The sequence below is a fragment of the Myxocyprinus asiaticus genome, chromosome 21 (genome assembly GCF_019703515.2).
Source record: "Myxocyprinus asiaticus isolate MX2 ecotype Aquarium Trade chromosome 21, UBuf_Myxa_2, whole genome shotgun sequence".
In the NCBI taxonomy this organism is placed as follows: domain Eukaryota; kingdom Metazoa; phylum Chordata; class Actinopteri; order Cypriniformes; family Catostomidae; genus Myxocyprinus; species Myxocyprinus asiaticus.
Window position 1 is genome coordinate 17864020 of NC_059364.1, and position 112366 is coordinate 17976385.

Below are 112366 nucleotides of genomic sequence, written 5' to 3' on the forward strand. Positions count from 1 at the left end.
TGCTCAACCAGTTGAGCTTCAGGAATAGCAAACACTTCAGTGAATTTTATAAGCTAGGAGTATGAATATTTCTAAATATTATAATTGCATTGTGGCATTCTCACTAGTTTAGCATTTATTATAATTTGTGAGTGTATTATACACAGATTATGTTAAAAGATTTCAGACAGCTTGTTCCTGATGACAACATCCTTTATTTATATATATATATATATACACACACACACACACACACACACACACACACACACACACACACACTGGTGGCCAAAAGTTTGGAATAATGTGCAGATTTTGCTCTTATGGAAAGAAATTAGTACTTTTATTCACCAAAGTGGCATTCAACTGATCACAATGTATAGTCAGGATATTAATAATGTGAAAAATTACTATTACAGTTTGAAAAAGATTTTCAGAACTTCTTAAACTACTTCAAAGAGTACTCATCAAAAAATCCTCCACATGCAGCAATGACAGCTTTGCAAATTCTTGGTATTCTAGCTGTCAGTTTGTCCAGATACTCAGGTGACATTTCACCCCACACTTCCTGTAGCACTTGACATAGATGTGGCTGTCTTGTCGGGCGCTTCTCACACACCTTACAGTCTAGCTGATCCCACAAAAGCTCAATGGGGTTAAGATCCATAACACTCTTTTCCAATTATCTGTTGTCCAATGTCTGGATTTCTTTGCCTATTCTAACCTTTTCTTTTTGTTTTTCTGTTTTAAAAGTGGCTATTTCTTTGCAATTCTTCCCATAAGGCCTGCACCCCTGAGTCTTCTCTTTACTGTTGTACATGAAACTGGTGTTGAGTGGGTAGAATTCAATGAGGCTGTCAGCTGAGGACATGAGGCGTCTATTTCTCAAACTACAGACTCTGATGTACTTATCCTCTTGTTTAGTTGTACATCTGGCCTTCCACATCTCTTTCTGTCCTTGTTAGAGCCAGTTGTCCTTTGTCTTTGAAGACTGTAGTGTAAACCTTTGTAAAAAAATCTTAAGTTTTTTGGCAATTTCAAGCATTATATAGCCTTCAATCCTCAAAACAATGATTGACTGATGAGTTTCTAGAGAAAGCTGTTTCTTTTTTGCCATTTTTGACCTAATATTGACCTTAAGACATGCCAGTCTATTGCATACTGTGGCAACTCAAAATGTTAAGCTACATTTAATCAACCAAATAACTTTCAACTGTGTTTGATATAATGGCAAGTGATTTTCTAGTACCAAATTAGCAATTTAGCAGGATTACTCAAGGATAAGGTGTTGGAGTGATGGCTGCTGGAAATGGGGCCTGTCTTGATTTGATCAAAAATGACTTTTATCAAATAGAGATGGTGCTGTTTTTTACATCAGTAATGTCTTGACTATACTTTGTGATCAGTTTAATGCCACTTTGGTGAACTAAAGTACCAATTTCCTTCTGAAACAGCAAAATCTGTATAATATTCCAAACATTTGGCCACCAGTGTATATATATATACATATATGCGTATATACAGTTGTGCTCTAAAGTTTACATACCCTGGCAGAAAATTGTGCAATTTTGGCATTGATTTTGAAAATATGACTGATCATGCAAAAAAACTTTTATTTAAGAATAGTGATCATATGAAGCCATTTATTATCACATAGTTGTTTGGCTCCTTTTTAAATCATAATGATAACAGAAATCACCCAAATGGCCCTGATCAAAAGTTTACATACCCTTGAATGTTTGACCTTGTTACAGACACACAAGGTGACACACACAAGTTTAAATGGCAATTAAAGGTTAATTTCCCACACCTGTGGCTTTTTAAATTGCAATTAGTGTCTGTGTATAAATAGTCAATGAGTTTGTTAGCTCTCACGTGGATGCACTGAGCAGGCTAGATACTGAACCATGGGGAGCAGAAAAGAACTGTCAAAAGACCTGCGTAACAAGTTAATGGGACTTTATAAAGATGGAAAAGGATATAAAAAGATATCCAAAGCCTTGAAAATGCCAGTCAGTTCTGTTCAATCACTTATTAAGAAGTGGAAAATTTGGGGATCTCCTGATACCAAGCCAAGGTCAAGTAGACCAAGAAAGATTTCAGCCACAACTGCCAGAAGAATTGTTTGGGATACAAAGAAAAACCCACAAGTAACCTCAGGAGAAATACAGGCTGCTTTAGAAAAAGACGTTGTGGTTGTTTCAAGGAGCACAATACGACAATACTTGAACAAAAATGAGCTGCATGGTCGAGTTGCCAGAAAGAAGCCTTTACTGCGCCAATGCCACAAAAAAGCCCGGTTACAATATGCCCGACAACACCTTGACACGCCTCACAGCTTCTGGCACATTGTAATTTGGAGTGACGAGACCAAAATAGGGCTTTATGGGCACAACCATAAGCGCTATGTTTGGAGAGGGGTCAACAAGGCCTATAGTGAAAAGAATACCATCCCCACTGTGAAGCATGGTGGTGGCTCACTGATGTTTTGGGGGTGTGTGAGCTCTAAAGGCACGGGGAATCTTGTGAAAATTGATGGCAAGATGAATGCAGCATGTTATCAGAAAATACTGGCAGACAATTTGCATTCTTCTGCACGAAAGCTGTGCATGGTACGCTCTTGGACTTTCCAGCACGACAATGACCATAAGCACAAGGCCAAGTTGACACTCCAGTGGTTACAGCAGAAAAAGTTGAAGGTTCTGGAGTGGCCATCACAGTCTCCTGACCTTAATATCATCGAGCCACTCTGGGGAGATCTCAAACGTGCGGTTCATGCAAGACGACCAAAGACTTTGCATGACCTGGAGGCATTTTGCCAAGACGAATGGGCAGCTATACCACCTGCAAGAATTTGGGGCCTCACAGACAACTATTACAAAAGACTGCATGCTGTCATTGATGCTAAAAGGGGCAATACACAGTATTATGAACTAAGGGTATGCAGACTTTTGAAAAGGGGTCATTTCATTCTTTTCTTTGTTGCCATGTTTTGTTTTCTGATTGTGCCATTCTGTTATAACCTACAGTTGAATATGAATCCCATAAGAAATAAAAGAAATGTGTTTTGCCTGCTCACTCATGTTTTCTTTTTAAAATGGTACATATATTACCAATTCTCCAAGGGTATGCAAACCTTTGAGCACAACTGTATATATATAAAGGATGTTGTCATCAGAAACAAGCTGTCTGAAATCTTTTAACATAATCTGTGTATAATACACTCAAAAAGCCTGTCTTCACCAACAACCATACATGTGATTATCTAATCAGCTAATCATATGGCAGCTGTACAGTGCATAAAATCATGCAGATACGGGTCAGGAGCTTCAGTTAATGTTCACATAAACCATCTGAATGGGGTAAAAATGTGATCTGGCCGTGGCATGATAGTTGGTGCCAGACGGGCTTGTTTGAGTATTACTGTAACTGCTGATCTTCTGGGATTTTCACACAAAACAGTCCCTAGAATTTACTCTGAATGGTGCCAAAACCAAAAAACATCCAGTGAGTGGCAGTTCTATGTACGGAAATGCCTTGTTGATGAGAGAGGTCAACAGAGAATGGCCAGACTGGCAAAGTCTAAGGTAACAGATAACCGCTCTGTACAATTGCGGTGAGAAAGGGTTGGCGCTGTTTTGGCGGCATGAGGGGGACCTACACAATATTAGGCAGGTGGTTTTAATGTTGTTGCTGATCAGTATAGATAAATAGATAGACAGATAGACAGATATTTACATATACAAATTCTATCTAAGTTTGCCCCACTTGTGTAGCACAATACATGTAGTAGAGAGTATCAGTTTTCTTCAGGTCTTTCAGTTTAGTCTGTTGTTTTTTAAACTGTAACTATGTAACTACTCAACACAGAAGCCAGAGGGAGCCATTTCAGTTTGCTTGGTTTAATTCCTCATCAGATGTGGCATTATAAAATATAAACAAAAGTGCATTTTCATAGCAAAACTAATCAATGATATGCACAAAAGACCGTTTCCTGGTGATTAATGCTCTTTGATCTGAGATAGATGTTCTGACATCTAAATAGCTTGCTAGAGCAGAACCATTGTAGTACACTTTTATTTTATAATACACACAAGGAATATTATATTTCTTGTGTGTATTATTCTCTTATTTTTGTGACATTTCCTTGGCCTTTGCTCCTGAACTTGCTGGGAGAGTGCAGTGACTATGTTTGTTTGATTGTGTGTATTCTAAAAATGAAAAATGACATTACTTTGGTGCTGCTCTACAATGCTACAGTGTATTTAGATGTCAGAAGATCTACATCAGACCAAATTTACCAGGGAACAATCTTCTGTGCATCAATCATCGAATAGTTTTGGTATGAAAATGCACTTCTGTAGTTTATAATGCCACATCTGATGAGAAATTCTTTAAAGAGTTTTAAACTCCTTATCTTTTGTGGGGTAATGCGATGTATTCATGGCTAGTTATAGTCAACATGAGATCAGAATTATTTACTTTCGTAATGCACATTCCTGGTCTAATTCTGCATGATTCATTGGTGCACATTATTCCAACGAAAAAATTTTTTATCTTCATAATCTTTTAATCAAAATGTAATAAAATACTTCGCCTCTGAAGAGTTTCCTTCTCGGCTGACGTCAGCAATTCCTGTTACTTTTTCAATCCCTCCCCTCAAACCACCTGTCATACAGTTTTCATGATCCAATCAGTTCCTATGGGATAAATTCAAGTCTCATTCTACATTTCTTTCTTGTTGAATATTCTCTTTCACTTTGGAAATATGCACATTGCGGAAGTAGAAAGGTTGAAATTGTTATTTCATGCTGACTTTAAAAAGACAGTTGAACATAAATTGGTTAAACCACTAGCGACCTCAGATGGAATTGATATGACTACAAACTGCATCAGCTAGACCATGATAGCCTACACAGTCCTTGGCAGTAATAAAAATGTAGGCAGACTGTTAAATTGCAATAAGTTATTATTTATTTTTTTTACTTTCTTATTAATTTTGGAGAAACTGTAATAGCTCAAATGCATTGTTTCTTCAATAAATTCCAGCATCTTAATAAAAATGAGAGAACACAACCCTGTCAATGTCCTAAACTCATAAGTAGTTTAAACATCTCAGTTTAAAGAGTCAAGAAGAGGATGGCATAAGGAGCTTATATCATACAACAATTTGTTTCAAATAATAGTGTATTGTACGCTATGGTTAACATGATAAATCCAAACTAATGAAGTAAACTAACATTTTGGGACAAGTTAGATTAGTCACATTATTAGCTCATTAATAAAAAAATTTGGTTTTAGTGAATGTATCGAAACAAATGCGCTAGAACAGAATGAAAAATTATAGAAAGCAAAGTAATCTGGCATGAAAAGTGGGACATAGTTAGATGTCAACATGGAAACATCAGGATTTGAACAATCGCCAAGGTACATCCAGTGACTGCTTAAGAAAATCTACCAAGATGTCACTTACGACAGGCATCGATACTTCATGGCATAAAGACTCATGACTCTTTATATTTTCTTGTTCAGTCAAAAGAGTGATTTTAACATGTCACAGTAAAATACTGCATTGTCAATTTATATGCACATATGGCAAAAAGTAATATTTTCTAAAGTACACCAAATAGCTATTACAGCTATCATAAATAATCCTGATATTCCTGCATTTACTGCTCTAGTATTCATTTTCTGAAAATGTCTTAGATATCTAAATAGCAACATATAATTAATATTTCAATGTCTTCTTGAAAATGAGTTAAAAATAAACAAATCTAGTGGGCTTTAAACCCTTATGTTCAACCTGTTGTAGTTTGGCTTACTTTAGGCTTGCTATATTAAACCAGATCAGGTGTGTTTATGTGTCTATTCTTACAGAAGATTACACAATTGAGTTAAATACACAACCTACAGTAGGTGTTAACAGACTGACTCAACACCTAATGATGGACTACACTCTTAAAATGAAATACATAGACTATCAATTAATTGCCAACAAATGCCTTCATCAGCCAACTAACAAGGACAATGCATCTTTGTGAACTTCTGCAGTTAATACAGGATGGACTTCAAAGGCATTAGTCATTAATCTTACAGTTCATACAAAATCTTTGTTTAAACACTGACCCTTAACACTTAATTAGTTAAATAATTTTAAACCATGACTTGCACTATACATAAGTAATAATGCCATCATATTCATGATGTTAGCCAGAGGGGAACTGGCCCCCACAGTGAGCTTGGTTTCTCCCAAGGTTATTTTTCTCCATTAACCAACATCTTATGAAGTTTTGTGTTCCTTGCCACAGTTGCCTTCGGCTTGCTCACTGGAGTTATAAATACAATTATTATTTAATTACTTATTTTTAAACACAATTCACAATCATATTTTATCAAACTACACAATGATGACTCTAAGACATTATAGATATTACAGTTTTATCTTCTGTTAATGCCTGAACTTCTGTAAAGCTGCTTTGAAATTATGTGTGTTGTGAAAGGCACTATACAAATAAAAATGATGACTTGACACCTTTGTAAATAGATTTACAAAGATTAGTCTTAAATCAACAACATTTCACAAAATATTAAATACTAGTAAGTTTTATCCATTGCTTGCAACATTGTAGTCAGTCTTTAATATGTTGCTGATGGACAATCATGACATGGTATCTTTTCAAACTAGGAAAGCAAAACAACAATCTCAAGAATCAAGAATCAAGAATCAGATACCAAATGAGAATAATACAAGCAGAAGTAAAAAGAAAGGATTTTTGAAGTGCAATCAAGTAACACTACGATTAGAAACATAAGCTTAACAAACAAATGTATTTTGGGGGGCAGTGCCTCTGCGCTTTTCTGATATATGTCCAGAGAAATGAATTACCTACAAATTTCTAGTGTATCATCTATGTTTAATAGTTTGGTTTAATAATCTGGAAGCGTGCATTAGACATGCAAGTGGACTAAGAGACAGAGAGAGAGAGAGAGAGAGAGAGAGATAGAAGATGCTAAACCCTCTTTGCATTCCCACCATAATCAAATCAGAGGGCTTTTCAATAAACAATGCAGCCATTGTTTCCATATGTTTTTTGTTTTTTTGTACAGGGGCACCTTGAAGGACTGGTCAAATTTTACAATTCAGAGATATTAGTAGAAAAAAAAGGAATTTTCTTTCTATTCTATTCTTTTGACCTTCTTTAATATTAAATGAAAAGTCACAAGCCTTCCCTGCTAAATAAAAGTTCAGAGATCCAATATAAAGTAGACAGCACAGCACTGTAGCATTTTAATAACATTAACCAATATAGCTGACCAAGTCATGGAAGTAGACCTAATTAATTACAAATAAACAATGTTGCATCTAGATTCTAGAACATACGAATTCATGGATTGAAAACCAAGTAAGATTCAAAAAAGCGATGTGATCTAATGTGATCTAATATTCTTAGAATATCAACTTAATATATATAGATTTTACCTTCTAGCATTCGATGTCTTAAAGTCCTGATCTGCCTCTGATGATTCCAGCCCCAGTGCACACTTTAATCCAGTGGATCAAACACTACATGTTTCGTTTACCTTCTGTTACCCAGCGCCGCATGTGAGTCAACGATTCACAATCTCTGCTCTAGAACTGTACTTTACAACCATTCAAAAATGCATTTACTGTTAAACTACTTCCATGTCTACTAGCTATGAAGAAGTTGATGTCTGTGGGCCTCGAAACTATTCTTAGACTACAGCTAAGAGTTTAATTGGATTAACAAGCGGTGACCGTAGAGGATGAGGAAGTCTTAGAAAAAAAAATTCCCTCAAGTTGTGCAAAGACATGGACCATTGTGATGCTTTTATATATATATATATATATATATATATATATAAACATTTGCTCTCATACAGAACAGCTCTTGGTATGTGTTGAAATTCCATAATTGTCAGCAGGCTAACTGAGTAATGTATTATGCTGTCAAAATGAAAGTTCCTCAAAAAATATGTATGAATGAACCTGGCATTGTACATGTTTCCTGTTCTTTCTGACAACAAAGCACTTGAACGCAACATACTCATAATTAACACTTCAGAAGTGGGAAGTAGGATAATTCCAATAGCACATGAAGGCAGCATTAGAACAGACAAACCATCAGAGAGATAGATAGATTGATTGGTTTCGATGTGTGATCTTCTTTACGAAAATGATAATTCCATAAATTAGAAAAGTAATTGCAACCTGAGTCAGAACAGTCTGAAGGTCTGTGCCAAGTTTGGTGGATGTAGCTTGATAGCTCTAGAAGTTAAATTTTACAATTGATATTTTTGGTTTTGGTTTAGGGATTTTGGACAAACCTGACAATCTGTGTTTACAAGAGTTAGGGTAATTAGTTATCCTGAATGCCAAAGTGTTCCTCAATTCATAATAGAAGCCTGTTTTCGTTTTCTGATCTCCAGTGTTTTCACCTGCATCAGCACATTTTTTGGCAGGTAATATGATTGTGACGCTCGTGTCTGGGAGTGGCTCCGCTTCCCAGTATAAAAGGAGCTAAGCAGCATCACTTCGTTATTCAAAAACCTCTTCTTGCTTCAGCCAGAAGTCTGGATTACCTTTCGGAATAGTCATCGACTAGGATCCACACTGGCCGCTGACTACTCATTCCGGATTTCTTTTGTTGAATTACTGGCCTCCACACCATGTTTGTTTTGTCCTGCAATTTGCTCACCAGCTAATTGTTAGGATTTCTTTAGTACTCCAGCTAAATGGCCACAGCAATGCAGAGTACTCCGGCTAACACGGGGGATTCTTCGTGGCTTTGCTCATGTAGGAACAAAATTTTATGCAAAGATACACACCCGGTTTGCTCTGCATGTCTTGGGCTGAAACATGCCCAAGCGGCGACTGACAGCCCGGGATCATGTGAGCATTGTGCGCATTTCACCATGAAGAGCCTTCGTCATAGACTAGCACGCCAAGCTAGCCTGTCGGACCAGGATCCCCTTGTGTCAGCTAGCCCTGCTTTGGCTACTGCCCACTGAGCTGCCCACTTGATAGCTTTGACCTGGGGTGAACAGCTCAATGCGTGTGCCCCTTTGTCCACTGTGCTCAGTACAGATGAGGACAAGGGACAGTCAGATTTTCTTTTCTCTGAGGAGGAAGATTTTTAGGGTTCCCTTTTCCTTCCCCCTGCACAATTGGCACAACCCCTCACCGTGGCAGGAACCATGGAAGAGGCGGGTGAGGAACCATCCTCTCCGCTTCTCAGCGTTGATCTGCAAGATGCAAACGTGCAGCAGAGAAACTAAATATTCTGTGGCCGACTGTGGTAGCGGAGGCTACAAAGTCTCGCTATGAGGGAAAAAGGCTGCCGAGGGCAAAACGGGTGGCGAGACATCTTCTTTCAATATTTCCAGAGCTATTGGAAGAGGTTGCGCTCACCTGGAAGGATAAACCTTTCACAAGCAAAATGCCCATTCAGGGGGGATCCGCGCCCAATGTAGAGGGAATGGAGAAGGAAGGTCTTCTCTGCATGCCTCCCACCTGCACCCCAGGTGCACGCCGGCTGCGAATCCTATGTTACCATCGAAAGCAGACCGGTTTAAGTCAAGCATAACGGGACACACTTATAAATTAGTCGTTCTCTCTTTATTGGCTTTGAATGCTAACCCCATGCTGACCGCGTACCAAGCAGAGCTACAAGACTACGTGTCTGCCATGCCAGGTCAGGCACAATGGGATGAGATCTGTGTCGTCACGGACCTCACATTTCAGAGATGTGATGTGCAAGCTGCGGGCAAGGCCATGGTCACTATAGTCATTCAGGTGAGGGAGTCATGGCTGAACCTAGCCAACCTTTCTGATAGGGAGAAGGAGGCCATTTTGGATGCATTGGTTGTTTCAGAGGGGATTTTTGGTGTTCAGGAGGGAAAGAATTGCAAAATTCCCAAATGTTCTGCAAACAAAACTAGGCTGGGGACATAGGGCAGTCAAGAGAGCGAGAGATGGTGCAGTGGCACTTTATAGTCTCAATACTCAATAAAGTTTTTACTGTCCCCACAAAAAGTGTTGCAAAACAAAGTGCCCCAAAAATGTTGAAAAATATATTAATGAAACATTATAATGAAACATATTAGACGCCAAGTGCTCACGCATACGTAGTACAGAGCCCATGTGTTCCCACAGTTCAGCCACTAGATGGTGCCAGAACACTACATATAAACAATTGGCGAGCGTGTACAAAATCCCTCTGGGTGTTGAGAATGATAAAATACGGGTACAGACTGCAGTTCGCCTCTCGCCCCCTACAATTCAGAGGACTAATTCACTCTCAGGTATGGTGAGCATCAGCTCATGTTCTTCAGAAAGAAAATTAACCCTCTGCTGAACAAGAAAGCAATAAGAGTGGTTCCATCTGAAAAAAACAGAGTGGTTTTCACTCAAGATACTTCCTAGTTTCAAAGAAAGGAACTTGGGTTCTCCGTCCCATACTAGATCTACGTGTACTGAATAAGTATTTAAGGAAGTACAAGTTCAGAATGCTCACTCACTCAACTCTCTTGAAATAATATAAATATATATCCACCCCACAGGGGTGGTGTATGAATATTTAGTCCTACCTTTCGGCTTGGCTCTCAATCCAAGGGTCTTTATCAAGTGCATGGAAGCGGCTCTAGCTCAGAGAAAAAGGCATTCGTCTCGCTATATACATAGACGATTGGCTGGTGACAGCACAGTCGGAGTGCATAGCGAGAGAGCATACAGTGATGCTTATGGAGCATTAACAAAAACTGGGTTTAAGATTAAACACAGAAAAGAGTGTATTAATCCCCACACAGTCCATTACATATCTGGGGCTCTCACTGTACTCTGTGACATTCAGAGCATGGCTGTCAGAGGAAAGAGTGATGAGATCCACTCAATGTTTGGCCATGTTTCGGAGAGGAAACAGCCCTCAGACTATTAGGGCTAATGGCCTTCCACTAGGCCGATTATTCATGAGAGTGTTCCAGCATTAGGTAGTCTTTCTGAGACTGGATCCATTATGTCATTCTCGGAGGAGAGTGAGGGTAACACTGGCAGTGGTGCTGGCGTTGCGCCATTGGAGATACCCCGCCTTTTTGTTTAAGGGGGTGCCCATGGGTGTTGATCAGGCCAGGAAAGTCATAACGATGGACGCATCACTTTTCAGGTGGGGGGCCACTCACAAGGGCAGAATAATAAATGGGAGATGGGATCGACATCTCACCAATCACCATATAAGATATCTGGAAATGCTGGTGGTTTTCCTAACTCTGAAGCATTTTCTCCCCTTTTTTGAAGGGGCATCATGTTCTCATGAGAACAGACAACACTACAGTGGTAGCGTACATAAACCGGCAAAGAGGACTCAGGTCGCTCCTTCTGCACACGTTGGCATGCAAACTGATTCTATGGGACAATGCCCAATTCTTGTCCCTGAGAGCCACGCACATACAGGGAATTATGAACCGGGGTGCTGATTTGCTGTTGAGGGGGTAATCCTCTTTACGGAGAGTGGAGATTGAACAGAGAAGTAGTCGAGCAGATCTAGAACCGATTTGGCAAGGCAACTGTGGATCTGTTCGTGTCTCAGGAAAATGCCTAGAGCCCTCTGTTCTTTCTCTAAACAAGGATCAGAGTGCACCATTGGGAATATATGCGCTGGCGCACAAATGGCCTCATATTCTTCTTTATGCGTTTCCTCCGATAGCGTTGATATCTCCAACCCTCTCCAGAGTGAGAGAGAAGGGATTGAGAGAGATCGTGTATTAACTGCTCCGAGTTGGCCGGGGAAGTACTGGCTGGCTGAGATCATACATCTGCTATATGAACAGCTGTGGCCTCTTCCACTACAAAGAGATCTGCTGTCACAAGCACAGGGAGAGATTTTTCATCATCATCCAGAGCGCCTGGCACTGTGGGTCTGGCCCGTGAGTGGTTCAATTTGAACGCAACTGGTTTACCTGACAGTGTTATTAGGACCATACAGAATGCTAGAGCATTGTCTACAAGATCTCTTTATGAGTGTAAATGGGGCATGTTCGAGCGGTGGTGTGCAGATAAGCTTGAGGTTCCTTTTAAATGTTCAGTGGCAGTCATACTATAATTTCTACAAGATTTGATAGATATGGTAAAGCATTCTCAACCATTAAGGTGTTTTTGGCTGCTATATCAGCATGTCATATAGGCTTTGACATCTCTTAGTGTGTCACTTTATGAAAGGTGGACATCGCGCTCTCCCAGTCTCAAAACCGCTTTCTCCCTCATGGGACTTATCTATGGTACTTGATGCTATTTCGGTGTCTCCATTTGAGCCACTGGACAAAGTTGATTTTAAAATATTGTTGTTCAAGATGACACTATTGTTAGTGTTGGCTTCAGTTAAACACAGTAAATTCTGCGTGTATGCAATTTATGCCAGAGGACGCAAGTGTTATATTACGTCCAAACCCTGCATTTCTGCCCAAAGTCATTCAGTTCACTGTTCCTCTTGAACTTTTTGTCCACCACCTTTTGCTGTATTGGTACAGCAAAGGTTGAATTCATTATGCCCGATCCGTGCACTGCGCATTTACACAGAAAGGACTGAGAGGTTCAGGGAAAGTGATCAGATGTTTGTATCTTGGGCGAACCCATGCATGAGGGAACCGATCACCAAACAGCGGCTTTCGCATTGGATAGTGGAAGCGATTTCTTTGGCATATTCCAGTAAGGATTTTATGGCCCCAACTGGTTTATTGTGCACATTCCACAGGGAATGTCTACATCGTGGGCCTTCTTTAAGGGGTTTCGATACAGGATGTTTGTGAATCGGCAAGCTGGTCTTCACCGCACACATTTGCAAGGTTCTATAAACTGGATGTCACTGCACAGACATTAGCGCATGCTGTCCAGACACAAGTGTCATGTCTGCCATCCAATAAGGGCTGGCGTAATGTTATAGGGATTCTGAGGAATACGCAGAAGGGGCGTATCCCACAGTGAGACACAGGGGCGGACTGGCCGTCAGGAGCACCGACCATTTTCCCGGTGGGCCGATGGGTAATTTGGGCCGGCACGTTGCTACGCATGTACTGGCATGTCCTACAGGCAATATATAAGCGGCTGCTCTGGGCTCCAACATGCCCATGTGGACCCCATTACAGAGTGAATTTTCTAAAAACTCTGTAAGGTAAAGATAATACAATGGCTTTTATTTTGGAAAACTGTAATGACTTTTATTTTGAAATTACTTACACATCATAGCGCAATTCTGTTTATGCGCATTTACTCTGTACCTCATGTGGACTTCATTATTTGACATACAAATCACGATAATGGCGACAACCAAAGACAACATATTAAGTATAAGATGAGATCTGAATAATCACAAATTGACAAATAACAGCAAGTTACAACAAACACAATAACAGCAGTGGATATAAAATCTGCAAACAGTAAAGCTATGAGCAGTACATAGTAATTTGCATAATTTATTCATACCATAGGGAGCTGAAGTACGGCTTGCTGAATAATGCTCACGCCTGATAAATAAGTGGAAAATAAGTCATGAAAAATATTACTTTGTAGGTACTTGAGGCTTACTTTGTTTAAAGGATAGCAGAAACAGTGCTTGTCAAAGCATAGGGCTTTTCACTTGTTCTCAAGAATAATCTGGGGAAGGAATTAAAACACTGCAGATATTTAAATGCAACAAACTCAAATTGAGTGAAAATATGAGCAATTAATCTGCAAAATATCTGCAAAGTTCTACACTTCAAAATGTATGTTTATTTTGTTTTACATACACTGGTGGCCAAAAGTTTGGAATAATGTACAGATTTTTGCTGTTTTGGAAGGAAATTGGTACTTTAATTCACCAAAGTGGAATTCAACTGATCACAAAGTATAGTTAAGACATTACTGATGTAAAAAAAACAGCACCATCACTATTTGAAAAAAAGTCATTTTTGATCAAATCTAGACAGTCCCCATTTCCAGCAGCCATCACTCCAACACCTTATCCTTGAGTAATCATGCTAAATTGCTAATTTGGTACTAGAAAATCACTTGCCATTATATAAAAAACACAGCTGAAAGCTATTTGGTTCATTAAATGAAGCTTAACATTTTGAGTTGCCACAGTATGCAATAGACTGGCATGTCTTAAGGTCAATATTAGGTCAAAAATGCCAAAAAAACTGAAGATTTCATACAAAGGTGTACACTACAGTCTTCAAAGACAAAGGGCAACTTGCTCTAACAAGGACAGAAAGAGATATGGAAGGCCAGATGTACAACTAAAAAAGAGGATATGTACATCAGAGTCTCTAGTTTGAGAAATAGATGCCTCACATGTCCTCAGCTGACAGCCTCATTGGATTCTACCCACTCAACACCAGTTTCATGTACAACAGTAAAGAGAAGACTCGGGGTGCAGGCCTTATGGGAAGAATTGCAAAGAAAATGCCACTTTTGAAACAGAAAAACAAAAAGAAAAGGTTAGAGTGGGAAAAGAAACACAGACATTGGACAACAGATCATTGGAAAAGAGCGTTATGGATCTTAACCCCTGTGCAAAAGGCGATAGAGAGAGTGTCAGAGCGCTGTCGTGCTAGCCAGTATGGGGACTTTTATCATGAAACGCGCTTATCGCGGATAGCCGGAAGAAACGCTGTTCATTACTCGGAGATCGGCAGACTGCCTCCGCCACTGCTCGCGATCGGGTTTTCTGCTTAAACTAGTGTTGGAGACGTGCATCGTCATTAATATCAGCCACAGTTTGGATGTAATTTGTGTTGTGTGCGTCCTATAAGAGAGAAACCACACCGTCCACCACAATCATACATCTCATGCTTCTACTGATATGTACCCAGCCCTCTCAAGAAGACAAGATCTGTGAAAGACAGTACTTAAGTTCTCCCTCTAACTGGCTCACGCCTCCCATCATTCTCAGCAACCTGTGTATGCTTATTAGCAGTGGTCCCAGAACCTATACTGAGCAGAGAGTATTCATTCCTCTGGTTGTTTCCAAGGAGGCCTCCTTGTCTCTATCACATACACCACTTTGGGCCCACTGCAGTCCTCAAGTCTATCTGTCCACATCCTTGTAGTAGGAACTGACTGATGTGCATGTAAAGGCTGACTCCCCTCTCTGATTTGATTATACTGCATCTGTGAAAATAAACCTGTTCAAACTGCTACTTCCCTCTGTGGTGTTCTGACCGACACACCTGGTTCACTGCGATTCAAGCTAGCCCTAACAGTATAAGGTAGCCCTTCGCTACAACCCCATTGAGCTTTTGTGGGATCAGCTAGTCTGTAAAGTGTGTGAGAAGTGCCCGACAAGACAGCCACATCTATGGCAAGTGCTACAGGAAGTGTGGGGTGAAATGTCACCTGAGTATCTGGACAAACTGACAGCTAGAATGCCAAGGATCTGTAAAGCTGTCATTGCTGCATGTGGAGGATTTTTTGATGAGAACTCTTTGAAGAAGTTTAAGAAGTTCTGAACAGCAATTATAATAGTAATTTTTCACATTATTAATGTCCTGACTATACATTGTGATCAGTTGATTGCCACATTGGTGAATAAAAGTACCAATTTCTTTCCATAAGAGCAAAATCTGTTCATTATTCCAAACTTTCGGCCACCAGTGTATATTTATATTTGTTTATATTTATATATGTACATATTCTGGCCAACTTTTTTTTTCTTTTCTTTTTTTAAATAAACATTTACACATTGTTATGTGTAACTGACATGAAATTTTAAGCATTGTCATCAGTGTCCTGCTGTGTGACATTTTCTTCATCTAACTATTTTAAACAACATTTTATGATGTTTATATATATATATATATATATATATATATATATATATATATATATATATATATATATATATATATATATGTCATATTTTCTGGTTGGTCAGAAAAACTGTAGATAATAATACAGACTAACTGCACTGGATGCTTCACTATTTGTCTCACTCCGCTTCTCCTAATTCCTGGCATTCCAAAGAGTGGTGGAGATTTTGATTCACCATCTATTTTGATTTCACTGGCTGATTCGTTTAGTAATATCAGGAGATGGCATATTTACTCCAGTAGGTGGCGAAAAATGAGGGTCATTCAATCATTGACTCAACTAATTGTTAAAAACACAGTCATTCATCACCGAAACAATGAAAGTAAACGAGAATGATTCATTCACTTTAAAGATTCATTTAAAACACTGATTCATTTCCGAACAAAACATCACTAGTTCAAAACAATACTGAGAAGAATGCAGAGATGTGCTTGATGCTTTGGCTTCATTTAACTGTTTTCACTGGCGGAGAAGAAATGCACGAACTAACAGGCCATTTTTTGTATATTATTTGTTTATTAAACTGTTGTATAAAAGCAGTCTCACACTCTGTTGTTCCAGTCTGTTTTTCTTTTTCTCTGGCCTGTCATGTCCCTCCTCCAACTCAACACACTTATAGAAATCTTTATAGCCTATTCATGCCAATCAATTTGGAGATAATCAATACCCATGCCTTAATGGAATATAGCCTAATTTATTTTGTGTGCAAAAATAAATACTTACCTACTGTACCTACTTGTTCGATGTTAAATGATGAAACAAAATAAAGTTTTTTCAATAGTCTACAGAACCATGAATTTATTACATTAACATTATAATCTAGCTCAGTATTGTTGAACTATTGAACCTAATTTAGACATTAGATTGTGTATCAGTCTCTGCATGTGCATTCAGATTTATAGAAAGAAAGAAAGAAAGAATTCTATCTGTAATATCTATGAATAGACTGATATGATTCCACGGAAGCGCGTGGGGGTTTGATGACGTAGAGCGCATGTCGTCTGCAGCGCACGCGAGGCCTGCTGCCAGCGGAAGAAAGCGCTTTCAATTCGGTGAAGTCATGTGGAAACCACCGGGAGAATAAGCGCTATTAATAATCGATACAGCCTTCACCACATCATTTCTGAAGAGTCTGGTTATTGAAGTGGCTTTAAGGACACAGGGAGTGTTGTTGATATTTCAATCGCAGCAGGTAAGCGAGCGTTTTAAAGGTGGTTTTAAAGCCTGGCATTGTTTCGCCGTGGGGGAGGGTGTCTGCATACATCACAGCTGATTTTTGTTTCCGTTGAATCAATAACTGTCGCTGTTTGGAATGTCGGGGATACATTGTGTCTCTGAAATGTAGCAACTGATAAATGAGCAGGGCTCCGCAGGTTAGGTGAGATTGGTTACAATGTTATTTGACAAGCTGCTTGCATTACCAGTCACTCACTGTAATCGTTCTATACTTCGTATGTGTGTTCTGGAAAGAATTTGACCAGGAACCTTATATTTTATTAACAAATTATCTATAACATTTGAATGTGACTTGGTTTGTTTCTGATTGTAGCCTATATGCCATGCTTGCTGATCACTGTTCAAGACTAGGTACAATTTTATAGGATAAGCCATGTTATTACTTGTATACATACAGTCGTATTCATCTTGAGTGTGTGTGTGTGTGTATATATATATATATATATATATATATATCCTGAATGAAAATATTTTAAATGTTACTTCTAAATGAATTGGCAGCATGCTGCTTTATAACTGCTTGACAGAATTTGCCCATTATATCTGTCTGTTAGATGAGTAAAATCGTCACAATTATAAAAATAATAATAATAAAAAAGTAAAATCAAAACATCCTATTTAGAAATGTTTAATTGAGCTTGCATAGAGTTAAATGTAATTGTTTGGCATACTACAAACAACCACACAATTCTGCCAGTTCTTCTTCTCTAGCCAGTGTACACTAGCTAATACAATTTTAAAGCAGTTGTCTTTTTAGATCATTTTGTTTCTATTGCAATACACTGTGGTACATATTAGGAGTTGTGTTTTGAAATGATTCTCGTTTTTCTTTGCAATCTGTTTTGCTGAATAGTTGTCATGCAGCCTTTTTTTTTGCCCCTCAAGAAGAATAAATTTACTACAAGATTTATCTCCAATTAATGTCATCCTATACTGTATCAAAACAGTGTTTAGAAGAAACCACCTGGTTTTCGCTAGTCCTAGCCGTTATTAAGATCTGATTTAGAAATTGTTTTACGTGATGAACTGGTTTGGCTCGGTGCATGCCTAGAATTCATAATTGTTTAAATTACAGCTGCAAAATTGCCTTTGTATCAAAGAAGTGTGTAAATAGATTTTTAACTAGCTTGACTGCACACATTCTGTACCATATGATATTACACTCACTAACTCATGATCTAAGGTTGTCCATGAACAGGGTTGGGAGGGTTACTTTTGAAATGTATTCCACTACAGATTGCAGAATACATGCTGTAAAATGTAATTTATGTATTCCGTTAGATTACTCAAGGTCAGTAATGTATTCTAAATACTTTGGATTACTTCTTCAGCACTGGTAGATTTTTTCACTTGTTTTGACTATAAAAACTCTGTCAGTACAGTGACAAAATACACATGTTAAAAATACATTCTCTGAAAAACCTAAATATCTTATGCAGTGTTATTTCTAAAACAAGATAAATCAAATTGATCTTGTTTTAAGGATTTTTAGATATTTTTATAGGAAAACAATAAAAAAATTATTATCAAGAATATGATTTTTGCCCTAATATCAAAGGTCTTACTAGAAAAAAAGAAATTATGATCCAACATGAATTTTCTTGATAAAGAAAATATGATCGTGCCTGGTAACGTGCATGTAAAATGGCTAGAAATAGCATTTTGGCTTAGCGTAAAGCTGACAATTTACACAAGGTTTATTTCTATTTCTTCTGCTCCAAACTTACTTCAAACTTACTTCTCTGTCTGCTCGTATGAATGTAACACATCATAAGAAAGTGTTTCACTGCTGTTCAATGTTTTCCATCTGAAAGGACTAAATATTAAATAAAACAAATGACAATAAAATGCAAAGTAAACTCTTCAGTAATCCAAATACTTTTTGAATGTAACTGTATTCTAAATACCAATGATTTCAATTGTAACTGTAGTGGAATACAGTTACTTATATTTTGTATTTTAAATACGTATTCACGTTACATGTATTTCTTTACTCCTCAAACCTGTCCATGAATCAGATTTTGGCAAAATCTTCCTAAAGTCTCTCTCTGTTGCTATGGATCCAAACTGCCATTTGTTCTCGCATTCATGTTCAGACGTATTCAGTGCTACTTCCTCTCATCACTGCAAATTGTTGCTTTTTCATTTCTGTGTGGCATGACAGAATAAAACTGTCCCTGGCATGATGCCATATGCTGAAATAATGTTCAACCAAAAATTTGGAAGCATGTTCCTGTGAAAGTGGGTCTTGCTGTTTGTACTGCTGTTCTTTTTATATTAACTCCGGTTAAGAGCCATTAGGATGCTGCCCTACTCTTTATACCGATACTTTGTGGTGTATGACTCCCCCTTTACCGTGTTTGTGTGTTTCTAACAGCTGTATGCTATATTTACTTTCTTTTTTCATGGCACAGAGATAAAGCTTAGAGCCAAAAAAAGAGGCTCTGGACCACTCTGTGCTGCCCTTTCACATTATTCTGCTGTGCCAGGCAAAAAGATAATGCACCCTCCTAAAATATGATGTTTTAGGCTAGAGGCATCACAACAATTGCAGACATCATCTTTCAGTATTATAGTATATTTTGATTTATTTCCCCTTTGTTTTGTTTTTGGTCAAGGTTCATTAAACTCTGCCTCATTTGGATGCTCGGATATCGACTTCACCATGAACAAAAATAAGCGAGAAAAGGAATTCTACAGTGTAGATGTCGGTGATTCAACATTCACAGTGTTGAAGCGGTATCAGAATCTAAGACCTATCGGCTCAGGCGCTCAGGGAATAGTCTGGTATGTTGGAGAGCACCAATTCCACATATCCTACTCAAATCAAGGACATTACACAGTCGCCACATCTTTTCATCTGATCTCTACATCCTTTTCTCTTTCAGCTCATCATATGATCACAACCTTGAACGAAACGTGGCTATAAAGAAACTTAGCAGGCCTTTTCAGAATCAGACTCATGCCAAGCGTGCATACAGAGAGTTGGTGCTCATGAAGTGTGTCAACCATAAAAATGTAAGTGTCCAAAATAGGTCATAACATGTTGCATACAGCGGGAAACTTTTACCAATCACTCATCCAGCAAGGTACAAGCCCACTAATGCTTCTGTCTTCTTTGCATTCCCAGATCATAGGCCTCTTAAATGTTTTCACACCCCAAAAATCATTAGAAGAATTCCAAGATGTGTGAGTACTCTTAAATGTAATAGTGCAGAATACATATAGAGGAAGCAGGTTGTGTATTTCTATCATTTAGCAGAAAAAAGTCAGAACCGAGATGAAAGCCCCCCCTTTCTCTCACCCCCCCCCCCTCGCTCTCTCTTACCCCCATTACACCCCTTTTGGCCCCTCCCCTTCCCGCCCCTTCCCCAACGACAGTTACCTAGTAATGGAGCTGATGGATGCAAACCTTTGCCAAGTCATTCAGATGGAGCTGGACCATGAGCGTCTGTCCTATCTGCTGTACCAGATGCTGTGCGGAATAAAACACCTCCACTCGGCGGGGATCATCCACAGGGTCTGTACTCTTTAGCCTACAGTCTCTCTGTCTAAACAAAAACACTGCCATACGCAGCCAAGGTTGCACTGACGGCGAAAAGCTTAATCAGTTAAGGTGAGGGAGGGGGAGGGTTTTCATCCCCATGGGCTGATTACAAAAAGCCAGTCCTCTGCCTGCCTGACTGCAGCTGCTGCTGTGGACTGCATTGCGCTGTTGAGTCAGGGACGTGTTGAGAGGGGACAGGAGGAAAGCGATCAAGTGATCCTCAGTAAACATCGCACTCCTCTAGTCCTGGATCACCTTGACTTTACCTCTGTCTTATATGATACATTATTTTCATACAGATGTGACGAGAGACCTTTATGTAACTGCATCTGTACTACAATGAATCTTATTGTACAAGGTAATTTCGCATTAAGAGCAACCTTTGCACATCCAATATTTTAATTTTATCTGTAACTATGGTTAATCAAGATTTAGCCCACATGAATACACAGTGTCACTCAAATCCATTAATCTCATACACATCCAAGTCATTTTTGTTCAAGGTTAAAAATGTGGCAAGACATATTTATGAAACAATGAAAAGTAAATTACAGGACATTTGTTTTTACAGTTTAGCTCCTTGAACTATGTAGATAGGTACTTTATTGATCCCATGTGGGAAGCTGGGGTGTATTCGCAGTCAGAAAATCAACACCGTTCCGTACATAGAGCGTGCTAAATATAATACAATAAATACAAGAAAATTTGGAAAAAGTCAACATTATAAACATGATGCTTAATATGTACCATATACATTACAATAAATGCCAATATTATAATAACATTTAAAGACAAAATCACAGGTTACACAACACATTTTAGAGGTTTAGCACAATAGAAAGTATGCATCAGGGTCAGAAATTTGCCCCGAAATCCAAAATATGGGGGCAAAAATGCCCTGGTAATGAATTGTTCTGTTTTTTATTTATAACATCTGATATTGTCTGTTATCTTATTATTCTATTATAGTCTTAGTTATGCATATTATGGCATAAAATATGAGTTGGATGTTGATTTAATTCTTAGGGTAAGAAGTGATAAATTCTAAATTTTGAAAATTTGTGTTAATGACTTGATTAAATTTATTTATTTGACATAAACACTGTTTATGTTTAACAAAATATGCCTTCATAAAGGTAAAAAATGCCCCTGAAATACAGGGGGCAAATATTGCCCCTTGTGTATGTAAAAGTGAATTTCTGACACTGGCCTGCATAACAAGTAGCGTTTGCACACATGTATTAAATTACACATTGATCTGTGCAATTGCTGTGTTTTTGATAAATTTTTAATCAGACAGTGCCTAAGTGAAACCAAAAATAGTAACTGCTTTAGCTGACTGCTGTAAACCTTTCTAAAGCCCACACAGTATAAAACAGCTGATGACAGTTATATCAACAATTATTCATGGAGTATTTATGATAATCTTATACTTAAGACTCCCTACATTTTGACATTTGCAATCACCCAGAAATGTTACCCGTTTCTTAAATGCAGCTGTCACAGAACTTGTGTTACATATAGGTTCATTTGAACAATTGCAGTAAAAAAAAAGAATAATTTGTTAAATGCAAAACTGACTAATGTTCTGTCCCATGTTTTTTTGAATAGGATCTGAAGCCCAGTAACATCGTAGTGAAGTCTGACTGTACCCTGAAGATCCTGGATTTTGGTCTGGCCAGGACAGCCGCCACGGGTTTGCTGATGACACCATATGTGGTGACACGTTACTACAGAGCCCCTGAAGTCATCCTGGGAATGGGATATCAAGCCAATGGTCAGTGCTGCTGACAGGCTGCAGAATGCCTAGTTGGCACATCCTGTGCATGCTTAACGGCTAATATCATCCTTATGTTGCAGGTCTCATTTAACACTTTAATTGACCCCTCTGATGCTTTCTTTACGGCTTTGTGGTTTCAGCACCAAAAAAGTGTTCAGGGTTTAGAATGGTTAGGAATTATTTTTGTTTATTTGAAAACAACTTTCTTTAGCTGTGTTTACATGGACCCTAATAATTAATTTTTAATCTGACTATCCCAGTCCAAATAAAAAGGACTCATGTAACCACGTTAGTTGGAATAAACTGGCCAATCCCGAAAATATTAACCATACGCTCGATCGGATTGCTTTCTGCAGTTGAGACTTTCTGTTTATGTTCATTTCTGATGCAGGATAATAAAAATTATAATAGGAATAGGTATGGAAGTATATTAATGACAACTGTCTTTGAAACAAAAAAGCATGCTTATAATAATAAAAATATTGAAAGGAATAGGTATGGAATTATATTAATGACAACTGTCTTGGAAACAAAAAGGCACGCTGAATTGCACTAATTAAAAAAATAAACGCATTGCATTAACAGTGCTTGCATTTTTGGGGGATGCAATTACATATGGTTGTATTTTTAAAGGGATAGTTCACCCAAAACATTTTCTCATCATTTACTTACCCTCATGCCATCCCAGACATGTATGACTTTCTTTCTTCAACTGAACACAAAGAAAGGTTTTTAGAAGTATATCTCAGCTCTGTAGGTCCATACAATGCAAGTGAATGGTGATCAGACCTTTGTAGTTCTGATAATCACATAAAGGAAATGTAAAAGTAATCCATATGACTGTAGTGGTTAAATCCATATCTTTAGAAGCGATATTATAGGTGTGGGTGAGAAACAGATGCAAGTCCACTTTTTTATTTTTTATTTTATTTAAATTTTTTTTAATACTGTAAATGTCCACTTTCACTTTTACATCTGAAAGCCACATGTTTTGCCTGTTTAGTTTCACTTTCACATCTGAAAGTGAAAGTGGAGATTTAGGGTAAAAAAAAAAAAAAAAAACTATTTAAATTTTCTCACCCACACCTATCATATAGCTTCTGAAGATATGGTTTTAACCACTGGAGTCGTATGGATTACTTTTACATTTTCTTTATGATTTTTTGAGCTACAAAGGTCTGATCACTATTCACTTGCATTGTAAGGACCTACAGAGCTGAGATATTCTTCAAAAATCTTTGTTTGTGTTCAGCTGAAGGAAAAGTCATACACATCTGGGATGGCATGAGGGTGAGTAAATGATGAGAACATTTTCATTTTTGGGTGAACTGTCCCTTGAAGCTGTGAATATTTTAGCTGAAAACTTTTTGCGCACAATTTCATCATTAAAAATTCAGTAATAAATATTCACCTTCCAACATTCAGTTCCAAAAAATTTTGTTTTTTAAGATTTCATCTTTATTATTCAACAGGTAATATTCGGTCCATTATATTTTGCTTTGCAAATTCACCTCTAAAATTTCAATGGTTAAAATTCGATTGCACCACCAAGTGGTGAAGCCTAGTAACAGAGAGTCAAGATTGTGCATCTGCACTCTACTGCTTTTTATGCAGTGCCAGGATTTACAAGGTTGAATTTCCAACTGAATTTTAACCACTGATATTTTAGAGGTGAATTTGCAAAGCAAAATATAATGGACAGAATATTACCTGTTGAATAATAAAGATTAAATAAATAAAAAAATCAGAATTTTTTGAGCATAGTTTTAAATTGAAATATTCACAGCTGAAATATACAACCATATGAAATTGCATCCCCCAAAAAATGCAGGCACTGTAATGCAATGCATTTATTTTTCAATTAGTGCAATTCAGCCTTCTTTTTATTTCAAAGAAATTTGTCATTATAATATTTCTATAAATAGGAATAACAGGAATTATAGGAATAGGAACAATAAGTTTATGGGGAGGAAGGGGCAATTGTGCTGCTTTGTAAATGAAAGCACCACTGCACAAAGCATCATGTGCTCACCGTTCTTCTTTTCAGTACCTGATTTAGAAGAATATTACATTGAAGTTGCTGCTTTAAAAGAAAGAACAGTAGCACTGGTAAAAAGGTTGGCTAGCAGGCAGTCTCTGAAACTGCTTTAAACAGTACGTTTAGAATCATCATTCCGGAAAAAAAAAAAAAAAAGTGTCTATGTAAATGTAGCTTTTGATAAAATGTGTAGCCTATTTCGTTTGTATGAGCATGAGTTATGACTTGGTGGTTTTCTCATTGATTTTATAAACAAAACAAGCGCTTATGCAATAGTGCAAATATGCTAACACCCCCTGACTTTCTGCTTAACTGTTTTCTCTCTTTTCCTCTGCTGCACACGCTTAGTGGACATTTGGTCTGTGGGCTGCATTTTGGCAGAAATGGTCCGTCACAAAATCCTTTTTCCGGGGAGGGACTGTATCCTTAAGGCATACGAGTAAAAAAATACATCAACGACCTCTGGACGTCTGTTGTCATTTTGAGAAAACGTCATTTTGTTCACAAGGAAGAGGCATGCAGCACATGCTGCAGTAAATGTACTGTATTCCCTCACGTGTTTGAAGATTCCATATATATTGTATTATTTCATTACGGTCTTTGTTATGCATGCTGTGTGTTCATCATGCAGTAGTCAGTTGTTTTGGCTATAGCTGACATCAAAGACCTTTCTATTTGTTGGTATATTTCATTCCATTTATTTCAGTTAAGTGGCAGCTTGGCTTGACTGGTGCTTTGAACCATCTTGACACATTTCTGGCTAATTCAGGAACATTTGGATTTACCTTTAGTTGAACACCACAAGAGTAGGCTTTGAATCTCTTACTTAGGAAGGACCCTAGGTTTTTCACTTAATGGCCATCTACTAGTTGGTCCTTTTGTTTTGACACTCATCCAGCAATTCTAGTCATTTTGTTCTGCTCCCTACCATAATGATAAGGGTCTGAAATTGACTTGGTTTCATATTCTAAAATAAGTCCTAATTACTGAGCCTGTTGCACTTATATAAGATCTGAAGGTTTTGTTCTCTCTATGGTGTATTTGGGATTTATACTGGGACTATACAGGTGCATCTCAATAAATTAGAATATCGTGGAAAAGTTCATTTATTTCAGTAATTCAACTCATTGTGAAACTCGTGTATTAAATAAATTCAATGCACACAGACTGAAGTAGTTTAAGTCTTTGGTTCTTTTAATTGTGATGATTTTGGCTCACATTTAACAAAAACCCACCAATTCACTATCTCAACAAATTAGAATACATCATAAATTTTTTTTGTGAATTGTTGGCCTTCTGGAAAATATGTTCATTTACTGTATATGTACTCAATACTTGGTAGGAGCTCCTTTTGCTTTAATTACTGCCTCAATTCGGCGTGGCATGGAGGTGATCAGTTTGTGGCACTGCTGAGGTGGTATGGAAGCCCAGGTTTCTTTGACAGTGGCCTTCAGCTCATCTGCATTTTTTGGTCTCTTGTTTCTCATTTTCCTCTTGACAATACCCCACAGATTCTCTATGGGGTTCAGGTCTGGTGAGTTTGCTGGCCAGTCAAGCACACCAACACCATGGTCATTTAACCAACTTTTGGTGCTTTTGGCAGTGTGGGCAGGTGCCAAATCCTGCTGGAAAATGAAATCAGCATCTTTAAAAAGCTGGTCAGCAGAAGGAAGCATGAAGTGCTCCAAAATTTCTTGGTAAACGGGTGCAGTGACTTTGGTTTTCAAAAAACACAATGGACCTACACCGGCAGATGACATTGCACCCCAAATCATCACAGACTGTGGAAACTTAACACTAGACTTCAAGCAACTTGGGCTATGAGCTTCTCCACCCTTCCTCCAGACTCTAGGACCTTGGTTTCCAAATGAAATACAAAACTTGCTCTCATCTGAAAAGAGGACTTTGGACCACTGGGCAATAGTCCAGTTCTTCTTCTCCTTAGCCCAGATAAGACACCTCTGACGTTGTCTGTGGTTCAGGAGTGGCTTAACAAGAGGAATACGACAACTGTAGCCAAATTCCTTGACACGTCTGTGTGTGGTGGCACTTGATGCCTTGACCCCCAGCCTCAGTCCATTCCTTGTGAAGTTCAGCCAAATTCTTGAATCGATTTTGCTTGACAATCCTCATAAGGCTGCGGTTCTCTCGGTTGGTTGTGCATCTTTTTCTTCCACGCTTTTTCCTTCCACTCAACTTTCTGTTAACATGCTTGGATACAGCACTTTGTGAACAGCCAGCTTCTTTGGCAATGAATGTTTGTGGCTTACCCTCCTTGTGAAGGGTGTCAATGATTGTCTTCTGGACAACTATCAGATCAGCAGTCTTCCCCATGATTGTGTAGCCTAGTGAACCAAACTGAGAGACCATTTTGAAGGCTCAGGAAACCTTTGCAGGTGTTTTGAGTTGATTAGCTGATTGGCATGTCACCATATTCTAATTTGTTGAGATTTGGTGGGTTTTTGTTAAATGTGAGCCAAAATCATCACAATTAAAAGAACCAAAGACTTAAACTACTTCAGTCTGTGTGCATTGAATTTATTTAATACACGAGTTTCACAATTTGAGTTGAATTACTGAAATAAATGAACTTTTCCACGACATTCTAATTTATTGAGATGCACCTGTATAATCTATTGGATTTACAGCGTACATTTGGGAGATATATAGGTGGGTCAGGTTAGCTTTTAGAGCAAAGGGAGTAGTTCTCCTACAAAGGCCTACATCAGAATTTAGACACCTGCTTAAAAATAGATTTATTGCACAAATAATTTATTCTCAATGCTAAAACAAGTTCGATGAGTCACCATTTTGAGTCACAAGATGAGTGTAAATGGTCAGCCTGTAATGCTTTATACAGAATGTTTCCGGTTTATTAATAGATCTCTGTTTTGGGATCAACATATCTGTGTTACTTCTATGTTCCATCATCAGTGACTGTTCAGTGTGTCATCTTGCTAATTTCTAAAATCACGCATGCCTGACTTTACCTGCTAGACATGGCAGATTCTGCATGACGTACATGATTTTTGCCACCTGGTTTCCTCTTCATTTTGTCTTTTTAATTGTTAAGCTCTGTGTTGCATGCTAATTTCACTTTCATTTCATTTTTCAGTTGATGTGTGGTCTGTTGGATGTATCATGGCTGAAATGGTCAGAGGTAGTGTGTTGTTTCCAGGTACTGATCGTATCCTTACCTGTCATCCATTCCATGGTCATCAATTCTCTATTACTTTACATTTCATTATATTTCATGGAAAAAGTTTAATCTTTAGTTTTTAGGGCATGGACCTCCAAAATGAAATGGTGCAATGTAAAATGTTTGTGGTAAGCCTGCAAGCTCATTTTAGAAATGATAAGCTTATATACATTTTCTTAACCTCTAATGTGTGAAGATATTGATCAGTGGAACAAAGTCATAGAGCAGCTTGGAACACCATCGCAAGAGTTCTTGATGAAACTCAACCAGTCTGTGCGGACCTATGTTGAGAACAGACCACGCTATACTGGATACAGCTTTGAGAAGCTGTTCCCTGATATCCTATTCCCTGCTGATTCAGAACATAACAAACTGAAAGGTACAACTGCTTAATGTTTAACTGAAATGTGTGACATTATTTTCTGTAGCTTTTTTTGTACTCTGAGCAGCTGTGTAATCTGTGCTTGCAAATTTGGTCATTAAGTGTATAAATGCATATGACAGATAAAATGACAGATTTCATCCCTCACTCAACTGACTCTCATATTTGTGTAGTTGATATGAAATGCTTTTGGGATGTTGACATGCTTTTACTATGGATGTTTTAAAAAGCATTTTTCTAATTCTTCTATAATTATTATGCATGCAGCTTTTGTGACCTCATATTAATTGAGACACTACGTGGAATATTTGTAGGTTACTTTTAAAATGTAATTTGTCTCACTGCTTGACCATATAAAATGAACCAGTGAAGGCAAAAATGGTGATTAAAAATTTTATGAAATGGTGACTAGTTACAGGACCTAAGATATACACATTCCCTTATACATTCACATACATTTTTACCTAAAATCTTTGTTGATTTAAAAAACAAAATAAAAAAATCTATGAACACATTATGCTTCAACTACCCACCAACCTAATTCATCATTCAGAGTGCATTCAGACTGAAGTGGCCTGAATGGTCTACTGTGATTGAGGTGACATGTCAAGGTCACTTGAGCACAAAAGCAGCCCCAATTAACTCTCTGCGCTGGATGTAATTTGTTCTGCAGCAAGCCAGGCGCGGGATTTGCTGTCTAAAATGCTGGTGATAGACGCATCCAAACGAATCTCTGTGGATGTAGCTCTACAGCACCCCTACATTAATGTGTGGTACGACCCAGCTGAAGTGGAAGCGGTAAGCTTATGCGCATGCACACACAGACTACCAATCGATCACTGTCAATTATGCATGCTGGCATCCAGCTCATTGTTATTTCAAGTCCTTGTAAAACATTAAGGCCTTTGTACTTTGAGAGCTTTTTAAAAAGTGGCAAAAGTTAAAGACCCCATGAAATCGATGATGAGCGTGAATTTTCTTTACTGTGTTGACGTATCTCTTATGTAGTGTAAGATGAGGCATCAATATTCTTGGTCTGTTTTCCGGAAGATAATGGTATTTTAAAAGCGTTAATCTGCTGAAGGTGAATTTTTACAACTTTTTGGAGTTTACTAGCATATATTTGACTTAAAAGTTGATAGACATGGACTAAAATCTCCAAAACTCCAATTTGTATTTCATAGTGGCTTTAAAGGGATATTTCACCCAAAAATCTAAATTCTCTCATCATTTACTCACCCTCATGCCATCCTAGATGTGTATAACTTTCCTCCTTCTGCAGACCACAAAGATTTTTAGAAGAATATCTTCGCTCTGTAGGTCTACACAATGCAAGTTAATGGTGACCAGAACTTTGAAGCTCCAAAATTTCTTAAAGGCCTCATAAAAGTAATCCATAAGACTCCAGTGGTTAAATCTGTCTTCAGAAGCGATATGATAAGTGTGTGTGAGAAGCAGATCAATATTAAAGTCCTTTTATTTATTTATTATTTTTTTTTTACTATAAATCTCCACTTTCATAATCTGTCACATTTTCAAAGCAGAGATTTATGGTAAAAAAAGGACTTAAATATTAATCTGTTTCTCACCCACACCTATCATATTGCTTCTGAAGATATAGATTAAAGCACTGGAATCGAATGGATTACATTTATGTGGCCTTTGAGATTTTTGGAGCTTCAGAGTTCTGGTCGCCATTCACTTGCATTGTGTAGACCTACAGAGCGAAGATTTTCTTATAAAAACCTTTGTTTGAGTTCTGCAGAAGAAAGAAAATCATACACATCTGGGACGGCATGAGGGTGAGAAAATTTAGATAATTTTCATTTTTGGGTGAACTATCCCTTTAATGATGGAGTCTAAAGCTCTGGCAAATTAATTTCACAGAAGCTGATGGTTTCAGACTGAAAGGTCTTCCGATTAGCATGTATTCAACACATTTTGATATGGTAACTGATTTTCTGTCTCTCTGCAGCCACCTCCTCTGATCACAGACAAACAGCTCGATGAGAGAGAACACACGGTGGAGGAGTGGAAAGGTAGCTTGTTCATTTTTTTTGCTACCTTTAAAGTTCACTGACTGAAATCTGATGCAAAGAAAAGTGCCCAAGGTTGTTGAACATCATTTGCCCGTTGCACACGCATTTGAAATCTTGTCTGCTGTAGTCACCTAATGGAATAGTGTTAATAGGCCCCTCTGCATGTTTAAATGTCTGACGGCAGTTGCTTAAATTAGAAAGATTGATATTTCTTTCAACTCATGGAGAAGAGCATGTGCTGTTCAACTTAAAGCTTGCCAGTTTCCATGACAGTTCTTTATCCGTCCATTGAGTGTTCAGGAGTAACTAAAAGTAGGAACGTCACTAAACTAAATTTTTCAGTAGTGTGACAGTAGCTCAGCTGTTTTCAAATCAGCCAGTAACAAGCTACTTTTTCCAATGAGTAGCAATGTAAAGTGACAACTCTAATCAAACACACTGTCCTTAATTGTCATCTCTCTTAACCCTTGTATTGTGTTCATTTGTACTAACACCTTTTGTGCTAACCAAATATTTTTCTTTGTTTTGTTTGGTGGACATGTTTGTGTATAAGTGTGTGCAGTGTGTAGATATGATCACTTGTTCTCTGTTTTGAATCCAATTTGACAGTTGTTTAAAGTCTTGTTTTCTTGGAGATATTGGGTTAATCTGTCATTCATAATGCAACAGAATAGTTTGCCAAGGTTGCTGCTTAATGAAATGCCTTAATGAAAGTTGACAAGTGTCAACTTGTTGGGGGCCTGGGTAGCTCAGTGGTAAAAGACGCTGGCTACCACCCCTGGAGTTCGCTAGTTCGAATCCTAGGGCGTGCTGAGTGACTCCAGCCAGGTCTCCTAAGCAACCAAATTGGCCCGGTTGCTAGGGAGGGTAGAGTCACACGGGGTAACCTCCTCATGGTCGCTATAATGTGGTTCGTTCTCGGTGGGGCGCGTGGTGAGTTGAGCGCGGATGCCGTGGTGGATCCGCGTGAAGCCACCACACGCGCTATGTCTCCGTGGCAATGCCTTCAACAAGCCACATGATAAGATGTGCGGGTTGATGTTCTCAGACATGGAGGCAACTGGGATTCATCCTCCGCCACCCGGATTGAGGTGAATCACTACGCGACCACGAGGACTTAAAAAGCGCACTGGGAATTGGGCATTCCAAATTGGGTGAAAAAGAAAGAAAAAAAGGTGTCAACTTGTTTGAAGATTGGGTGTGATTTGATTTTTTTCCAATTCTCAGGAAAGTGTCCTGATTTTAAGAGCAAATTGAATAATTTGAATTCCTTTAGTGATATGGGGGTATCCAAATTATTTAATTGACCCTTTATTGTGTATTCTAGTTGATGTAGTTGGCAGGTCATATTTTTTTGGGTGGGTTTTAGTTCACTTTGTGTATAAAGGTTTCCAAAATGTTTTGTCCAGGTGTTTGGGTCACAGATGGGAATTTGTTTTTCTTTTTTAGACTTATTTAAATTGTTCCATAATTCCCAGAATAAATTTTGATCAACTGCTTCCTCAATCTTATTGAGCTTTGTTGTCATATGTTCAGCTCTTTTGCTTTTTAGCAGTGACTTGCACTTTTTAAGAGTTTGTTGATAGGTGGCATGTGTTTGTTGGTTTGCAGGGTCTCTGTGTTTATTTGATAACAATCATAGTTCTTTTCTGTTCTTGACATTCTTTGTCAAACCGTCAGTTTTAACTATTCTCTTTTTACTCCTGTTCATTTTGATTGTTTTCAATTATTTGCTGGCAATTGTGCAAAAGATTTTGTTTAATTGTTTTGTTGCCATATTGATGTTTTTCTCATCTTCTCCAAATGTGGTGAAGAGAAACTCATCTATCATGTCCTCTCTCTCTCTCTCTCTCTCTCTCTCTCGTCTTTATGTTTTTCTTCCACAGAATTGATCTATAAAGAAGTGCTGGAGTGGGAGGAGCGGCTGAAGAACGGTGTGATTCGAGGTCAGCCATCCCCTCTAGGTTAGTTAGACAAGTTTCTCTTAAACAGAAAAGATTTTAAGATCCATTTGCTTATGTTGATATTTTTTATTCACTAGTTGATTTTTGTGATTTAAGTAGAACATTCACTGTTTTAGAGTTTTCATCACACATTTCCATATCTATACGGAGGCTGTCCTTCCATTAGCAAATAATTGCATATAATGTGCAGGTAATCTGACTGACTGTTTCACGTAGCACAGGTGCAGCAGTGATCAATGGCTCACCCCAGCCCTCCTCATCCTCCTCTATCAATGATGTCTCTTCCATGTCCACAGAGCCCACCGTGCCCTCGGACACAGACAGCAGCCTGGAGGCCTCCGTGGGACCTTTGAGCTGCTGCAGATGACTATCACCTTCCCCTGGAGTTACTGTGTGTGTGGCATGGTATCAGATTTAGGCCAGTCTAATTCTTTATTTCAGGTCCTGTATGGCTTTTTTGAGTTCTGCTCTGGACGCTGTAAATTATTACACAGTTTTATCTTTTTAGCCAATGATAGTAAGATATTTGAAGCTCCTTAACAAATCTCTTCTTTTATAAGCTACAGCTAGAGTATTTTGTCATGATGTATTAGAGTGATTTTGGAAGGTAATCTGTAAAGATTGAATTGCTAATATATTTTCTAAAATTAATTTATTTTCCATTTTTTTTTTTTTTTTTTTTTTTTTCTCTGGTCATATTAGGACATGGAAATCCTTAGAAACAAATCCACTATAGTATTTTCAAATACACAATCATGTTGCACAAAATGATATCAACATGTTAGAGTTATTTAAGTACATTTTGGCATAACTTGCTAAAGGTGGCTTTTCCTGGGTAATGTTTTCTATGTTTGCGCACAACACATTTTACTTACATTTTTTACAATTTCATTTAGATATAATCACTCACGACATTAAAAATATTTTTATATGGACATTGTTTTATGTCAGGCTGCATTATTTTTTTTTTCAGGAATATTTTTACTGCTGGTTATTTTCCTGGTTTACTGTGAAATGTGACGTTCTTGTGTGTATGTTTCTGATGTTCCTTGTTCGAATTGTTCTAGATTGTCTAGGATTTCAGCACCTTTTTATTTGTGTTTAACCCCTACAAAATCTACATATGGATCAAACATTGATCAACAATAGCTGTACAGTGATTGTCTCAATAATGCAATTTTTTTTTTCTTTATATACAGTCCAGTTTATAAGATGAACAGGTTAGTTTGATGACTTTTGGATCATCAATTCACAAAGCTGGTAGATCAGTTGTTTTCCTAATTTTTTTTTAATTTTTATTTTTTTACACAGAATGATTGAAAACAGACAAAAATGTCTGCATTTGTTCATTTCTAGCATATTCCATTACAATAATGGTACATAACAGTGAAATGAACCAAATTTGGAAATAATTTATTTCCACATAGTTACACTTTGTTAGTGTCTTTCTTTTTATTATTCCCCATCAGAATGGAAAGTCTTTAATGGCACGTAACGTGCTGTAAATGAACGTGAGCTACTGTATTGAGGACTATGTGTGTGCATTGTAACTTGTGATATTGACGACTTAGGAGCTCTACACAATATTTGATGAAAGATTAAGATGCATTTGTTTTTTTAATGTGAGGAAGAACGTTGAATAGACCTGAAGTTTTTTGTTTTGTTTTTTACTTGCACACAGGGTAAGAAAAGAAAATTTTGCTATTACTTTATATGGTTTTTTTTGTGTGTGTGTGTGTGTGTGTGTGTGTGTGTGTGTGTGTGTGTGTGTGTGTGTGTTTTTTTTTGTTTGTTTTTTTTTGGGAAGTGCTCTTAACAGTGGCAATGATATTTAGCCCTACTGTACATACTTGCATGGGAAGCCAGAGCTACTGTAACAGCATCAAGAACTGAAGCTTCTCATGTGGTACATTTTAGGCATGGAACAGCTGATAATGTTTGAGAGTCGAGTCTGAACTACCTCACACTGACGCCATACAGCTCACATTTTAGAAGTATTACTGTAACGTTTATTTTGTTTTATCAATTTATTAAGATGTGCTTGTAAGGTGATGTGTTAGAAATATTTAAGTGTCTGTGGAGTTTGTGAGTGTGAATCTGTGAGAATGTTCTGCATGTATGTGTGTGTGTGTATATACTTCAATGAGTGAGCATTCTTGTAAACTCTGCTGTTTTTTCTTCTTCAGCTTATGTTCAAAGCTCTCGACATCTAAGTTCAAAGGTTTGGAAGGATTCTGTCCATGTTTTGCTTTTTTCCAGGAAAAGAAATTGATGAAATGGAGAGAAAAGCATCTCGTCCCCAGTTTCAACAGCGGGCAGTACAGTATCTTGCATGGCCTGCTTAGCATTTGATATTAAGTAAAAAAAAAAGAAAATAAAAAAAGATTATGGTGCTGAGTTTATTAGATTTCTCAAACTGCTGCAGTTGTTTTGTAGGGTTAGCATATTACCACCTCATTTGAACGCACTGAAATTCAACTGTGTTAACATCATAACAACTGGAAAAATCGAAATAAACCATTGGAAAATTGGTTTCTTAGTGTGTCATAATTTTCCACAACATTGTTCCCAATTTCCCAAAAGTTATTCACATATTATATTTTATTTGACAATGGAAATTTTTTGCTTTCTCTATTTTTTAAAAACTTTATACAGAACATAATTTCCACAGCAATGTGTTATTAGTCAGTATAATATTTAGTTGTAGGTCACTCATCATAGTCACTACATTGCACAGCTTTGTTGACAATGGTAAATTTATTTAATTGACGCTAATCAGTTTTCATTTTAAATGAAATCATTTCAGTGCCCATTTCCTTAGGACCTCTATTTTGGCACTTTCTGCATACAAGAATCAATAAACATAAAAAAAGGACCGCAAAAACATATGTGCACACTTAAAAAAAAAAACTTTATACTAACACATTCAAGTACTGTATATGTCAGCCTTAGTTCTATCATCTTTTTTTATATAAAGACACTTATTGAGTGTTTTGAAAAACACCACCTGAGAAATAGTTCTAGGTTTACATTAATAAGCTTAAGTAAATACTAGACTTGGCAATCTTGCAGCTGAAATAATCTTATCCTGATGATTTAAAAGTTTTTTAATAACTTTGGACAAGTTTTGACATATGGCTACAATGTCACCTTATCTAATACAGGAAAAAAACAAAAAACAATTCCATAGTGCATTTTTACTTACAATAAAGGGATAAGCTAAAAAGATGTGTCTGTTTAGTCTGATCGTGTAACAGTCTATCTAAATGAGCCATCAATGACTTGCCATTGTCTGCATTTGGTAGTGTCAGGCACAGTGTGATATGATGCAGCTTGTAAATAATTACAAGTATTAAATTATATAGACCAAAAAAAAAAAAAAAGGATTTGGAGAACTTCAAGCACCTCAAGAGACAATTCAGCAGGATTTATTTCATAACATGCATGAAAATTAATTGCCATTGTAATCACCTGCCTTTTTGAAGGGCAAATATTTCAAACACGCTGATCAGGAAGGTCATGCTTCGGTATTAACTGTGCATGTTATTAATGTAATGACTGCCAATAATTGAACCGTACAATAAACTTAAGACTGAAGATCAAAGAGAAAGTACGGAAGCCCTGAACCGCAAGGTGAAAAAAATTCACAAGGTGATTTTTTTTTTTTTTTAGGTGTCTTATGGGTCTTTCCACTGCATGGTACAGCTCGACTCGACTCTGCTCACTTTTTGGGGGGTTTTCCACTGTGGATAGTACCTGGTACCTGATACTTTTTTTAGTACCACCTCGGTCGAGTTTCCAAGCGAGCCGAGCCGATACTAAATATGATGTCAAATCCCTGCAGATCACTGACTGGTCAGAGAGAATCGACACTACCAGCGTCACTAGATTTGCGACACGGGACATCAACCCACTAGTTTTAAAGTTAGCAACAATGACAGCAATATCATTTGTGCGCAAAACCACACTGTGGAACAATGCGAAACGGAAAATTCTTTCAGGAAGTGTCTCAGCTGTTGGCCACACACGGCTACCACCTGACCTACCAACAGTGTTGGGAAAAGTTAAGAAAACTTAAGTGACTACAGAACCATCAAGGACCACAACAGCCAGAGTGGTTCAAACAGAAGAAAGTGGAAGTGGTTCGACCAAATGGACAATAGACCGGCGAGCAATGGAGGGAGAGTGCCCTGGACTTGGTGATGTTGGAGTCCACGATGGAGGATAGTACGTTTTGTTATGTTAACTCTATATTCTGCTTGAAACCTTCACTTTATTTAGTTGACCAGCTACTGGAAAGCTTGCTTCTAAAACAACCAGGCCAATTTAACTGTTACACTTGTGTAAAATCACAATGCAACAACTGCTTTATGCAGCACAATGAGCTAGTAGCTAACAGCTAGCGGTCGTGTTATTGTTTATGGTCAGTAATGTTTGTGTCGCGTTTAAGATGATGTCACGGCAGTAGAGGCGGCGCAACTATGACGATCAGCCTATAATCCCCCCCACGTTGAGGCGGCACTAAACTGCAGTGGAAAAGCAAGCTCAGAAAAGTAAAGCGAGCAGAGTCGAGTCGAACCAAGTTTTCATGTGTTGCCTTTTGAGGAAAAAGAATTCAGAGAGAAAAAGGTTCAGAGAAAAAAAACTATTTTTTTCAGAGAAAATAATTCATAGGATATAGGCTCAGGAAGGCACTAAAAAAAATTCACCTAGTAAATTTTTTTTTTTACCTTGTGGTTCAGGGCTTCTGTAGGAAAGAACTGCGACACATGATAATAGCTGTAACAAAACAGCACAAAATTACCTCTGAAAACTCATGATGCATGAGCAAAGAGATTTCAAAATTCTATTTCTATCTACAACAGTCTCTCAGTGTTAAATAAGGAGAACTGTACCATCAGAGGGCCAGTCAATTTTTGCTTGTCCTTGTTCCCAAGGTTAGATCTCCCAAAGTGGAGAAGAACTCCTCCATCTCGCGTTGAAGTAAACGGTTCCGATTCTCTGCATCCTCATGGGCCCGCTGAGAGTTGCGAAGTTTAATTTCCAACATGCAATACTTTTTCTTCTCCTGGTCTAACTCCTCCTCTAGTCTCTCCATCTGGATATGCAGAGCTATGCATGATTCCTCAAGCCTTAGAAGAATAAATTATATATATTATAAATCACATTTACATGTATTACAACAGAATTAGATTGCAGGGAATGCAAAGGAAGTTGAAATAATAAATTACATTAAAAACCATGTAATTAATAACAATTTAAAAATGTAATTAGATTACAAAATCTCTCTCTAAGCTGCCTTGTTCAAGTAAACTTTGCTCTATGAAAATTAATTATAAATACATTAGGGTCCAAAAGTCTAAGTGAAAATGCTTTTAGTTTGCATTTTTATAATTTAATACATTTGTTTTTCAAATTTATTTCATCATAAAAATTTGAGGGAAAGTTTAACTGAAAAATGTACATGAATTTAAGAATCGCTTTATTGTTTTAATGACAGCATGCACTCGAGCTGGCATGGAATCCACAAGTTTGTAAAAAACTTTAAGGATCCATGTTATGCCAGGATGCTTCAATGGAAGCAAGGAAATCTGACAGTTAGTACAAAGGAGATAACATGGTCAATGTCATAAAAATTTGTTTACATTTGATTAGTGACCTAGATATATTGCAGAATCTTAAATATTTATCTTCATTTTACATCACAAGTTTTGTTTATTTCCAGGTTTAAATAAATAAAAGAATACAATGTGTGTGTGTGTGTGTGTATATATATATATATATATATATATATATATATATATATATATATATATATATATATATATATATATATATACACACACACACACATGCATACACTGGCAGCCAAAAGTTTGGAATAATGTACAGATTTTGCTGTTTCGGAAGGAAATTGGTACTTTTATTCACCAAAGTAGCATTCAACTGATCACAAAAAATAGTCAGGACATTACTGATGTAAAAACAGCACCATCACTATTTGAAAAATATCATTTTTGATCAAATCTAGACAGGCCCCATTTCCAGCAGCCATCATTCCAACACCTTATCCTTGAGTAATCATGCTAAATTGCTAATTTGGTACTAGAAAATCACTTGCCATTATATCAAACACAGTTGAAAGCTATTTGGTTCATTAAATGAAGCTTAACATTGTCTTTGTGTTTGTTTTTGAGTTGCCACAGTATGCAATAGACTGGCATGTCTTAAGATCAATATTAGGTCAAAAATGGCAAAAAAGAAACAGCTTTCTCTAGAAACTCGTCAGTCAATCATTGTTTTGAGGAATGAAGGCTATACAATATTTGAAATTGAAACTGAAGATTTCATCCAAAGGTGTACACTACAGTCTTCAAAGACAAAGGACAACTGACTCTAACAAGGACAGAAAGAGATGTGGAAGGCCAGATGTACAACTAAACAAGAGGATAAGTACATCAGAGTCTGTAGTTTGAGAAATAGATGCCTCACATGTCCTCAGCTGACAGCTTCATTGAATTCTACCCGCTCAACACCAGTTTCATGTACAACAGTAAAGAGAAGACTCGGGGTGCAGGCCTTATGGGAAGAATTGCAAAGAAAAAGCCACTTTTGAAACAGAAAAACAAAAAGAAAAGGTTAGAGTGGGCAAAAAAACACAGACATTGGACAACAGATAATTGGAAAAGAGTGTTATGGATCTTAACCCCATTGAGCTTTTGTGGGATCAGCTAGACTGTAAGGTGCGTGAGAATTGCCCGACAAGACAGCCACATATATAGCAAGTGCTACAGGAAGCGTGGGGTGAAATGTCACCTGAGAATCTGGACAAACTGACAGCTAGAATGCCAAGGATCTGCAAAGCTGTCACTGCTGCACATGGAGGATTTTTTGATGAGTACTCTTTGAAGTAGTTTAATTTCAAATTGTAATAGTAATTTTTCATGTTATTAATGTCCTGACTATATATTGTGATCAGTTGAATGCCACTTTGGTGAATAAAAGTAACAATTTCTTTCCATAAGAGCAAAATCTGTGCATTATTCCAAACTTTTTGCCGCCAGTGCATATATATTTATATATGTATATACTAACCCCCGTATAACTGCAATTACCGCATATTAATATTAGATGTCATCATTTCGCTTAAAAGGGCACCTTTAGATTTGTGAATGAAAGGGGCAAGGGCACGTATATTTATATACATGTGTGTGTGTGTGTGTGTGTGTGTGTGTGTGTGATATATATATATATATATATATATATATATATATATATATATATATACAGTATATGAGGCTCAAAACGATTCATGAAACAACAAAAATGGAAAAGGTAATGTACAAAAATATCAAAACATTTTTGGCCTGCAAATAATATAATTGATATAAATTTATGACACACAACCTGCACCGATAAAAAAGTGACAACTTGCACAACCTGACTTTCATGAAAAATATCTTTGTCCTAAGAACACATTAAAACCATTTTGTAAAAGTCTGCCTTCATAATATAGATGACCCTTGCCTTAATGTGTCAGTGGGGTTTGATCATGTTCGCTTGTTTACCCAATAGCTAAAGTATTACAAAAAAAGATGCTAGTAAAAATGTACTTTGAAGAATGGATTTCACAAAGGTCATTTTTGTTTAAGAGGGTTTTTAACTAGGTGTTGAAACCAACATAAAAAACCTCTGCTAATGAAAACACATAATTGCGCAATTGGATTTTTGATTCCAAATCTTCCCTGTGGACAGCTAGTCTTGTCTCCCTTATATTATTAATTGACTGTGGCTTTCAAACTTACTTTAGTAATCGTGATTCATAGTTGATCTTCTGCTTTTTCAACTCATCTTTTAGCTCTGTTACCAGGCTGTTAAGTGCTGTCGTGCTATTTTCAGTATCTCCTGTGATGTTCGCCACATCTTCTAGATACCCATTCTCACTGCAACCTGCACTGCTCACACACATTCCCAGTGCTTCACTGCTGTCTGTGACCTCTGAACTCCTGTCCTCCCCCTGCCCTTGAACAGACCCTCCAACTGACCACTCGGCGTTCATAGAGTTCAATTCTGAGGGGTCGCTGCCCACCGAGTCCGCCACTAAGATCTCACAGGAGGACGTGGACCAGGGTGTGCTTGCAACACTGGGCACGCTGAGACTAGATGAGGTCACGTTGTCATAAGTGGACAGACGGTGTGACAGAGCTGAATCCTTGCCCATACGTTCTCCTGAAGATGTACGACGATGACTACGCAGAGAAGAAAGCCCGTTCATTAACCAGTTACCAGTGCTGGGCAGGCTGGATACGTCCAAAGACGAGCCCCCAATTTTTGCGGGCTGAGCACGAACCCCTCCACTCTTGAAGGAGTATTTCCAGGAGGGAAGAGATTTTGCTTGCTTGCTGGGGCTCAACCCAGATTTTCCCTGAGGTGTCACTTTGGCAGTGGTCAGGGCACCTGCATTGATATTCAAAGATGTGACACTGCCAGACACACACTCTACCATTTGGGAGGTCTGAGCTGGTGATGGGCAGTTCAAAGTCTCCTCCTCCGAGATCCACTCCACCATGCCCCGAGGACAGCTTCCTGTCTGCTCAGAGGAAACATCTCCCTCAGTCCCAACGTACAGCCTCTCATGTTCACTGATCAACAAGGTCATCAAGTGCTGGACCTGAGAGGTTCCTGACAAGACGAGAGGTTCTCAAATCAGATTTTAAATTAGACTTCAAGTGATGACCCAACACAGTACCAAAATTAAGTTAACAAATAAGACCCAACAAATAAGTTAACAAAATGTTGAAATGTATTAATATTGCAATTAACTGGGCCCAACAAAATTATGACTAATAAAGAAAATTGATTTTTTGTTTTGTTTTACATTGTCTTTAATGTTTGAATAATTGGTTTCTATGTATCTCTTGAATTTTGATGGTTTCGCTCATGGTTTTCAAGGAAGTCTTGCAACTAGTACATGTTGGCATATGTCTAATTTGGCCTGAGTAACAGATGAATTTGCACCAAAAACCTTCAAGTTTAACTGGACGCACAGCTTTTGACATAAACAATAAAAGATATGGGAGGCATTTTCTACTTTACTTTTTAAAGTTGATAAGACTATTTAGTTGCTATATACAGTTAGTTGCATTTTATTATTTTGATTTCACTTTGTTTTTTCTCTGCTGTTCATTTTTGAGCCATGACCCACCAACTGAAACCACTGTTATACTATATGATTTGTTGCACTTTTAAATGTTATAGGGACATTTCACCCAAAATGAAAATTCTCTCATTATTTACTCACTTTCATGCCATACCAGATATGTATGACTTTCTTTCTTCAGCAGAACACAAACAAAGATTTTTACAAGAACATTTCATCTCTGTAGGTCCTTACAATGCAAGTGAATGGTGATCAGACATTTGTAGCTCCAAAAATCACATAAAGGAAAGATAAAAGTGATCCATATGACTCCAGTGGTTAAATCCATTTCTTCAGAAGTGATATGATAGGTGTGGACGAGAAACAGATCAATATTTGAGTAATTTTTCTACTCTAAATCTCCACTTTCATTATAACTTTCATTTGTGAAAGTAAAACTAAACAGGCACCACATTTTTACTTGTTAAAAGTGAAAGTGAAAGTGGAGATTTAGAGCAAAAAAGGACTTACATTGTTATCTGTTTCTCCACGTCTATCATATAGCTTCTGAAGACATTGATTTAACCACTGGAGTCATATGGATTACTTTTGTTTTTCCTTTATGCGATTTTTGGAGCTACACATGTCTGATATTTTCTAAAAATCTTTGTTTGTGTTCTGCTGAAGACAGAAATTCATACACAACTGGGATGACATGAGGGTGAGTAAATGATTAGAGAATTTCATTTTTGGGTGAACTATCCCTTTAAAGGGGTCATGACATGAGAAATAAAAATTGTCTTGATCTTTTGACATATAAGAGGTCATTGATTTATAAAAACATACTGTAAGTTTCAGAACTCAAAACTTCCTTCTCACTGCAAAAAGAGCATTTGTTGAAACTGCCAAAATGCCAAAATGACTCTACTTCCTCCATATTGTGATGTCACACCGTGGTAGACGTGCATCTGACCACCTCCACAACAACATATCAGTGGGCATTTACTGTTAAGTCTTAAAGGACAAGCAGCACCAAAACCGAACATTTCTGGCAGAGGGTCAGAATGAGAGTGAAAAATCATCATGTTAAACAAATATATTACTGTTTTTTGTGCAAAAAATGTAATAATATTATAAGTGAACCTCAAGGAACATTTTAAAATAATAAAAAAAAGGCATGCTATGACCCCTTTAAATGTCTAGTATTAGATATCAGGTTCTAGTTGTAACTATTGCAAGGTCCACTCTTGTGATATCATGCATGTTCTTACCTTCCATCATTGAAACAGGGTCCTCCACTTTAGGCCTAAGGATGTTTGGTCCAAAAACTGTTGCAAGATTCTGAACACTCATCTTGTTCTCATTCGAGTGTGACTGCACCTCATCTAAGAATCTAAATGAAAACATGCAAATAATACATCATACATTCATTTATCATTCAATCAAAATCAGTAAAGGAATTGTAAACATCACAAAGAAAGCTGAATGGGATGCTATTTATTCACTTACTTGCAAATGTACTTTAACAAATTATAATTAGCCTGAGGAAGAGTGTTCACCTGCTTCACAAGCTCACAGAGTCCCTTTAGAAGACACATGCCACATAAGAAATCCAGAAAACAAGATTTGTGGTGGAAAAAATAGTGCAGCAAACTTTCTATGAAACAATCATAGTTTAATTCCAACTGTTCTTGTGAAATAAGAAACTGGATCAGGGAAACTTCTGAGACCTCTTACAAAAACACAAACAAATAAGCAGACTCACCACTTCTTCATCTTTTAGCAGAAGCTGCGCACAGGTTAGAAAGTCCTCATACTTGTTGAAGGGGATCACAGGCTCAGGTAACTCTCTGAGGTAAAGCTTCAGGAGGGACGCCACTGTGTGAACATCAGTGTTACTGCAAGAGGTCACACACAGGTCAGAGGGATTCAGAAATTCATCAATTTAATTGTGACTAGACAAGAGCTGGTAGACTGGGATCAGCGCAGACCCTACTGAAAAGACCAGCATTGCTTGTAACTAGGCTACGTTGTTTTTTTGATGCTGGAACATTGTGCTGGTGTTCCCACCAATCTTCATAACTGTCTTAACCAGCAATAATTTAGCCCAGGGGTTGGGAACCTATGGCTCAAGTGGCTCGCTGGGTGTCTCACCATTCACCAACACATGATCATTTAAAACTTTCTAGAGATAATTTTCCTGCAGAAAGTGTGGGTGCGATTGCAAAGCTTGAAGTCATTGACACTGTTTTGATTTCCTTTCTCCCGAATTTGTCATACAGCCTACTCCTGGTGAACAAGGTTTGAAATTAACACCCGCCAAATGCGGGTTTTTCATGCAGAGTATTTTGCTTCCACCAGCCTCTGTGGAAGGCGACCTGTAAGGAGTGATATATTACAAGAAATTAGACACAAAGACGCACGTTTGACGAAAAGTGATTATATTTTGAAGAACAGACGAAAGAAAAGCCACCGATGTGCATCTGATATGATTTGTGTGCGCAGTGAGCTCTGCTTTTCACGAGTGCAATGAAAGCGCTTCTCCAAGACATGCACATGCATAGAGTTCTGGGCATCGTTTCCCAGTAACTACTGATCTTAGCTGTTAAGAGCATTTTCTACGAGCGATTTTATGAACGTTCATTATTTTTTTATGTGTGCCCAGGGTGTGAGATAGCACCCGCCACCCGCCAAATGCAACGAGGCTCAATCCAGTTCGCAAGCTCCTCGTCCAAATGCAGGTATTACATGCGTGAGTAATTCTGCTCATCTACCCGCAACAGGTGGGCGACCTGTAAGACATCTCAGAGTGACACATGACAAGAAATGCTGTTAGTCAAAAAGACGCGCTTGAAGAAACACACTTTGTTATATTTTTAAGAACAGACAAAAGAAAAACCATCGATGCTAGTGTCTGATTCGCTGTTTGTTCAGAGACGTGCAGCACAAGACTGTCTCGTGGAACAAGCACATGTAAAGAGTTTTCACTCCTATAATGTTGGAGTGTTGTCTATGAGAATGCTGCAAATGATCTCCGATCATCTCGTGAGGTGCTGAGAGTTTAGTTTGCTTTATTTCCGCGGAGCAGTTCGCTCTTACACATTGTGAACGCAACACTGCAGGTTCAGTAATATATACAGGTATCTTTGTATTAAAGAAACAAACACGTAAGTGATTAAATCATAAAGTAATACAAGACATGTTCACCTTGAACCTAAAATTGAGTTCTATTTTCTTTTCTTTAGGCAGCATAAACTGTTACCAAAACACAATACAAACACATTCGATAAGAACACAAATGATTTGGGAACACAAGGGAATTTATTAGGCTTATTTATTATGATGATTATTATAATTATCTTTACATTTATAATTGTCTTTAGTTCTTGATTTGTATGCTATTAGTAATTTTTCACTTGTTGTAATTGACAGATGCTTGCATGATGGCAAATGGGCCGTTAGAGATGGTAAATGTTTGGATTTGGAGAGGTGGTTATATATAAGATTTTTTAATCACTTCGTTATTTTAATTGCTTTTTTCGTTTCGTTTGAAGTGCTATTTGAATTTAGAAATGTCTTTTAAGCTTTTCGTGTTTCAATAAATTAATTTAATTTTTAAAGCCAAATCAATAAAGCAAAAATATTCACCGACCCTTGGCAGGGGTTTGACCATATAATCGGATATCGCGATATTTTAAAATAATTTTTTGCATGTCGCACAGCCCAAAAAGGAAGTTACATTTTTCATGAACAATTGTAAAATGAAGTAATTTTATGGAGGCCTGCATAAACACATGTACTCAATTCCAATTCATTTTTGCATATTTGTTTGTTTTTGAGTAGTCTATGGGCAATATAAACATTTTATTTTATCGAAAAACTTTGAAAAAAATTATTCGTTTGTGCTATGGCTCTTTCAAAAAAATGCATCAAGGTTCCTTAGTGAAAAAAGGTTCCCGACCCCTGCTTTAGCTTAATCAGAAAGACTGTACTGGTTGTTTAAGCTGATTAAGCATTGTTAAGCTAGTCCACCAGGTTTACAAGCACCAAACCAGAAATAACAAGAATAAACCAGCCTTGATCAATATGGAAACTCATGCTGGTCTACACAGTTTTTTTTTCAGCAGGAGAGAATCATACTTTATGTGCCTTATTGGTGGTTTAATAAAATAATTTAAATTTTTTTTAATAATTTCTATAACATTGAAGGTTCATATATATATATATATATATATACAGGTGCATCTCAATAAATTAGAATGTCATGGAAAAGTTCATTTATTTCAGTAATTCAGCTCAAATTGTGAAACTCGTGTATTAAATAAATTCAGTGCACACAGACTGAAGTAGTTTAAGTCTTTGGTTCTTTTAACTGTGATGATTTTGGCTCACATTTAACAAAAACCCACCAATTCACTATTTCAACAAATTAGAATATGGTGACATGCCAATCAGCTAATCAACTCAAAACACCTGCAAAGGTTTCCTGAGCCTTCAAAATGGTCTCTCAGTTTGGTTCACTAGGCTACACAATCATGGGGAAGACTGCTGATCTGACAGTTGTCCAGAAGACAATCATTGACACCCTTCACAAGGAGGGTAAGCCACAAACATTCATTGCCAAAGAAGCTGGCTGTTCACAGAGTGCTGTATCCAAGCATGTTAACAGAAAGTTGAGTGGAAGGAAAAAGTGTGGAAGAAAAAGATGCACAACCAACCGAGAGAACTGCAGCCTTATGAGGATTGTCAAGCAAAATCGATTCAAGAATTTGGGTGAACTTCACAAGGAATGGACTGAGGCTGGGGTCAAGGCATCAAGAGCCACCACACACAGACGTGTCAAGGAATTTGGCTACAGTTGTCGTATTCCTCTTGTTAAGCCACTCCTGAACCACAGACAACGTCAGAGGCGTCTTACCTGGGCTAAGGAGAAGAAGAACTGGACTGTTGCCCAGTGGTCCAAAGTCCTCTTTTCAGATGAGAGCAAGTTTTGTATTTCATTTGGAAACCAAGGTCCTAGAGTCTGGAGGAAGGGTGGAGAAGCTCATAGCCCAAGTTGCTTGAAGTCCAGTGTTAAGTTTCCACAGTCTGTGATGATTTGGGGTGCAATGTCATCTGCTGGTGTTGGTCCATTGTGTTTTTTGAAAACCAAAGTCACTGCACCCGTTTACCAAGAAATTTTGGAGCACTTCATGCTTCCTTCTGCTGACCAGCTTTTTAAAGATGCTGATTTCATTTTCCAGCAGGATTTGGCACCTGCCCACACTGCCAAAAGCACCAAAAGTTGGTTAAATGACCATGGTGTTGGTGTGCTTGACTGGCCAGCAAACTCGCCAGACCTGAACCCCACAGAGAATCTATGGGGTATTGTCAAGAGGAAAATGAGAAACAAGAGACCAAAAAATGCAAATGAGCTGAAGGCCACTGTCAAAGAAACCTGGGCTTCCATACCACCTCAGCAGTGCCACAAACTGATCACCTCCATGCCACGCCGAATTGAGGCAGTAATTAAAGCAAAAAGGAGCTCCTACCAAGTATTGAGTACATATACAGTAAATGAACATACTTTCCTGAAGGCCAACAGTTCATTAAAAATGTTTTTTTTTTTATTGGTCTTATGATGTATTCTAATTTTTTGAGATAGTGAATTGGTGGGTTTTTGTTAAATGTGAGCCAAAATCATCACAATTAAAAGAACCAAAGACTTAAACTACTTCAGTCTGTGTGCATTGAATTTATTTAATACACGAGTTTCACAATTTGAGTTGAATTACTGAAATAAATGAACTTTTCCACGACATTCTAATTTATTGAGATGCACCTGTATATACTATAAATACCCTTTAGTTTTATATATTGCCCACCAACATCTACTCAGTTTACTCAGTTAAAACATGACTTGTATTACACATAATTTTTAATCACGTTTTTCATTTAAACTGCTCAATGAGGACTTTAGGACATTACAGCATCATTTTCTGTTACAGCTTCATTTTCTGTTAAGCTGCTTTGAATTGATGTGTTGTGAAAATGCTACACAAATAAAAATGACTTGATTTGACTTGACTTATGTATTATGACCTTCCAGTGAAAGCAGTGGACATCTTGCTCTTCTCTTACCTGTCAAACAGAGGTTTGTCCCCACAGTCAAAAGCATCCTGGAGTTCCTTGACAAGGTTGGCCTGTCCTGGCATCCTAAAGAGACCCTCCTCTTTCAGACCCTGCTCCCGTATGAAATCCACACACTGCTCCACTAGCAGAGGGGCCAGCCGGAGCCCAAACTTCCTCTCATATTGTACAGTGTCTTCTAGGCGCTGACCAAAGATACCTACGATAAAATAAACACCAGATAAAATTCAGGAACAGTTATATAGCCAAAGATCTCATTCATAACATGCATTTTAAGTTTAACAAAACAAAAAACACAAATCCCACAACATTCAGTAAATGTCAGAATCTCCTAATTTTTCTGGACTGTGTTTGGGCATGCAGGCAAATACCTTGCAATGTACTGGTTCTGCCTTGTACGCTACGTTCTCCAGTGAGCACACACAAGCCATGATGAGCAAATAGACAAGAGTTGCACAGCAGTATACTTCTAACTTCAGGCATGAGACGTATGACAGATCCCTGCTGGCTTCAGACACAGTGTGTACTGTATTGTGTGAGTGTGTGAGAGGTATATTCAGCCGGTCAGCATAGTCACACCTGTTTTTGTCCTCTTTCATTGTGATGGTAATCCAGCCTCAGAGCGTGGAGAGAATGTTGGACAGTGAGCCGTAAGTGATTACACAGAGAAGTATCATATTGCTTGTGATTGGTCTGGTCAGTGTAAAATAACTCTAAGCTGTAGGGCCACAGGTTGGCACTGCAGCATGTTTGTGTGTCTGAATATACTGTTCTTTTCACGGTAATAAGTTAATGTAGAACAAATAAAGTGAGTGACAGAGACCATCTTCCACTTCATAGTCTTGCTTTACCTCCCCAAAAACATTAATATATGCAACATAAATTTGTGAATCTCATTTAAGAACATGTCCAGGTCGCACTTCACCCCAAAATCAAAAGAAAAAATGTATAAAAATATTTATTTTTAATTTTTAAATTTAAATTATTTTTTTTTTTTTACATTTCTTTGTTTTTTGCAAAATTACATTATTTTCATGATAATTAAGAAAATTTCTTTAACCAATCCTTATTTCCATAATGCAAATAAATTGTAATTGTATTTACAATAGACCATTCATTTTTTGCATTATGACATTATTCTCATGACAGTTAAGCACATTTCCTCCCAGTTCTCATTACTGCAATGCAATGCAAATAAATAAATAATAAATAAATAAAAACAAAATTGTAAAATAGATAATTAAAAATGTTTTTGTGCATTGCAAATTTTTTTTCATGATTTTTTAAATGGTAAAGTATTTATAATAAACCATTACATGTGTTTTGCATTATGACACTACGTTCATAACAAATAAACACATTTTGTCCCAATTCTCATTACTGTAATGCTAAAAAATAAAAAAATAAATAAATGTATTTGTTCAATGTAAAGTATTTATGTATTGTTAGTATTTTTTTGTATTGCCTCTATTTTTAATTTAATAAGAAAAAGTATTTACAATAATTAACAATAATTACAATAACATTTTTATTGTAATGTAGTAATACAATACATTTTCTTTACGAAAAATATAATTTATTTTTGTTTTTTCTTGTGATTTTGGGGTGAAATTGTCAGAGTCCTGGGCATGTTCTGGAAAGGTTTTGTGAGATTTACTCAAATATATCAGTTGTACTAATTTACATTTAACCTATTAATAGATTGAGCCACATTTGCAAGTGCATCAAGCTTGACTGCTCACTGCTCTTGTGAGGTAAGATTTACAAAGATTAAGGGCAAGATTGAAGAGTCCTATTGTTGTTCTCAATGCTATCCCCAGCACATCATTCTGTCTGGGATAAATAATAAATGCTGCCTGTGGTGAATATGTAATATCACTAAAATTATTATTAACTGTCCTGAAATAATCCAGGTTAATTAAAGACTGTAACACAATGCCTAAAGATGCAGACAATTCGTCATCTGAACACTGCAAGTGCTGTTGTTATTTTAGTGTGCATGCATATCTATACAGGCCTTTCTATAAGCCATGCAGCATATGATCTAAGATCTGTGCCAGATATAGATCACTCAACTCAAACAAGGTGAGAATGGAAAACCAGACATGCTTGTCAGTTTCATTGTTATAAAAACAACTAAACTGTTTCTCTTTTTGTAGAGGAAATCAGGAGACTGTGTTGCCCAATAAGAGAGAGGCTAATGCCTATTGATTGTCCTTATTTGAGAGTGTCAATCAGGTAAATAGGTTACCTCCTCCAAAAGGAGCCCAGATGACCCGTCTGATGGCTTTGACCCAATCCTCCATGTCATTCTGGGAGTTTGCCATAAGCAGGAAAGCCTCATGGCTCAGAGCTGATCTGTCCTTTTCTCCTGTAGTGCCTATGGAGAGAGAGAGAGAGAGAGAGAGAGAGAGAGAGAGAGAGAGAGAGAAATAAAATAAAGAACAAATCATTTCAATGGCACTGATGGCATTCAGTTACTCATGTTTCCCTTGATGCTTCAAATGGCAAATAAATACAGAAAAATAATTAATTCTATTCAAGTTGTCACATTTTTTTCCAATGCAAATGTTTTTTTATTGTTAATAAAAAAATATTATAACCGTTTCTTACTCCAGACCTATTTATATCAAGCATCACAGCCTTCTGAGAAAGCACATTATTTTACAAATATACAGACAGTCACAATGAACGACACAGCACCAAAGCTGCTAATGCCAACATTAGTGAATAACAGATGATATCAGCACATGAAGAACTTCAACTACTATCTGCATTATAACTCTATGAAAGCATGTTTCATAATTATATATGGGTAATCCTTAAAAGCACACAATCAATCCTATAAAGTATAATGAATTATTGGTAGTCTTTGTGGCTGTACAGCTGTTATTTTAAAACTGTTATTGATTAAAAATAATAATTCTGACTCAGACATGAGACATCTAGACTGATTGATGGTGTACAAACCACCACATTTATTTATTGATTTTCTACAAGCTCCATTGTCTCGAGTAAATTTCTGCATGTATCTTCATAAAACTGTTAATAATAATAATATACAGAGGGAGAGGGAGAGAGAAAGAGGCTATCTGTCTCTTAAGTTTTTGACCTGTCAGTTTCAAGACTAGGGGCCGTGTGTGTGTGTGTGTGTGTGTGTGTTTAAGCATAAGCCTTTATATATATATATATACACACACACTACCGGTCAAAAGTTCTGAAACACTTGACTGAAATGTTTCTCATGATCTTAAAAATCTTTTGATCTGAAGGCGTATGCTTAAATGTTTGAAATTAGTTTTGTAGACAAAAATATAATTGTGCCACCATATTCATTTATTTCATTATAAAACTAAAATGTAATTTAAAAAAATGTTTTTGAAATTGATGACTTGGACCAGATAATAAAGAAAAGCAGCCAATAAATGCCCAACATAGATGGGAACTCCTTCAATACTGTTTAAAATTCATCCCAGGGTGATACCTCAAGAAGTTGGTTGAGAAAATGTCAAGAGTACATGTCTGCAAATTCTAGGCAAAGGGTGACTACTTTGAAGATGCTAAAATATAACACAGATTCGATTTATTTTGGATTTTGTTTTGTCACAACATAATTCCCATAGTTCCATTTATGTTATTCCATAGTTTTGATGACTTGACTATTATTCTAAAATGTGAAAAAAATATATATATATAATAAAGAATGAGTGTTTCAAAAATTTTGACCGGTAGTGTATATATATATATATATATATATATATATACAGTTGAAGTCAGAAGTGTACATACACTTAGGTTGAAGTCATTAAATCTCATTTTTTAACCACTCCACAGATTTCATATTAGCAAACTATAGTTTTGGCAAGTCGTTTAGGACATCTACTTTGTGCATGATACAAGTAATTTTTCCAACAACTGTTCACAGACAGATTGTTTCACTTTTAATTGACTATATCACAATTCCAGTGGGTCAGAAGTTTACATACACTAAGTTAACTGTGCCTTTAAGTAGCTTGGAAAATTCCAGAAAATGATGTCAAGCCTTTAGGCAATTAGCCAATTAGCTTCTGATCAGAGGTGTACAGAATTGAAGGTGTACCTGTGGATGAATTTTAATGCATACCTTCAAACTCAGTGCCTCTTTGCTTGACCTCATGGGAAAATCAAAAGAAATTAGCCTCAGAAAAAAACAATTTGTGGACCTCCACATGTCTGGTTCATTCTTGCGAGCAATTTCCAAATGCCTGAAGGTACCACGTTCACCTGTACAAACAATAGTATGCAAGCATAAACACCATGGAACTACGCAGCCATCATACCGCTCAGGAAGGAGATGCATTCTGTCTCCTAGAGATAAACGTTGTTTGGTGCGAAAAGTGCAAATCAATCCCAGAACAAGAGCAAAGGGCCTTGTGTAGATGCTGGAGAAAACAGGTAGACAAGTATCTATATCCACAGTAAAATGAGTCCTATATCGACATAACCTGAAAGGCTGCACAGCAAGGAAGAATCCACTGCTCCAAAACCACCATAAAAAAGCCAGACTACTGTTTGCAAGTGCACATAGGGACAAAGATCTTACTTTTTGGAGAAATGTCCTCTGGTCTGATGAAACAAATTGGCCATAATGACCATCGTTATGTTTGGAGGAAAAATGGTGTGCCTTGCAAGCCGAAGAACACCATCCCAACCGTGAAGCATGGGGGTGGCAGCATCATGTTGTGGGGGTGCTTTGCTGCAGGAGGGACTGGTGCACTTCACAAAATAGATGGATTCATGAAGAAAAATGATGTGGATATATTGAAGCAACATCTCAAGACATCAACCAGCAAGTTAAAGCTTAGTCGCAATTGGGTCTTCCAAATGGACAGTGACCCCAAGCATACCAAAGTTCCAAAGTTGTGGCAAAATGGCTTAAGGACAACAAAGTCGAGGTATTGGAGTGGCCATCACAAAGCCCTGACCTCAGTCCGATGAAAATTTTTGGGCAGAACCGAAAAAGCGTGTGCGAGCAAGGAGGCCTACAAACCTGACTCAGTTACACCAGTTCTGTCTGGAAGAAGGGGCCAAAATTCCAGCAACTTATTGTGAGAAGCTTGTGGAAGGCTACCCAAAACGTTTGACCCAAGTTAAAAAATGTATATACACTTCTGACCCACTGGGAATGTGATGAAAGAAATAAAAGCTGAAATAAATAATTCTTTCTACTATTATTCTGACATTTCACATTCTTAAAATAAAGTAGTGGTCCTAACTGACATAAGACTTTAAAATGTCAGGAATAGTGGAAAAACTGAGTTTAAATGTATTTGGCTAAGGTGTATGTAAACTTCTGATTTCAACTGTGTGTTTGTGTGTGTGTGTGTGTGTGTGTGTATATATATATATATATATATATATATATATATATATATATATATATATATATATATATATATATATATATATATTCTGTTTTATTTATTATTGCTCCAAAAGCATGTTAGTAGTTGAATAAAAAGAAAAGCCACTAGATACTAAAGTATTTGTATGAATGTTGATGCACATAATATTGTTTGCAAAATGTTTTTAGCTAATTAACCACTAGATGGTGCCAAAGTAATGGGAAATCTCACAGCAGTTGCCTGCTTATGACATCATCGTTTATGAACTATAACAACACAAAAAAAGTATGATTTCCTTCTTAAACTCTGACATCAAGTGAAATGTGCCATGACATTGGGAGAGGTCTCAGAAATGTGTACTGATATTTTATCACTCTTTTGGTAGTTTAATAAAATAAAACACAGCATGTCAGAATTACATTTCTGACATAATGGAACTGTGACTTATTTTTATTTCCTTCCTCAAACCCCCTTCTCTGCCTCCCCAAATATAGTATATTCAGCATAAGTTTAGCCTAGTTTTTGTGGATCGATAGTTCCATTATCTGTCTGAGTCTGTCTGTGGAGCCTCGGGCCCATAATAAACAGGGTATTGTCAGGTAGCTAGAGGAGCCTGCAGTTCTTCCTGACTCTCTCTGTATGACTGAAGGAAAGTGGGAGTGGATGATGCATTGCCTCTGTGCTTGTGCTCTCAGTAGATGCAGCAGCTCCATTGCATTTCTCTCATTTGTAAAGACAATAATCAATGGCCTGACTTTGTAGAGAAGTCAGAACATGTCAGAACAGCCATTGCTTTCATTGGGATTTAGGACTGACCTCTATTTATATTTTAAAAGATAAAGGCTGCATGATATATTGTACCAGTGAAAAGTTTGGACACACCTGACTGAATTTGTTTCTTGTGATCTTAAAAACCTTTTGATCTAAAGGCTTAAGCTTAAATGCTTGAAATTAGGTTTGTAACCAAATATAAATTGTGCCTATGTGTTTTTTTTTCTTTACAAGTATAATTTGTTAATTTGTATATATATATATATATATATATATAATTTTATCAAAGAAAAGGTGGCTACTTTACCTTTAACATGTTTTTAGTGATTACAGAATTACCACACTACTGTACTTCCATTTGTGTTATTGTACAGTTTTGATGACTGTACTATTATTCTAACATGTGAAAAATTTTAATAATTAAGAATGAGTACGTGTGTTAGAACTTTTTACTCATAATGTACTGTATGTATGAAACATTTGTGTCCTATTATTAATAAGCATTTGTTATTATTTGCTATAACTGAACTATAACAACAAGAGAAGGGTGAAGAAATGTTGGGGGAAAGCATGAAATACAGATGAATTCCTGCTGTTAAACAACATTTACCAATGAATGGAATATTCTGAGCAATTTTTAATTTGATTTACTTATAAACTTTACTCGCATTTGTACTCATTTACGTGATTTACAATAGAATTGTGTCATGCTCACTTTTTTGATTGTATCGTTGGCTCCAACGCAGTTTGAACTAGCACTACTGAATGAGGGTTCAAGGATGCATATGTTGTGGTGACTATGCTCACGTCATTTGAGGCACCAGCAGTCAGCCAGTGCTTTACATTTTTCATTGTGCACACTCACAAGGCCAAATAGAAGGTCTGGAATCACTCTACATTCACAACATGGTCTAATATCGCCTACTGAATTCCCAGTGTTTTAGATGGCCTTGACATCCCTTATCTGCTGCCCAAAGCTGGGCTAAACTGCTCTCATCAACATTATCTCAGCAGCATGCATACAGTTTTCCCTCTAAGGACAATGATTTTACTATGACATTCAGCATATTTCCACGGGGAGGTCATGGCTATGAACTATTTATAAAGAAGAAGGACTGAACAGTGAAGTGCATGTTTAACATTCCACTAGTGCAAAGAACCAAACAATGTCATGCCTTGCTGCCCACCCTTTAATACATGATGCATTGTTGAAGATAAAAACATATTTGGGAGTTTCTTCTCTTGGAGAGTTTTTGCTCTGGAGGGAGACCAAATTTACAATGATCTCAAGTAATAAGCTTGATATATGAGATAATTCAACAACTGACATTAAGTAGGAAAAAGTAGGCCTACATTTTTAGTAATCTTGAATATAATAATGCATGTCTTTTTAATGGCTGCAAATTCATAAGTGTTATATGTTGCTCATTTAGGATAAGTAACCATTCCAGTCATTTGCAACCATCAAGAAACAAGAATCATTCTAATATATGGATAAAAGTTTAATAAAACTGGTGTGAATGCCACATAATTAAAATGCCAACCCTTCATTTTTTATTTGCACCTATTAGATCAATACTGAAAAGCTTGTAATGAGTGTGATTTCTGTGCTACTAGCATCATTAAATGGAATTAAAAAACAAAATGGCTGTTTTAAAACAGGTTTCTACTGAACACTTATTTTTGGGAAGGCTGGGGAAAAAAAGAAAGTATTTAAAAAAATAAATAAATTATATCACCTTTAACCTCAGGCGACCCTGGGTATTTAGGCTTTTTCATTAAGTTAAGGGGTGATGTAGACTCACAACATCAACTATTGGAGAAAAATATTTTCTGTGCTCCCACAAGTAATCCATTTTGGTCTATTCTTCTCAGTAGCTTCAATGCAAACCGAAGGTTAAGAGACAAAACACGGCAGCGTGGAGCACAATAAGGTGAATACGCAACAGAGCATGTGAGTGAAGCGGAGCGGTGTGACACTCCGCTCAATAACCCGCTCCATGCACGAGCGCTCCGCTCAGCCGCTCACGGCCCAATCAGACGCTCCGCTCAAGTACCGCTCACGCTCACCGGTAAAAAAGCGTTCGCTCAAATCCTGCTCCGACATGAAATTTCTCTGTAGTATACTTGGTTTCAAGCATGTACACAGGGGGTAGCTACAGTGGCCCAAGCAACTGCCCCTTTGCCCACATGGGTTGAGGTGCCCCTCTGGGTGAAATATAGACTATAGGCCAACATTTATTAAATTATCAAATGATTAGTAATGTACACATCTGAAATTATGTGATTGTATTTTTGTGTTTTAGTATATAAAATCTCGTTGTTTATTTTAGACTGGTTTACAACGGCTGTTAGATAATCGGGTGAACCAGACCTTCCTTATCATTTGTAATCAGTCAAATATTTCTCTGTTAGCACATATGTCATCAACATCTTCAAATAATACCTTAAAAACATTTCAATTCTAAATTACCATTATTTACTTTAAACAAGTCATCAAACATGCCTCTACAAGTGATAAAACATTGCATACTCGCACACGTGCAAATTTGCTCTTTTCAGTTTAAACTGGACCTGAGAGACACAACCGACCCAGAAAACCACAATCTTTTCAACTTTAAAGTTTGTTCAAGTCGTTTATGTCAATAATGAAAACATGGACTGGTACCAGGAAAAATATTGCGGTAAAAGTTAAATTCATAATTGTTTTCAGTTGTCTCCACAGAATGATTACATATTTGCTACATTAATAGTTTCTGATTTAATGCTATCATACTTCGGGTCTGTAAATTAAAATGAGCAATTTCTCATCCTAAGATTGTGTTCAGTTTTAAAGGGCGTATTAATTTATCCAGAAAAGAGCAGTGAATGTTTTTCTCTTTTTCAGTGTTGTTGCTTTATTAATATTCCCTACAATTTTATATGTAGGAATCAAATGCAATATAAAGGACTGTGGTTATTTATATAATAATTTTTATATTAGTAGATAGCATGTGCCCCCTTTGTTTTTCCTTGATATTTTTAAAGTATAATAAAGTGAATCTGGACTTTATATGCATCAAACAATCATGTGTTGAGCATGCACTCTTTATATGTACAGCAGGGTTTAACCATGGATTTAACAAATAAAACATATTTGTCCTGCATAAAGTGAGATTTTGTCCAATATATATACATTAGATGAAATGTTTTCATGTTTCATGTTTAATGATCCTAAAACAAATAAAAATAATTTAATTCACAAATTACACTGCCTTCGTTTAAGAAAAGTGTTTTTTTTTCTTCCTAATGTACAATCATTAATAGATTGTTTTCTCTGCACATGAATGCAGCAAGCGATGTCGAAGATGTTATCTGCAACCACTAATCTAGAATAATTTTTTTTACGTTTCACTTCTCGTTAAGGTGTGGATTTGGCTTTGGGAAACTAACCAGCAGTTATGTGCCACTTTATCCCAAAGCAGAAATTGAAAACTGGTCGATTAAGTGAGATTATTCCGCTATGAAATTCTCTATGCAAAACGGAAATTTTTCCAATCAAATGATCAGTTGTACAATGGAGATATAAAAGCAGAATGCACCGCCTGCAAATTAGGACACACTGATCCGCAAGATCATACATGTTTATTCGTTTTTATGTGTGTGTTCGCCAGGATTCAAGGAAAAATGCTTTGCCAATATACAGTATTATTAAGCTTACATATTCAACTGAGGGCGCTCTAACGTTCGCAACCCCGCAGAACCGGCCTGTATCTAGCTGGCAGCTGCACTGATATGATGGCAAAACAATATTATTGAATAGTAGTGTAGTCTACTAGCTCACATTTTGCGATGTTCGCGTAGCACATCCTCATGCTCTCTGGCAATGTGACACGTACGACTCCAAAAGGAATATTTGCTAATTCTCACGGTCTCTCCACACTCACTTTTGATTTCCTCATTCTTAGCTTTGATTTATCGTTTGCATTTATTTAGGTTATAAGGTTTGCAAATTCACTAATACAATGTTTGAGCTCCATAACCTCAGGCCTATTGCTTATTTTGCAGATTCCCAAACCATCATACCACAAAGCGCATTCTGGGTTGAGCGAGCGGCACTGAGCGGCCTGAGTGAGCGGAGCGGAGTCTTCAAAAAGGCGCTCTCCGCTTAGGTGGAATTATCACCGCTCACGCAACGTATAATTTCAATTCATTTAAACCAACTGATCTCAGTTTAGGAGACTGTGCTGTCAGTAAAGGGTTAAACGCATGCACAGAGTCATGTGACAAAACAACATGGCGCCGACCACAGCAGAGTTTGTCTTTGGGAGAAACGGCAACAAAAATACATTTGGAAAGAACCCTAATTAAGTTTTTACATTTAAACATGTTTGAGTCAAAAGAGCAGCGTCTCTAGTTTCATCTGATATTCCATTTTTTTAAATTTGAGTGATTTATTGGGAAACGCCATTCTGTTTCGCACAATGTACACTAATGTGTACTTTGGCAAATTTTTTCCTAAAACATCCTATATTTACTGTGCATTATCACATTGAGAGTTAATGGGTTCATCCAACAGCTGAAAATGAAGCTGGCCATTATTTTGAATCAGAATTACCTATTAATTTCTGATGTAATGTCTGCATTGTTTCAAAAACACTCCTGGAAACATAATAAACCATTTTCATTAAAAAAAAAAAAAAAAAAATTACTTTCTATAAGTTGGTATTATTTAAAATTTCACAACTTAGTTCTGCTGTCCACATATGTTGCCATGAATATTTAGGAAAACTATTTGCTCAAGATTTTTTTTTTTTTTTTTTTGCATGTTTATTAGGTGCTACAAGTTACAAATCAAAAAGAGAATGGAAAATCCACACAGTAGTTACACTCGGTTAAAATCATAACCACTATTTTTGAATACTAAAATGCATGGGTCTGTTAAATAACTGGAACTTGTTTTGCATTTCCAATCTAATGATCACTGAACTGCAACTTATTCACAGTGTGAATAACAAAGTAAAATCACACTAAGGGCTCAGTCAGCAGCTTTCAGGTGTAATCTGCAGCATATCTTCCTCATGTATCAGAGAGAGGGAGGCAGAGAGAAGCCTGGGGCACATTGTGTGGTTTGGCCAGCAGTAGACTGGGAGGACATCCAGCACAACAGGCCTAAGGCTTTTAGATGAAGACCTTTATTTCTGATCCAGCACTTTACAGACACTCTTGCCTTGAGAGGTAAAAGTCCTTACCTTTTAAAGAAATTGCACTGAAAAATCTGAAACCAGGATAAAGCTCAGTCACACTTTGACAAACGTTAACATTATATGTAATGTAATGCTTGCATTAACGAACATTATTCAATTATATGTAATGCTTAACAGATCATTAGTTATGAACATTCAAATAATTATCAAAGGTTTTTCATATATATTTTCAAATATAGGCCTACGTAAGGGAAAATGTAAGCCTAGAGTCAGCCAGTCTTCATATTTTATCGCAAAAATAACCAAGATCTTGACGCGACTGACTGTATATATTATTACACTGCTACTTAGCAAATTAATAAATAAATGGGCAGTGAGTATTGATTTGAGTTGAAATTATTTTATTATGTGAGAAGAGACCACAGATTGATAGAGAGACATTAAACTAGCATAGTTTAAGAGACTGGTTGCCAGGGACAATGGTCAATTAAACTGTTTAGCAGTCATATATTAATTTTGATCAATAATTGATCACAGAATGCTGCGATTGACCAATCAGAATCAAACATTCCACACTGAAAAAAATGGTAACATAAAATTGTTACCTCAAGGATCTATTTCTACCTAATCAAACCGATAAAAAATACATTTGTTGTTGTAACCATATTGGTCAGGTTGATTTAGTCAGATTAAATAACATTTTTGACAAGAATAAAACCAGTTAATGTAGATGTTAACACATAAAGTAAATTTTTTAGGTTACCCGACAAAACAATTACAGTTACAGTGTAATAATAATGTTTAATGCACATAACTACAGATTTGTTAAGCATTATATAATGTTTATTAATGACTTATTGATGAAACGTAATACAAAGAACCTGAAGTTCTTTGCCCATGTTCAGACTTAATGTGCAATCAATTTCAGTGTGGCCACAAAACAGCCTCATCTTCTTCTTGGCAAAATCTAACCAACCGTTAATTGCTAACACAATGGGTGTCAATTGTGTTTAAATTATTTATGTAGAGCAATTTTGTGATTACTCTAAAACTCTAAATCTATGTTACAAAACAATGTTCTCCAAACATCTGCCAGTTGCAACCTCTTATCAATCCCATTGGTTTAGCTCTTACTGTAAGGCTGCTGTCTCTGGTTCTGATTATTGGAGGTTTTCTCTCTGAGGCAGCAGAAGGATGCTGCTCTGTGGTGAGTCTGTACTTCCCTGAATAACCCTCATGATTCCCTCATAAAATCAGCTGACTCCCAATGGTTCCCTATCATCTGATAGCCATTAGTTCTTCCTGTGTGGCACGGTCCACAGCTCTCTTTCTTACATACCACAATTAATGGACACTATACTAAACAAGAGAATTACGTCATATAAAAAGTGCTTTAATACAGTGGATCAAGCAACTGGAGATCATGCAAAGGTATAAACATAAAGACATGTACATGTGGGTAGTCATTTTAGGGTAATTGATAACACTCTAAAATCAGACCCTCGTATTTCTATGGTGTAGTTTAAATTGTTTCTATTTTAGTAAGTGGTTGTATTCAAAAAAACATCAAATGTTCAGACTTCAAAAATGCAAATTCAAAAATGTTGTGCTTCCTCAAGCACCTCCACATGTGTCTTCAAACAATGATTAATAGGACAGTGATTTTTTTGAGGAAAACATTTCAATAGTGAGTTTTAGATAACATTTTATCTAACAAAACAAGGATATTTTGCTTTACCCAGGATTTCACAACAAAGTATTAGATTCAGGAAGTGTTGATTTGCTGGGAAATGCAAGGATCATTCTGTACATCTAGACATCATTGGTCTATGAATGCTATGGGGGTGTAAAAAATATTGTACGATATGATGCTCACGGTTCAATACCATATGTATCGTACGATACATAAACAAACACATTATAGTGTAATTAAAACCAAGCAGCACAACACTGAGAGCTGAGAAACAGTCTCCTCCACGGAGAGGCGGCGATGAGTGCTCACAGGACAAAAGAGCAACAGATCTGTAGTACATAGGTGAGAAGATCAATGGGAAATGGCAAGTACATTGTAGCGTTACAGCTTGTCGAATTTGTTTAACAACGGTGTCATAAAGTAATAATGCCGGTCAATGTTATATGCAAACGTGAAACTGGGGGAAGAGGCCAAAAAATTACGTGTGCCGATTGTTTTTTGCTCAAGCCGCTAAATAATATTGGATTATGTACATAGGCGCAGTACAGTAAAACCAGAGGTCAGGTTCCTCTCAAGTTTTTTTTTTTTTTACTACTAAATAAAAGTGAAAGATGTTTTTTCCTGCAATAGTCACTTTAGCTTTCTCTCTGGGGGCTTTAAGACATTAACAAATGATTTTCTACAAAGCTGCTTTGAAACGATGTGTACTGTGAAAAGTACTATACAAATATAAATGACTTACTTGAGTAGACAAACTAATTTTTCTAAATAAAAACATGAAAATTGTGAGTTTATATGAGTTTTGCTCATTACAATCAATCAAAATAAATGCATTACTGTTGTTTAAGTTACTTTATTATAGAGCTCTACTTTTTGTTGCCAATGTCAGACACTGTTGTGTCATTTATGGCTTAAAAAACATGTATGTTGAATCCTTGATTACGTTTGAGCGAAACATTTGTGGGCACTGTTTTCGTTTATTTTATTTTATCGTATCTTATCGTATCATGAAATTTGTTTCGTTGCATGCCTAATGGTTATGTCTACATGACACACATGAGTATTTAAACAGGAAACTAGGGACAGCATAGATATAGTGGCCACTAAAGTATTACTTTTGGACACTTACTGTAAGTATTTTTTTAAATACTTTTAAATTCACAATGTCCAAATGTCACTGCATGAAATACAAAATATAAATTCAAGTTTCCTCTGTAAACAAATTGTCCTAGAGCTTTTCTGAGAACTAACTCCATTTTTTTCCCCCCATATACTTTTAAGTAACTGATGTCAAGGGTATTTTTCTGAGGATGTTTGATGTCAGTTCCCCTCAAGTTCACACAGGTTTCCTAGCACATTTACCACAGTTGGTTTTTCATTTTGAACAATATATCTATTGATTTATCATTTGAAACCTAGCTCACTTGTCAAATGTTTTCCTTTTTGAAAGTGTGTTTGTGCTATATTTCTTATAACTGCCACTGGGTTAGATATTTTTTAAATAATGCAAAGACGTTAATACATTTTTAAGTCCAAATACTTTCTGGGCACACTGTATAACAGTTGAGTTTACCAGTGTTATAGAATCTGACTGTTACATTTGTGGAACAAATTTTGACTAACAGAAGACCAAGAAAAAATAGCCGTATCATTTACACCATAACCATTCAGGAATTGACTTCATAATCTGAAGATAGAATCAAACTGAGCATTTAAAGTGTTAAAAGTGTCAGTTTCAGATCAGAGAGTAGATGAACTTGAGAACACCTTTTAGCATAGCTCAGGCAAAATTACAGGCCTTCACATTCATGCAAGACTACCTCACCAGCAGCAGTTCCACTCCTTACAGCCCGTTCCAAAAATACATGGCTCACAAAGCCGCAGCTTCCTGGATCTGTTTCATGAATTTGACACTCCAGATGTTCCAGACCTTACAAGCAGCAGCTGGATCCACAATAGATGATTTGCAGGTTCAAGAACAAAACTGCCATCATCCATAAATTCCTATCCTCCAATAAATGCAGCACTGTACTTTCACAACTGTAAATCTGTCTCACATATCGATTGCTTTTATACTGACTATATAAATTGAACTGTGCTATCAATATTCACCAAGCTCTATGAGGAAAGTGTTTCCTTACCCTTAGCGTGAACAGATCGGTGCTCCTGCAGCTTGCGGCAACTGAGCCCCATGCTGGCACACGGGAGCCAAAGAGGGCAGTGCTACAGCTGTGCCATACTAGTTACATCTCTGGCCCTCCTGGAAGATGAATATGCAACATAGGTGTGTGCCAGTGGAATTCGATGGCAGATCAGAAAGAGGGGAGAATGAGTAGAGAAAGTGTGTATGTAAGAGGAAAAGAAAGAAAGAGAGAGGGGAGAAAAGAGTAGAAAAAGAAAGAGTGGGAAAAGAGATAAAGAGAGAGAGAGAGAAAGGCAGAGAGAGAGAGAGAGAGAGAGAGAGAGACAAAGTGTGTATGAAGGAAAGGGAGAAAGAACCCATAGAACCCCACAGTACCATCACAACCCAACCCGAAACCCGAAAAACAAGTCCTCCGTCTGCTTTATTCATTCATTTAAAAAGAAGCTCTTGTGTTGTTGCTTTTTTTCAAACTTTTCTGTTCCCCGCCCCCCTGGTCTGTCAGACTCGCCCTCTCTCACCCTCATGAGTGGAGCCACCACAGAGCTCATCTTTGCCAAACACTGCAAACATCCCCCAAACACAAACAGACCCGGCTAATCAATCTGTGTGTGTGCCTGTGTGTGTGGTGGGGGTTGAGGTGACTTCACGTGGGGGCGGTTTAACATTTCTGTAAGCCTGACTCACAAATCTCTGCTTGCTGCCTGGATCTTTTCCCCCATTAAATCTAACGGCTTATTAATTAAACCTTCCCCTCTTTGAAGAAATTTTTGCAGACCACAAGGGCCTTTGTGTGTGTGTGTGTGTGTGTGTGTGTGTGTGTGTGTGTGTGTGTGTGTGTGCATGTTACACAGTTGCTTTTATTGCAGATTGCCAAAAGGGTTTAGATCAGAGCTTTTAATGTACCAAACTGCAATGTTCACAAACCGTGATACTTCTCCAGCATACTGTCAGCTGTAAGGACATGCTTGAATCAGACCTCCACCGTGCGGCCACACTCCAGTCTCCAGTCATGCTTTTGTGTCAAAAGCAGGGGTAAATAAAGCTATTGTTTGAGTCTGATATCTCGTGCCAGTCAAGTGAAAAAATCGGGATTTATGAAAAGCAGGTTTAGTTTCATGGGCTGTGCGTACATCACAAAACTTAATTTACTTAGAGAGGCACATGTGATCCACCTTGCAAAAGGATGACAATAATAATATAAAAGGTCAAGAGGTAAGGTACTACTGAAGAAAGCTACTGTAGGAATAGCATATGAAAAAAAAAAAAAACGTAGATCAAGGAGGAGGCCATTGTTCAATCCCTATAACTAATGCACACTTCATGCACTTCAATCTCACTCAGCCGAAGCTGCTAAGACATCACTTTTGTTTGCCCTTTTTAAGAACTATTCTTTCTCTTCCACTAAGAAGTGTGTACAGACAAACAAAGACAGGGGATTTGGCCTTTATCTAGTTTTAATCTTAATTTCAATAATATAGGTTGCAAGACCACCAAGAGGCAACAGGTTTTTTTTTTTTTTTTTTGTACACTGTTAGTTCCAAATAACCGATGACACATCAAAATAATTTAAGCTCTGTGACAAAGAAAAAGACCTTTTCTCAGATGTTACTCTTAAAATTCCTTAGGAGAAATCAAACTAGACCCAATTGTTTTGAGTAAATTAAAATAGCGGCATTTTTGCTAAATTATATTAAGTGGTTAATTTTATGTACTACGTCGGTTCCAAGTAGGGATGGGCATTTAGAGTAATATTGTTGTTGAGAACTCTAACACATAAAAAAAACGAGTAATTGATTATTTGAAATTTAGAATTTAAGTTTTTTTATGAAAAAATTAGCACTATGCATAAACAGCAAGATCTAGATAAAACAAAAACAAAAATGCACTCACACATAGAATCATACTTTCCAAGTCTTCAATCACTTACAACCACTTTAAATAATGGCAGGCAAAGCACAAAGGAAAATCAAATTGCAATATTTGAGTAGTGTTTTTACTAGTCGAATTTTTAAAGCTGCTCGATTAATAAATTACTTGTGCACCCTAGTTCCGAAAAAACGTATTTTCTCCCAAACAGATGAGGTTTTTAAGGTTAATGCTCTATTGAGTTTTAAATTAACAAAATCTTCCTCCCTACCCTAAACCTTAAACCTCACCAATAGTGTCATAAAAAGCAAATGTGAGATAAAAAACTAAACTGCTGAACCAACCACATTATTTTGTGGTGCTTCTATGACACTTCAGATTTACGTGACGACTCGCTCTTCAGGACTCGTGCCCTGGCCCTTTGCATCACAAGTGCCATGCTCTCTCAGTTGAGTATCCACACAAGTTGATAACACTTGAACAAGCTTGAAAATGTTGTTGATTATGTGATGCAAAGGTTAAAATGTATTGCCATACAAGACATGTGCTATAGTAGAAGTGTTTAGATGTCATAAGATAGCATTGTGAGAGGAATAGTGTGAGAAGTGTTTATGAACTGATAATCTGCCGTTTTAGTCTTAAATTTGAGTGAAAGTGAATGAAAGTCATTGTTTTTGTTGTGCCTCTTGTTTCATTTCACCAGGAAACTGCTGCGATACGTACAACAATCCACGTAAAAATCATTTTGCTTAAGATTCTACTTTGGTGCCAGCATAAAATCATAGCTTTAGAGAATTAAAGTTAATTATGACTAAGGGCTTAGAGTCTCAGGAAAGAATACAAACACCATGGCCCTGAATGCCAAGTGAAGCCACGTGTCAGTCGGTTGAACTTTTATGCTCAGGTTTGATTGCTGTGGCAGCATCTTGTGATATTTACATGTTGTAAATGAAAGAATTCCCTCATCAGTTATTTTACAACAAAGAGGGGAGAGAGTCCAACTGTTGCTAGGCATAAAATATCCCTGTAAATAGGCAAAGAAGACAACATAATTTCACTACAACATTTTCAAAACTATAACCTAAATGTAAATCTAAGCATAAAGAAATAGATGTCAACAACAGCATAGGTCCAAACTTGACTCAATGGAATAATTCACCAAGTTTCATAATGCAAAAAGATGTTTTATATTGCATTTCTACTGCAGTTCAAGAAAAACAATGTACAAACATAACTGAAACAGTCCATTTCTAATGGCCCAGCTTCAAATCACTGCGTTACTCTTGCAGGCATAAAAAAACTTCATCAAAATTAGCAGAGGGCAGCAGCTGGCATGATCTAACATCACCTGAGCAAACAGAAGTGTCTCTAGTGATGAACACTTATGAACCTGACACTGGCCGGCTGCCATACTGCCAGCAGGGCATGAATAAGGCAACCAATAGGCTAACAGATAAGTGGAGAAAAAAGACCAGCTGTCAGTGAAATCTTATGTGGGATTTTCTAATATTGGGTGTATTTTCATATTCTAACAGTCACTGATTTTACTCCTGGGTTTAAAGATGGGCAACTGTCACTAAAATCTAAAAGGGATAGTCAGTGACCTTCATGCAAACCTGTATGACATTCTTATGACAGATTGTTAGGCAGAATGTTAGCCTCAGTCACCTGGGGCTGCATCTTTTTTCCCATACATTGAAAGCGAATGGTGACTGAGGCTAACATTCTTTCTAACATCTCCTTTTGTTTCCACGGAAGAAAGAAAGTTAAATGGGTTTGGAACAAAATGAGGGAGAGTAAATAAAGACAGAATTTTCTTTTTTGGATGAAATGTCCCTTTAACTATACCATAACTAGGTATGCCATAAATGCAAAAATGTATCAGTGCAGAAATTTAGCATTATTTTAAATCAAGACTGACTACTGCATAGCTCATGTTAACCAACCCTTTCTGAATTTCCAAAAAGGGATTAAGGTTCACCCTATGTCAGAGGCTGTGCAAAATTACGTGATATGTGGCGGTTCCCAGGGTACACATAAACAATGGAGGCTTCAGCAGAATATGTTCCGCGGGAACATACATGAATCTTCATCATTTGAACACTGACAGGGATGCGCTGTTGTGTGTGTTTGTGATGTGTGCGTCAGTGTAATGAGTCCGGGGGAAAACAACGCAACCAGTGTTTCCAACCAGTGTTTATGCTGGTTTATGCTGTATTAACGGTAAATGCGTTAATTGCTATTAAGAAAAATGTACGCGTTAAACCTTTTAAATGTATCGCATGTATTAACACGTTCATTTTGACAGCTCTAATTTAAACACTGAAAATTTTACATCAGCTTTAAACTGATTATTAGTTTAAAAAAATAAATAAATCTGAGTTAAATGTGGTGTCAGACTTATGAACCCCATTGTAGGTGGCAAGCTTTATGCACAGTCACAAATGTCCTTCATACATCCTCTCACAGGACCCCATGTGCCCTCTAGTGATTAACTCTTGTAATGAGGAAGCAGTATTTCATCAGAAACAAAATGCAAGCTCCTGCTCACAGTGCCTTGTTGTTGTTTGCTTGCTTTTTCAATATCTTCCTCTACTGAATGACAAGTAAACTAAAGGACATACAGATTATGCACTGATGGCACAAAGCTTTCAATGTATTTTTTCAATCTAAATTCAGAAGTTTCAGGCACGTTTACTTATCTCCTACCTGGAACTATCTCAAAAAGATGCCGCCCAGGTTCATCGGGATTGGCTGTCAGCTCATTGACTTGACTACCCTGTAATGGGATACAACCCTAGAGGAAAAAAAGAGAGAAAAGGTGACTTTAGAGAGTTAAAAGAGGTTTGAAAGGCATTTTCCACTTGTGCACAGTTTTTAAAACTTTTAAAGCTTTTTTTTTTAATCTATTTAAGTTATTAGCTGAATAAACAATTACTCTCTAGCATAACTGGAGATTAGTGTTCCGTGAAGCGGTTAATTGATTAGATGTGGTAATCACTGGTTTTCAGTGGAGATAAGGCAGTGTGGGATTCTAGTTGTCTGTTGTATGCATGGCTCTATTTTACACTGTAATCAGCAATGCTGAGTCATGCACAATTAGACCCAACCACAGTCAAATCATAAATTATGCACCATCCTCTTTTAGCTCATCCTTTACTTCGCTGTCCCAGCATTTACACAGCAAAGCAGCAGAATCTCATCCATCAACTGAAATTCCTCTCTGCTATTCAGCTTCAGCTAAATGAAATTTCAGAGGGAATGCATTGATAAGGCTAAATGCTTATAGGGTTACCCACTCAAGTGCAAGCTGGGCACATTTCTGTAGCAGAGATTCAATTTAGCTAGGATGGAAGTGGGGTGGGGATGGAGAAAGAAAAATTGGAGTATGGATGAGCCGGAGTCGCAGGGCACGCCGAGCAAAGTTGTACCGCTGCCTCTGTGCCACATTATAGAGCAACACAGGGGTCAAAGGTCAGCTGCTCTGTATTTGCTAAATGCTTTCACTTATACCACAGCCAAGCAGGAGGGCAGGCTGTTACCAGATTAGCTTGTCAGGCTAACAGCATGCTGATGTCATCCTGGTTTAATGGAGACAGTGTACGGCTGTGTAATAAATGTGCATAAATGTGATATTTAACTAATTTGGTTGTTTAAAAAGGCAGTAATATGTAATGAAGAACAGTTCCTTAGTATAAAACACATGTAAGGGATAATGTACAGTCAGCTGGCCTTATTGTTTCACCCTAAATAGATTTATTTTTGGTAATGACAGGCTTACTGTCATTGACAGACATGAAACTAGTACAGCTATGTAGGAAATTGTTTGCCTGGGACAAAAATCAAGTAGTACTGTTTAGCGGTCATTATACAAAAATATTTGACTAAAGCATGCAGCAACTGAACAATCAGAATAAAATATTCCAGAGAGCTGCATTATAAATAACTATAACATATAACAATGCTAATGTAGATACACTATATTGCCAAAAGTATTCGCTCATCTGCCTTTAGATGCATATGAACTTAAGTGACATCCCATTCTTAATCCATAGGGTTTAATATGACATCGGCCCACCCTTTGCAGCTATAACAGCTTCAACTCTTCTGGGAAGGCTTTCCACAAGGTTTAGGAGTGTGTTTATGGGAATTTTTGACCATTCTTCCAGAAGCGCATTTGTGAGGTCAGACACTGATGTTGGACGAGAAGGCCTGGCTCGCAGTCTTCGCTCTAATTCATCCCAAAGGTGCTCTATCGGGTTGAGGTCAGGACTCTGTGCAGGTCAGTCAAGTTCTTCCACACCAAACTCGCTCATCCATGTCTTTATGGACCTTGCTTTGTGCACTGGTGCGCAGTCATGTTGGAACAGGAAGGGGCCATCCCCAAACTGTTCCCACAAAGTTGGGAGCATGGAATTGTCCAAAATCTCTTGGTATGATGAAGCATTCAGAGTTCCTTTCACTGGAACTAAGGGGCCAAGCCCAGCTCCTGAAAAACAACCCCACACCATAATCCCCCTCCACCAAACTTCACAGTTGGCACAATGCAGTCAGACAAGTACCGTTCTCCTGGCAACTGCCAAACCCAGACTCGTCCATCAGATTGCCAGATGAAGAAGCGTGATTCATCACTCCAGAGAACGCGTCTCCACTGCTCTAGAGTCCAGTGGCAGCGTGCTTTACACCACTGCATCCGACGCTTTGCATTGCACTTGGTGATGTATGGCTTGGATGCAGCTGCTCGGCCATGGAAACCCATTCCATGAAGCTCTCTATGCACTGTTCTTGAGCTAATCTGAAGGCCTCATGAACTTTGGAGGTCTGTAGCGATTGACTCTGCAGAAAGTTGGCGACCTCTGCGCACTAAGCGCCTCAGCATCCGCTGACCCCGCTCTGTCATTTCACGTGGCCTACCACTTCGTGGCTGAGTTGCTGTCATTCCCAATCGCTTCCACTTTGTTATAATACCACTGACAGTTGACTGTGGAATATTTAGTAGCGAGGAAATTTCACGACTGGACTTGTTGCACAGGTGGCATCCTATCACAGTACCACGCTGGAATTCACTGAGCTCCTGAGAGCGGCCCATTCTTTCACAAATGTTTGTAGAAGCAGTCTGCATGCCTAGGTGCTTCATTTTATACACCTGTGGCCATGGAAGTGATTGGAACACCTGAATTCAGTTATTTGGATGGGTGAGCGAATACTTTTGGCAATATAGTGTATAATATATAACAATAACTGTCTGAAAGAACAGTGTTGTCCCTCCCGCTGATACAGGTTGAGGTATGGCCATCAAAAACCTATATGTATTATACTGTAGGTTGAGGGGTGAACTATAAAATGTTGAAGTCATTAGGTATCTCACAATCAATGCTTATTCACTAAGAGGAATAACAGATTGATTTTTCAGAGGTAGAGATATTGATTAAATCTATTTGTGCAACATTTAGTGTCACCTTGCTTAGACTGTCAGATTCGATTATGATTAATGTGTACAAAAAACATAAACCTCATTTTTGAGATTTCATCTTTTATTTATTTATTCTCAGGTTGTTCTGTCCACTTCTATTCTCACAGTCTACAGTATGTTTAGACAGTAGGCTACCTGTGGTTTGGTTTCCTCCTCATCCTTGTAGAAGTAGAGCTGGTCGGTTCGGAGCACGAACCAACGTAGCTGCCAGTTCTTCATGATGCTGCGCTGTTTTTTAAGCCAGCCTGCTTTCAGTGCCCTCTCCTGCAGGCCTGGAGACGATGGCCTTCTGAAGCCACGGGACAGCTCCCCCATGACCATGCTCTTGGATCTAGCTGGAAACGGAAACACACAGACACACACATATTTTCAACATTGTTAGGTTAGATTTGAAGTTAAATTCACATTCCCATTCTGCTTATCTAAGCAAAACAAATCCACCTCCACTAGTCTGGACAAGTATGTGCACAGAACGCACATAAAAATGTGCAGACTTGATGCGTTCGGCAATGCTAGCAATGTCCCAACCACAGCTGAAAACAAGATGTACCATGCATGCCTTATGTTTGACAGGCTTCTTAGTGAAGGCAGAGTAATGATGCAAAAGCCCTTTTTTTTGGCAAAGCTTTTCCATGAATTTAAATTCCCCTTTGTTGACCAGGGTCAACCACAAACACAGCATGTCGGATCAGATTGGGCAGCTGTTTAAGAGGCCTGTCTCATGAAGAGACCAGTGTCACGAGCAGCTGCATTATACTTGTGGGGCGGAAGAAAAAAATCAATCCTTTCTTTCCTACGTGCTGAGAGCAGCAGGAGAGCTCTAAACCCAACCAAGCTTCCTTACTATTGCCTCATTCAGTATTTCTCTGTATCTCACTGGCTACGTTCACATAGTCAGGATTGACAACCGTATTTACTAACAGGTGTGACTCTTGAACTGTCCCTGTTCATACTCGAGCATACAATGCAGCCTAATTTCGAGTTTCGAGCACATTACTGACCAAACAAAGTCATATTTACCAAAATAATGACTGCTCTGACATAGGAGCTTCCCAGGTGGACTTAAAGTCAGCAAGAGTAACAGCTTGAATTGAGCTGTTCAGTTAATCACATCAAATTGTAGGCCAACCAGGACGGTAATTTGCCTTTTTTGAGTTTCCTTTGGAATTTTCAATGGAATTTTTAATTTGAATACTAATTCATGTAGGACATTTTCGAGCCATGGGAATTTCCAGTTGGTTTTTAAAATTGTGGTTTTCAATTTATGACTAAAATAAGGTCTGTGGTTAACATTACTTGAAGACACTTTCACTTTATGCTTTACAACAAATTACACACAGTCATACCTCAATCATGAATTTTGAAACTGTTGTGTATTTTTAAAAGATGCTAACAAGTTGCTACAGTCTCTAGTAATGTTAACCACAGACCCTATTTTACTCATATATCGAAAACAACCATTCTAAAACCCCACTGGAAATTCCCATGGCTTGAAAATGCTAATTTTCTTCTGGGTTTTTGTACTACATGACATAATAATTGAATTCAAGCCCCTTTTCTACTCTCACGATATATATACACTCACCAGCCACTTTATTAGGTACACCTGTACATCTACTTATTCATGTAATTATATAATCAGCCAATCGTGTGGCAGCAGTGTAATACATAAAATCGTGCAGATATGGATCAGGAGCTTCAGTTAATGTTCACATCAACCATCAGAATGGGGAAAAAATGTGATCTCAGTGATTTAGACCGTGGCATGATTGTTGGTGCCAGACAGGCTGGTTTAAGTATTTCTGTAACTGCTGATCTCCTGGGATTTTCATGCACAGCAGTCTCTAGTGTATAGAGAATGATGCGAAAAACAAAAAACATCCAGTAAGCGGCAGTTCTGTGGATGAAAATGCCTTGTTGATGAGAGAGGTCAAAGGAGAATGGCCAGACTGGTTTGAGCTGAAAAAAGGCAACGGTAACTCAGATAACCACTCTGTACAATTGTAGTGAGCAGAACAGCATCTCAAAATGCACAACATGTTGAACGGTCGGGCGGAATGTTTTCCCTATTCTCTCTCACTCTGCTCTCTCCTCAGATCCCGTTCCTGCCCCGCGGAGGCGAAGAGTCCTGCCACCGAAGCCAGTTTGCACCGCCCACAGCATTGACAGTGCCCCGCCGCTCTCCCCCTCAGGTGGAAGTGTCCGCCGATGCAGGTGCGGGCGTGGCGCCTGGGCCGGCCTGCTGGAGTTGCGGGGATCCGTGACACTTCCGGGATCAATGCCCTGTGATGGAGCTGGGGATGGTGGTCTGGATCCCTGACACTCCACAGGCTGCCCCCGATCAGGCTGGAGTGTACCGGATACCGGTAAGAGTCAAGGGGGATCCTCACTAAGCATTGGTGGACACGGTTTGTAATCAAACCACTATCTACCAATGCTTGGTTCAACGTGAGGCTTTGGGCACAACCAAAAGGGTGAGGGTAAAGTGTGTGCATGGGGATATTCACAATTACCCCATGGTGACCCTTGTGATAAAATTTCGGGGAACAAAACATAGAGTGGAGGCCGTGGTTCGTTCCCGCCTCACCCATCCACTGATTTTGGGGATTAATTGGCCTGGGGGGGGGGGGATTTTCCGAAGGGGATTTCCCTTTGGAGCAGTCACGAGATGAAACCCTCAAGCACACCTTCGACCAAGTGAGGGTGATCAATGGTCAACAACTCTGGCCGAATGTAGCACTTTCATATCCCTATTTCGCAATTATAAACGAGCGGTTGTATAGAGTGACGCAGGATGCTCAAACAAAGGATGATACAACCCAGCTCTTAATACCATGTAGCCGTCGGGAAATGGTGTTCCAGGTGGTGTGCGGCTTGCCGTGAATGTCAGCTGGTGAACCCGCCGGCCACCCCAAAAGCGCCATTGCACCCCCTTCCACTGATCGAGGTCTCCGAGAGAGAACTGGCATGGACCTCGTCGGGCCATTAGAGCGGTCAGCATGCAGACTTCGCTTTGTATTGGTCTTAATGGACTATGCAACGCGATATCCGGAAGCAGTGCCCCTGTGCAACATCTCAGCACACAGTGTTGCGGAGGCACTCTTCAAAATAATCTCCCGGGTGGGGATTCCGAAAGAGATCCTCACTGATCAGGCCACAAACTTTCATCGGGATCTCGATTATGAGGTAAAGCGAACCAATAGAAGGGGCGCACGTCAAATATATCACCCAACCTCATGAAATTATGGAGTGAGGTGGTCCCTGTGACGTTGGCTACAGTAGTTCTGGAGAGGGCGGAGCTCGGGCCGGAGGTGAATACAAAACACAATCATATCACCCCGTCACTTACGGAGACCACATCTCACCGTATCAACTCGCAGAGGTTGCCAAGTTGCAACAGGAATTTGCAGACGTGTTTTCCCCTCTACCGAGTCGTACAAACTTCATCCAGCACCACATCGAGACTGAGCCAGGGGCGGTGGTACATAGCCGTCTCTACTGATTGCCCAAGCACAAAAAGAAAATAGTCCAGGAAGAATTGGATGCAATGATCGATATGGGGGTAATAGAGGAATCCCACAGTGATTGGTCCAGCCCAGTTGTTCTAGTTCCTAAGAGCGATGGGTCTGTACAGTTCTGTGTGGATTATAGAAAAGTCAATGCGGTGTATAAATTTGACACGTACCCAATGCCTCGTGTTGATGAGTTGCTCGATTGGTTGGGCTCTGCTCGATTTTATTCCACACTGGATTTGACAAAGGGTTATTGGCAGATCCCTTTGACACCAATTTCCCATGAAAAAACAGCCTTCTCCACACTGTTTGGATTACACCAATTTGTGACATTTCCGTTCAGTTTGTTTGGTGCCCCTGCTACGTTTCAGCATCTCATGGACCGAATCCTCAGACCGCATTCGGCTTACGCTGCTGCCTATTTAGATGACATCATCATTTACCGCAATGATTGGCAGTGGCACATGCAGCATCTGAGGGCGGTTCTGAGATCCATGTGCAATTGGGCGGGTGGAGGTACAGTATCTGGGGTTCTACTTGGGCCACGGGCAGGTGCATCCCCAAATTGACAAGACTGCAGTGATTGCGACCTGCCCGAGGCCCAATACCAAAAAGGGGGTGAGACATTTCCTGGGGCTGGCTGGCTATTATAGGAGATTCGTGCCTAATTATATGGATATCACCAGCCCGCTGACTGATCTCACTAAAAAGGGAGCTCCAGACCCGGTCCAGTGGACAGAGCAGTGTCAACAGGCGTTTGCACAGGTTAAAGCCATGCTTTGCGGGGGGCCACTTTTACATTCACCCAATTTCTCTCTCCCTTCTGTCTTGCAGACGGACGCTTCAGACAGAGGGCTGGGGGCCGTACTCTCACAGGTGGTGGAGGGGGAGGAGTGCCCGGTGCTGTACATTAGTCGCAAGCTCTCGCTGAGGGAGACTAAGTACAGCACCGTACAAAATAAGTGTCTCGCCATCAAGTGGGTGGTCCTCACTCTCCGGTACTACCTGTTGGGGTGGCCCTTAACCCTCTGCTCGGATCACGCCCCACTCCAATGCTCCACCGCATGAAAGATACCAACGCATGGATCACCCGTTGGTATCTGGCTCTTCAGCCGTTTAAGTTCAAGGTGGTCCACAGTCGCTGACTTCCTTTCCAGAAATGATGGGGGGGGGGGGGGGGGGTGTGGTAGACAGGCCGGATGTCTCCCCAGCCTGAGTTGGGCAGTGGGGATATACAGCAGTGGGGGGTGTGGTCAAGCATCCGTCCGGAGAGAAAGCGGTAAGGGCGCTTGCACCTGAGCTAGATTATGTCTAACACCTGTCTCTAATTCCAGTGAGCATGGGGAGAGCGGCATATAAGTAGCCAAGCCATCAGCAGAGAGAGAGAGAGAGCCTGGCACAAGGAAGTCCATGGTGTCTGTGAAGCTGACGAGTTTATGAGTGTTCGTATCTGTGAAGCTAATGTGTTTGTGAAACTATGTACCTGTGAAGCTAATGAGTTTTGTGAAGCTGTAAACATTGAAGTTGCCAATTAAAAGTCTTACCTGTGCCAGGAGAAGCCTGTTTCCCTGTGTCCTCCTTTCATTCTGCTGTGGACCCTTCCACACTCAGACCAGGTGATGTTTTTCCAATTGTCTACTGTCCAGTTTTGGTGAGCCTGTACCCACTGCAGCCTCTGTTTCCTGTTCTTAGCTGACAGTAGTGGTACCCGGAGGGTCCTTCAGCTGCTGTAGCCCATCCGCCTCAGTGTTCAATGTGTTTTACATTCAAAAATGCTTTTCTGCATAGTACTGTTGTAACACGTGTTTATTTGTGTCACTGTCACCTTCCAGTCAGCTTCGACCAGTCTGGCCATTCTCCTCTGACCTCTGTAATTAACAAGCCATTTTGGCCCACAGAACTGTCGCTTGCTGGATGTTTTTTGTTTTTCACACCATTCTTTACAATCTAGAGACTGTTGTGTGTGAAAATCCCAGGAGATCAGCAGTTACAGAAATACTCAAACCAGCCCGTCTGGCACAAACAATCATGCCATGTTCTAAATCACTGGGATCACATTTTTTCCCTATTCTGATGGTTGATGTGAACATTAACTGAAGCTCCTGACCCATATCCGCATGATTTTATACATTACACTGCTGCCACATGATTGGCTGATTAGATAATCGCATGAGATAAGTAAGTAGATGTACAGGTCTACCTAATAAAGTGGCCAGTGAGTGTATAAAGCTGGTAACCAAAGTGAAAGAGAATATAAATATAAAAGATGGTAACTTCCTTAAGATCGGAAAGTCTTATCACAATAGAGATATCGCTATTTAATTAACAAGTCTAATCGAGGGACGAGTTCATCCATCAAAACCTAATTAATCAACAGCGGCTTTTTGAATGTTGTTTTGTTTCCTGAGTGTAGAGCACAGCATTTGAGGTGCGCCCAGACCACAAAACTGAACAGAGCAGCTTTGATGGAAGACAGTGACTGAATCTAAAAACTGTGAGTCACTATAGTTAAAGAATGCAGCTGCTACTCTCATTTACATCTGAACTTTGTGGGAACTATTTAGCACTCTAAAACAGGACTGACATTTTGTAGTCTCTGGATCGCTCTGGATCTTTTTCTTTTTGTCTTGTCCAGGGGTGGAGCTAGGGAGTGACCAGGGGTGGCCACCCCATTGGACACCACTCTCGCAATTACGTTTTTAATTATTTTAAGTGAGTGAGCATTTGAGTAGCCTATTGCATGTGAACATATCATTTGTTACACATAAGCTCATAAAATCACATGGAAATTCTTTGGAGAACTGGAGTTTTCCTAACTGCAGAAAAACTAGTTAACATGTTTACTTTGAGTGCCGCGAAATTAAGTACAATTATGTTTTTAATATTTTTTAGCATGAAATACATACAGTACAGGGTTTTTACACGTTTAATGCCAATGTAAAATTCATCAATATGATTTTGTCATGGCTCCTGTGTTTGCCGGTTCATTCTGTTGTTTGTTTTCTCTCCCTTTTTTTTTCTCAATTTGGAATGCCCAATTCCCAATGTGATTTTTTTTTTAAGTCCTCGTGGTCGTGTAGTGAATCGCCTCAGTCCAGGTGGCAGAGGACGAATCCCAGTTGCCTCTGCGTCTGAGACTGTCAACCCGCGCATCTTATCACGTGGCTTGTTGAGAGCGTTGCCACAGAGACATAGCACGTGTGGAGGCTTCACGCCATCCACCGTGGCAACCACGCTCAACTCACCACACGCCCCACAGAGAAACGAACCATATTATAGCGACCACGAGGAGGTTACCCCATGTGACTCTACCCTCCCAAGCAACCGGACCAATTTGGTTGCTTAGAAGACCTGGCTGGAGTCACTCAGCACGCCCTGGGATTCAAACTAGTGAACTCCAGGGGTGATAGCCAGCATCTTTACCACTGTGCTTCCCAGGCCCTCTTGTTTTCTCTCCCTTGTGTTTCACTCTCCCTTGCATTTCCATGGGAACGCTGATCGCCCCCGGGGAGGCGTCGATTACGGTAATAGGTTTCTCACACACTCCACCTGTCTTCCTCTGATTGCATGCCCTATTTTATCCCGTGTGTTTCCCCTGTTTGTTTGCTGGTTTATTGTTTGTTGTACCACTCATGTTTGTCACCTGTTTAGTGTGGAGTTGGTTGCGCTGTTCACGAGGTGGTGTTTACCCCACAGATCGCTATTGCCCTGTTGGTCACTCCCGAGGAGGATTCCTTGGATTATCTACCCGCGTGGGAGCTTGTGTCTTGGGCATTGCTTTGCATCTCACCTATCTTCTGCGGATCATTCCGGACTTCCACTACAACACCTACTGACGAACACACTCTCCTTGCCCTCCTGGCTTTATTATTTTGAGCTCGACCAAGCTGGTGCTGAGCGCTCTTTGTGTTAAATAAAAGACTGACATTTATCTCTTCTGCTCTTGGGTCTTGTTTTACCCAGTGCTGTGACAGAATAAACCAGCCAGTTATGGACCCAGCGGAGGAGAGCACTATTCATTCCGCTCTGGCCCAGGACCAGACACCAGGACCAGATATCTGCGTCAAACCGTGCCATGGAGCTGATGGTATCACAGCTCTCTCAGCTTACGGCACTGGTCCAGCAAATCCGGCTCCCTCCTGATCCCACTCCGGCACAGGATTTACCTCCTCCCCCTCCCCTGCGAGCAGATCAGATGTGCGAATTCTTCCCCCAGCTCCATACTCGGGAGAGGGATCTATCAGGGCGTTTCTTTCTCGATGCTCTCTGTTTTTCTCAATGCAGCCCTCTACCTTCACTTCTGACACCATAAAGGTTGCCTGCATAATCACGCTTCTCTCCGGTAAGGCTGGAGAGTGGGGAACGGCTGTCTGGGACAACCATCATGCATGCTGCGCATGCTATGAGGCTTTCTCTTTGGAGCTTCGCTGGGTTTTTGACCACACCGCCCAAGGTCGGGAGGCAGGGAGAATTCTGTCTGGACTTTCCCAGGGGAACCGATCAGTTGTGGATTTTGCGATCGAATTTCGCACTCTGGCTGCCTCCAGTGACTGGAACGACCATGCTATGTGGGACCGCTTCTTGCGGGGATTATTTGACTATCCAGGATGAGATCTATTCCTTGGACTTACCCCAACTATTCGAAGACTTGGTGGACCTGGCCATTCGGGTCATTCAGCACCTGGCTCAGCACTGAGAACATCGCCGGCGCCACCACCCGTCTGCCTGGCCCGCTGATTTTCGTTATCTGCCTGCCCCATGCCACATCTCCTGATCTTCGCTCCAACCCAGAACCCATGCATGTGGGCAGACTCCCGGTCTTGCGTCGGGAGAACAGCAATGGCTCCTCAAGTGGCTATGTTTTGTTTGTGGCCAAGCTGGCCATCGCTCCGCTACCTGTCTGTTGAAAGACCCTGATCGCCAGTAGGTAGGGGATTACTGGCAAGCACAACTCTGCACCCTCTTCCTGGTCCGATTACTGAGTGTTTCTGATAGCCATGTTATCTTGGCTCTGGTGGATTCCGATGCCGAGGGGAACTTTTTAGACTCGGATTTGGCTTTAAGGTGGCGGCTTCCCATATGCCGACTGGAGGAATCCATTACAACCCACACTCTCAGTGGTACTTCAGTAATCACACATGCCAATAGATCTGTCACCATGGTCTCCGGGAATCATTCTGGGCAGCTGTCCTTCCTCCTCATCTGTTCTCCTACTACCCCGGTGGTGCTTAGGTACCTGTGGTTGGTAACACATAACCCTCACATAGACTGGGCAACCAACTCTGTTTTGTCTTGGAGCTCTTTCTGTTCTTCACATTGTCTTAACTCTGCTGTCTCCCCTGTCCAGTCTTGTTTTTCATTGCAGGATGAGCCGGCAGATGTTTTGGGTGTTCTGCAGGAGTATCACAACTTGAGGGTGGTATTCAGGTGATCCCATGCCTTGACCCTTCCTCCTTATCTCCCGTACGGCTGTGCTATTGAATTGCATCCTGGCACCTCTCCGCCTCGAGGACGGTGGTATTCGCTCAATGCCCAAATTGCATGTGCTGGCAGAGGGTTTGGCTGTCCTCCCAATTCCACTCCATCTCCCCTCATGTCAGCTGGGGCCCAAATTCATTGGACCTTTTCCCATCACCAAGGTTATTAGTCCGGTGGCGGTCCTTCTTGTCCATCCCGTCTTTCACGTGTCCAAAATTAAACCGCTTTTTGTTCCACTACAACACCTACTGATGAACACACTCTCCTCGCCCTCCTGGCTTTATTATTTTGAGCTCGACCGAGCTGATGCTGAGCACTCTTTGTGTTAAATAAAAGACTGACATTTATCTCTTCTGCTCTTGGGTCCTGTTTTCTCCAGCACCGTGACAGATTTCTTTCCTCTTTTTGGTTCATTTTAGATAAACCTGGACATAACAAACACATTCTAACCTCTGCTGAAGAGTATTTGCTATCGTTAAAACTTGTTGCTGCAGTAAGGCTGACATGTTTTGTTTTTGCAGGTGTATGTCATCAAAGTAAATAATATGTATGTGAGACATCAAAATAAAGAGAAAGATTGCAGATAGATATAGGATCTGTTCCAAAACCTAGTGAGCTTCCTTCAGAGGCAGCATTTTAAGACATCATAGGCGCGCTCTTTACGCAAAGGCTGTTCCAAAACGTAGGTATCTTATTTTAAGAGTGCTTTCACACTTGGTTCGACTGCTTGGACTGAACCCTAATTCGATTCCTCCCCCTACCCCTGTCCCCGCTGGACTCTGTTCAAATCATATTATTTGGGTCCAAACCACGGTCCGATTACATCATCAATGTGAGTACAAGCGGCAGCTGTTTACCACTGTAACTAGGTAACAACTCGAGAAGACATCAGCTTCACTGTGTTATTAATGTATTGGTCTCTTTGGATTTATACCACCAAAACTTTACATGCACAGAACAACACTTTGAATGTGCAGTGATGTGATGAATGAATTTACTTGTTCATTGAACTGTTGTATATAAGCAATATCACACTTGCAATCATGCTATATGGCCCTAAATCAGCGCTGCTGTGATTGCCTACGGCACTCGGCCTGCGGCCCAATCACAGACTCTTGCTCATGTGATATTGCTTAATTAACCGTAACAATTGCGATCGGGAGCCTGCAAAGACGCAAATTATACATCATCACAAGCGGTTCACTTCTGCGATTTGGTAAGATTGTATTCATATCAGCAGCGAACTGTACTGGAGATCACATAAACTGTAAACCCCAGACCATCTTTCAAGTGAACTCTGGTGCGGTTCCCAGGTGCACACCCGAGTTCGGAAAACAGCATTCACATAATCCAAATGAACTAAACATTCATGTCATTTGGAGCCGGGTGCACACCAAAAGTGCTAGTGTGAAAGCACCTTAATGTATCCTTCTTATGTATCCTTCCCTGGGAAGGTGATCCCAGAATGCACCATGATGAGCTCGGCAGAAAAATAAATCCAAGATGGCAGACAAAATGAGAGAAATTTGGATTATAAATATACTTCTAATACATTCAATAATGAAAAGTATCTATAATTTTTTTATATCATAGAAAACTGACTACTTTACCCAAAATATGTATGTACTATGCACATTTATGCTTATTAGAGTATAAGAGAGTTTCAGTGCATCTTTTTTATATTCAATAAAAATGACTGGTAACAGAGGATAAAATTATGCCTAACATTTCCTTTTGCGCTCCACAGAAGTCAAACATGTTAGAAACAACATGAGGGTGAAAGTAAATGATGAGAATGTATCAAATTTGTATAAAAATATTGCCTCTGCCACTGGTCTTGTCCCAATCCTCTTATTTGCCAAGTCATAACTGATGATTTCTAGCCTCCAACAGAGTGGGCTACAATGGACGTTCTGCTGCCCCAGTCTATCTGTCTGATAAAGAGCTGCAAACGCTGCTACTCTGATTCAATCACTGTAAGTATGGAAGCCTCATCAGTGTTAATGTGCACCTCACAGCCTCATGGAGAGAGAAAGAGTGAGAGAATACAGATGGGAGGAAAGGGGTGGGAGGAAAGCCCCTAAAATGATCCTGTCTTATGAAAACCAGTCTCCTGGGACATCCAGAATGATGTTTCTCCTTATTACCCATAAACCTATCTGCCAACTCTTAATAACATTGCAAATGGTTGCAGAACGGACGAGGATATGTAGCATTATATTTTTCCTCCATTTGACTTCTTTTCAGCCCTAGTGAAATGTTCAAATCTAAAAATACTGAAAGTCTGCGCAGGTCCTTGCATATTTCATTCAGACTCATTTTAGAATGATAGAGACCCATTTTTTGTCTGTCTGTTCCTTAAATATCCCTTCCGGGCTTTGCTGCTGAATAAGAGGATATTAAGACAAATTAAGAATTAATATCAACAATTAATCTTTGTGTAAAAGGATCAGACTACTCAAAATAGCCCTGTAATAAAGAGAATCACCTTAAGGATTTAATTCAAGACATTGTTTTATGAGGACACCTTGAGCATGGCACGAGGAACAGAATTATAAAGAATCTTGTGTAGCTCTCTGGCTTGGATTATTCCTTTTTGCTAAAGCAAGCTGACAATCATTGTTATCATGCACCATTTTGGTCCTTTTATAGTAGGCATAAAAAACAAAATGTGGCCTAATGCAAGTCCATACAAGGATGTGCTGCGAAAGTTGACGTTCACTTTTGCACCTGTAAAATGTTCTATACCAGAACAAGAAACAAATTTGCATCTGGATAGTTGTCCAAGAACTTATTTCATTTTTAACAAGACTTTAGGTTAAAACAACCCGGTCTCATGACAAGCCATAATAATAGGGTTAGGGGTTACGAGATGGTGAAATCGCAAGAAATTAGTTAGCTTGTACAAAAATTTATTACTTTTACTCCCATGGATAAAAATATGAACCAAAGAACAATGTCATTATGATTTTTCACAAGACTAACCCCTAATCCATACCTAAACCTAACCATAAAGTCTAGCCCCAAACCCTTAACCTAACTATGATATGAATAGGAAAATAACTTTTGTGTACCATGAAAGAAAGAAACATCCTGCAAATAACACACATTTCCAATACGGAAAGGTATATAAGGTTTATATTCTTATTGTTATGACACTCCAAATGAAATATCACTGTGGCACAGCAGCCTGCAAATTACACATGGCAGTGTCTCTGTGCTTGTTGTGCTGGAATATATGCTGTAGTGGCTTAAAACAGTGTGAACCTGAAACCCTCATCAAAAATTACACAACCCATATGCGGTATGACAAATGCAGAGGACAGCAGATAGGCAGTGTGCTTCAGATGCTTTTGTCTGCTTTATGTTGCACAGCAGGGTGGAAATCAATCCACAAATAGCCTTTTACAGCAAGACAGTATGACTGCTGAAGCAGACAAGCCTCTATTCTCTATTCAGGGAGGAAGTATTCAGAATAACCATGCAATGCATATTAATAGAACTTTAAAAAATAACATATAGCACCTGTGGAATTTATCAGCTGTGATCAATAATTAATTATTAGCTGCAATAAACCACAATCTATTATTATATACTGTAGTTTATTTAAAAATGTTTTGTCATGTAACCTAAAAAATGTGGTAAGGTCTAAATTACTGTCAAAAATATTATATATGACAGAATCAATTTGACTATATTAGGTTAAACCAGCAAAAGTCCTTTTGAAGATCAAGAAAAATAAATAGATCCGTAAGGTAACAACTGCACGTTATCATTTTAAGAGTGTATACTATATTGTCAGCTATTGTAATGTTGTATATTGCTATTGTCAGCAAACTTTATGTCATACAGGTGGAACTATGTTTGACATTCAGCTGGTATGATTTATTGTACCTGCAAGTCCACTGATTCTAAGTGTCGAAACTCTGATTAATCATGGACCAAGAATAGAACATAGGCACAATTCTTTTTACACGGCATGAAAATAAAATGATCACATTTGACAAAGCAAAGAAAAATCACACTGTAAACATTGTGCATGAGGCACCACAATGTGTATCAAGATCATATCAGCTTAGGGGAGCACTGACTGCATCATTACTTCCTGGTTAAGGAGACTGGGATCCATGACACAAACTACTTACATTAACCACTCTAATCTGAAATTTGTTACTTAGAAACCACCCAGTGTATTGGATCACTGACTTGCAACCTATGAGGTTTAGCCTACTGTCCTCACTAGTCTATCACCATGCTATGGGCTCATCACAAAGAGAGCCTCATTTTCAGCAGTGCAAGAGCCGGGGTGTAGCTGAAGCAAACATTAAAGGGTGTTGCTAAGATGTGAGTGGATGACTTATGCAGAACACAGCTGGGCAATCAGCAGTAAGAAAAAAAAAGACCATCCTTACCTCTCCTTGTCTGTCTAATCTTGGGGCTTAGCATGGTGTTCATAGCTGGGTAACACTATCCTCCATCCACATGTTGGGATCCCCAATCTACTCTCCTCCTGAGCCTCGCCCTGTTGCACCTCTTCCGTCTGCTCTGGACAACATCTCTCTCTCCCCCTCTCTTTTTATCCCTCTCTCCCTCCCTCTCCCCCTTTGATGTCCCACTGGCCCACTGCACTGAGCAGCACATTTCCCGGGCCCCTCCCACCCTTATAATGCAGAGGCAGCTGGAAGAGACAGACCTCATGCACAAGCTCAGATCCACCCTTACCCATGATGCATTATTTATCCCACACCACCAAAATTAATTCCACGGTGGGTCAGCCATTAAAGCCCTGAATGATTACACTTAATAATTCAGTGAAGCAGAAACAGAAGAGCTTTTGCCACCCCCCTTAACTTCCTAAAAATCATAATAACATGGTTCGTTGGTTCGTTTATTTTTCTCTATAGGAGAAGTTGTACGTTTTTGTACAAGCCAACTCTTTCTTACAATTTCCAAATCTTGTACTAATTATTATGACTTGTCACTAGATCGGGTTGTCCCAACCTGTATGTTGTTATTTGCTGTGCAACACTTTACCTCATGTGATCCTGTGTGCACATGTGTGGACGTTGTATTTTGGCTTTGCAACACATAATTTAATTCATTTAAACCAACTGATCTCAGTTCACAAGACTCTGGGCTGTCATTAAAGTGTAATACTTTCAATGTACGGAGTCATATGTCAAAACAACATGGAGCCGGCCACAGCAGAGTTTGTCTTTGGGAGAAATGGCAACAAAACTACACCAGCTATATCTACGACATCTAAAACTTTAGCGATTTATCATGAAACGCCACGCTGCTAAACACAATGTATACTTTAGCACATCTTTTCCTTAGATATCCTATATTTACTGTGCATTATCACATTGAGAATCAATGGGTTTATCCAAAAGTTGACAAATGTTGCTTTCAGAGGCTTTATACGGAGTTAGGATGAAAATAAGGTGCATTTCAAACTGTTATGAGACCAGTGCAGACAGAGAGCACACTGGAGGTTAAGTCATTCACTAAATAGGGAGCAAGGGAGCATCGTATAGCTTTCCTGCATCTAAGTGCATTCACTCCTAAAATCTGACCAACAGTTGATGTTTGGACCACTCAACATGTTTGGCAGACATGGAACAATGGTAATCTGTACTTAGATTCAGAATTTATAATGTATAATTTTTTTTTTTTTTACATGGATGGCAGTGACTGGATGATGCTGGCCATTACTTTGAATCAAAATAAATTATGCTAATGTCCTATGTAATGTCTGTAACATCATAAAAACATGAATAACCAACACTCCTGGAAAAATAATAAACAATTTGATAAAAAAAAAAATTTAAAAATCAGACTTTCTATAGCTTGGTATTATGTAAAATGTCACAACTTAGTCCCGCTGTCCACATATGTTGCCATACATTTTTAGAAAAAAAAAATTTGTTTGCACATTTATTAGGTGCTACTAGATACAAATCAAAAAGGGAAATGGAAAATGCACACAGCAGTCATGCTTGGATCTCAAGAGGATAAGAACATGAGTGTGAATATTTCAGAGGTTCGGTGGAACGGAGGGGAAGATTATCAATGAATAATGACTTTTTCCATCTGTTCCTCACACACAGCTATCCTATGCCTTCAAGAAAGTGCCAGAATATAGTGCACAACTTGTATGGACTACTCTTTAAAAATAACAGCACACTGGATTGGAATGACACAAGGGTAGATAAATAATGACACAATTTTCATTATAAATGCTCTCAACAATCCTATGCCATAGAAATATCATGACTGTTACAAATAAGTTGTAAGTCAGTTACATAATACTGTGAAACCAATTTAGAATTTGGTTTATATGATGAACACTATAGTTTAAACAATAGGATTAAAAAAAAAAAAAAAAAATCACATAATTACCTAGACCTCCATGTACTCCTTGGTAGTGTAAACGCCAGATTCTTCATTAGGAATTCTAATCTGACATATTCATGTATTTGATGTTTGAAACTAACTGCATCAAATCTCTGTATAAATAGAAGAACCACAGTTACGAGTGTAAAGTTCAACAATATGACATCTAGCTGGATACTCCCACTCAATCTCTTAAGGAACTGAGGGCAGGAGAACGATGTGTTGAGTCAGAATTCAAACGCAGAAAATGAATCATATCTACATCTTAAAAAATGCACCCACATCATCAAGAAATAAGAGGAGTGACTCTCAGGAGCAAATTACACAGTTATTTGTCCCTCTCACACAAACACTATGAGGCTGGTATTTGCTACTCCATTCACATACTCTGAATAGTATCTAGTCTAGAAATATCTGCAATGGGGAGGGAAATTTCTAAAAGCTGAGATAGGTTAAATGTGACAAGAAAGTCTGTGGATTCACAGACACATAAGGAAATGATGACTGGTAATGGAGAAGTGAAAACAGTGATGTAGTGTGGAAGTGCCCCTTATTATGTCAATACTAATTGGTACTTACGGTTAAGAAATGATAAATAGATTTATAATTTTTCTAAAATGATTTAGTATATCAATTCAGGTTTGGTCTGTGCAATGAAAAATGTATGATTATCCTGGAAAACTTCATGTAATATAGAGAGTAAATCGTGATACTGGATGAATATTCTCAGTTTTAAAAAATGAGTATCTGTAGGCAGTAAGGCACTTTGAAATGATTATTTTGGTTAAAATTTAAATGGATTATTTTGATAAAGCCAAATGACCAAAATTGATCACTGGCAATTAGATTGAATTATAATTTCATCCAGTAATGGATACAGAGGGACTGAAAATGAGCACAAGATGCAGTGTTCTAAATAATGACTGCTGTTATGAGTCCAGGGCAGTGTGATTCACTTCAGAAAACAGAAGGACTACGCTAATAGGGAAACAGATGCCATACAGTCACACAGCATAATACTCACTTAAGCCCTATTTGGGCAGCAGTTATTTTACATAGGGACGTGAGGTAATTCCAGTATTTACAGGGGGTAGTCAGTGATTTTATTGCTGTCCGAATCCGAAATGTCTGTTTTTCTCCCACCTTCCGCGAGTAAAATCCCGGCCAAATTACCTACTGTTTTTTGACAAACACCAAGGTCGTGTGATAACTGAATTACCGTCCGAATCCACATCTCTGAGTTTATAATCCAAAAGCCGTTTTGGAAATCCTTTTTGACCACTGCTATGTGCCGTACGTTTGCGCTGCGCGTGGTAACAGTCCTGTTGATAATGGGCATTTGTGAAAATGGAGGGATTGTATAACAGACATTTTTGAAATAATTCACAATAATAAAATTACGTCGCCGCTCCACCACAGTGAGTGGGAACTCTTAAGTAGAAGGGAAAGAAAAACGAAAGCCAGATCACGTAAATGTTTGAAATGGTCCATTATTATGGCAACAATATAATACAATTGTAATACATCACATTTTAATGTAGAAACGTTTACGAAATATATTTATACATAGGGCTTGCATGACTACTCGTTTATACAGGTAGAGTAGTCACAGAAAAGTTGCCGGGTTAATGTCTATCTTATTTAAAGGTGCAGTATGTAAGATTCAGAAACCCTTGTTATTAATGGCACCTGTGGTCATTAAGTGAACTGCAGTCAGCTACCTGTTGCTCGTGCTCGCGCACACACTCCATAGGGAGGCAAGCCAGCGAGCATCGGCCAAAAAAACAATGACGTAACATACAAAGAGACTGAACTTGATTCACCGGCATCATGCTGACAGATGAGGTAGCATAATTAAAATTACACAGTTATGATTATTTTACTACAAACTTTGAGATTGTATATTATATTTGACTCTCCAGTGCTGGAACAGGGCTAAAACAAAGTATGGATATAGGTCTGGCTATGCAAGACTGTAGTATGAAGTAATCACTTTTCTTTGCATAATACATTGACTGCATTTATACAATAGCCTATGTCGGCATTAGCTAGCTAGCCAACTTTATCAATAGCTGTTAGCTAAATTTGGTGGATGATTACAGCTGTTTATAAAATAGACTTTATACTATAAATACATTATATTGCCAAAAGTATTCGCTCACCCATCCAAATAATTGAATTCATGTGTTCCAATCACTTCCATGGCCACAGATGTATAAAATGAAGCACCTAGGCATGCAGACTGCTTCTACAAACATTTGTGAAAGAATGGGCCGCTCTCAGGAGTTCAGTGAATTCCAGCGTGGTACTGTGATAGGATGCCACCTGTGCAACAAGCCCAGTCGTGAAATTTCCTCGCTACTAAATATTCCACAGTCAACTGTCAGTGGTATTATAACAAAGTGGAAGCGATTGGGAATGACAGCAACTCAGCCATGAAGTGGTAGGCCACATAAAATGACAGAGCGGGGTCAGAGGATGCTGAGGCGCATAGTGCGCAGAGGTCATCAACTTTCTGCAGAGTCAATCGCTACAGTCATGTGGCCTTCAGATTAGCTCAAGAACAGTGCGTAGAGAGCTTCATGGAATGGGTTTCCATGGCCGAGCAGCTGCATCCAAGCCATACATCACCAAGTGCAATGCAAAGCGTCGGATGCAGTGGTGTAAAGCACGCCGCCACTGGACTCTAGAGCAGTGGAGACACGTTCTCTGGAGTGACGAATCACGCTTCTCCATCTGGCAATCTGATGGACGAGTCTGGGTTTGGCAGTTGCCAGGAGAACGGTAGTTGTCTGACTGCATTGTGCCAACTGTGAAGTTTGGTGGAGGGGGGATTATGGTGTGGGGTTGTTTTTCAGGAGCTGGGCTTGGCCCCTTAGTTCCAGTGAAAGGAACTCTGAATGCTTCAGCATACCAAGAGATTTTGGACAATTCCATGCTCCCAACTTTGTGGGAACAGTTTGGGGATGGCCCCTTCCTGTTCCAACATGACTGCGCACCAGTGCACAAAGCAAGGTCCATAAAGACATGGATGAGCGAGTTTGGTGTGGAAGAACTTGACTGGCCTGCACAGAGACCTGACCTCAACCTGATAGAGCACCTTTGGGATGAATTAGAGGGAAGACTGCGAGCCAGGCCTTCTCATCCAACATCAGTGTCTGACCTCACAAATGTGCTTCTGAAAGAATGGTCAAAAATTTCCATAAACACTCTCCTAAACCTTGTGGAAAGCCTTCCCAGAAGAGTTGAAGCTGTTATAGCTGCAAAGGGTGGGCCGACGTCATATTGAACCCTATGGATTAAGAATGGGATATCACTTAAGTTCATATGTGTCTAAAGGCAGATGAGCGAATACTTTTGGCAATATAGTGTATGTTGACACAATTCAGTACCGTCATTTTGATATATTGATGCACTATTGTTTTATAATAATAGAATGTATATATTTTCTGTATAACCAAGTTACGTTACACTAATGACTGGGTCTTTTTGCATTATCTTGAACATTGTCTGGCATTAATTTCATGTGTTATTGTAGTTTAGCTAAAATTACACAGATCAGTCCTTATGGCACTATATTTCACATGCTTTTTAGTTATGTAAGCTTACATGTCCAATAAGAAGAACACCAATTCAGGGTCAGTTTTGATCCCCAAAACCAAACGAAGGTCCCTCCAGGAATCAAATGCCCTGCCGATGTTCACTCTAGTTTTCGCTCGACCACGATCACATTCCCGCTTAGCCGGACGGGATTCAGTAGATCAATTTTATTTATTTTTTGGCTTACTCGGAGTTTGTGTAGGAGTCGTGTGTTGTGCTGGGAGCCTGCTGTTAACTAGTGTTGCAGACTGTTTGTTGTCGCTGTTGAATAGCGGAAGAGAAGCACTGAGGCAAGGTTCTTGGGAGCATGCATAAACGACACATCATTTGGATTTTCCTGGCAAAACCGACCCACTCCCTTTACATGAAAATCAGTCTACAGGCTTTAATAGGCAACCTAGGAAGTCCGGGAAGGGCTCATTTTTTAAGTTGCATTAAAGCCGTTCACACATTGGCCAAAAAAAAAAAGGCGAATATTACATGAAAATTGTTACATACTGCACCTTTAAAGGGTTTAATTTCCACCTCCACTTTTTAAACACAGACAGATAATTCCAAATGATGTCCGTCATTTTGATAGATAAAACATAAGAAAATTTTTTTTATCATAGCTCCTCAAATTTCATTTTAACTATCTTTACTCTCCTTGATATGTGCGGCTTCTATTTCTCCTTGCATGCACTTAGGAGAGAGCGCGCAAGCGGCGCAACTGAGGTGATTCGGGTGACGAAACATGCGCACCCCCATTGACAGATTTGGTTGCGTTGATAAACAGTCTTGTCCCTACAGATTCTTGATTCATTTAATTGCTCTTCGCAAGAATGTTGGCTCCGTATGTGAAAATGTTCATTGTAAATGTCCGCAGCGCTTTGCAGTGCGGTTCCCTCTTGCTTTAAAATTTTTATTTTCACATTAGTGTAATTCCAAACATATTTAAATGCAAATACAGATGACACAGTTTGTGGACTGATGAATTTTCCATACAAACAAGCGCAACTGCAATCATGTGATCGACAAAAAGTCTCGTTCGTCCCACGTTATTTAATTGTCATCCGAACGCATGAGTTTTATCACAGAGGAGCTATGAAAATGTACTTTTACAGACATCACACTGAGAAACAATTGCTGTCCGAATAGGGCTTAGAGACTCTTAAAGGGGTTATGACATGAGGAATAAAATTTTCCTTCATCTTTTGACATATAAGAGGCCATTGTACTATAAAAACATACTGTAAGTTTCAGAACTGAAAACTTCCTTCTTAATAGAAAAAAAGCATTTATTTAAACCAAGCTACAAAAACATCTCGTTTGTAATTTGTGGTACTTGTGACATCACAAGGACCAAATACATCTGCATATGACTGCCTCTTCAGCAAGACATCAACGCCTATTTTGCATCATTGCACCCTCGGCTCCAAGAGGAGAAAGATAGGCCTGTCATGGGAGATTCATCTATACCAAAGTGGACTTACACAGGACACCTTTATGTGCCTATCTGGATTTTTAAAAAAATGTAGATAAAAAATGTAGAAATCCTTTCAACATTATCATGCATATTGTGCTGCTTTTAAAAGACACAATGTCAAGTTATGACTCTAAAATGGAGACCCCCATTCTCATTCATCTTGCTGTTTGCTGTTTGGAAGGCATCCTGGACCATTTTTGCACCCATCTGTGCTATGTTTATTGCTGGTCTTTTGTAAAAATGCACTAGATGGACATCTTTGATCGTAGTGATGTGTTTCTGCACAAAACTGTGCTGCATTTTAAGAGTGGTACAAGCACAACTTAAAATGTAAACTTTAAAAAAAAATATTTAAAACACATCTCATTCTGCTGTGCCACTGACTGGGAGAAACACATGCCATTCTGTGTGTAAACAAACCAGGAAATGCGAGAGGGTGAAGGCCAGCATCTCTGCTTTGGCCTGTTTTCTGTGTGGATTGCTTGTGAACCAATCACAATATGATTCAAGCTTTGCAAAGGAACTGTTATTGAAAGATGGGGCAGTTAAAATTGGACTATTGGACTGGAAAATGTAAGTAACCAATTTTATTCACGAATGTTTAAAATGTCATGACTGTTTGATAGTTTATGCTGTGCTTGAGTGAACAGTTTGATACATTCAAATGAAATGTGTTGGGTGTTCGTTGTGTTAACCCTGAAATGTAATTTTATAATGTTGTGTGGAGTTTGTTCATTTTGTTCATTGAGTTTCAAATATGACTGTATTGGTAGGGCTGCATGATGTTAGCCAATCATAACAGTGGGTGTTTACATTGAAGTCTTAAAGGGCCAGACAGCTTAAAATCGAGCATTTCAGATAGAGGGCCAGAGACAAGGTGGAAAATTATTATATATGTCAAATTATGACAGTTTTGGTGAAAAAAAACTTTACTAACATTATAAGTGGAGTATGTCATGACCCCTTTAATGAAATGAATCAAATAATTTAATTTGTTTAAAATGCACCAGATCAGACAGTCACCCACATTTGGAGGCCTAAATCAAACACTGGACTTGCATGTCCCACAATAACCTTTAAAATGAGGGTAAAATGGTTTTGCTCTGTAGCAGTAGCAGGACTATGTAACAGAAGTAACATAATGCAATTACCCATTGCCATTTCACTCAGACCAATGATATAGGTCTGCAGATTCCCCCACTGAATGGTATTACGGGAGCAAAATCAATGGAAAATTAGCAGCAGACTAAACAGGCCTCACAGATGATTAATGATGGACATACATTGTAAAAGCAGGGCTGGGACTGCAGTACTGAACATTTCACAATTGTAATGCAGTCATAACTTCTAGAAGTAGGGTGGCCAGATGTCCCGTTTTTCCCGGGACAGTCCTGTATTTAAGCACTTTTTCTAGTGTCCTAACTTATTCTGAAAAAATCGTGTTTTGTCCCATATTTCCCCTCTCCTAAAATTTCTCTATCACCTAAGTGGCTTTCTCAGTCACACGAGTATTCTAATCAAAAGGTAGCCAAGGATACGCTTGTAAAACCAATAACATCTCCAATCATTCATACCATCTGACATTAAAAAGCAGTTGGATGCCCTGGTTTAAGCTGGTGACATGTGAGCAGATGATTTCTTTAATGCAGTGAGAAACTTTTATTCAGCATCGGTGGATTACCTTCAAAATTGGAGCCGCTCATTGGAGAACACAGAAAAACTTGAATGGGCCCTACTAAGAGACATTCAGAGCAGCCTCGAACACTCCTACTCCAGAATCCCCGCTCTCAGTTTGATTGATGAAACCACACTTGATGAGTGGGCTTGCGTAAAAAAATTATTGTCACTTGTCGCATCACTGAGTGGAACATAAACAAGACAGCCGTTTCTGAGAGATGGACATACGTTTTTCATGAGCTGGAGAGCAAGACCATCAACTTCGGAGTCTTAGCCAAGGTCGTGGAGTTTGTTTTATGCCTGCCTGGGACATTTGCATCTGTGGAGCGTGTGTTCTCATTAATGAACGCAGCATGGACACGGGATAAATCTCGACTCAGCGTAACAGTCATGAAGGCAATGCTTTTCGTACGTCTCAATTTTGAACTGAAAAGGAGGTCTGGTTAACGGTATCACAGGTGAATAGCAAATAGATGCATTTATTTTTCCACTTAAGTACAATGTGCAAAAATGTTTTGTGAATTTGCCCCATACTCTTAAAACAAGCCATATTGCTGTTACATAGTAATTGTGCTAATCTTCAATTTGTATAAGAAAAATATTTTTTTATTTTTTTGAGATAAAATATGATACTGTAGTGTTGCATTTTCATTCAGCTTATGAATTTGCTACTTTTCAAACACTTCACACTTCACATCATTCCAGGTTAAATACAACTTAAACTCTAGCATTTGTGGTATGTTACTGACATCCACAGACTTGTCCCTCAGTTTGGGGGAAAAATATATATAAATATATTTACATTTACATTTATTCATTTGGCAGACGCTTTTATCCAAAGCGACTTACAAGAGAGGAAAACATAAGCGAATCATCTTAGGAGACAGTGGTATGAAAAGTGCTGTATTACAAAGTATCACTAGCATCATAATAGTATTCAAAACAGAATAAAGTGCAACAGAATTTTTTTTTTTTTTTAATGATTGGTTAAGTGCTCATGGAAAAGATCTGTTTTTAGTCGTTTTTTGAAGACAGAGAGTGAGTCAGCTTCACGGATGGAGTTGGGAAGGTCGTTCCACCAACGTGATATGATGAAGCTGAAAGTCCGGGAAAGTGTTTTGGTGCCTCTTTGTGTTGGTATAACAAGGCGACGTTCCTTAGCCGACCGCAGACTTCTAGTGGGCGTGTAGCTCTGCATAAATGATTTTAGGTATGCTGGAGCAGACCCAGTAACAGCATCAGAGCCTTGAATTTGATACGTGCATCAACCGGTAGCCAGTGGAGAGAGACAAGGAGTGGTGTAACATGTGCTCTCTTTGGTTCATTAAAGACCAGATGTGCTGCTGCATTCTGGATCATTTGGAGGGGTCTAGTTGCACATGCAGGGAGGCCTGCAATGAGAGCGTTATAGTAGTCCAGTCTAGTTATGACAAGTGACTGGACAAGCAGTTGTGTGGCATGTTCAGAGAGGAAGGGTCTTATCTTCCTGATATTGTAGAGTGTAAATCTACATGATCTTGAGGTCTTTGAGATGTGGTCTGTGAATTTTAGTCTGTTGTCGATGGTTACCCCTAGATTTCTGACCGATTTGGAAGGCGTTACTGTAGTTGCACCCAGCTGCGCGGTGATGTTGTGTTCAACATCAGGGTTGGCTGGAAAGACAAGGAGTTCAGTCTTGGCTGGGTTGAGTTGCAGGTGGTGCTCCTTCATCCAGGCCAAGATGTCCGCCAGGCAGGCAGAAATTTGAGCAGTCACTGTGGTGTCGTTGGGCTGGAAAGACAAGTAGAGTTGCGTGTCATCAGCGTAACAGTAGTAAGAGAAACCATGTGCTTGAATGATGGGTCCCAGTGATGTTGTGTATATAGAGAAGTGGCCCAAGCACTGATCCCTGAGGTACCCCAGTAAGTAGCTGATGTGGCTTGGATACCTCACCTCTCCAGGCTACCTTGAAGGACCTACCTGAGAGATAGGAATTAAACCAGTCAGATAGGAATATTTACATATTTTGTAGAGAATCTGCATGAATTTTTCTGCAAAAATGTAAAAATAATTAATAAAATGTAGCTGTAAAGTTTCTAAATTCAAGTGTGATTACACATCTAGCTTCATGAACTTCTGGTAATGTGTTACTGATGTAAGTCCAGTGGGTAGATTTTCTCTGTGTAAAAAGTGCTTTAAACAGTGGCAAGAAAAATAAGTGAACCCTTCGATACTACCTGCATTTATGTATAAATTTGTCTTAAAATCAGGTTTGATCATCCAAGTTACAATAATGAACAAACACAATCTGTTTGAACTAATAACAGACAAATTGTTTTGTTTTGTACATATTGAATACATTATTCAAGCATTCACAGAACAGGTTGGAAAAAGTATGTGAACCCTTAGGTTAATAACATCAACAAAAGCTAATTAGAGTCAGGAGTTGTCATACCTGGCATCCAATTAAATGAAATGAGATTGGAGGTGTGGGTTAGAGCTACTTTGACTTGAAGCATCTGCTGACGTGGACTATGCCTCACAAAAAAACAAAAAAACAAAAAACAAAAGAGATTTCAGAAGACCTACAGTTGAAGACAGTTTACATACACTAAGGTTGAAGTCATTACAAATAATTTAACCAATCCACAGATTTAATTTTAGCAAACTATAGTTTTGGTAAGTAGTTTAGGACATCTATTTTGTGCATGACATGAATCATTTTTCAAACAATTGTTTACAGACAGATTGTTTCACTTTTAATTGACTATACCACAATTCCAGTAGGTCAGAAGTTTACATATACCAAGTTAACTGTGCCTTTATGCATCTTGGAAAATTCCATAAAATGATGTCAAGCCTTTAGACAATTGGCCAATTATTTTCTGATAGGAGGTGTACTGAATTTGAGGTGGATGTATTTTAAGGCCTACCTTCAAACTCAGTGCCTCTTTGCTTGACATCATGTGAAAATAAAAAGAAATAAGCCAAGACCTCAGTCTTGTTCATCCTTGGGAGCAATTTCAAAATGCCTGAAGGTACTATGTTCATCTGTACTAACAATAGTATGCAAGTATAAACACCATGGGACCACGCAGCCATAATACTGCTCAGGAAGGAGACGCATTCTGTCTCCTAGAGATGAGCGTAGTTTGGTGCAAAAAGTGCAAATCAATCCCAGAACAACAGCTAAGGACCTTGTGAAGATGCGGGAGGACACAGGTAGACAAGTATCTATATCCACATTAAAAAGAGTCCTATATCAACATAACTTGAAAGGCTGCTCAACAAGGAAGAAGCCACTGCTCCAAAACCACCATCAAAAACCAGAATACTGTTTGCAAGTGCACATGGGGACAAAGATCTTACTTTTTGGAGTCCACTGGTCTAGTGAAACAAAAATGGAACTGTTTGGCCAAAATGACCATTGTTATGTTTGGAGGAAAAAGGGTGAGGCTTGCAAGCCGAAGAACACCATCCCAACAGTGAAGCATGGGGTGGCAGCATCATGTTGTGGGGGTGCTTTGCTGCAGGAGGGACTGGTGCACTTCACAAAATAGATGACATCATGAGGAAGGAAAATTATGTGGATATATTGAAGCAACGTCTCAAGACATCAGCCAGGAAGTTAAAGCTTGGTCGCAAATGGGTCTTCCAAATGGATAATGACCACAAGCATACCTCCAAAGTTGTGGCAAAATGGCTTACGGACAACAAAGTCAAGGTATTGGAGTAGTCATCACAAAACCCTGACCTCAATCCGATTTGTGGGCAGAACTGGAAAAGCATATGCGAGCAAGGAGGCCTACAAACCTGACTCAGTAACACCAGTTCTGTATGGAGGAATGGGCCAAAATTCCAGCAACTTATTGGAAGGCTACCCAAAACGTTTGACCCAAGTTAAACAATTTAAAAGGCAATGCTACCAAATACTAACAAAGTGTATGTAAACTTCTGACCCACGGGGAATGTGATGAAAGAAATAAAAACTGAAATAAATGATTCTCTCTATCATTCTGACATTTCACATTTTTTAAAATAGTGATCCTAATTGACCTTAGACAGGGAATGTTTTCTACGTTTAAATGTCAGGAATTGTGAAAAACAGTTTAAATTTATTTGGTTAAGGTGTATGTAAACTTCTGACTTCAACTGTATGTTAAAGAATTGTTGCTTTGCATTAAGCTAATAAGTGTCACAAAGTTATCACCTGTCCACAGTTAGACAAATAGTCTATAAATGGAGACAATTTAGTACTGTGGCTACTCTCCCTAGAAGTGGCCGTCCAGCCAAGATGACTCAAAGGGTACACCACAGAATGCTCAATGAGGTAAAAAAAGAACACTAGAGTGACAGCTAAAGACTTGAAGGAATAATTTAAATTGGCTAACATCTCTGTTCATTAGTCTACTATACGGAAAACATTGAACAGGAATGGTGTCCATGGCAGGACACCACGGATGAAGCCACTGCTTTTCAACAAAAACACTGCTGCACTCTTGAAGTTTGCTAAAGACCATCATGACATTCCACAACGCTACTAGGAAAAAGGTTTTGTGGACTGATGAAACTAGGGTTGAATTGTTTGGAAAGAACATGCAGCACTATGTATGGTGTAAAAAGGGCACCACATACCAACATGAAAACATCATCCCAGCGGTGAAGGATGGTAGAGGGAGCATTGTGATTTGGGGCCTGGACCGCTTGCCATCATCAAGGGAAAAATGAATTCTCAAGTTTATCAAGATATCCTACAGAATAATGGCAGGGTGGCTGTGCGCCAGCTGAAGCTTAGAAGTTGGGTGATGCAGCTTTGACAATGATCTAAACATCAAAGTAAATCCAATACAGAATGATTAATAAAAAAATAAATAAATAAATAAAATAAAATCCACCTTTTGGAGTGGCCCAGTCAGAGCCCAGAACTTAACCCAATAGAGATGCTGTGGAATGACCTCAAGAGAGCCATTCACACCAGACATCCTAAGAATATGGCTGAGCTGAAGCAGTTCTGTAAGAAAGAATGGTACAAAATTCCTTCTGAACATTGTGCAGGTCTAATCTACAGCTACCGGGAATGCTTGGTTGAGGTTATAGAGCTAGCTGTTCAGCTGTGATGTCAATTTTTAGGCAAACCTGGAAATCGAATTCGCCATGGGTTCCCTCTGGATTTTCCAGTGGGTTTTTATAATGGGATAATGCGAATTTTGAAGCCACCGTGTGTTTTCTAAAAAGTATGTAATTCAATACGGCTTCAAAATTCATGTTTGAGGTATGACGGTGTAATTTTTGTTGTAGAACAAAACGTCCAATATCATCAAGTAATGTTTACAACAAACCTTATTTTTCTCATGAGTTCAAAAGCCCCATTATAAAAACCCAAAGAAAAATCTAGAGGGAACCCATGGCGAATTTTCTTCTGGGTTTTTGGAAGCTTAACAGCTCTTTGCTGCCAAAGGAGAATCGACCAGTTAATAAACCGAAGGGTTCACTTACTTTTTTTCCACAGCACTGTGAATGTTTAATGGGATGTGTTCAATAAAGACATGAAAGATTATAATTGTTTGTCTGTTGTTAGCTTAAGCACACTGTGCATTGTCTTGACTTTGATAAAGATTAGATCACATTTTATGACCAATTAATGCAGAAAACAAACTAATTCCAAAGGGATCATATACTTTTTATTTGCCACTATATATAGTTTCATCACATCCATTCCTGGCACCCTTACGTTTTATGCCCATTTCACACCACACGCCAAAGCAGTGTGTACATGAAGCTGCTTGTGGCTCATGTGCCCAGTGAGAGTACTCTAACCTGTTAATATGGGCGCCAAATAATTATATGCACTGCTTACAGACTGCTTTCACATGGTGTGTCAAACAGGCCCCAGTTGAAAGATGTTGAAAATTGGAGATATTTTAAACATAAAGAGGGGAAGTGATTCTATCACACCAATCTCAAGCTTACAAGTGTAATGTTTAAGTGCTAAGGTTACATGGATATTGACAGCCACATATGCATAATTTGTTACAACCAGGAACATTAAATAAAATTAAAAAAAAGAGATAGAGATTGCGATGTTGCTTTGTAAATTCACAACACACCCCAGACAAATCTATATGGTAAAAGACTGACAGTGCTGCTGTCTTCTTTTCCCCTCAAGCAGAAAAGGACTGTAGCCAGGCGTTGTCTTTTAGAAGGCCCCTTGTGGTCGTAACGCCTGAAGTAGATGAAATTAGATGCCCCATGGAAATGGCATCAAGCTGCTCACTTAGCAACCAGCCCACCCAGATCAAAGAGAGGATGTTGAGCAGAGTCAACAGTAGGACCCAAGCCTCTTTTCCGGCCACATTGCCCCAGTCAGAGCGCTGCAATCCTGACAGTTTCAGATGGAGGTAGTAAAAAGCACTGAAGATGAAGATGATGTGAGCCATTACTAAGGCCATAATGAAGAGGACAAAGAGATGGTGGTTGTCCCGTCCCAAACATTGATTAAGAAAGTGACAGTGGTGGTCGTAGTCTTGGATGCACGTCATACAAACGGCAGTGTTTGCAGTTGTCCACTTGGAATAGCTGAAAGAAAATGGCTTGAGCATTTCTGAAATTGAATTGGAGTATTTTCATAACTCACAGTCCGTAACAAGGTCAGAAAGGAATTCCTAGTCTCTAATCAAGGAGAGGGAAGTCTGAGAATGAGACTTATTTAACCATTCAAAGAGGCCATCTAAAAATGACTGACGTTCCAACCATACTATTTTAGATGCACTTAATATTTTTTGTGCACTTTTAATAAAATAATTTTATGTCCAAATTTTGTAGGTCAGCAAACTTATTCAGACCCATTAGACACTCTGCTGGATAAATAAGAAAGAATGCTCACCTCACAATAAATACAGAATCTGTCTGGGCTCTGGTTGGCTTCTAGTAAGTCTCCTATGCTGGAAAACCAGGCATCAGTATCAGCTTCTTTGAGTTGTCCAGGGTTCCGGTTTAGAACTTTCCAATGAAGTCCAAAGAGCACACAGAAATGGACATGTGAAATGTGTAACAGGTTATAAGCTGGCCAGAAGCATGAGCAGTTAAGTGAATTTTGCAATGCAACATTGTAAGTGACTGAACTTTAGTGGTTTAAAAGATGATGTAAGCTATTCACAAAGGATATTAGGTAACATTTTATAAAGAAAGCAGGCTGTGGAATGAATTACTCCCGCAGTCAGCAGTCCAAGGTAAACAGGGTTTGGTAACCTAGAGTCCAATAAAAACAGAGGAAAATAAGTCATTGATAAGCAATATAATGCCCAAATATTTAATCAAAACCATATAACCTTTGAAAGCTGCTCAATCTGTGATACTGTGAAAGAATGACTTTTGCCATACAGGGAAAAAGCACCGCAGCAAAAATGCCACCATATTTCCCGAGAGCTGCAACTATAATGAGAACTACTGCCCCACTGAGAGATGGCGACAGCAGCATCCAGAAGTACATCACTGCAGAACAGATAATTTCATGAATTACAGCCAATAAATATGATTATACAATAAAACCAAACGAAAAGCAAAGCACAGGCACCATATGAATCTTTAGGTATCAGATCCTTTGGTCGTTGGCTGAAATGTGTCAAAATCCTGGAGAGTTGCTAATGTCTACACAAATAAAGAAAAAAAAAGAGAAAAAGCTGATATAGAGGATCTTATTCTTATTTAAATGTAAAAAAAAAATTCTGTAACACAAACTGACTGAATGCCAAAATAACATTAATCACAAACTGAGAATACAATCAAACATGAATCCAGATAAAGGTTGCTTTGTTTTTTAAAGTATGCTGAATTCATACACAGCTATGATTTAAAGTGATAGTTCACATAAAAATAATAATCTCTCAGCATTTACTCACCCTCATGCCATCCCAGATGTGTATGACTTACTTTTTTCTGCTGCTGAACACAAATGAAGATTTTTAGATGAATATCTAAATTCATCTAATGCAGGTCCACAAAATGCAAGTTGCAAGTGAATGGGTACCAAAATTTTGAAGGTCCTAAAGACAGCATTAAAGTAATCCATAAGACTCCAGTGGTTAAATCCATATCTTCAGAAGCGATAGGATAGCTGTGGGTGAGAAACAGATCAAATTTAATTCCTTTTTTCCTATCTGTCTCAATGTTCACTTTCACATTCTTCTTTTGTTTTTGGCGATTCACATTCTTCGTGCATATCGCCACCTAATGAGCAGGGAGGAGAATTTATAGTAAAAAAAAGGACTTAAATATTGATCTGTTTCTCACCCACACCTATCATATCACTTCAGAAGATATAGATTTAACTACTGGAGTCTTATTGACTTCTTATATGCTATCTTTATGTGCTTTTTGTAGCTTCAAAATTGTGAGTACCTACAGAGCTGAGATATTCTTCTAGAAAATCTTTGTGTTCAGCAGAAGAAAGAAAGTCATACACATCTGGGCTGGAATGAGGGTGATTAAATGAGAGAATTTTCCATATTAGGAAACTATCCCTTTAAAAGTAATGCAAAACACATTTCAATATATTCTTGATTTGACCATGTAATTTTTAAATGAATTTGCACTTTCCACAACATTCTACAAATATTCTAGTATGTGACAAATTTGGGCAATAATACAAGGTAAAACCTTAAGAATTAGAGCTTTTAAATCTTTTATTTATTCTCAACAGACCTAAAAGTATTCCCTCGATTACAGAGGTCTAGAGGTGTGAGGCCAGTGTGGTTTTTCATGTGTAAAATGTGGAGTCCGGCACTCTTCATTAGTAGCCAGCGCACCTCAAGCATTCCTTTCTCTGCAGCCACGTGATGTGCCGTCGTCCCCTTGTGGCCAAGTCCCTCTGGTGTGCATCTCTGATAAAAGATTTAGAGAAAGGCTGAAAAATCAAACGCCACAAAAACCACTATATAAGCAATACAAATATGCCACTAAAAACAAAAAGCTGATTTCTGACAGTGTTAGAGCCGAAGACAAATACAAGCTTTAAAGTGTCTAGGAGCTTATGATGAAAGCCAATTATTGTAAGTCACTGTAATCTCAGTCTGCTCTATTTAACAAGCAAGGAAAACTTTACCACAGGGAAAGAACAACCTTAACTCAGAGTCTAGGTAACAATTATATTTACTTATTTAGCAAAATTGCCTTTAACACTTACTTTGCTTATTAAAATGTAAATGTTAAAATGTCTCTTAAATTTGACAGTCTACTTCATGAAATCTCCTTATGGGTGAACTTCCACCAGATTACTGTTGTCGTTTTGATTCACTATTTCTAGTAATTATGGAAATGTAATGGTTGGTGTCTGATAAAAACTACAACTCCAGACAGAAAGATTTAAGTCTAAAAGTAAATGGTACGGAAAACAAATAATACAAACACTTTTTTGAATTATGTACAAACAACAATGGCTGAATGAAAGAGCAAGTGTTGTAAAGTAAGAGCTTACATTTGCTCTAAGGAGATACCGGACGACGTCTGTATTGCCTGTGGGAGCTGCCAAATGCAATGGAGTGACCTTATAATTATCTGCATCTGAGAAACGGAACATTCCAGTCTCCCACAGGTACTGCATGAAATTCTAATAGGTAGCAAGAAACAGAAAGAGGAATATAGAGGACAATATCCTGACATATGCAGCACACACCAAAATTCCTTTTTAAAAGAATGGTTCACCCGAAAATGAAAATTCTGTCATCATTTACTCACCCATATGACCTTGTTTATTACATGGAACACAAAAAGAGCTATTTATAGCAGAATGTTCAAGCTGCTCTCTTTCATACAATGAAAGGGAAAGGTGACAAAGGCTGTCAAGTAAGATTTCAGTGAATAAACAGGCTTTAATTTCTGTCTGTTCCTCACATAAAGCTATCATATGGCTTCAAAAGACTTGGAAAATAGTGCTCGAGTCATATGGACAACTTTTATGTCCATTTTAACAGGCCATGGTCCCCAACCACTTTCATTGCATGGAAGAGAGCAGCATCAACATTCTTCTAAACCTTTTCTTTTGGGTTCCACAAAAGAATGAAAGTCATATGGGTTTGGAACGACGTGAAGGTGAGTAAATGATGATAGTTCCTTTTTGCATGAACTATGCCTTTAACAAAATGTTTTCTGCCTATCAAACCACTAGGCTGTCATAAAGCTGCAGCACTAGTGTAACAGGTTCAGCACAATACAGTCCTGGAGTTACTTACATGCTTCCACCACCAGCTGTATGATGAAGAGATGTTTTCCCTTGCGCATCTACTACGTGTAAGTCCGCACCATGCTGCATCATTTTGTGCATGTTAGAAAGATTGCCATTTCTGGTTCAGTAACAAACAAAGTACAGTATGTCTGAAGCCTTGCTTGTAAAACAGAGGAGAATGGTGTTTTGATCTTTCATTTTTTTCTGAGTTTGTTCTGCATCACAAGGGATGTTTGGATCAGCACCACAGTTCAGCAGAAGCTCAGCCATTGGCCGGTTTCCATGGAGAGCAGCAAAGTGGAGGGCTGTGAAACCACCCCAACCTGGATAAATTAGAAAACTTCAAAACTTCTGAGTTTGTCATAGAAACACAAAAGTCATAGTGCTGGATACAGGACCTAGTTAAAGGGATAGTCCACCCAAAAATGAAAATTCTCTCATTTATTCACCCTCATGATATCCCAGATGTGTTTGACTTTCCTTCTTCTGCAGAACACAAAGATTTTTAGAAAAGTATTTCAGCTCTGTAGTTCCATACAATGCAAGTGAACGGTGACCAAAACTTTTAAGTTCAAAAAAGCACATACAGGCTGCATAATGGTAATCCATAAGACTCCAGTTGTTAAATCCACATCTTCTGAAGCAATCCAGTCTGAAAACAGACCAAAATATAACTCCTGTTTCACTATAAATCTTGACATCAGCAGTCTCCTTGGCAATTATGATTTCAAGCTCGATTACACTTCCTAGTGCCATCTAGCGCTCTGCGCCAAAGTCAATTATAGCAAGTCAGTTCACTCGGCAGCCATCTTTGGAACGCTCCCGGACAGCTAGTAAACAAGTGGCATACAAGTGCAGCTCCTATCTACTTAAATGAGGAAAGAGCGAAATCTCCAAAACAGTTGGTAAAGATTACAATCAAAGAACATATTGCAAATCAGCTGTTAATTCTGACAACACTGGAATCATAAATTGTGCTTCTTTACCTCAAATTACGCTAAAAAAAACTAAATTTTCCTGGCTCGTACAGCTAATGCGCATGCGCGTTCTTGAGTTGATTGACAGGTAATGGCTGTATATAAAAGGTGATTGGCTCTTTTACCTGTGAGGCGGGACATCCTTTCTACAACCGTTGACTGTTGGGCATTCCATTTTCTCTCATTCATTTTAATAGAAGTGGCCCGTCTCTGCTAAATAGTCTCTGTCTGAGCATGCGTCAAGCACTAGGAAGTGTAATCGAGCTTGAAATCATGATCATGCCTAAAGACTGCAATGGCAAGATGTTCAGTGAAAAAGGAGTTAGGCCTGTATTTTTTTCTGTTCTCACCCAAAACCGATTGGACTGCTTAAGCCATGGATTTAACCACTGGACTTTTATGCTGCCTTTAAGAGCATTTGGAGCTTCAAAGTTTTGGTCACCATTCACTTTCTATTTTGCATTGTATGGACCCACAGAGCTGAAATATTCTTCTAAAAATCTTAATTTGTGTTCAGCTTTTTCTGACTACCCAACAATAAGACTTGACAGATTTTATTTTATTATAAACATGCACTAAAAACTTGTGTATAACGTGTACATAAAACAATCTCTCATCAATGTCTGAACAAACCTCAGCACTGGATTCATCCACTTTAGATGAACTAACAAGATTTACCATGGTAACCGTAGTTTCCACCAAAATACTATAATTAGCTAGGCCACTATATTAATTGTGTTTACTGTAAAAAGAAACAGTGTTTTCCTATCATAATTATCACGTGTTTCAAGAATGTGACCTCTCAGATCCTATAACAGATTTTTCAGGTAAATTGTTGACTCAAGCACTCAAACAAGTGTTAAGAGACAAAAACTGATCTGTGAAAAAATTCACAAATCATCAAGGTCATTTTGAGCCTACTGTGACCTGTGAAGATGGTCAGTTTTTCGAATTAAAAGCTGATTTCCTATTGTTACTCAAGGCAATGGGGGTAGAGCAGTAAGATGCAATCAAACACAACCAAAGTGATTGTGAAAGTTTTCAGTTTTCTAGGCGTTCAACTTTGAGCTATTTGCATCAGAAAGTGAAGAGTCATCAAATGTAAACGACCGATTGCAGAGCGGAGGATGTCATCTGAATTCACAAATCATGAAGAATAAAATGCAACATTATTTACATGTCTACAACAGCGCATAGCGGGTTTATAGCCATTCAAAGGCTCGATTTCACTCGAAAAGAGAAACGACAAATGCATTAAACGTATCGCATATCTAGGGGTTTTCTCCATGAATAGATAATAAAGCAAACAATAGATGAGTGAAAGAGTGGGAAAACACCGCTAACATTAATCTAAACAGGATCAGGAAGGTGAAAGTGAAATGTTAACGGGATTATTACACGGCAATCTCTGCCATCATCTTTCACTGAGGATCAATGCTAACTGCCTTGAAGTCAAAAGACAAATGCACTCACCTTTTTGTTTTAAGACACCCCGATCCTTCTGTATTAAACAGTGATTCAAATATACAATTTTCTGCAGAAGCCGCAGGTGGCATTGTGGCACTATATATTTAAGCTTTTATTAAACTCAAGAAACTCTTGGGAGAGAGACATTATAAAAGGATAATATTATTCGTTTTATACTGTTTTGGCGCAGCAGAAAAGTTAAAATGATTGCCCCGTTAAATTAATGTATAATTTATCTATCTGATAAGAGAGAGCGCAACTGGTAAACGGTAATCCCGAATCGATTTGGGGAAACTCCGCCTCTGGTTGATGTTCAACCAATTAACTGAAGAGAGTGCCATGGCTAATGTATTCCTCCAAGAGGCGCTCGGTGTCCCCAAAACCATCCCCAATATATTCGCATTCATGTCAGTATTTTTGTATAACTTGAGATATTAGTACAAGATAATCGTTTGACATATACGAAATAAAAGGGTTTTTACATGGTATACAAATAAAAACCATCCTCAGCAATCTTCAGAAAATAATAAATACATTTCCAATACATTTGATTTATCCACTCGGTTCTATTTCTGTTTTCAACAAGTGACACTGTATTTTAGCGTCTTGCCGTCAATTTCAAAATATCCACTTTTTTTTCCTGAACGCGGAAGTGTTCCGCGATTCGATTGTTTTCAATAACAGGTGTTGTGCTGAAATTGGTGACCTAGAGACATCTGTGACTAGAGGCCGCTGTTCATCAAACGTTAGAGCAAGAACGCGCTTGGCGCACGTGCACGTTATCGTGAGCGCGCCTGGAGAGTCTGTTGACAATGCTATTGGAGAAACAGCTGCGTGGAGTGGGCGATGCTGCAAAAACGGGTTAATTTACTTAAACAAATATCCTTATTAGAGAAGATGTCTCTTCTCATGATTGATTTTTTTTCTGTTTGTGTTTTGCCATTGTGAATGTTATTTATGCATCAATACATTAATAAAACGATGTGTAGTCCAGTGTTAATTGTTCTTTTTAATATTTTGTGTGTGTTTACCATTGTGATGGTTAAGTATAAAGTATATTTATACAAGTATAATAATTATTATAATCAGTATTATTATTACTATTATTTGTAATAATACTTTTTTTATTCTTCACAAAATTGATGTCTAAACTGATTACACTAATTTATCTCTAAAAAAGTATTTTAATGTTAAAGTTTTTAATGTTCTCCAAATTCATTCTGGTGATGTCTAAACTTCTCTTTTCTGTACTTTTAAAAGCATTTTGGTCTGAAGTGAACAACTACAGACATAGAGCATGGTCACCAAATCTGACAAGGCTGTAAAAAACAGTATTCACTGTTTGCAGTGGCTCTTTTTTGTGTGACCGTCCATTTCAATCACTTTATGAAAGAGCTCAATGGCAGACTGACGTATAATGTTTTCACATGAAATTTACATTAAAGGTTACTCAAATGAGATGACTCTGTGTAAGTTGTTGTAAAGTCTTTGTGAACTTTTGTAGATTATTTATAGAAATAGAATTATAAAAAATTAAGAACAAATTTAAGTTTAAATAAATGAATAATGAGTATATAAGTGTACCTAATAAAGTGGCTGGTTAGTGTGTGTGTGTGTGTGTGTATATATATATATATATATATATATATATATATGTGTGTGCTCAAAAGTTTGCATACCCTTGGAGAATTGGTAATATATGTAGCATTTTTAAAGAAAACATGAGTGAGCAGGCAAAACATATTTCTTTATTTCTTATGGGATTCATATTCAACTGTAGGTTATAACAGAATGGCACAATCATAAAACAAAACATGGCAACAAAGAAAAAAATGAAATGACCCCTGTTCAAAAGTCTGCATACCCTTAGTTCTTAATACAGTGAATTGCCCCCTTTAGCATCAATGACAGCATGCAGTCTTTTGTAATAGTTGTCTATGAGGCCCCAAATTCTTGCAGGTGGTATAGCTGCCCATTCGTCTTGGCAAAATGCCTCCAGGTCATGCAAAGTCTTTGGTCGTCTTGCATGAACCGCACGTTTGAGATCTCCCCAGAGTGGCTCGATGATATTAAGGTCAGGAGACTGTGATGGCCACTCCAGAACCTTCACCTTTTTCTGCTGTAACCACTGGAGTGTCAACTTGGCCTTGTGCTTAGAAAGTCCAAGAGTGTCCCATGCGCAGCTTTCGTGCAGAAGAACGCAAATTGTCTGCCAGTATTTTCTGATAACATGCTGCATTCATCTTGCCATAAATTTTCACAAGATTCCCGTGCCTTTAGAGCTCACACCCCCCAAAAACATCAGTGAGCCACCACCATGCTTCACAGTGGGGATGGTATTCTTTTCACTATAGGCCTTGTTGACCCCTCTCCAAACATAGCGCTTATGGTTGTGTCCATAAAGCCCTATTTTGGTCTCGTCACTCCAAATTACAGTGTGCCAGAAGCTGTGAGGCGTGTCAAGGTGTTGTCGGGCACATTGTAACCGGGCTTTTTTGTGGCATTGGTGCAGTAAAGGCTTCTTTCTGGCAACTCGACCATGCAGCTCATTTTTGTTCAAGTATTGTCGTATTGTGCTCCTTGAAACAACCACAACGTCTTTTTCCAGAGCAGCCTGTATTTCTCCTGAGGTTACCTGTGGGTTTTTCTTTGTATCCCGAACTATTCTTCTGGCAATTGTGGCTGAAATCTTTCTTGGTCTAACTGACCTTGGCTTGGTATCAAGAGATCTCCGAATTTTCCACTTCTTAATAAGTGATTGAACAGAACTGACTGGCATTTTCAAGGCTTTGGATATCTTTTTATATCCTTTTCCATCTTTATAAAGTTCCATTACCTTGTTACGCAGGTCTTTTGACAGTTCTTTTCTGCTCCCCATGGCTCAGTATCTAGCCTGCCCAGTGCATCCACATGAGAGCTAACAAACTCATTGACTATTTATACAGAGACACTAATTGCTATTTAAAAAGCCACAGGTGTGGGAAATAAACCTTTAATTGCCATTTAAACATGTGTGTGTCAACTTTTGTGTCTGTAACATGGCCAGACATTCAAGGGTATGTAAACATTTGATCAGGGCCACTTGGGTGATTTCTGTTATCATTATGATTTAAAAAGGAGTCAAACAACTATGTGATAATAAATGGCTTCATATGATCACTATCCTTAAATAAAAAACTGATGACTGATCATTTTTTGCATGATCAGTCATATTTTCAAAATCAATGCCAAAATTTCACAACTTCTGCCAGGGTATGCAGAACAGCTTCTTTTGAGCACAACTGTATATATATATATATATACACACACACACACCCACACCCACACACACACACACACACACCGGCCACTTTATTAGGTACACCTATACATCTACCTATTCATGCGATTATCTAATCAGCCAATGAGGCAGCAGTGTAATGTATAAAATCATTCAGATATGAGTCAGGAGCTTCAGTTAATGTTCATATCAACCATCAGAATGGGGAAAAAATGGGATTTCTGTGATTTCAACCATGGCATGATTGTTGGTGCCAGACAGGCTGGTTTGAGTATTTCTGTAACTGCTGATCTCCAGGGATTTTCACATACAACAGACTTTAGAGTGTAAAGAGAATGGTGCAAAAAACTAAAAACATTCAGCGAGCGGCAGTTCTGTGGATGAAAATGGCTTGTTAATGACAGAGATCAGAGGAGAATGGCCAGACTGGTCCAATATAACAGGAAGTTGACAGTAACCCAAATAAGCATGTGTTACAACAGTTCAACGCAGAAAAGCATTTCAAAACATGTCGAATACTGAGGCGGTTGGGCTACAGCAACAAAAGGCCCCTCCGGGTACCACTACTGTCAGCTTAGGAAACTGAGGCTGCAGTGGGCACAGGCTCACCAAAACTGGACAGTAGACAATTGGAAAAACATCACCTGGTCTAACAAATCTGGATTTCTGCTGAGGTACACAAATGGTAGCCCCACTGCAGCCTCAACTTTCTGTTCTTGGCTGATAGAAGTGGAACCCAATGTGGTATTCTGTTGTTGTAGCCCATCTGCCTCAAGGTTCGACATGTTGTGCATTCTGAGATGCAATTCTGCTCACTATAATTGTACAGAGTAGTTTTCTGAGTTACCGTAGCCTTTCTGTCAGCTCGAACCAGTCTGGCCATTCTCTGTTACCTCTCTCATCAACAAGGCGTTTTCGTCCACAGAACAGTCGCTTACTGGTTGTTTTTTGTTTTTCACACTATTCTCTTTACACTCTAGAGACTGTTGTGCGTGAAAATCCCAGGAGATCAGCAGTTACAGAAATACTTAAACCAGCCTGCCTGGCACCAATGGTCGAAACCCTGATCACATTGTTTCCCAATTCTGATGGTTGATATGAACATTAACTGAAGCTCCTGACCAATTTCTGCATGATTTTATACATTACACTGCTGCCACAGTGGCAGTGAGTGTGTGTGTGTATATATATATATATATAAATATATACACACACACACACACACACTAACCAGCCACTTTAAACTTAGTTTTATGTTCTTCATTTTTTATAATTCTGTTTCTATAAATAATCTACTAAATGTTTTTTTTTCCTTTATGAATAAAGTTCACAACGACTTTACAACAACTTACACAGAGTCATCTCATTTGAGTAACCTTTAACGTCAATTTCATGTGAAAATATTATACGTCAGTCTGCCATTGAGCTCCTTCATAAAGTGATTGAAAGGGATGGTCACACAAAAAAGAGCCACTGCAAACAGTGAATACTGTTTGTTACTGCCTTGTCAGATTTGGTGACCCTGCTGTATGTCTGTAGTTGTTCACATCAGACCAAAATGCTTTTAAAAGTACAGAAGAGATAAGTTTATACATCACCAGAGTGAATTTGAAGAACATTAAAGACAGTGTGTGTTAAATAAAGTGGGGTAACAATTTCGGTAACATCTAATGTTGCCATGTCAGATTTGGTGACCCTTCTAAATCACAGTAGATATTTACATCAGACCAAAATGCTTTTAAGGGAATAAAATATAAGAGTTTAGACATTAACGGAATGATTTTTGAGGACATTAAAGACAGTTTGTGTTAAATAAAAGGGGCTAACAGGTTTCGGTAACCTCTAATGTTGCCTTGTCAGATCTGGTGACCCCGCTGAATCACAGTAGATATTTACATCAGACCAAAATGCTTTTAAGGGAATAAAACGGAAGAGTTTAGACATTACCAGACTGAATTTGGAGAACGTTAAAGACTTTAACATTAAAATGCTTTTTAGAGATAAATGAGTGGAGTTTAGACATCAATTTTGCGTATATATATATATATATATATATATATATATATATATATATATATATATATATATATATATAGACTTAGATAATAAAAAATAAAACATAGTTATACACATACGTACATACACAGACGCACACATACATACATACACACATACACATACAGTATGTAGTGCAATCTAATACAAATCTGTTATCTGTTATGTACAGTGCAAATGTTTTTTGGTTTTTTTCAGAGGAATGAAATGGCAGAAGAGGTGCATGTGTTGGATAAATATAAAAAGACTAAACTGTGTATTGCACATAGTTATTGCTCAATGGGGCAATTTAACTGTTCATGAGATGGATAGCCTGAGGGAAAAAACTGTTCCTGTGCCTGACAGTTCTGGTGCTCAGAGCTCTGAAGTGTCGGCCAGAAGACAACAGTTCAAAAAGGTAGTGGGCAGGGTGAGTGTGGTCCAAAGTGATTTTTCCAGCCTTTTTCCTCACTCTGGAAGTGTATAGTTCTTGAAGGTGTGTGTGTGTGTGTGGGGGGGGTGGGCAGGGGGCAACCAATAATCCTCTCAGCAGTCCGAATTGTCCTTTGTAGTCTTCTGATGTCTGATTTCGTAGCTGAACCAAACCAGACAGTTATTGAAGTACAGAGGACAGACTCAGTGACTGCTGAGTAGAACTGTATCAGCAGCGCCTGTGGCAGGTTGAACTTCCTCAGCTGGCGAAGGAAGTACAACCTCTGCCGGGCCTTTTTCACAATGGAGTCAATGTGTTTCTCCCACTTCAGGTCCTGTGAGATGGTAGTGCCCAGGAACCTAAATGACTCCACTGCTGCCACAGTTCTGTTTAGAATGGTGAGGGGGGTCAGTGTTGGGGTGTTCCTCCTAAAGTCCACAATCATCCCCACCGTTTTGAGCGTGTTCAGCTCAAGGTTGTTTTGACTGCACCAGACAGCCAGCTGTTCAACCTCCCTTCTGTATGCAGACTCATCATCATCTCGGATGAGGCTGATGACACTGGTGTCGTCTGCAAACTTCAGGAGCTTGACAGAGGGGTCCTTGGCAATGCAGTCATTGGTGTAGAGGGAGAAGAGTAGTGGGGAGAGCACACATCCCTGGGGGGGCACCAGTGCTGATTGTACAGGTGCTGGAAGTGAGTTTCCCCTGTCTCACAAGCTGCTGCTTGTCCGTCAGAAAGCTGGTAATCCACTGACAGATAGACATGGGAACAGAGAGTTGGTGTAATTTATTCTGGAGTATAGCTGGGATGATGGTGTTGAAAGCCGAACTGAAGTCCACAAAAAGGATCCTTGCATATGTCCCTGGTCTGTCCAGATGTTGCAGAATATGATGCAATCCCATGTTGACTGCATCATCCACAGACCTGTTTGCTCGATAAGCAAATTGAAGGGGATCTAGAAAGGGTCCAGTGATGTTCTTCAGGTGGGCCAACATTTTTGGTTTCTTTGGGACAGGAATAATGATTGAGCGTTTGAAGCAGCATGGGACTTCTCACTGCTCCAAGTGATCCAGAAATAACATTCACAATGGCAAAACACAAAAAAATAAAAAAATAAAAATAAAATAAAAATCAATCATGAGAAGAGAGCTCGGACAGCTTGTCTAATACGGATATTTGTTTAAGTAAATGAACCCGTTTTTACAGTATTGCTCACTCCACACGGCTGTTTCTCCAACTAGCATTGTCAAAAGAGTAGACTCTCCAGGCGCGCTCACGATAACATGCACGTGCACCAAGCGCTTTCTCACTCTGACATTTGATGACAGCGACCTCTAGTCACAGATGTCTCTAGGTCACCAATTTAGTTACAACCAGTGTTTTTAATCGCATCGGTGTATATTCTTAGCAGGTAATGTAATTTTTAAGGTATTACATTTCTAATAATTGTCAAGAAAAACAAAAAAAACTTGCCGATACTTCACAGAGTCGAGATGGCCGTTTTTTATAGACAGTGGCTGTGTCTCGTTTGGAAGGATGCGTCCTCCGCATACGTTATCGAGGCTGTCTCGTTTCATAAAAGCGAGTAGAACACTTCGAATGCAACCTTCAAATGCGACTTTCTTTCATGGGAATTCGGAGGATGTGGCACTCATAACCCACAATTCTTTGTTTCATCGGAAATGTCAAAAAAAAAAAAAAAAAAAGCAAGGAATGTTAATTCCCAAGTTGCAGTACCTCAGTAGATGGGTGCAGAGTATATAATATGTATTATTATAGTCATATATAATTAAAATGAGACTAAAACTACACCTGTAAAATCTATTTTCTTTTCTGTCTACATCATTATAACGCTCCTAAATTTCACCTCATAAATTCCCTTCTAAAGGGACTTTGTTACCTTCTCACTCAAAGCGCTCGCGCTTGTTAAAGTGTGGCGTGCTGTCATAGCAACCATGTAACGTTCCGTTTCCGTTTGTCCTACGAAGGCCGTCTCGTTTAAACGAGACTTGTTTAAAGGAGGACAATCAGTATAC

General features: G+C 38.6%; 2 protein-coding genes and 1 pseudogene across 7 annotated transcripts; 1 reads left to right on the top strand and 2 right to left on the bottom strand.

Annotated features, from left to right (window-relative positions):
• Positions 1–16845: 16845 nt before the first annotated feature.
• On the top strand, positions 16846–34558 carry mapk8a (mitogen-activated protein kinase 8a). 3 transcript variants are annotated; one of them, XM_051648228.1, is made up of 12 exons: positions 16846–17033; positions 19696–19864; positions 19966–20095; positions 20208–20266; positions 20459–20597; positions 22236–22401; positions 24791–24862; positions 27838–28020; positions 28697–28821; positions 29999–30062; positions 31949–32026; positions 32248–34558. In XM_051648228.1, the coding sequence occupies exons 2-12, from the start codon at positions 19743–19745 to the stop codon at positions 32391–32393; spliced, it is 1284 nt and encodes a 427-aa protein (XP_051504188.1). In that variant the 5' UTR covers positions 16846–17033; positions 19696–19742; the 3' UTR covers positions 32394–34558. The 3 variants fall into 3 exon arrangements, with proteins under 3 accessions (XP_051504188.1, XP_051504187.1, XP_051504189.1); XM_051648227.1 differs by lacking the exon at positions 24791–24862 and adding an exon at positions 27558–27629; XM_051648229.1 differs by lacking the exon at positions 24791–24862 and adding an exon at positions 27558–27629 and having other exon boundaries at positions 32323–34558.
• Positions 34559–34605: 47 nt separating this feature from the next.
• On the bottom strand, positions 34606–85368 carry arhgap22 (Rho GTPase activating protein 22). Of its 4 annotated transcripts, none has more exons than XM_051648223.1 (10): positions 83213–83339; positions 69946–70145; positions 67047–67134; positions 49546–49674; positions 47286–47493; positions 42931–43063; positions 42675–42748; positions 42437–42558; positions 39832–40708; positions 34606–37158 (listed from the first exon to the last, which is right to left on the bottom strand). In XM_051648223.1, the coding sequence occupies exons 1-10, from the start codon at positions 83253–83255 to the stop codon at positions 36936–36938; spliced, it is 2097 nt and encodes a 698-aa protein (XP_051504183.1). In that variant the 5' UTR covers positions 83256–83339; the 3' UTR covers positions 34606–36935. The 4 variants fall into 4 exon arrangements, with proteins under 4 accessions (XP_051504183.1, XP_051504184.1, XP_051504186.1 ...); XM_051648224.1 differs by lacking the exon at positions 83213–83339 and adding an exon at positions 85203–85368 and having other exon boundaries at positions 34609–37158; XM_051648225.1 differs by lacking the exons at positions 67047–67134; positions 69946–70145; positions 83213–83339 and adding an exon at positions 62470–62776 and having other exon boundaries at positions 34620–37158.
• Positions 85369–93776: 8408 nt separating this feature from the next.
• LOC127411699 (uncharacterized) lies at positions 93777–105039 on the bottom strand (annotated as a pseudogene).
• Positions 105040–112366: the final 7327 nt, after the last annotated feature.

What these genes read in the sequence shown, in the direction of transcription:
- arhgap22 (XM_051648223.1), bottom strand. Translation starts at nt 83,255, where the DNA reads ATGAACACCATGCTAAGCCCCAAGATTAGACAGACAAGGAGAG. An exon ending in AGGAGGAAACCAAACCACAG is followed by an intron (nt 67,135 to 69,945) that starts GTAGCCTACTGT and finishes TTTTTCCTCTAG; the next exon opens with GGTTGTATCCCATTACAGGG. An exon ending in TCTTTTTGAGATAGTTCCAG is followed by an intron (nt 49,675 to 67,046) that starts GTAGGAGATAAG and finishes CTCTCTCCATAG; the next exon opens with GCACTACAGGAGAAAAGGAC.
- mapk8a (XM_051648228.1), top strand. Translation starts at nt 19,743, where the DNA reads ATGAACAAAAATAAGCGAGAAAAGGAATTCTACAGTGTAGATGTCGGT. An exon ending in AGTGTGTCAACCATAAAAAT is followed by an intron (nt 20,096 to 20,207) that starts GTAAGTGTCCAA and finishes TTGCATTCCCAG; the next exon opens with ATCATAGGCCTCTTAAATGT. An exon ending in ACCCAGCTGAAGTGGAAGCG is followed by an intron (nt 28,822 to 29,998) that starts GTAAGCTTATGC and finishes GTCTCTCTGCAG; the next exon opens with CCACCTCCTCTGATCACAGA.